Source organism: Anopheles marshallii, chromosome 3 (assembly GCF_943734725.1).
Source record: "Anopheles marshallii chromosome 3, idAnoMarsDA_429_01, whole genome shotgun sequence".
In the NCBI taxonomy this organism is placed as follows: domain Eukaryota; kingdom Metazoa; phylum Arthropoda; class Insecta; order Diptera; family Culicidae; genus Anopheles; species Anopheles marshallii.
In genome coordinates, this window is record NC_071327.1 from 136437 (window position 1) to 280130 (window position 143694).

General features: G+C 40.7%; 13 protein-coding genes across 14 annotated transcripts; 9 read left to right on the top strand and 4 right to left on the bottom strand.

Annotated features, from left to right (window-relative positions):
* The first annotated feature begins 31024 nt into the window (after positions 1 to 31024).
* Positions 31025 to 33367, top strand: LOC128712849 (uncharacterized). The gene is made up of 4 exons (XM_053807718.1): positions 31025 to 31073; positions 31171 to 31937; positions 32062 to 32466; positions 32540 to 33367. The coding sequence occupies exons 1-4, from the start codon at positions 31025 to 31027 to the stop codon at positions 33365 to 33367; spliced, it is 2049 nt and encodes a 682-aa protein (XP_053663693.1).
* An 813-nt stretch (positions 33368 to 34180) lies between these two features.
* On the bottom strand, positions 34181 to 36338 carry LOC128716076 (zinc finger protein 260-like). The gene is made up of 6 exons (XM_053810997.1): positions 36201 to 36338; positions 35372 to 36118; positions 35129 to 35284; positions 34758 to 35058; positions 34561 to 34688; positions 34181 to 34483 (listed from the first exon to the last, which is right to left on the bottom strand). Exons 1-6 carry the CDS (start codon positions 36336 to 36338, stop codon positions 34181 to 34183), a joined length of 1773 nt encoding a protein of 590 aa, XP_053666972.1.
* A 594-nt stretch (positions 36339 to 36932) lies between these two features.
* On the top strand, positions 36933 to 39222 carry LOC128713939 (protein hook). Its single transcript, XM_053808812.1, has 4 exons — positions 36933 to 38381; positions 38442 to 38557; positions 38639 to 38871; positions 38957 to 39222. The coding sequence occupies exons 1-4, from the start codon at positions 36933 to 36935 to the stop codon at positions 39220 to 39222; spliced, it is 2064 nt and encodes a 687-aa protein (XP_053664787.1).
* A 496-nt stretch (positions 39223 to 39718) lies between these two features.
* Positions 39719 to 40372, bottom strand: LOC128714640 (uncharacterized protein C1orf50 homolog). Its single transcript, XM_053809516.1, has 2 exons — positions 40324 to 40372; positions 39719 to 40260 (listed from the first exon to the last, which is right to left on the bottom strand). Exons 1-2 carry the CDS (start codon positions 40370 to 40372, stop codon positions 39719 to 39721), a joined length of 591 nt encoding a protein of 196 aa, XP_053665491.1.
* A 20640-nt stretch (positions 40373 to 61012) lies between these two features.
* LOC128711983 (E3 ubiquitin-protein ligase MIB2) lies at positions 61013 to 75480 on the top strand. The gene is made up of 5 exons (XM_053806876.1): positions 61013 to 61073; positions 69450 to 69789; positions 72107 to 72408; positions 72495 to 73143; positions 73218 to 75480. Exons 1-5 carry the CDS (start codon positions 61016 to 61018, stop codon positions 75478 to 75480), a joined length of 3612 nt encoding a protein of 1203 aa, XP_053662851.1. The 5' UTR covers positions 61013 to 61015.
* Positions 75481 to 79317: 3837 nt separating this feature from the next.
* On the top strand, positions 79318 to 79738 carry LOC128716078 (cytochrome c oxidase subunit 6A, mitochondrial-like). Its single transcript, XM_053810999.1, has 2 exons — positions 79318 to 79414; positions 79497 to 79738. The coding sequence occupies exons 1-2, from the start codon at positions 79318 to 79320 to the stop codon at positions 79736 to 79738; spliced, it is 339 nt and encodes a 112-aa protein (XP_053666974.1).
* A 1499-nt stretch (positions 79739 to 81237) lies between these two features.
* Positions 81238 to 83892, top strand: LOC128711410 (D-3-phosphoglycerate dehydrogenase). The gene is made up of 6 exons (XM_053806280.1): positions 81238 to 81321; positions 81410 to 81460; positions 82362 to 82516; positions 83015 to 83367; positions 83445 to 83663; positions 83756 to 83892. The coding sequence occupies exons 1-6, from the start codon at positions 81238 to 81240 to the stop codon at positions 83890 to 83892; spliced, it is 999 nt and encodes a 332-aa protein (XP_053662255.1).
* Positions 83893 to 89838: 5946 nt separating this feature from the next.
* Positions 89839 to 96329, top strand: LOC128715871 (guanylate cyclase 32E). Its single transcript, XM_053810787.1, is given in 17 exon segments — positions 89839 to 90060; positions 91052 to 91182; positions 91258 to 91369; positions 91468 to 91650; positions 92059 to 92176; positions 92262 to 92408; positions 92493 to 92740; positions 92840 to 92992; positions 93071 to 93408; positions 93502 to 93616; positions 93888 to 93954; positions 94026 to 94459; positions 94461 to 94668; positions 94730 to 94907; positions 94982 to 95122; positions 95193 to 95845; positions 95935 to 96329. Coding segments are annotated over 17 exon segments (3843 nt in total).
* Positions 96330 to 97325: 996 nt separating this feature from the next.
* LOC128714699 (gamma-tubulin complex component 4 homolog) lies at positions 97326 to 99574 on the top strand. The gene is made up of 4 exons (XM_053809573.1): positions 97326 to 97391; positions 97462 to 97913; positions 97974 to 99368; positions 99442 to 99574. The coding sequence occupies exons 1-4, from the start codon at positions 97326 to 97328 to the stop codon at positions 99572 to 99574; spliced, it is 2046 nt and encodes a 681-aa protein (XP_053665548.1).
* A 311-nt stretch (positions 99575 to 99885) lies between these two features.
* Positions 99886 to 101063, bottom strand: LOC128713898 (protein arginine N-methyltransferase 6). The gene is made up of 3 exons (XM_053808770.1): positions 101004 to 101063; positions 100074 to 100942; positions 99886 to 100006 (listed from the first exon to the last, which is right to left on the bottom strand). The coding sequence occupies exons 1-3, from the start codon at positions 101061 to 101063 to the stop codon at positions 99886 to 99888; spliced, it is 1050 nt and encodes a 349-aa protein (XP_053664745.1).
* Positions 101064 to 101934: 871 nt separating this feature from the next.
* LOC128716079 (uncharacterized) lies at positions 101935 to 105792 on the top strand. The gene is made up of 4 exons (XM_053811000.1): positions 101935 to 102099; positions 102530 to 102706; positions 102899 to 104462; positions 104564 to 105792. The coding sequence occupies exons 1-4, from the start codon at positions 101935 to 101937 to the stop codon at positions 105790 to 105792; spliced, it is 3135 nt and encodes a 1044-aa protein (XP_053666975.1).
* A 1363-nt stretch (positions 105793 to 107155) lies between these two features.
* Positions 107156 to 108460, top strand: LOC128711739 (galectin-8-like). The gene has a single exon (XM_053806624.1). It carries the CDS (start codon positions 107156 to 107158, stop codon positions 108458 to 108460), a length of 1305 nt encoding a protein of 434 aa, XP_053662599.1.
* Positions 108461 to 110362: 1902 nt separating this feature from the next.
* LOC128715476 (aquaporin FA-CHIP) lies at positions 110363 to 111721 on the bottom strand. Of its 2 annotated transcripts, XM_053810381.1 has the most exons (5): positions 111640 to 111721; positions 111447 to 111553; positions 110937 to 111371; positions 110736 to 110858; positions 110363 to 110398 (listed from the first exon to the last, which is right to left on the bottom strand). In XM_053810381.1, exons 1-5 carry the CDS (start codon positions 111716 to 111718, stop codon positions 110363 to 110365), a joined length of 780 nt encoding a protein of 259 aa, XP_053666356.1. In that variant the 5' UTR covers positions 111719 to 111721. The 2 variants fall into 2 exon arrangements, with proteins under 2 accessions (XP_053666356.1, XP_053666355.1); XM_053810380.1 differs by lacking the exon at positions 110363 to 110398 and having other exon boundaries at positions 110679 to 110858.
* Positions 111722 to 143694: the final 31973 nt, after the last annotated feature.

The window sequence follows — 143694 nt, forward strand, 5'->3', positions numbered from 1 at the left end:
ATGGCGGTTAGCCGATATGAATCCTTCGTTAGTAAAAGGACGAATCGATTGTGTTTTAATTATAAATTTAGTTCGATATAACGGTCATATTAAGGTCAAAACCTTCGAGGCGCATATCTGAAACGTAATGCTATTCTTCACAAGCTGTCTATTTAATTTCATATCTACATTATGACCAACAATCAAAGCTTCAATATAAGTAATGTGCTTTAAAAATTACTCTCAAAATGAAATGAAATGAATCCCAATGTAGTCAGTCAGTTTCTGCTAATATTTCAATTTACTTTGGTATAAATAGCGTAATGACATTGTAGGTAAATCCATCCAACTGAAATCCTTGCTGTGTTAAAATCGATAAACAAATAAAAAACAATCAAATATATTTAACTCATTACGTACCCTCAATCTATCACTTCCCGTTTGGCAACCACATCAATATTGAAGTCCAGATACCGCAAAATGCTGCATCATTACCTGTATTTTGAAACGCGGGTCAGATTTCCTCTACTGCCAAGCGAACGTGGCAAAGTTTGCTGACTTGTCGCTCGAGTAAAATTGTGCTCACGCTTTACAGACGCCGCTTGCCAATTGAAATAGTCAACATCCCGAAGGGTGGAAAAAAGTGTCTCCATCCACTAACTCCAAATAGAAAATTTCACTTTTTCTTCTTCTTTCTTTCAAAATTCAAAATTCTTTCAAAAAATTTTTCAAAAATTAGAAAAAAAATTTTTCCCGTTTCACGCAAAACGGGATTATGATTCGTCCTACTAAATCCCGGTAAAGAAGAGAGACCATGACGGAAGGTAGAAGAAATTGATGGAAAAGTTTTCCATTTCAAGCTTTTGTGGGTGCCGAAGCTCGGTTCGCTTGAAGGAGAAAAGTCAAGTAAAGCCAAAGAAATACCAAATGGAACGCGTTGAGGCAAAAGTGCGAAACACACTTCGTGTGCTGCTAACCATTTTACCGAATGAAAAGTCTCTTCTAAAAGTGCTAATGTGATTAAATTAAAATTATATCATCGCTATTATTGCTTGTTATGGCTACATTAATGTGACATCACATTAAGCACATTTTTCAACCTGATGATATTCAACATTCAGCATTTCTACATTCACGAGCAGCACTATGTGTATGAGGGTTTGATGCAGTCAACGGGACTTAAAACGCGTTAAGGGTGAGGTCAGATTGAAAAGGCGAAAGGTCGGGTGATGTGCTTGCTAACGTTCCTATCAATTTGCGTAGGCTTCGATCGTACGCTTATAAATCTGAGAGATAATGAGTTTTAAACTGTTCCCAATTCTGAGTATTCTGAGAAGCACATTTATCGAACTCTATGATATATGATGCGTTCATCGGTCAACGATTTTCACTCGAAGTTTATTAAAACATATCACCTGTTTTAAACATTATGTATAATGTATGGGCTATTAGTTAGACGAACAATCGCTTTCGTCCTTTTGATTTTAATCCTGTATTTTTGCTTTCCAAGCGGTAGACTATGGTAATGGTTTTGGTTTTAGGGCCACGTTAGTTTTTCTACACATGGGCAAAGGCACGTTTCGCTGTGGTTGGAATTTTTGATTTTTGTTTTGGTTTTGCTTTAAACACTACGTGACATATGAGCTATTAGTAGGGATACGTTTCATGTTTTTAAATGCGTTGATCATGTGTTATTTTATGTAATGTGTTTTGGATTCCGTACTATTTATGAAAGCAAGAAAATTAGAAAATTATCAGCAATGAACCTTTTACGTAAAGTTTTATTGAAGTTGGTGAACATTTTATCATTTTTATCAGTAAAAACAGAAATGTTATATCCACTGTTAACACTTAATATATACGTAATAACAATTATTACAATAATCATAGTATTAGTTGGTCATATATTTGTCGACGTAGGAGGTTTTCTCATAGTACGTAACTAAAATCCATGGCTTCATTTTTCATGACATGAGAAAGCAAACAGGGATGCCAAGCGTTAAGCAAAAAATAACTGATTTCTGTGCAGTCTCTAAACGGTATTGGACCGGGTGCCGTGTGGACCATTGATTCCACTGTTGAGTCTTTCCACAGCCACAACAAAAACACAAATTCGATTGTGTGACACAACCCGATTCGCTTTACCTTACACCTCTAGGAAACTTTCATCACCGTACCTTAGTACAGCATTGACAATCGTTGCAAATCCCCTAAAACTATTCCCAACTTAAAAACGGTGCCGGTGCTACTCGGCAGGTCGGCAGCATAACATCTTGGAATCGACCTTTCGGGAAACCACAGATCTCGTCTGCAGAAACGTAGAGTCCGAAGAAAACTTCGTCCCATTTGTAAGGGAATCCTTCTGGGATACGGAACTGACACCGTCATCGGTGTTTCCGGTAGCTAAAACTCATACTAAAGTTTTGCCAAACGTAAAGAGACGGAGGTACAACGGCCACGCACGACGATAGCGACGTCAGCGACGACGATGCCTAATGGGTGCCAAAGTTCAGCTCATGAGCATGGTCCGACCGATGCAGAAACCTCAACGCCGGACCCAACCCGGTCCGAGCAGGAACTTTTCAGCATCCAAGTAACAGCAACAGTACCGGAATAGAAGAGGTAGAACCGAAATATAGACGGTCTTTGCAGGGGTAAAGCGAAACTTTTCGATTCTGCTTCTGCATCTTTTCTTGGTTAGCAATAGGAAAGGAAAGGCCAAATGGTGCGGGATGGCACATTTTCCGGACCGGCAATAAACTACGTACTTGCGGCAGTCTTTTTACCGTAGCTCCCCGTTTGCCGGCCAGGTTTGCGATGGAACAAGGAGACGAAAAAGAAAAAAGGGCTGCAAAGAGCCACTGAAATGTTGCCGGTTCTAAATTGAGAACCGAACCTTCAGACATAAACCACCCCTCCCTGAGATCAACCAACTTTCCCGTCGAATACTTGGCAAGGATACGCAAGTTAGTGGCGAAAGGCGGATGCTGCACGTCGTAGTAGAAAATTTTCTGTGTAAATGCAGCACGTGTGCAAGCGTGGTTTGCTTTTCCATTTTGTTTTTCAAAAGTTCGGTTTTTTAGTGTCCTGTTCCTTATTACCCAGCGACCACGACCGAAGCATGGGCGTGCAAACGTCACAGCTACACTGACATTTGTTTGCCTGTCCACCGAAAGTGTATTGTAAATATTGGGTCTGGATGACTGCAAAAATGATGATTGGATTTTTCTCTATCGTCTCTCCTACTTTCCCATGGGAGGAAATGAATGTTTTGCGGATGAAATCTGCCCAACCTTTGTTTTTTGAGCAAGGTGGGTAGCTCTTGCGGAAAACTTTGCTGATATGAAATAACAATAATACTTTTCCACTTTTTCTTATTTTTATCATATTTTCTGGAATTATATTTCAGTGACATGGGAGAAATTGATCAAAAATGCATTATGGTATTTTGTTTTGGTACAAGCAATTTAATTTGCTTAATTATTTTTTACATTTTCCGTTATAGGAACTAAGATTAAATTTTTAAATTTCAACCTCAATTTCAATCGGTAAGTTACTCAAAAAAATATAACGAAGGATAGTGCCTCCTATACCGAAGTTATCAATAATATTCTTCTGACACTATCACCATCTTCTTGTTTTTGTGCGAATGTGTGCATGGTTCTTGCATTAAAGTGCCGCTCTTATTTAATGCGTAACAAACTTCACTCGCCCGCACAAAACTCATCGAACTACCATTCGACACCTGAACCACCTGAAGAACAAAACAAAATCTTTCGGAACAGGCACCATCTGCAGCTTAATCTCTTGCAGCCAACTTTCACCTTACACATACACCGATGGGCCAACGAAGGCAAAGGTGAACGTGTGGCTAATGCCCCGATATTCCGACGATAAGTTACTGTCTGCTGAAAATCTTGACACATAAGCCAGCTAAATGTGCCAAGGCGTGTGCTTTCATGCTTTGTTAACTTTTGATGCTGAGGGAGAAAAAAGTGACATGCCGCCGCCGGGTGTGTCGAGGAAGCTAATGTGAAAAAGTATGTCTTCCTGCATTTCAGGTCCGGGGAAACGCAAAAGCTACAACTTATTTCATCCAGTCAGCGTTTTGCTTGTGACCTTTGTCTGCAGAGCAGAAAATTGTCGCAGTGGTAGAAAGAGCGACATGGAAGAACCTTGAGTTGTACCATACGGTAAACGGTATCTTTTCCGTTGACGGCGATAGCAATGTGTAGCTTCTGCAGGGGCAATTAGAAGGAATCGTCCCCTTATGCCAATTATTTAACGGAACAATTCGTTATTTTTAATTCTTTTTTAACTTTGTTTTTACAACAATGATTTGCATGAAACGTTAAAACACCGTAATTAGAAAAAATCGGTCCCAAAACAAAATGATTTTTTTTCCAATCCATGGTACAAATAAATCTAATATTAGTACCCTTTTTGTTCTACTATTTTTCATTAATTAGCCGTCCCTTCGAAATCGCAAAGAACAGGACATGAGTCTTATGAGTCTCATTACTCTTAGTCATCAGTTGACAACTTATTGTAAACTTGGGTTTCTTTTCGATTTTCTTGACGACAAATCCAGTACAACAGGATAGGATCAAATACAAAGATGATCTAAAGATGATGTCATATCGTTTAAAATTATCTCATCGTCTTTACACAAGTGCAAACATATCAAATCTCTTCCTGGAGCAGCATATTCATTTTACAAATATTTTAGAAACGTTATATTTAAAAAAACCTCCAAAATTCAAAATCTGTCAATGTATTGTGCCATCTTTAATTTCTCCTACTTGGGCGCGGTCCGGTAGTGTATTGGTAGCAGCGTCAATCTTCACACGACAAGAAACTGAGGAAAAAATCCCATCCGGACCGTTCTTCCGTAACTAAGACTGAGTATCCGGCTACGTGGTAAAACGGCCTTGCCGTTCTAACGCAAAAAAAAATCACGTACTTTGTGCTATTTTTTTCCTATCCTGTCCTTAGTCCAACTCGTGATGTTACCACCAATCGAATTAAAACAGCAACCGGAAAAAAGCAACCAAAAACGAAAACAACAACTTCCTACATTTATCCTATCGATCACCCGGCACCCGGTACGAACAGGAAGCTTTGTTCCAACTTTCCGAATCGTAAAATAGCGTCGATCGAAAATTTGCATTCTGCTGCCGTTTACCTCCAACGTGGGGAGAAAAGCGGTAATAAAATGTGGCTCAATCTCCCACATCACCACCCGGCGTCCCACATTGTACCCGGCGTCGATGGTATATCGTGGCACCTTAGAGCAAGCAATGGGACCTGCTGCCGCAAAAATGAATCGAAATGAAGCTACTACTCCATAGGTATGTGTATGTCTGTGTGTGTGTTTGTCGGTGCTCAAACGTCCTCCTTATGGTGGCTCGTGCGGATGGATACGTTCTGTTTGGAAATGTTTCGATAAAAAGGGCCCATCTTCCAATTTTCCTCCCACCCCTTGGATATATGTGTGTCTACATGTGTGCCATATATCCTAGCCTTCGACCTCGCGTTCTCACATATTGAACTCGTACGGTTTATCCGTTTTTTTTTTTGCAAACCATCCGAACTCGACGGGAGGATACCGTCCGTCCGTCAATAAAACTCCACTACCAACCCCACAGGACCGTAGGGAGATCGTAAAAAGGAATGAAATGTTATGACCCGTTCCTTGTTGTGCCTCACGGGGGTAAATGGCCAGGCAATACAAGTCGGAGGAGTGCGAGGTGGTGCATGATGACCGAGCATTATTTCCTCCAGCTTCGGCCACTTACCACATGAGCCACCGTTGACGGAGCAGAGGTCATGGGAGAGCAGGAAAAGGGACATATAAAAATAACTTCAACCCTTGGCAACCCGGTGAAAGCATCATTGCGGCAGGACACTCCGGCAGTCGACTCGTGCTGTTACTGGTCTGGGAAAAGGCCAAAAGCACGACCCTTGCAACCATTGGTTCACTCAACCGCCTAGCTCTAGCCGGTGCGAATCACTCGGTGCGGCCGAATGAAGGATGATATGTATGGACCGGTCACGGATCTCCCACATCTCGGCATCTCCCTGACAATCGACAATCCAACCGTGAAAGCCATCAAGTGTGTGGAGCAGGATTAAAGAGGGAACTGCAAACTGGAAGAAGACGGCCTGAGTGGAAGTGGAAACGTTCTTCATCCAACATCCGGAGGGAGTTTAAGGGTTGGATTCGGATCCTTCTCTGCCGGTGTTTATGTGCTACTGTTCGTTGATTCTTTCGCTGCTGTTTCGTACGGTTGTTTTTCTTTCTCTCTGTTTTGTTTTTATTTGCCAACGAGGACAACGTTGGGATTTATCCGTCCAGCAAAGCCAGCAGAGCAGCGATGGAATGGTTGGGCTGGATTCCCACACACTTTCAGAGGCGGTGCAGTGGATTTTGGGCTGTTGGCCAAAAATCATCCCCTGACCTGTGCCTCGATTTACCTCGGCTTCTTTTTTCGCTATCATGGCCACAGGATGTAGGACAATGAGTTGTGCACATTTTTGAAGCCTGGGCACAACCACACCAGAAGCCAATGTCCGAGGTGCCGAAATGGACGATTGATGAACGTTGGTGCAGATACCGGCAACATGACATGGTTTAGGACTCGGTTGCTCCATCAAAATGAACCGTCGACGGTAACGGGTGGGGTAAACAGTGAGATACAATACATGGAATGAAGATGAATTAACCTATTACTACAACAATGCTTCTATATATGCCAATTGTCTTCTAATCAATAAACGAAAGCCTTTTGGTGCGTTATGCTATTCTGCATCAATTAAAAAGCAATCTTTGCTAATTCGGTGCACCAACGTCAAGAAGCTACTAATGTTAACTCGACTGTAGCTACTTTTTAGATAATGAAATCCAACTTATATGGCAATACTAAAAGTGATGAAAGTCCTACAGACGTTCATTGTACTGTGCGAGCCATGCCATTCCTTTCCAAATGCATCGTTTACCTTCAACTCTATCTTAAGCCTGCTTCAATTGCTGTTAGTGGCTGAGAGCTGACTTCTTTCTCCTAAATCATTTTTATCAATTAAGTACTATCCACAAACGTAGGTGGTAAGCATGAAAAATGTTTATGTTTTTGCTGATGGCTTAGACTAACTTTCATCATATGCATCTACAAAATGTATGCTATTTAACATTTAACATTGGTTGAAAGGAAGCTAGTGCAAAAAAAGGCTGCCAAATGCAATATTGTTTGATGTATAAAAATTGTTATTGATACAATTTTAAAGAGAAGAGTAATATCATTCCAAACATTTTTAAACTGAACCCGAAATCCGCCATACCCAAACCCGAAATGCACCATCGAATTTTTACGGGTGCTCGTCAACCCCATTTAGCCCACAGCGACAAGTTTATAGGAAGCTGAGCACAATATGGACCATTGAGAAGGTTTCGCAGGACGACGAATCGCACCATTAGCATTTGAGGTAACGTTTACCGAACTGAACCGAGCTGGAGCTGTTCGATAGGATAAAAGGAGTGATTTTCTTTCTATTGGCCATCAGCTTAGGATTCGCAGGCCTAAAACGAAAAGCCTAAAAGGATACTTTCCGGCTACTGTATGCTGTAACACAATATAAGTGCAGCCTCGAGCTATCTCTATTGTGGCTCGATTATTGCTTTTCGTGTCGGTAAGAAGCAGTGTTATGGGAAATATTATAAAATATCAAATGGCTGAAGCTGAAATGGTTCATTTGCTAAAATACAAGTGTTCATGCATTGCTGTAATTTAACAATCCATTGTTTTGACAAAAATAAACTTTAATAAAATGGTGCTATTTGCAACAATTATTACATCCCTTACGCATTAGACATTACATGATTTGGACGATGGGAAAATAAAAAAATATAAAAAAATATCATATCATATCCTAAATATCAGATTAAAGTACACGTTTCAAGACAACAAGTCCGATAAATTTCCTACCCATTCGTTTTGTCCTTCAAAAATGCTCATATCACGGTACGAAACTCATTTTTGCCATTGCTTGCTCTTTAACCGTTTTCGGTACTATGCTACCATCATACCATACGCTCCAACGTATTCGGCAAGGTATACCCCGAAGCGCAACGATGCAGATAATGACAATATTGGCAAAGTTGTGCATATTTCCAACTCGAGCCTTTGCCACGTCTCCTAGATGGTGGAGCGCGACATTGCACTGATGCACACCATACGTCAAATGACGACACCGGTGAGAATGCTTGCGATGGACAGTGGGCGAAATTGCAACACTACTACATGAGGATGGAATTGAGCTTTACCACTACCATCGTTGACAATGCTTAAAGACGACAAAGTTAAGTGCATAAATAAACCTACCATCATGCTGCAACGCGGTGCCGCGAACGTAGGAACGCGAGTGTGTGATACGAATCGTGAACACATTGACATTTCTAACCTTGCACCTTCGTTCGACGTTCCTCGGGCGTACATTTTTCTATGGTACATGTACATCCTGCCAATAGTCAATCGAAGTGGCAAAAGTTGGAACGCTTGTGTTAATTTGGCTTGGCTGTTTAAATAAAAACGACTCAGTGATAGCTATCGAAAAAATCATTTTTCATTGTCATCCTGATCATTGTCCGATCGAGGTCACTCAACATTTTTTGTGTTAATTTTTTTTTTAATTGATCGATGTAGTAAGATGAAGTAAGTCGGATAACGGAATCCTTAACCCGCTTAAGTTCCCAAATCGAAAAAAATCTTATTACATCATAAATTTTATCTCGATATTGTGGTTCAATTGAAATAGAATTTATAGAAGAAGAACGGCATAACAATTGTGCAACAACACCAACTGCAACTCTGAATTAACGGATAATGCTTGCAGTAAAAATACGCAACGCTTGTACATTGGACAAAGTTTGCAAACAACCAATTAGGATCACACATATACAAAACAAGCGAACCTAGGCACAAACACGTGGATACTACGACAAAAACAATACAAGAAACAAAATGCCTATCGGCAACCGCAATGGATTGTTCTTCAGGTGTTAAGTGCAAGACTGATTGACAACAGAAAGAGAGGTCTCGTAGCCAAATATTCGCCGTTTCGTCTAGAACCCTCAACTGTGTAGCGGCAAGAACGAACGAAGCAACATACTTACCATACATACACTCCATCTTGGCCACGGAATAGGAGAACACCAATGAGAAGAAAAGTTTTCCGCAAAATGCCTAGACCCACTTCACCGCTGCCTTTGCAAACCTCAGACCAGAAGATAACCCGTGCTGCTATTGCAGGTTACGACACTCTGCACACTGCTCTGAACCATTTTCCTCTTCCTACCGTGTCCCGGGGTACTGTGCCCGTGATGCGGAAGTAAAAGTTTAACTACCACCCCACATGTTGTTCCGCCCGTGGTCATAATCATTGCCAACGTAGTTTGGAGCTGGTTCCTATAAGCAGCTGCTCGGTGCTGCTAGACCATGCCTGCTGGAATCGGAATGGCTCGATGGATGACTCCTGCTAACGAACGGTAGTGGGGGAATAATTTTCCAAAACTTTTGTCCCCTCGTCTTCACCCGCCTTCTACTACTTCCAATATTTGACATGGGGATCTTCGTGTCGAGCGCATGGAAACGTGTCCCGAAGGAAAAGCGCTCACGTTGTGCACATGGAACGTTCATGCTGTCGGTAGAGTTGGGCTTTGGAGCTTACTGGTGGCTCGGTGGATATGCTTACTAGCCCGGAACGGTTGCCTGAAGGAGGTGTAAAACTATTACTGCGAATGCTGCCAGGATGCATGAAGCTCCTGGAAGCATGTACAAAACGAATGCGATGAAATGAACCTTTTATGGGATGGACGTATTGCAATTAGTTTTATTATTTTAGTAAACTATTTAATAGCTATAGTTATGGAACAGTTATTAAATAAAATACAAAACACATTATGTTCAAACATACTGAAAAGGCAATGCACGAAAAATTTAAATCATTGCCATATCAGAAAAGTATTTCAAAATGTATAAATTTTGTAGACTTTTCCCAGCAAAATAAAAGTAAACATGTAAATGTGACAATTGCAATATTTTTCATACTCGTGGTCTATGTAATTTTCTCAGATATTACAGACATGCGAAAAAAATAAGATTTTGGTGAAAGCTCTTATCATTGTACCAATGTGCTATCAATATAACTATTTTCTTCAACATCAATTTGACAATATAACAATTATAAGAACCCCCTCAATGTGGTAAAACTGTACCTACAACTGTATGTACCAATTGCCTATCAATACTGTTCGTCACGAGACGATAGTCAAGTGCACCTTACCAAACCTGATTCGGCAAAACTCACGTTCCTGCATATCTGCATAGCTCGCATAGGATGAATCACGAAAAACCGGCCTACCCACTCAACCCCATTTCACCTGTGCATCCACTGCCGAAGGGAACGATTATGTATACATAAAGCAAAAACCTTAGCCGGCAAAAGGTCTGCCAACATCCGAACCGAACGTATGCCCTGCCGAGGGCACGTCTGCAAACTCTCGGTCTCGGTGAGTGGTCGTATCCTGCAGCATCATCTCAACGCTAGTGTGGGCCGTCGCCTCATACGCGTTCCATTGGCGTCCGTCCGTTTTGCTCTTTCCACTCCAAGCAAAGATCCACCGGCAAAGAAAAGGCACTAACACACATACACCGCCGATCAGTAGGGTTTTTTTTTTCGTACCGATAGCCGTGTGTGTACACGTTCCAGATATTATCACCCTGAGACCCGGTGTCTGTTCGCCGAGCTTTAGACCAATTCTGGCAACCAGGTAAGCACGCGAACCAGTTGCCATAACCTTCACCCTAGAAGGAAGAAGAAAATCCCGTGCGCACGACTAGCAATCGAATCCAGCCACCTCTCCAGACGCACAACTTTCACGGGCCAACTAACAAGATCCCCAAGCGTGGAAGGACGGTTTCTATTTACGGTCACCTTTTCACCTTCTCGGAACAGGCATCTCCTCACGAACGACAGTGTACCAACACCTCCTACAACATCGACAGTGGCTGCTACTAGTGCTGGTACTAGTACCAAAGCAGGAAACAATCGTGCACTACCTACAGACAGGCCCCACGTTCCCAAACGAACAACCCCTGGCCTTTCGTGGGCAGATGGTTAGCGATGGCAACAAAGATCTTTGGCTGAACTTTCGTCCTACCAACGTGCAAACGATGTACCATCTCTTTCTGTTAAAATCCTTTTTTATTTTCGAGTGCACGATATGCTCAGTATAAATCTTGCCTTGTGGGTTGACCGCGTGGGTGAGGTTGCTAACATTGCGAGGGATTGGGAATTTACAGTCAGGCGGTCCGTCGAAGAGAACAATCTTTAATTTTGTTATTTAAATTTTTGGTTCTGAGATAAGTTCTGAGAATAGAAACGAAAACATGCAATCATAAAAAAAGGAAAATCCTCTTTAACAGTCTCAAATTTGAAATAAGTTTAATTGTGTTAATTGTCCCAATTACAGTAAAACTTACACCCAACACTGTACGCCATCGACAAACGACAATTGTAGGGTCGTGTATGAAAAAGGCCTCTGCTCGCTCATAACGCCACAGGGTGTGAGATTCAACAATTTCCTATCTTTCCCACATAAACTTTTCCCCCCTTCAGCTTTGTTCCGAGGCGAAACATCGAGCAGCCTCAAGGTAACCGAAAGCACGGGCCTGACTCGTCCGGAGGCTAAAACGCTTCGTTGCAACGTATAAAAGATATCCATATTTCCAAACCCACGAAGAAGCTGCTGGCAGGACGAAGCAGAAAACTTTCGTCCCTTTTCGAGACAAAACCGGGTTCGGGTGGCTGTCCTAACCAAACTGTGTACCGTGCCGATAGCACAAAACTCCGCAGAAGAGCACCTGACCAAAAAAAGACACACAAACACACATACCAAAATTTTTTGCGTTCGTTTCTTTCCTTACGATCCATTTTTACCTATTTTTTTATAACCACGATTTTCCAACCTTCCGCATCTATTCCATTTTCCGGTGGACACCAGCAAAAAAGAAGGCAAAACAAATCAGACCCTCCATCGCGAACTGTCGCACTCTCTCTCTCTCTCTCTCTCTCTCTCTCTCTCTCTCTCTTTCTTTCTCACTCGTTGTTTGTGCCCAGACACCAAAACGTGCTACGGTTTAGGTGAGGCCTCGAGGACGATAATTCCTCCACCGAGGCATACCGTCGTCGGTTTTCGCCAGCGTGCCAATCCCAGACCGGTGGATTGGGAAGGAAAATTTGATCCCTTCTCGTGCGCTACCGAAAATGGTACCGAAGTGGGAAAAAGGAAAACAAAAAACAGGCCCCAGAGCAGACCCGGGTTGCGGAACTGCGGTAGAATCGTTAATCGTGGAACCCATACCAATACCCACCGACTGGATGCCCTCTGTGACTCTCTTTCTCTCTCGCATCGATTCCCCTCCGTGCTCTCGCCTTTTCTTCGTGGGTCGCGTGGAAATCATCGGCATTCTCCCAATTTACGACAACGTGCCCGCGTGTACGGTCTGGCCTTCTGTTGCGGGAGAATGGGTCAAACCCTCCCCTTGACTCGGCTCGATAACGGCACGAGCAGTATACTAGCAGCCCACAAACAGCCCCAACCCCAACATCAACCCCAACTCCCACGGCAGGATCATCAAGAGCAGCACCAGAAGCAGCAGCAGCAAAAACCGAAAAGCCCTCGCGGCATGAAACGTGTTTCGATATTTTATTATAGAATCATCATCATCATAGCGCGCGAACGATTGCTTCACCGAGCTCGAAACGGCAAAGGGATGGCAAAAATTTGCCACCTACACTTGCCACACCAACCGTTTCGATATCGTCCTTGCTACGGTGCACCTGTGCCGTACTCCGGGGACGCAAAAGGATCCCAAACTGGAGCAGCACAACGATGGCCGGGGAAAAAATGATAAAATGACGGGGGAAAATATAACGCAAAACGCTCGACCTGCACTGCCATTCTGCGGCAAAGGGATGGTAGGGGGTGTACACTACACCTACCCTGCTGCCATCACCGGTCGGGTCCAAACCCGGTGCACACAGCCGCGCGAAGATGCGCACACAAAACCACACATGCCGAACGGCGGTCGTGCAGCGACATGGGGGTGGGTGAATCCGAGACCAGAGAAGGGAAACTCACCGCAGGATCCAGGACGGTATCGAGTTGCCGGCTGTTACGGTCTGGGCATCAGTCCTGACCGGAACGGATAAGGGGGAGGGAAAATGGGAGCCGAGTAGAAAAAAACGTACCCACCGTACTTCGCGGTACTACTCTGAGCGGATAGCAGAATTTCAGTTGCTGCCGCTGCGCACATAGGGCGGTTGGGGATGGTCAAAATTATTTTGCTTTTTTCGGTTTTATTTATAACACTTTTAATAGCACGCGTGTAGCAAGTGTTTTCATTAGCGGCTGCTTTTTACTGTTTGGAGTTCATACTATGGAAAAGGTAACCCCATACATCAACTCCGGTAGAATCCTTTGAAATACCTTATGTTTGCTGAACGTCTAGTTACGCGGAGAACATTATTTAATCTATTTTTAAACCACCAAACTTTCTCTTCTACACACCAGCTAGCTTGTGACGAAAATCTCATCAAATTGAAGACTTATACGAAATGTGATATTGATCCATTTATTCCTTAAGTCCTAAAATAAATCATTTCTTCAGTTACAAGACATGTAGACATAAAATTTCAACCATAGCAATCTCATTCACTTCATGCCAGACTTCACAGCAAATAGTTCACTTATCATGCCGAATAATATCGAAACATGTGACGATCGAATACAATGAAAACCAAAAATATACTAGAATACTGTCTTTAACATTATTAAAACTTTAAATCACTATCTATACCAGGGGTGAAAATTATCTTAATGAAGTAATATTGAATAAAAATGTACATTTGCAAAAGGATAGGCTTTAAGCTCACACATTCACAGTCCAGATGCGATTTGAACCATGGCCTTGCGATGTGTAATACGTACATGAACTCACAAGAACATGGGAAAACGTTTACGCTATTCGTTTCGTAAGCAAAAGTATGGAGATATTTTAGATGACGCAGGAGTATTTTTGTTGAATTTAAAAAAAACACTCTCATAATCGGATCAAACGTGGTTTTAGTAGTAGACAATTTAAATGGTATTCGTCGAATACAATATTGAACTGACTTGGCATTACTTGAAATACTTTGTACTACTAATCTTCTTCTGGGCATAACGAACTACTAGGTCATGACTGACATTAATAGCTCATTAGACCTATTGTACCACGTAAACGGTTAGTCAGTTCTTGCTACGGGAAAATGGTCCGAATGGGATTTTGTCTCAGTATGGTGCGTGTGCGACCGGTGCCGCTATCAATAAACACCAATAGAGATGGTCTTCCCGGGCCGTTCGGTTGTAATACTAATATAGGCATTTATTGAAACTTATTGTTATCTATTTTTCAGAAAATTTATATCCCTCTAGTTTTAGAATTAGAATAATATTTGCCAACGTCAAATACTATACAAATTGCTACAATTCTAGCCCAAACAAGCAATGATTATAATGAAGATATTGTATTAAAATACATTTTTATAGCAATTCCTGTTTCAACCATCACGTAAATGCATGCGTACTGTAATTGAATTTCAAATAATTTAAAAAAAACTCAAAACGAACGCAATTTTGACCACCTTGCGCGAATCGCCCGAAATCGCTGTGATTGATAAAGCTGCTGCCCAACCGCCGGCACGCTCGGTCGTTTGGTGTGAGGATTTCATCGCTTGTTGGCTCCCTTTCTCGGACGAATGCATCGAACCTAACCCAACCTCGAACCACCTCGGATCGCCACACAACCATCTGGCCCCCTTTTTCCACTCTTCCCTTCGGTATCCATTGAACGATCCTATACTGCGGTCCATCCATCCGTCCGTTCGCAGCGAGCGAGAATCCTCGGCCGTGTGATGATTGCTCATTTGTTGTCTCGTTTTAGCGCGCATTCAGTTCCCTGGTTTCGACGCCCTCCGACCATCATTCCTTTCGGTGCTTGTGTTTGTTCGCTGTGCTGTATCTCCCTTTTCACTCCATCCCGCTGGCCAATTCGAGCCATCGAGCCTCGAGCGTACGGTGTTGCTATTCCTCGTCCTCTCTTTATCCCACACTCCTCGTCGCGCTTTCATCATCATCGTCATCCTTGTGTTGCCGTGTGGCGTTCAATCGTTTCCCATCCCGTGGCCCATCCCTGTACGCCACATTCCACCTCACGACGGACGATCTCGAAATGAGCCAAACCTTCCACCACGGCACGGTCGTGTGCTCTCCTACCATGCCTCCTTTTCCTGCTATGGACAGCAATTTTTCTCCCAGGCGCGTGTCAGTCGCAAGGATTTCCCACCACAGCGGTATCAAATCCTGTCCGCTCTGCCCTGTTTCTACTTCACCGACTCCCCCTCGTCAACGCTACAGTGCGACTCGTTTCCGCCTCATGGTGGGCATGCTTTTCACTCCCCGCCCATAATGTTTCCACCCAAGCGACGGCTGCCGATTTCCTGCAAACCTTGGCAGCCGTTGCGTGCGCCTTCCAAACACAGAATTAACGTTCGGGTGCGCTCGGGTGCGCTCACGCACAGTGGGAAAAATATTTTTCAAAGTTTCGAACATCGTTCTCATTCCATCGTTTTAACATCACAAAGTACCACACTGACTAAATTCTTCAACTTTCCTAATTTTCTTCCATCACTTTGCAAAAAATCATCTCGGGGGCAACACTATAAACATTAGTGGTGTATATGACTTGTACCATAGGGTGAATAATGTACCAAAACGAATAAAAAAACATGAAAATTATCCCAAAAAAAAAATTAATAATTTATCGCATTTATCTTCATGTGCCGAAATTCAAATCGATCGTGATAAACGGCATTTATAAGTAAGACAATTAGCTGAGGTTAAAATATGTTTAAATGAAACAAATAAACTTTTTTTTTAACTTTATTTTTTTTAAATTTTGACTTTATAATTTTAAATTATACATGACCATTCCTATCGCTATTTTATTTGCACATCTGTAAATCAATATAGCAACAATACCAAATAGTTATCAGAATACCAAGAAAATAAATAAAAAAGGAATAACAATTTAAGCGAATGATTTGTTTGAAGTTTTTTAATGTGGTAAGTTTTTTATTTTTGGCAAAAAACGTAGCTATCAAAATGGTAAATATTAATTTTTTTTTTGGGAAAGGCTTAACAAATCAGAAAATTAGTAAAAGTACGGTGTAGGTATGGGGTTTTCAGAAAGTATAAACATTTTTAGATTCATAAGGCTTCCTTATTAACATCAAAAATCTACTTTAAATCGTAGGACAACACCATGACCGTTGCATTGCATCACTGTGTTCTCCGTCGTTCGGGTTGTGCTCGTGTCCTGCTGGCTGCGACCATGGAGGCCTGCTGCTGAGCACCCGCCGTTCGACAGGATCAGCGGTAACAATCACTAGCACTTTCGGTTTGGTGGCGTACGGTTGCCCCGAAGGTTGAAATCAGCGTCGGATGACCGGTCGTACTGACATTCCTGAACAACAAACTTCGCTTCGCGTCAAGTGCGCTTACACGAGTGTTTTCTTTTGTTGGCGTGTTGCACTTTTGCAAAGGAGCTGCTTTAAACTATAACGGTAGTGCATTACGTTCCCAAACTAGCAGTTTTGTTTAATTTTGTTGTGTTAGATTTTATTATACATTTGTGTTAAACTAAACTAAGTGAACAGAAACTGTTCGCGTAACGTAAAGTGACAAAACTGGCTGAATGGAAGGAAATAAACGCACTAAAATATACAAAATAAAACTCAAATGGAAGTCTGACCAAAAACTAAATGATAATGATAAGCAACAGTTTGGAAGTGCAAATTGAAAAAAAAAATAAAATAATAAGAATATACTGTAATAGAAACAAGTGTGCGTTGTGCAGTGAATACAAAACGCAAAGTTTGCGATAGAAAAAATAAATACGTAAAATAAACAAAAACAATCAGGAAACACAAAAGTCCGTTGGCCGTTGTTAAGTGAATTGAAAAAAATGTTCAGCTGACTTACATTACAATAGTATACACAACAAAACTTAATTGTGCAAAATAGTGAAATGATACTCCAATACCGGAATACGCTCGTTCCTGTTACATGCTAATTGCAAGGGGAGACAATTTCCCAGAAAATAGAGAGATATCCGTCTTCATCAAAAAGCCAACCCACCATCGTCAACACCTGTCGGTGTTCCCCGGTTCCGCACACAGGAATAACATCGTCCACTGGTCGGCTAACAGGTAGGACAACGAACGGAGGCGTCCATCTTTAAGCGCCTTAATCCTTAGCTCAACGATCCCGCCGGTCCCCCGTGCCGTAGCGTACAGGGCAGTTGTGATGTCCTTATTTACCATCTTCCGGGTGCCGGCGTGCGCATCACAAACTTTCCTAATCCTTTGGCGTTTTTGGACGAAGCCGGTGATTAGCATCATCGCTGTCTGTGCCTTCTGTGAGCACCCTTTACTGCTCTGTAACGCTCCCCTGAGAGATTCCACCCACGACCCGATTGGATGGGACCCCTTTCGCCGTGAGGAGCTGGGTATGACTACATCATCCATTCGCCCACTCGGTTGTCATCCTTTTCAACGGCACGTCGCACTGCCACTTAATCCCCTTTCGAACCATAAAAAGAAAATGAGCGTAAAATCATAACCCTCCCGTCATCACCAATGGTCTTATCTTTCTGCAGACGAAACAGTTTGGCTCGGTGTTTTAAAAAAAGCAAAAAAAAACAAGAACAAGCAACAAATAAACCATTTCCATCGACCGGAACCTCCATTAGGAAGAATCCTCAACCACACCCACCCGGGTGTCATCCTCGACCACATCCGGCCGATGTATCCGTCAAGGGATAAACTTTTTTTTGCGTTTTTCTTGTTTCTTTTGTGTTTTTTTAGTTTATTTAATCTTTATGTCTCCAATGGGAATTGAAAAACACCATCGGTGAGTTTGGAAAGGGAATATTTTATTTTGTTATCCATCCTACGATAGGCTCCGTTGAAAGATCTTTTAGTCCTTTAGCACTGCCGATGGGAGCCGATTTTAATTCAGCGAATAAAATAGATTCACACAAGGCACACATACCCAGAATAGGTCATGGCGAATGGACAATAAATGCGAAAGGAATATAAAACTGCAAGAGGGAAGCTTAAAAAAACAATACCCAGTCCCAACTACCACCTACACGACACGGGTGCGCATGCTGATGCCACCCCCATGGGTTGGTTCTTACTTCGGTTAAACAGTTCAGAACGAGTGGGATGGTACGTTCAACTAACGCGAACACTCTACTCCACAATTCCCGCCGGAGTTACGCCTCACTGTCTAATCCCATCCGCAAAATGGTATGAGGTTTCGGTTGAGGTAGCAACGGACAGGATGTCCGATTTTCTACCAACGCGGCTGCCATCACTAACCCGCACTGGTGAGCACTTAAAGCAATCAGTCATCAGGCCGCAAACCATCACCTGAACCCCTACCACCTAACCTGGGAGATCCGTGAATCCGGGCAGGCGTGTCCTTGCGTAAATCCTTCCAATAATCACTTTCTTCCTTTGCGCCATTCGTACCCGTTCCGCGAACCGTTCCATCATCAGCGAGCCATTTAACGACGTGCGCACGCTTCGGGTCTCTACTGGGGACTGGAATGAGAGAACCGGCAACGCAAGATGTGAAGGTACGGGATGGAGTTGATTCCGGTGCTTTCATCTACACCAATCCACCCCTCCATCGGGTCGGTTTGGCCAATCCCATACGGAATGGAATAAAATTTACAAGTTCATGGCTCGGTTATTTGTCATCCGATCGAACGAGGCTGGAGACACCGACACGGTCGACGGTTGACTCCCCCGGCCCAACCCTTAAGGTCAGTCTGAATGCGTCCTGCGTTCTTCCGGGAAGGACATACACTGATTGCCGTACCTGGTATGAAGAGCGGACGCAGGATGTCGCTCCAACTGAACAAGACCCCCCCCCATCGGAGGGGGCGGACGGATCCTTTCATCCTTCTGGTCGGGTCGCGCGTGACCTAACGTTAAATTCCACCTGCACGTCCCAACGCTCACATTTCAGCCTTCCCCTTATTCCGCACCCATCGTATGACGTTTTTATCGTACACCGGATCATCAGCAACACCTCCTTCCAATGTTGAGGTCCGATGCCTATCGATGCGCGTTGGCAGCTCGTTGCCAGCTCTTTCTCTTTCTCACTCTAGTGCTGCTGTTTGTGGCATGAGTTGAAAATCGAGCTACAGTCGGTGACAAGTATGAGCAAACACCAAACCACATCGCTCTCGGTTTAAATGAGGTGCGAGTACTCAATTAGTTGAGAACTCTTTCAAGCAGCGTTAAACACGGTGTTGCACTTAGATTTTATAAATTTAAACAAATGCGTACAATCCAAAACTAATTTGTTTAACAAATTTCATATAAAAATAGTGCATTCATCTCCAATAATTAAGAAAAATATTCTAAAACGCATTAAGTGTACAATCAAAGCTCACTTTTATAACAAATTTTATATAGTGCAAAATATTTATCGCTAAGTTATGGGACTCAGAAATTTTTTTTATTAATTCATCAATTACTGCATTCTAATCGTTGTTTGGCGGCTCGGTGACATAATTGTAGCGGCATCAGTCTTCACACGAACAGACCGGATCTGATTCCAATCCCCCGTACGCAGGATTGACTTTCCAACGAAGGGGGAAAATGAAGTAATAGAAACCACAACCTCTTGAGGTTGTTGTGCCGTTAAAGAAGAATAATCATTGTTTATTTAGGCTATTTCTCTCTCTCTCTCTCTCTCTTTCTCTCTCTCTCTCTCTCTCTCTCTCTCTCTCTCTCTCTTTGGAATTCAGTTTTACACTTTACGTCATCTTTATAAAGCATGTCTTTATTTTTAAGGACATTTTATCAAAACATATATATAAAAACTTTTTCTTATCCCTTGCTTGTCAATTTATCCTTTATCTGTTTCTCTTTCATAGTTAATTTGTATAACACCAACCCAACATTTCCACCACAAATTTGGAAAATTTCCATGCTTTGTTTTTTTTTGACAATTATACATGTGATTCATTACATATGCCAATCCATTTTAATTCGATACAAAACGAAGTCTCCGTGTATAACATGGTCCATATTTTTCGAGGTAAAAATCAAAAATCATCAAGGGGGTGCCAGATACGCGAAAACGCCGTACTTTGCATAGGACATCCTACAATTTTCATTTCATATTGTTAAATCAACAAACAATTTTTTTCTTCATTCCGCTACTAATGGTAAGCACTGTGCAAATCCACCAAGCACCGTCTGGTTGAATGCCAACCAACCAAATGAACCCGAGAACAACCCGCCACCGAAGGATGGGTAGCAGCGGCAGCCTGTCTGCTTTTGGGTCGGAGAATTCATTTATCTTTCATCTCTCTCCGCTTCTCACCTTCCGCTTTTCCCTCTTGTCCCCGTGTTTTACCCAACATTGCCTCCCACTCAATCCACAACCACACCATGATGGCGCACACTGATTGGGCCTATTTTCCGGTCAATGTAGGCGCATTTTCTAACCTCTCGCGCCCGACACGCACCGGACCTTGTGCCTCTTTTGGAACCGCACTGCACCTCGCACCCGGGGTCATTAGAGCAGTTTGGCGTGCGCCATGATATCGTGCTGGCGTAACAGCCAAACCAAAAAGAGAGTGGCGGTCGGGTGTTCATTTCGTTTCGTTTTGCTTTTCCTTCAGGTACGTTTTGTAGTAGCAGAAAATTTTACGTCTGTTAGCAAACATTGGATTTACGTATTGCAATCTTTTTTTTTTGTTTTTTTCCAATCTTTATTGTGGCCATTTTTACCAGAAGTAAAATAAAATATTAACAAGAACGCTATGACAATCTTACATGGGCGTATTATGTTTCAAATTAGTTTTCTTCGACTTGGGCAAAAAAGACCATTTTTAAGACAACAAAAATTACTGGATCCGAAATACAAGAGTTTTACGGTATTTTAAATTATTTTTTCATTATTATTTATATTGTTATCACATCACATGAACACTATATAAAAAAATGAGTATCTACAATGAAATAACCTGTAACGATATATTAAACTAAGTAGCGGTACTGCACTATCTGATATTTAATTAACTTTGCATATTTTCTACTTTTTGGCTGTTTTCTTTTTATATTTCACAATGAAAATTTTAAATCGGTTTTATTGAAAATTTGAATACAATGTCAACTAATTTTGACATCCACCAAAAATCTATCTTCTACACCTTCCGGGATCACCACAACCCAAATTCGTTTATCAGCCATAGAGAAAACCCACAGAATGGTGAATGATACCGCCGATCACACCTGACGCGAAGCGGAAACAGCGATTCAAACTTTTCCTTTCTTTTCTCTAATAACCAAAGTACAACGAACCAAATAGAGAAACTCTATATAACCCTTTTTTTGTTTTACCTCCCTTAAGAACAGTAGTACCAGCTTCCAAAACAGGCCACAACTCCAAAGAACAATTGACAAACATAGCAAAAAATCGTGTGTCAAAGACGGTAGGCACGAAGGAAATAAAAGAACTATAGAATACGAAAGTTATGGATAAATAGCGATAATCCAAACACACAGTCCGTGGAAAAACGGACTACAAACTTCTGTTAAAGATATTGTTTTTAGACCGGCTAGAGGAGACCCTGGAGAAGCAGAAGAGCGAACGGAAGCTAAGAAAAATAACAGCTTATCCTACCCCTAACTCCAATTCAAGTTGCCTTCGATTTTTACGTCTAGATATCTATTCTCTTTCTTCTATTCTGTTTCTTCTTCTTCGCTTGCTTGTTCTGGCCGATAGGTCCTGGATACTTTCCGTTTCGCTCTAATTTAATTAGAGCCACCGCCCTACTTCTACCATCGAGTAAACAGCGTGCCGTATAAGTGTCTACCGGCGTGGAAGAAAATGTCCGGAATTTGATTTCGAACCTGCACACATACCCGTGCGCACAAACACACACACAAATTCACAAGCAACACCTGGCTACTGTGCTGGCGCAAGCCATGCGAAAAAGGGCAGCATTAAGGGTGGAAACCCCCCGGAAAGGAGGATTTGTTTTCCGACTTTTCCGTGCAATGGAACGGATCATAAAGGGCTCCCGTGCACCAGTGCAAAACCGCTCGGACACGAACCCCCATAAGTTGTGCCAGTATTCCGTTCCAGTTGGGACTTTTCTGTTTTACTTCTTTCCTTCTTTCTTCTTCTCAAGCATCCCTTTTCTAGCACGGAGGGAAAGAGTGGTCGGCATTCAAACGCCACATCTAGACTTTTCTCACATCTTTTCCACTTTTCCTTCTTTTCAACAGTCAGAACACACGCCAGGCTCGTAATTCATTCTTCGGGCGCTAGCGCTAGTGGGTGGCTTTATCTTGGTATGAATCAAGACAACCCGGCCAAGGTTTTAGGTTCCACGTTCCTCACACCACACCTACAACGATGGACGTCGGTTAAAAAAAGGGCAACGAAAAACTTTTCCAGAAACTTGCTGACGACTTGCGGCCATCGTGAGGAAAACTCTTTACCAATTTTCCATTTTTACATTCTCGGTGGGTAGTTCCATCACTTACTTTCTGTTCTCCTGTATACGATACGCCGAAAGCAATAGAATCAAGCAAAACTCATCCCGGATAATTATCCACCAGCAGGGTGTGAGTTGGGAAATTAGCCACCTTTCACTTATACCACCTCTAGCTGGCAATCAACGTGGTACCGAACACCCACGCGATCACTCACACCCGTTAGCATCCTAATCGAACGTGCTGTGGTCTCACCAATGCGGCCCAGGAAATCTTAAGCAACCTCCACACCAAGCCACCAACATTTGATGATGATTGTGATTATGCGGTCTATGCGGTGCTGTTCTTTTTCTGCAGACCCCACTTTACTACCAGGCGCGAAAGCAGTGGACACAACCGAACCGATGGCTTTCAGCTGTCACTATTCTGCCCTGTCAAATATGCACGGACATCCGGTCCATTTTCGGTCGAATGGTTTCCGTTGTGAGGAACGAGAAAACGGTCCGAAAGTGGGGTCAAAAGCAAAGGGGTGATTTTAGTAATCGTTTGTCTTTCTTCTTACCTCTAACACCCTTCCCTAAAAATCACCCCAAGTCGGCAAAACTTTGGTTCAAGGTGGATAAAATGGATGTAGTGTGGGCGCATGTGTTTCGTCTGCAGCTGCTCCGTCCGGTATGCCCGTCATTCAGACGACGCACTCATGCAGTGGTTGGGCTGTGTCTAAAATTTTGCTCGTAGATCAGGCGAAACGTTCCCATGGCAGGATTTCCTTCATTTTGACGAACGGGGGTGGGATTTCCGTGCCGGATTTCGGGTGGTCACCCCGGTCACACAACGCCCGAGTTCGGAAACGGCACGCGAACACACCCTTGTTCGTATATAGTTAGAATCGGTAGCTCTTTTCCTTGGTTTTCTCGTCTCGTGTGCTGTGAGCACATGAAATATGCTACCGTGGTGTGTGACTCGGCAAGGCTAACGATCGTCCACGTCTTCGTAGGTGCTGTCACCGGCAACACTAACCTGCTGACAATCAGTGTCGGTCTCTGCCCTTGTACGTGTGCTACCTTTCTGTACTGTACGTGTGCACCCAACACACAAAATTCGAACGACGACGGCGACGACTACAGTGATACGATGGCAACTATGATCGAAAAGAAGCAAAATGCGCTTACCGCGTTCCCAGTCTCTAATTCCAAATGCAGACGAAATACCAGCGTGCCGAGTCCCGTTCACCGACGAAGCAAGCATGTCGACTCGCAAACATCCTTCTGCTCCTTCTCAAATGACTCGCCCTCCCACACGCCGCTTACCACAAACACTCTCTTCCTAATCCTATTCCCTCTCTATCCCTTCCCCTTCGAGTGGTCGGTTGTCGGTTGAGGATAGTTTTCACTTGGGAACGCCCGATTCGCCTGGTACGACACTCCGGCGATCACTTGATGGCGCCACACGCAGCTCGATTTCCCAGTGTGGCTCCCCGTCCTTCGCGTTGCTTACTGGAGGGCGGCAAATTTGATGTGATGCCCACCATGCCCCAAGAGTACCCAATGGATTGGAGCGAAGGAGCAGCGAACTTTACGGCGAGTGACTTGGTTTCCGGCTCGTTTTGCTCGTTTTCGTCTGTCACCATCTCGGCAAAGCGACTATCGTACGTTCCTCGCCTACCTACTAGGTGGCACAAAAATCGTCTCTTCTGCGTTGCGGTACGTTCAAGACAGTGCTAAACATTTTGTCCGTGACAGATTGTTCAAAAGTTTGTATTTATTTTACACTTCTAGGCTAATTTGGTTTGTAGGATTTGATTTTTGATCCGATCTTGCACATACCGCAACTCAAATTTAGTTCATGGTATAGTTTTACTATATTCGCTAGAACTAGAATTGAGCGAAAGAAAACATATCGTTTAACAGAAAAATATTTTACCATACATATTATACACATGTATTCTTACAAATATTCATCTGTCGGCTTGCACTCGTCAAGCACTGTGTAGCAGAAGCGAACGCAATATCACACCAAAAAGGACCTGCCTTTGCTCTCCGTTACGAAGCAAGCCATGGCACACGCCTGCTACTACCGTTACCTTCCATCTTACCCATCGCACGCTCCTACCCTTCGCACTCCGTCCACTCCGTTGCTTCCGTTGCTATTGCCGTTTCCTGTGGTTGCTCTGCTAGCATATCGTCTGCAGTTCTGTCCCACACCCCCACCCTCTCCCCCACCCAACGAGCATGACGACGTGAACGGACGTGCGATGTTTGCGCTCATGCAACTGAACACCAACCCTATAGTATTTTTTTCTGTTTGGTTGTTGTTGCTGCTTTTGGCTCACTCCCAGCCAGCTACTACGATCCGTTTCGGTTTTGGTTTTTTCTCTTCGCATGGTTTTTCCCTTTGCTGCTGTTGTTGCTGTTGATTCTTTTGCAGGGAGCGCCAACAGTAGCCGGGTGCGACCCCGCTCAAATTTACCTTTTTTTTTGTTGGTAGGTAGGTCGATCAGTGTGGGTGAGTTTTATAGGATAGCGCGCGTGTGCACACACCTCCCCCACCCAAAAACGATTACCAGGAATTTCAGGCTGCCCCTGTTTTTCCAGCTTCATGCCGCCCTTCGGCCGCTGGGGTTGAAGCGCGGTTGAACCACACGCTGTGTGCTGAATTTAACGAGGGTGAATAACGCGCGCGCGATGTTCATCGCACACACACACCCTCTTCTCCTCACTCTCCTCTCCCCCGTTAACAAACCATGAAAATTCCCTCGACGACGAATTTGCCACAACCAACAGGGACCGTCAGAGTTTTGCTTCGTCAAGCAAGTGGGAATAACAAGTGGGCAGGGTGGCTTCGCTTGCCTTACCATCTTCCCCACCGTGACTCTTCACCATTTTTGCGTTTCAACGTTTCCCGACCAAATTATCCGCGCTTCCGCAGGCCAACATTATCCTTCACCACCAACCTCGACCGTTCCAAAGCGATCAACAATCGCTACCATCGTTTTGCACCGTACCAAATACCCACCCCATCCATCTTCTTCCCCTCCATCCCTTCCTTCCTTCCGTCCTTCCTTCAGCGAGTGGTAGGCATCCGTTAGTGTCGCCGCCGTTGGTGGTACGGTTGGCCGATAATCCTCGCCCAACCACCCCGAAAACTCGACTCGTTTCGGTTGGCGGAAGGTGATGATTCAGATAAGTGGCAGTAGCGTGTGCTCGAGCTCGAACGCGTGGCATGCACACAAGCAAACACACCCACACGCGTCGGAGTCGAGTCGAGTGCTTTTCCAGCAACTTTTCATCGAACATAGGAGGGAAATGTGATCGGCGGGAGGAGTATTCGCACTCGTCAACGTTGCTGCTTAATGCCGGCACGCCAGGATACACGCCGAGCGCCGTTGGGGACTTTGCTTGCTGATAAGGACATCAAGTGTGGGTGTGGGTTTTGACGCGGGAAAACGATAAATGGGAGCCGCAAGAGTCACGAGCGGTAACCGAGGGCGCATTTGATGGTGGTTTACGCTTTCGACCTGCCCTTCCCTGCACGTCGCCATCTCTCCGCCCCAGTACATTCAGCGTACATTTGCTTATGTTGTTGTTTTTTTTCGTTCTGTTTCGTCAGTTGACGATACAGCCCAACCCTCGTCGTCCTTTTGAAGGGCAGAAGAAGCGTCTACTGCTAAATGGGGTTGAAGGAGGGGGATTGAGTAGGAGGATAAAAAATAATAATAATACCGAAACGTCAACCGTAAAGTTTCGTCACCCTAACTCCCGTCCCCGTGTTTGCCGGTGTGCAGATCCTGGGCATCGCTTGAGCATTATGTCCCGCACATAAATCCCTTCCGCTGGGTGACGTAGAGCAAGCGGGAGGGGCGAGGAGAGGTAGAGAGAAACAGAGGTTGCCTGCTGGTACAAGCACCTGCTGCTACTACCCACCACAAATGCTATCCAGGCTTTGTCCATTTCCGGTGCGGGAGGGGAACTGGGCGAGGATGAGTTTCGGTGATCGTTTCATGACTTCCGTCTCGAGTCGCGTTAAGCCTGACTTGAGGGTGTTAACTTCTTCCCACTGTGAAAGGGGGTTGTAAGGTTACGGATTTGCCGTACGGATATGATGATGGATCGGTTTCTTAGGCAAGCGGCCGGTGCAAACATCTCACACGACAAGAATACGATGGGGGTAAGAGATCGACACTGCAAGGTGTTGTTCGAAATCGGTCCCTTTACCTTCCGCGGTAGCCGAACGTGTTATTCTTTCTGCATTCTCTCTTTGTCTCTCTCTCTCTCTCTCTCTTGCTCCACATTTTTGTAGCGTATTTTCCGTATGAGGATTAAGCGGTTACTGTGGCGCTCTCGTTTCCTGCGGCACGTAACGAACGAATTATTTATGCAAGATATATACCCACAAGCGTTAACGTTTTGGCCGGTGTCTCGATGCCTAATGCGTTATGTTACCACGTTCCAGGTACCGATAGGAAAAATATATTCGAAGAAAACATTAGGGATTTTTGTGTTCGTTCGATCGTTTGATATTTGAAGATTGTTTGATAAGATGGCTTTCAGAAAATACTCTATCTAGTAGACGTTATTTTTTAAGCAAACTATCCTTTAATGATTGTAGCAAGCGTTTTACGCTTTCGTGTAACCTAAAGAGCTTTTTCCTGCCTGACATCACAATAATTTCCGATAGGATTTTCACGTCAAACTAGCGCTGGGAATCATAACGCATGAATTATGGACAAGCCAGTGGTACTTCCCTTCGCACGACGGAACCAATATCAAATCCCAGTCAGGTCGTACTCTGGTACAAAGAATTGACTATTCTAGCTGCGGGGAAAAGAAGATTGCTAAAAATAGTAGCCCTTATACATTATTATACTACAGCCCTATACTACAGTCTTGAGGTTATAGTCCCACGAAAGAAAAAGCGAGTAAACTAAAGCAGAGAGTTGCGATAAAGGGCTAACTCGTTATGCGCATCACTACTGTATTTAAAAAAAAACTGTAGCGGATTGAAAGTTGATCCCAGTAACTGTTCCAATGTTTATAAATTTTAACCATAATAATAGATGTAGTTGAGTAATTTTATTGCACTAATACGTTCATACCCTAATCGATAGTCGAAGCCGTGATTTACATGTACGTGAATTATTTTCGACTAGATATACGTCTTTCCTTTTAGTAGTTACACGAACTGCTCCCGTTTGTTAACTTAATGTAGCTAAATTAATAAGAGAGATGTCTCCTTCGGCTCACTTAACCCATACTACACACTCCTCCACACTGAATGCCATCCATAGGTCTCATAAAATATCCACCATCACCACCGAAAGCGAAACTTAGTTTTCCAGTAATTGCCCTACTGCTTCGTCCTGTTTCACGTCGCCCACGGTATACGACGCCATTCAAGCGACAACGATTACCGTTTTGTGGTCTCACGGGGGAAAGCAGAGCCGTGAATGTAACGTACACTAAAAACCTCCCCGACAATGAAGGGAACGGGAGACACTGGAAGCACCGATGGGAAAGAGCGGAAAAAACAACATCGTACTTCACCCCGGGATACATCACCCCTGCTTTGTCTACGAAACTAATGGGAGAAATTTCCACCCTCTACCGGTGGAGTAGGAAGTTGGAAAATTAAATTTATCACCCAGGATTGGGGGATCACGATTGACGAGAGGCAGGAGAGGAAAGAGAGGCTCTGTCTGTTCTCGCGTGCCGACCGGGTGACATCGCAACCGGCGGATGATAAATTGTTCCGGGCGCGTTGGCGACCCTGTCCAGAGGGTCAGACAGGTGGGTGGACGAGTTTCGAATAAACTTTAATGTTCCCCGTTCGAAAGTTAGGATGATGACACCGGCAAAGGGCAGCCGGTTTTGATGCAGGTCAGCTTGTTTGCGACCGTCTACCAACCCGACTACTCTCGGCACCGAGCGACGAAGACGGTCGGTTAATTAGATGGGATAATTTATAGGACCTTCGCCACTGTAGAGACACGTGCCTGAGAGCCATTGCCATCCTCACGGGGATTGTGGATGGACTCATATTTCGCCACATGTCCGTACATTTGAAGAGTTTACCGGTCGGTCGTTCAGCTCGAAGGCGAAGGATTTGAGGAAACTACATTCCGCTAATCCCTACTTGGTGGGAATACTGTACCCATTGTCAAAGGTAGAAGCATTTCTCGGAATGCGCAAAGTATCAACGAAATTGATCCTTTAACTGTTTAATTACAACGTGGATTAGAGCTTTGATTTGAATTAAACCTATCCGCCTTCGAAAATTACCAGTGGAATTATGAATGGGAAATTTTCAGCTTCCCAAATTCCGATCTTTCATCAATACTTCAAATGTCGAATGTGTGGTGTAAATGATTTACAAAAAGGTAAACAAATGAAGAAAAAAAATTTTATTTTTGTCTTTTCTTTCAGACTCAAACGCTTATCAAACGTTTGATGCTAGATGTTCAATATATTGAATCGAATGTAAAAACATGTGAGTAAACATTGGACAATAAATATAAAGAAGAAGCTTGTGGATCAATTCCCAATAGTATTGAAACTTGTGCATAGTTTATATTTGTTACATTTGTGCACCAACTAACTCGCCTAAACACGTTGTAACCATTTTAAGTGAAATGCAACTAAGCGTTGAGAAACCTCCAAAAACTATCCGCTCCAAGCATGTCTCAACGGACTTTGGTTCGATGCGTAAAATTAAACATATATTTAAATACGTACTGCTAAAAAAGAGCTACTTGCGTTTATCCACGCGTTCGAGATTACCCCGAAGCTTGTAACGTGTAACGACAGAGCCAAAGTGTTGGCAAGAAAAACATCACCCAAGCTTGCACACAAGCTCCAAAGCTTCCATAAAGACATTATGTGGCAATGGCCCTTCACTTCTCTAAATTTCCTTTCCCGCATGGAAAGTCTGATGCCACTCCACTTGTAGCCTTTCTGTCGTGTTTGCGTAGCCGCTATACTTCAGGTTTTTCTTTTAAAGCCACGACGGTGTCATGAACCTCACCGGTATGATGTACAACAAAAAGTACCACTCACCCGCTCGGTATGTATTCGCCAAAGAAACGTAGACCTATCTACCCATGGGAATGAGTCACACAGTGATGCATCAATGGTACTGTGGATAGGTTGTGTGAATGTGTATCTTCCCGCAATGGGAACACATTTGAAAGGATACGGCCTGGCGCTTCATTGCGGCGAAGAGCTTATGAGACCTTTCCGGCTACAAAACATCCCACACCCAGTGTGACCCACCGGATAAACCGTTTTTTTTTTTATTTCAATGTGGGCTCACCAGAATTCCTCGGGAAACTGCACAATGTGTGTTGTGGAATGTGGTACTATGTGGGCGGTACGATGCGGAAGATTTTGATTCGCATGTTGGTTGAGGTGCGAAGCGAAACGCAAAGGCAGTCGATATTGTACCTGGTACGCTCGTGCTGATGCTAAATCCATGTATTTTCACATCGAGCCTGGTTGGTACCAGTAGCGAAGTGCCCGTTGTGGCAACATCGGAAGTTGACTTCACTCGAAAATTCTTCCATGAATTTGCATGCATGCGTTTCGCACAGCATCCGCAAACCGTACCGTGGCGCAACATGGCACATTCCCAGCGTGTACGCCTGAATTTGACCATACGGTCTACGAAGGCTACGAACTATCCGCTATGCAGTTCTATATTTTGTGGAATTTGATGAATTCGTAGCGGTTTTGGAACTTGCAGAAGATCTATGGACAACACGTACTAGGCGTTGATGAACGGAACATTTCATGCCACATACGAACAGTTTTGCATTCGTAAAAGGAAACGAACGTGGATAGCTAATTAACCGATTAACATACATTTTAACACCAGCGCGTAGTAATAAGTAAACTATTTTGTAAGGATTTTCAAACAAAAGCCGGTTGAACAATGCAATCATAGTTGACATTATTATCATTGTTGGCAGTTTGTCTATTTCATGATCTTGCTCGATGAAAACTCGTAACCCTCAATTAACGATGGAGACGCTTGGTCGTTGGTAGAATGAAAACATTGTTAAATCTGTTACAGTCGTTATATCAATATTTTAGATAAAAATGAAACAAAAATCCTATAACTATTTAATATAAGAAAAACTAAAACTTATATTAATTATTTTTATAAGTACTGTTTTTAGTAACCTCACCCAAACCTCGTTTCTCTTTTTTATCAACCATTTAACCAATCGCAGGGTTCTTTTGTCATCTTACTCATCACTGGAACAGGACGGCAAACAAACTGGATCGGTATGCCAGTCGACACATAAGACGGCCAGAATTATTTGTCTTTTTATTTCAACGCCATCGTGAGCAACCATAAAATGACTGCAAAGAAGGATAAGGACTACAAGAATCATAAACACGGCAGTGGTAAGTTAGTTCATCTGCACCGTGCAAAGATTGTTTGGAAAAAAGAACATCAGTAATTAATGACTCTACTCTTGTCCTTTATAACGGCCACTGGCAGAGTTAAGCGCAACAGCAATATCATCCAAGCTAGACAGTCACCTATCAAGTCAAACGGGCACTACCGCACCAGGTCTGATAACGGCGCAAGATCCTTTGAAACGCACCAACAAGCCCCTCATGGAGAAGCGACGTCGGGCACGTATTAACCAGAGTTTGGCCATCCTGAAGGCCCTGATTCTCGAGTCAACCGTTAAAAACAAGGGTGATGGACAAACTAAGCACTCGAAACTAGAAAAGGCGGATATCTTGGAGTTGACCGTGCGTCACTTCCAGCGCCATCGCAATCTGGACAGTCCGGGCATTGATAAGTATCGAGCGGGTTATACTGATTGCGCCCGCGAGGTCGCCCGATATCTGGCGACACCGGAACCTCCACCTCTACCAAGCGTACCGACACTTACCGATGCTGGTTCCAAGGCGCGTTTGTTGCGCCATCTCGATAATTGCATCGCGGAGATCGATACAGAAATATGTCCAAAGGTGACTACACCTAATGGGATACCCGTTACTTCCCCCGGCGGATGTAGTGGTGGTGGACAGGAAGGCAAGATGCTAGTAGATGGGACTGGCACTGGTACCACCATCTACGATGGGATAAAGAAAACCAAAGACTTAATGGTAGATTATGGAGCAACCGCAGTCATTTCACAGGATTCAAATCCACTTGATTTCAGCAAAACTAATCGAGAAATTGGACGTTCACCCTACTCATACCGTGGATCTCCAACCGACCTAGCTATTTTGGCACCAAAATCAACCTCATTGGTAAGTTTCATAAAAAATAGATTTTTTATATAGATAGATATAGATAGATAGAGAATATTGATTAAAAAAAAAACAATTGCTTGTGACAACTTCGTCACTATCTTCTAACCTTTCTAACGCACAGTTGCACCAGGACGAAAACAACAATCGAGGCACAAGTGGTGGCACCCTTGGCATACACAATACCAAATCCACCAACCACCATCATCCACAGACGGCGGTCTCAGTGACAAATCTGGAGGATATAATCCACGGCAGTGAAATTGCAACCACCTCAGCGGCCAGCAGTCATTCAGTCACACTCAATAAAATGATGCTCGGTCACCATCAGCACCAGCAGCACGCGAAGCTCTCGATCGACATGGTTAATCTTAAAAATTGTCGATTAGATCCGGGAGCTATTAAACATGAACCGGGCTCATCTGCAGCACTGTTGGCAAATGGTTATTCCACCACATCTTCTGCTGTTTCTTCGCCGACTCCTTCATCGGCCGGAGGAAACCTCGAATCTGATAAGGATGTCTCTAATGTAAGCTCATCTTTTGATGTTGATTAGTGAGGTCTATCTATTTTAGTGTGAAATTCCCATTCCCTATTCCCAGCACTCCGAGCACGGTGTCGGTGTACCACAAGCGACAGGTTATCCTTCGCAGAGTCAGGTGGCATTGCTACTTCCGGATCACTATATTCACCTAGCGACAGCTCTCGGACTTGGTAGCACACCACCAATGTTGGACCACCCGGGAGCAGCAGCTGCTGCAGCTGCCGCAGCCGCCGCTGCTGCCTCCCTATCCAGCACCGATTTCGAAACACTGATCGAACAGAACCGTCGGCAGGCGGCTGTGCTTGCACACGACAAAATGACCGCCGAGATGCTCGGCAGTTTGCACGCACTTCCGGAAAATGTTGACGAAAATTATTGGGAGTTGTACAAGAAATCGCTCGGCATACCGGACTCGATCAGCAAACTAAGCCTCACCGATGTTCGAGCATTAATGGCGAAAGCAATGCCTCCGAAGGTTGATTGTGGACCAACGGTTGGCACAACAGCACCCGTTACGAAAATGGAAATCGATGATCAAGTGCCCCATCCTGTGCATCATTCTGATTCGGTAAAAACCGAACCACCGACTACAGTATCACCGGGACTAATAGAGCCGGAAGTTGATGGACGTGCCAGTGCTAATGGAAGTCGAAGTCCGCATGTAAAGAAAGAAATATCAGAAGGTGATATCGCTATGGTTGCGGTCAGACCGGCGGCATCCCATACCCCTTATTTAGAGGAACGCGATCGTCGTAGTTTGAGTCCTCGGTCGGTAGAAGATCGAAGATCACCGACCAGCAGCAACGCCAGTGGGAGTAGCGATCGGTGTAACAGTAACAGTGGCGCAGTGGACAGCTTGCACGCTCCGACTTGGCGCCCTTGGTAAGGATAAAGGGGGGTGTACATATTTATTATGAATGTGCAATAATACTCTTAATTTGATATGATCCGATCTCATGACGAGGTTCCATTCCGCAGTAGATTTGCATAGCTTGGTGGTAGTGGTTGATTTGTCATGTCATCGAACAGACTTTGCTGGAATTTTCAATAGGGGTACGAATGTAAGCATATCTAGGCTTGTTCGATTACATTAAGAATTGTGTTTATTGTTCAAAATTTTCCGGCTTACCGGTAGCACAGACAAATATCGAATGAAACCAAAGCTATAGGGAAACGTAAACTATCTTAGCGACACGAGGTGGCTTTATATGTGAAAATATGCTCGTAGACTTTTCTTTTTCGTAGCTAAGTGAAACAAAACAAACCACAAATCGGTACATATGCATAGCTCTCTGATGCGCGTTAGTCGCTTACTATCATTGTTTAGGGTATTATTGAATATGGAATCTGCATGTTCTACGTGAATTAGTTTTTTTGGCTGTAATTACCAACCAACGGGTGATGTAAACACTATAAGATAAACTACGCATGCACAAAGATAGCACGTGTGCAGTAAAATTCGTGGTAGTTCCTAGGGGAAAACGATCATGAAGGCAACCCAACATGACCGAATAAATGGTGAAAATTAAAATAAGTTTTGCTGGGGTTTGAATTTATTAAATTTTTCCCCTTTAGATATCAAAAACCAACTAGGAACGTTTGTAATGTTTTGAGAATAAATTATGCTTAGAACTAATATCACACTATAAGCTTTGATTGATTAATGCAGGAAGTGTTCTCGCAACCATCGGCAACAACTCTATTTTTGACTCTGGAACTCATGCACTGAACTGCAACTATTCCAATTTACTGGAAACATCATATCTACCACCGAATCCGTCTCCAACATATCAGACGATGTCGCACTAGCTGAATATGCCACCGGTATTAAATTTAGATCACGTTCATTTGCATTTTGTGTATGTGATTCAATGACAACATCAGGTTCCGTGTGTTTTGGTGATTTTATGCAAATCGTTCGTGGGTACGAAGCCTGTAATTTTGTGATATCAAAATTTTGCCCACAACTGTTACGTTTTTGGTGTGTTTTAAGATCATTTTTCTGAAATTTAAATGAAAAACGTATCTTTTCTTAAATCATGTCCCTTTGTACTGAGAAAGCGCGCGAAATAAAGGTACCTGTGAATATGCTCGACCACAAGGACATTTGTACGGTTTTTCCCCAGTATGCGTACGGATATGAATACGTAACTTATCCAACCGCGAAAATCCACGCCCACAAGTAGTACAGATGAAAGGTTTTTCACCTAAATTGATTATAAAAAAAAACTTGTGCAATTCCACATCATCAGATGTCAATTTAAAACTTAACTTACCCGTATGCTTACGCATATGCATAACAAGATCCGATCGTCGGGGAAATCCTTTTCCACAAACCGAACACTCACAAACGCTTTGCCCGTTATGGCGTCGCAAATGTACTCCCAAATTGCTGGAAGAGCCACAGTTATGGCCACATATGTTGCAAAGATACACCCTTCGCTGTGCAATTCCACTACAAGTTGTGGGTACGATATTTTGCATTCCATTACTATCTTTTCGCGTATGCATTTTACGATGATTAGTATAATTCGATTTAGTTTTTAGCTTTTTACCACACAGCTCACATTCGTACATCTGTTGCAAGTAAAAAGGATTGAATTATATCTTTTAAACAAGATCCACTTTAGATTTTTTAACTTTTTACCTCTGATATATTAGTTTTTGTCCGATATGATGTATCCTCTATATTATGATCATGGGAGTACATAGAATCCATTTGCGATTGTTTCTGGGGCAAATTGTTCGATTCAGTGTCAGTAGTAAGTTGATCAGATTGCATCCTTTTTTCCTGAGAAGTCTCCTAGAGTGTAACAATGTGTAATAATAATGAGCATATTAAGCATGACAAAAAATTACAGACATGCAATTTTACATGGCTGTGACATACCGCAATTTTATCGCTCACTATATTCCGCTTATGCAATCGACTATGGGAGGACAGATATTTCAACGCTGTAAACCGTTTGCCGCATTCCTTGCAAACGTAATAACGTTCATTTGCATGTATTCGAAGGTGGTCGATGAAGATGGCTTTGTTGTGGATGCGCTTGTCACACTGAGGACATTGCCACATTTTTTGTGGATGAAAGTTTAAATGGTACTTCAGCAGCTGGTATGAGGAATACGCTTTAGGGCAGTAGAAACACTGCCGTATTTTGGGCAATCCGCCATCATCAGCATGATCGCTTTTCATGTGGAAGGACAACATTTGTTTACCCCCGGCAAAATATTCGCCGCATTTCTTGCAACTAGTGCATCCAACTTTTTCGTGGATAGGAGATTTAAAAAAAATATATTTTACAGATTCAGTTGAGCTTTGGCAATCATTCCGATTATTTTGGTCATCCACTTTGATGGGTTCTTCATCATCCTCATGTTCCGTATCCGTACGATTTGAAATTATGTCCTCTTGTTCGTAACTATTACAACCATTGTCTTTTCCTGGCGTTTCACATTTTATAAATTCCACGTGCAATTGTTCATCTTTCGAAAGACACGTTTCTTCGAACACGAGAAGCTTGTGTTCTGATTTCTGGAACGATGAGAGACATTTCTCTCGGAACTCTTTTATGTGCTTCATAATACCAATGCACGGATTACAAGCAACCTTAGAAAAAGGATCATTTTCAGATACCTAAAAAGCAAGACAAACGAGTGTATGCAAGTGAATATTACCAAAACAAAAAATACAGTAAAAATGTAAACAGCATTCTCACCTCTAAATTCGTGATCATTTTCACAATAGCTGGAATATCAATGGCTTCGTGATCGAAAATACTTTGTAATCCATCACTATTTGAAAGACAAAACCGACAAACCGTTCCTGTAGCATTACAATTCAAGTTTTGCTCCATTTTAAGTAATCCGCTAGCGCCAAATCGGAACCAAACTATGCGAAAGCACGGGAATGTTATGTTTACCTTATGTTTTGCCGTTGGTTTGTTGAAGTTGCATCGCAGTTGTCAAACATTACCCAAATGCATACAATGTTTATGACCCACAGATCGATTACTTCACAATTTGTCATAAATTAAAAAATATGTTTTGTGAATAATAATTTCTAATTTTACAAAAATCGGGCTTGCCCGTTCATGTTGAATAAATTTATTTATTTTCATTTATCATAGCCCTATCATAAATAAAACAGATCACATTAATTTTGTTATTTAGCGTGTCTCCGCTCTTTCCGGTGCTCGGTTTGGTAAAGATTCCCGCTAACTGCATCTGTCAGAGCGGAAAGAAAATTTCCCACTTTCCCTGTCAAACTTTTGTCGTGTTGTAAACAAAACGCTCTAATTACTCTGCGTACGTACGTGGGAGGAAAGTGCTGTGTTTTATTTGCAATTTCTCTACATTATCCCGTCCTGAAACGCACCTTTCGACGAGGTGTGGCCTGCCCGCAACAATTAACTTGATAGCTGGCTACATCCGGGTGATCGTTAGCAGGGATGGAAAACGATAAAATGGAAATCTACGAATCATTGGTACGCTGGTTAAGCGTATTGAATCTGTCTGCACCACACCAAACGGTGCAGGAACTTTCGGATGGTGCAGCACTCGCCCAAGCGCTTAATCAAATCGCATCGGAAGTGTTTACCGATAGTTGGCTCTCTAAGATAAAGTCAGATGTCGGTGCGAACTGGCGGTTAAAGGTGAGCAATCTGCGAAAAATTATCGAAGGTATCTACGTGTACTACCAGGACGAGTTGAGCTTGAACCTATCGGAAGAGCTACGTCCGGATGCGCTTAAAATTGCAGAGAAATGTGACCCGCACGAGCTCGGCAGATTACTGCAGCTCATACTGGGATGTGCGGTGAATTGCCTCGAGAAACAAAAGTACATCACGCAAATCATGGAACTGGAGGAATCGTTACAGCGAAACATCATGGCGGCATTGCAGGACATTGAGTACATTTGGCAAGGAGCCTCTCCTTCTCGTAACTCCATCAATACGACAGCGAGTCTGGATGTTAAAACGCTACAGGAAGATCGAGACACACTGGCACAGAAGTGTCACGAGACAAACAAAAAGATGCTGGGGCTAATCGAAGAGAAGGCAGCATTGCAACAGGAAATCAGCAAACTGCAAGCTATTGTGGGGCGGTACGAAAATCCAAATCTGATCGGCGACGACGGAACGTCTCTCGGGCCGATTCAGTTAGGTTCATCTCGGTACAACGATCTCCGCAAGTTGGTAGACAGTTTGAAGGATGAGCTACTGCAGGCCGAAACGGCGCGAGACGACCTGAAGATGAAATCGATGATTCAGGAGAAGGAGATCACAGAGCTGCAGGCGCGAATCGATGAACTGCACGCGGCAACAACCGAAATTGCACAGCTTAAGGATGAGATCGATATCCTGAAGGAGGCAAACGAAAAGCTGAAAATTTGTGAAACACAACTGCAAACGTATAAGAAAAAATTGGAAGACTACAACGATTTGCGAAAACAAATCAAGCTACAGGAGGAACGTAGTGCCGACTACCTAAAACAGAACCTCGAGTATGAAGAAGAAGCCAAAAAGTACGCCGGTTTGAAGGGACAGGTCGAGCTGTACAAGAAAAAAATACAGGATCTGCACGGAATGCTTGACGAGGAGATGGGCAAGACAGTGCGAGCCGAGTTCGAGTATAACCAGCTGCAGGGTCAGCTGGCGGCAGTGCAACGGGAAAAGGAGAACTTTCTGAGAGAGCGCGACACGTTGCGAGAGGCGTTAGATGAGCTAAAATGTGGCCAAGCCATCGGCGCGGATGGCGTTGGTTCCGGTGGTCACGGGACGGGTGGAAACACTATGTCGAAGGAGTTACATTCGAACGATCTGTACGAGCGTATCGAGCGATTAGAGCGTGAAAACAAAGCTCTACGGGAGGGACAGGGTGGTCAAACGGCACTTTCGGTAAGTGAAGGTGTGTCCTTGACTGCCAGTTCGATGTTTCATGCTTGATTTTTTTTCCAGCAATTGCTAGACGATGCAAATCAACGCAACGAAAAGCTTCGTGACCAGCTAAAGTCAGCTAACCAGAAAATTCTTCTACTCAGTCAGCATCACACCGATGACGGAAGTAGCAAGAGGTAAGATACACTTAATTGACAGTAATGGACAGTTTTTAAAGCAGTGATCTCTGACCACACTGATATACTCCTTCTAAACAGCGAACTGGAGATGCAGATGAAACAAACGCTGGAACTAGGAGAGCAAAACACGTCGCAACAACAAATGGATGAGGCGCAGTTGCAGCTTAGCAATTTACAAACAAAAATTGCAAATCTAGAAGCAGCCCTGGTTGTAAAGGATCAGGAACTGCAGGCGGCCGATGTGCGCTACAAGAAATGTGTGGAAAAAGCGAAGGAAGTCATTAAAACGCTCGATGCTCATGCAATCAGTGGTGAGTAAGGATGGGCAGTAGTGAGCAGCGATGATGCACAAGCAGGTCCAACTGCTCTTCCTATCTCAATGTTTTACCATTTCAGAAGCACTATTGATGGATAAGGTCGATTCGCCCGTTGGAACTGGAGTGGATAGTACGCTAACGGCAGGGAATGGGAATACTTCCCGTCCGCCGATGGGTCAGCAGGAAGAGCAATTAATTGCAACCGCGTTCTATCGGCTTGGAATGGTTTGCCATCGGGAAGCGGTTGATGCACGTTTGCTAAGTGGCCCAGGGCAAAGCTTTCTGGCACGACAACGTCAACCGGCGGCACGAAAACCGCTGAATGCAAATTATGGCAAAAAATGATCACACATCATCGTCTTCATCATCATCAATTCAGAGCCGTCGAGATAGTTCACTTGGCCTGTGCGCCTGCCGAAAGGTGCCTTATCTTTAGCAAAATAACGTGATCTTGAACATGATAGACGCGTGTATTTCTCTCGCTACCGATTGCTTTCAAGCAAGAACATTCTGGTCAGAGTTTGCACTTTTCTATCTTTATTTTGCCATCCTGCTGTGTAGGAAGCTCTGTTATTTCTGTGACCACTAACACAAGGACTTTATTTTCGGCGACAGTAGTGGAGACATTCAAATGTTTTATTTTTATGTGTGAACCTTTTATGTGTACTATTTATATTACACAATTGATTTGTGTTTCTGTTGCTTTAACCCCCCTTAAGGACCGATTGTGTGTGTCGCGTATTCCAAATATAACACAAATATATACACGTTTCACAAACAATTTCGAGGCTTAGTTAAACAATATATGAGATAAAAATTACCGTGCCTCTCGGTGTGGGTTCTATGATTCATCTTGCTTATCATCTGCCGGTACACCATCAATCGATAGGAAACCGTTCCGATTGGATTTTAATCCCGTGTCTAGCACTCGATGTGCCCATCGTATGTTCTCCTGTACCTGCTCGATTTTATCCGCCGATGTCCACGTTTGATCATACTCCAGTTTATAACTACCCTGATACAAATGTTCGCATCCGTTTGGTCCCCAGTCGTTCGGTGACAGCATGCTGAAGTAAGTTTGACCAGATGGCCGTTTATACAGGTGGTAGATGTGACCGGGAATCTTACGAAAATTACAAGCGGCATGGTGCAATTCCTGAGCTGCTTGTGTTTCTTCCAGGATTTTCTTCGCTTGCTGCTGCAGAAAGCGAATCTGTTCCGCAATCATAACCAACTTTGCGCACGCATTATTCGTTACCGCTACGTCGGCCGATTTTATCTCCTTGGCAAGAGTTACAATATCGTTCGCTTCCCGTACACCCGTACGGTACATGCTTACAATCTCTGTTCCATTAGGAGCCGGATTGCGCTCGACCAATTGTACTGCAGGATCAAAGGTAAATGGATGATCTGAAAATATGTTGCAAATATTTCACAAATACGGACCTTTTGATATCGCGTCCTGGTACTCCTTCGCTGCTGTTTCGAGGTCCATCCCTTGCTCGCTATTGTGAAATCGTCTTGCTCATTGAAGACATGTAATCTTCTAAACACGGTGTACGTTCTCGTACTCGACAAGCTGTGACGTACTTATCAATTGCTGGCTCAGATCGGAGAGCAGCAAAAAAGGAAACTTCCAATGTGCGTACTTTATTTGGAAACAATCTCTTCCAGTTATCTCATCCTTGCTTTGTTTACGATTTGTTGTGGTATTCATGAAAACGTTGAACACATGGAATAGAAACGTCAATATTATTTGTGCTACATTAGTATGTTGCACGTCATGCCTTTGAATTTATTTGGTTGTTTGGGTTTGTCTGGCGTGATTGCTTACGTCTGGACGAATTAATTTCTTATTATACTAAAAATATTGTTAATTCCATGTGGTGGCTAACTACTGGAAAATTCTCTCACTAAATCACTCATTCTTAAGATAATGTATGCGTTTTTTTTTATATTTAATGCTCTGGAACTTTTGGCGTACAATTTTCTCGACACATTGCCGTGTTTAATAATGTTTAAGTTTGTTGTAAACACACAGTTTCTCAAATTTCATTAAAAATATTTAGGAAAATTCAGCGCCAAGTGCCCCTAGTTTAGCATTCGGCCGTTCCACCCGATCTATTAAAAAGTTGGTTTTTATTTCTATGAAGTCGGTTTGTCAAATTGCTCGACATGATACAGCCTTTCTTCAATCATTGTACGACCATGAGTGCTTATGTGTATGTGTTGCATGTGTTGAAATAGACACAATAAATCAGCCAAACGCAAGAACGGCAACGAAGTGGTGCAAAACGTTTGTGAATCACGAAAGTTATCGCGCACTGGCCGATGGTGAATCCAGCATTGAAAGCAGCAGGAAAAGAAGACGAAAACAAGTAGCGCACACTCTCAAATGGTCCGTACGCCTTGCTGTATCGGTGGAATGTTGCATCAATCGCGCTAGTGCTGCAATTCGCGCAAGCCAGCAATAGAGGTGATCCAATCGAGCTCCGCCGTGTGTGGCGTTGTGCGTTGCTGTGTGTGCTAATTGCTAGAGCTTTAATTGAAGTCCCGACGCACCACACCTCAAGTCGCTGCTGATGCTGGTGCCGCTAGAAGGCTATAGCTGCACTTTTAATTAGAAAGGTTGTTAAAATGTGCGTTCCAAATGGGTGATGCGGGAAAAGGGTGTTGTGATGTGTTGTTGCTGTTCCGCCGATTTGGGTGGTCGTAACAATAGCAACAGTAGGAGCTGCAGGAGTAACAAACACAGGATCTCGTAGAGGCCAAAAAAAAAAGGGAAAAGTGCGTGTATTACGACTAGTGTGAATATCGTTCTCATCTGTATCATTATGATCATCTTATGCGGATGTGAAATGCGTACAGTTTGATCATGATGTGCGTGTGCCGTTTGTCTGGTGTAGTTGCGTAGAACGTGGTGTTGTGAAAAAGCTCATATCTGATTAGCCTAAAAACTCCGCATAGGGGTAGTTCTATACAATATAACACAATTATATAGAACAATGGCAGCTAAAGCAATTGTGTAAAATCTCTACTGGTATCAATCACAGCAGATCGGTGGGTGGATTGTTTTTGTTTCCAAATTTCGTAAATGTCAAGTAGAAGAACTGGATTATTTGTACATAGCTGTACAAATACTACAGATTGTTTACCTTCCTCTATCGAAAGGTTACAGTTTACATCAAAATCTTACCAAAATACACGCTTACGAGAAGTGAAGGTTGAAATTGCTATTTCCATTTCACGTCTTTTCTCAAAACAGTGTTCAAAAGCTCTTGTGTGAGTAACGAGTGTACGATCTGCTGTATGTATTTGTGAAGTGTGATTCGCGCTTTGGCCGTGGTTTCCTGTTTTATTCGCGCTGGTGCTTTCCTTGGTTCTTGGTTTGTCAGAACAAGGTGTTCGTCATCTGCGTGATTTGATGCCTCACCCAGTTGCACTGCTATTTCGGTGCGTTTGTTTTGTGAATTTATTTTCACATTCGCTTATATATATATATATGTGTGTGTGTGTATGTTTATATATAAATATTCTCTATAGTTCAATTGTGCGTGAATGAAGGAGCGGTAAAAGCGTGTGCAAAAATATTACAACGATCGATCGAGCAGTGTAGTGTGTTCGTGTTGGTGATCGATTGTAAAGCAAAAAGCCAAAAAAGGAAAAAATTGCATCTCCCAAGTCAGTAGCAAAAGTATCAAGGGTATTGTTTAGCATGGTTTACTCTTCACATATCCTTCTATCTGTTGCCCTGTGTGGCACAGCGAGAAGGAAGAAATTGTAAACGTACGGAAAAAAAAAACCGCTGACCGTATCTTTCCTCATTCTGCATATTGCACCGAAGTCACGTTCCAAATACATCCTGATACTGTGTGTGCCGTAAGTAGTGGTTAAAGTAAACATTTCGAACCAGAAAACAATCCAAGCAGCGAAGGATGAATGTTAAACCCCTGGGGGTGGTCGAAAGGGAATCTGGCAAGATTTGTCTAGTTGGTAAAAAAAAACTCTGTGTGTTTGTGTGCGTAACGAAGGCCAATCCGGTAGATAAGTTTCTATTTTTGGTTCACTTGAGACAAACCTTACCCTCTACTCCTTGGGGTGGAAGCTATGTTCTATTGTTGCATGGCACATGCTAATGCTGCTGGTTGCTTTGCGTTTCAATCGCAAATCTTTGCATTAGTTGTATTTTTATCAGGCAGATATAGATTTTAAACACTGAAAGCGATATTATTTTTTCCGGTTTAACGGAGTTTGCACCCGTTTGACCATTTATGTACTTTGACTAGGATATTTAGATGACTGGTTTGGTTTGGTTAATGTCGGGTGACTAATGTTTGGGGGTTTAGAGATAAGCAGGGTAAAATGAGACAAAAAACCCCATCGTGCTAAAAGGGGTGGTACAACAAATGATACCGCAAGAAGAAAAAAATTCCCTATACATTGAGTATATCGTCCTCGGTGGGGTCTAGGTCTCCATGGTATTTCTATAGCTACCTGTTGTGTTTGGTGTTTGGGTTGTTAAAAACCCCCTATTTTGTTGTAGCAATGAACAGTGGCTCTACAGTAGCGGACTAATTTTATCGCCTCTGAATTTGTATTTTATGTCAATGAAATTGAAAACTTCAGTAATAAATAGGCGTACAGAACGCGCTTTTTAATGTGTTTCCGACGTTAATATATGGTAGAAAAAAGAAAAAAAACTATTTTTTTGCTTAACTCAACAATTTTATTGAGAGTGACAAATATTTTGTTTAACAATTTTATCATTGGGGATTATCGTTTGGAAAAAAACGTGTATCATAAGCTTGTTACACTATTACAATTTTTGAACAAATTCAATGCCCTACCGTGAATCTAGGCCAGCAAGGCAATGTATTGTTTTGATATTTATCGAGTAGCAGATCGAAAATTTAGCAAGAAATCTAAGATCTGATCTAAGCTTAACTTCACTGATTTACTTGGTTTGGTCCGTTTGTAAGGACAGCTATCAGAAGAATAAGATAGGTCGATTGACAATATTTGGACAAAGACTGAATGTACTATTACTATCAGTTGTTCACGCTCAGTGACTGACTAATCATTTTTAAGTTGTTTATTCAATTTCATTCTTGTTTTGGAACGGGGTTGTGTTCAGTTCAACATTATTAGTTTACATGAAGCGAATTATAAAATTGCGTCCTTCACAGCTAGGCACTAGCGTTGCTAGTAGGCACGATTTTTTATCTACAATTTGTTGATTGTATTTGTGTTTCTTGAACTTGCTTTGTCAATCCCAAGAACATGTGCATACATTATCTATGCATGACGATCTAAACCGATCCATTGAATTTGCTGCTGTTCCAGTATCTTATGTCTCTTCAATTCAAAAATAAAAGAGTGTAAATCGAATTACTGTGTACTTAAATGTACGCTAGATTTTATTGGCTGATGAGTGCAGATAAAAAAGCACTTTTGTTAATTAAATTTACGAATGTCCGGGACCGCAAAAAGAAAAGATCCTGTTTGTGGTGGAAATCGTGGAAGGTGGTTTAGTTAGATTGGATGCGAGTCGTGTTGCAAATTGTAAATGCTGCATACCTGTATCAATTATTGGCCAATCTACAATGCAAGCTGCTATTTCTGTCAAACATAAACATATCCGCAAAGGTTTGTAGTAATTCTTGTTGCTAACGTTGAGCGTTGTGCTGTTTTTTTTTTGTATTTCTTTTTGATGCAGAGCCTAAATCTTGGTCACTTTTGTAACATGCAAGCGTTCCTTCTTGCCACCCTACCGAAAAATGGGTGGCACGTGACACTCACAACAAATGAGCGTGTTTGTGTGAAATTCGAAATAGTTTTTGAAACTACGTTCATACGAAATTTAGTACTTTAACACGGTATGGTGGAACAGATTTTTTATAAGATACCCCACTACAAACAGAAATAAACCAATGTGTGTGACATCTAAACAAATCATAAGGATCATCAAATCCAACAAAACAGTGAAATGTAAATTGCATGAAAGTGATCTTAAATATTGACGGCTTGAGAGCAGATATTTTATTAGAGAGATTGTCTTTATGGAACTAAACTGTAGGATAACTTATAAAATTGGCATAACTTTTTTCATTTCTATACGGAAGCTTTGAAGAATCTTTAACGAGATAAACGTGATTCTATAAGTCTTAATCATTCCTATTTGGAGTGGGTAGCTAATTGATAACAGCATCTGTAGTAACACTCCGTACTGTAAGCAAAAATCTAACGAATGTAGCTATTTTTCAAAAGAAACTATCTCATTCTATTATATATGTAGGTGGTGAAAATGTGAACAATAACTGAAAGCAGTTGCAATGTATTTCGTTTAGAATATTCATCTTTTACATATTAGAACAGCATCATTAATTGGTGACCAATAAATCTGACGATCACGATCCAAGACGTGTCAAAATACTACTGATGTGATTGTGATGCTTGGTAATAACTCCAGAAAACAATAACGTTTTCACCAAACCCCTTGCTTTGGTGCGTATCTTGGATTGTTTCTTCAGCCTTTCGCCAAAACGGACAGTAGCAGCTTGATGTAGTGGATTTCGGTACCATGTTCGTCGATAATATAAGCCATCACATTCCTTATTGTTTTCAATTCTATCACAAAAGACCCCGAGTTTTCTAACGTCATCATAATGTGTCCAGTTTGTTCTATCTCATTGCAAAGGAGAGAGCGTTATAACAATCACAAACCGCAGCAGTTGCGGTGTTTTTGCACCCGGATGACTCACCAGCTCCATCGGGGATGGTCTCGTAGCATCCGATAGCGACAACAATGTTCCAGTTCTGTACTTTGTCATTGTGTGTCCCGCATTATTTATCAGCACAAAGACACACACATATTTTGTTCGCGCCTGGGTCGATCCGGGCAGAAAATGTCTCTCCTCGCAAGTGGCACTCAGCTCAATTTGAACGCAAAATGCAGTTTCATGACGTTTACGATGATAGCCAGCAGTCAACACGTTCTTTCTCTAATCTGTTGTTCCAAAAGAGTCGTGCTTATGGTAAGCGATGACACTGTCTGTATGTTTCGCCCACTGACCAACAGCGAGCGTGATCGAGATCATGAACGGTTCCTACTTCCGTGGGTGATTTCCGGTCGGGATGAAAGGGAACGTCCACAAAAGGCAATCTATCTGTTTCATTCTGTTTCACGTCGGGCTGTTGTCGTTTCCGACGTTCGCTAGCCCTCCCGTGACGGAGATAGTTTCAGATTTTGTCTTAATGATTTCCGTATAAGGGGCTCTCAGAATTTGCTTTTCAAAATACTTTTCTAGTCGGTAGGCGTTTTCCTTATTTGGTCACGATTCGTTTTTCAGATTTTACGGAAGAAAAAACAAATAAAGTGATAGTTTGAAGAAATTGATCATTTGACTGATCATTTGGCCGTTGGTTGATAAGGTGTTGTGTAACTATGACAATATTGTAATTGGTACTACAATTCGTGAAGCAAACTGTCAAAATATCTGCTTTTTAATGAGCAGCTTTAAGCTACCAGCACTTTCATTCCGAAACTTTTTGAGGTATGTTCATTTCTTACCGTCAGTTCTATATTACATTATTACCAACAGCGGAAAAACGAATGATTTTGTAAGACTGGCGAACGAGAAATGCGCGCGCAACGGCCTGTTCTTGAGGAATCCAACGGAAATGAAAAAGGAAAAAAAAACATTCGTCAACGGAAATACCGCTAGCTCTCAAAGTGTTGAAACACGGAATGGTGGAATGTTGTGTCCTTTTTATCTTTTCTTTTTTCATTGCGTTTTTCGTCACGAGCTTTTTTTTTTGTTGTGTTCCTAAGGTAGGGATGCCTGTTATTTTTATTTCCCTTTCCGGTTGGTAATGAATATAATGTTTATTTTTTGTTAGATCTTAGTCATAAGGATTCAACTGGTAGATGCACTCATAGCTGATGAAACGATACAAGCCTGAAGCCTTTTGCCATCCTTTACAGTCAGATGGTCGTGGCAGCCACGAAGCACGAAGTCAAAACATTCAAGAAGACCATTCACTATTTTTTCGCTTTGAAAAATGTCCTCTAGATGCGGCTCGCTTGTGTGAGCAGAGTGTAAACATTTCGCTCAATGAATTCCTCTAAGCTCGAAGTGATGAGATGTAGAAAAAAGATACGTAAAGATGAATCTTTTTCGCATGTAGTTTTTACATCATTCGAAACGCCCGTTTTAGTTAATCCTTACCATCATGACGGTTATGAGGTTTTTCGTGTGCCCATTCGCATAGAAATATGGTACAGGTGTAATTTATGTTTAACTTTTACATCATTTGCCCATTCTTCCACATACATAAGGATATATGGATATGCTTCTACTGCTAGGACGAAAATGGGTAATATTCAATTCAGGCCTTAGGACATATTTAATGGTTCGTGCGCATTTAAGTTTTTTACCTATGCTCACATGTTACTCAAAACTTAGTTATTGGACATTAAAGTTGGTAGAGATTTTTGATTTAAAGTTATGAATTTTTAAACAACTTATAAAACACATATTCCTAAATAACCTTAATAAATCCTTCCGACCAATTTTAAGCGTTGGATTGGCAGAATATTGATTAGTGATTGTGCACCAACAACAGCCTGCCAGAATAAATGATTTTATATTTGCACTAAATGGCAACTAACTGAACTGTGGATAGTACAATCTTAGATATTCCATGTTTCGTTTGATATGAAACTTCCGTTCAGTTGAAATTGTGATACAAAAATAAGTTCAGCAGTGGTAGTTCAAGTGGTTCTTGGTTTTGCAAAAATCATTCTGAGTTTGTATCGCGCTATTCCAAATAGTCGTTCGATAACAGCTTGGTCAAATGTATTTGAATTTTATTTTACCGACTGACTTTTTTTTATTGTTTTCTACATCGGTGTACATTTTCGCTTATAGTAATCTATTGCAAGAATGCTAACAGAATTTGGTTTCAAAGCTATGTATTATTCAAAGTTATCCGTGGACATTATTCTTTTCTGGTACTTAAATGCCAATGAACCTTTCCTTGGGGGCGGCCGGTGCTGTATTGGTAGCGGCTTCACATGACAGGACCGGTCCAAGATCCCATATCCCTTAGCAAGGACTATCCAGCTACGTGGTAAACTTAAGTTTAGTAAGCCAGAAATTACATACATGACGAAGACGGTCGTTACGCCACGAAGAGACAGAGAGTTCCTTGGTACAGAGTGGAATACTTGTTTATTGTTTATTTTTGCTATTACTACTAGCGGTACCACTCTGTCATTTGCGAAACCTTGAAATCCACTCCAAACGAGAGAAGGCACTCGACTCGGCATCAATCCTGTCGTACTGGGTAGATTGCATTTAACGAAATGTTATTTCGCGGCTGCATCTACCGGACTATCTATGCGAGGCCATCGCTACAGTTTAAAAATAATAAAAGAAAGCAACGCAGCACCGGGTAGCACACCGTTATCATCGTCTCTGGAGATCTACTGGCTTGTCACGTATGTATTCGATGTTCATTCTTATGTCTTTGCTAATGGTGTGGCGGAAACCGATTCGAATTGCTTTGTACTGCACCGTTTTATCGGCCATCGCGTTTCGACTGCGACGCCCGAGGAAGCCGAGATATGGCCAAGGATGGTCGTTAAGTGGTGGACATTACCGATTTTACCACTGTCTTTGGAGGACGAAGTGCGAATGTTATCGTTGCTACAGTATCGACGATTCGTCGCTGGATGCGTTTGTTGCAATGCATTTGATCGGATGGAGTGCAGTAACGGTCATTTGATGAACGTTGCAGTTGTATCGTCGTACGTAGAATGTATCCATCTATGGCCGGAATCATACTCCAAGCCAGTTTTTTTGTATGCGTTTTGACGTTTCCAAGCTTATCTGCTTACAGCCTCCCATACAAATGGTAAGCCGAGCTAAGCATAGGAAAAAAGGATTAGATTGTTTTCCTAATGAAAGCTTCTCAACCTTTCTCAAACTGTAGTTCCGCAATAGCGATCCCTTATTTCATTCTTTATGTCAAAATGGTATGACCTTTACGAATCTGTACATAATGATACAGCCCGGTACCTGCATTATTCGACAGATACAGGCTGTAAGCTTAAGCTTTCCAAATTATGGTATGATATGCCCCTAATGCAAGATCTCCTGTTGTTGCTAGCAGAATAGCATTGGCAGCAATTGCGTCTACCATGTTGCCTGCGATGGCTAACTGTGTTATTAACAATTCGAAGAAAGTGGTCTTGCTGAAGAAAAAAGGAGCGAGTTAGGTAGCTATTTTTGTAGTTGTTTAATTTAGATTAGTTAAGGCGATTTACTTGGAACTAGTATGCAAAACGGTTCTTCAGGAATATAACGTCTAATACAGATTAATATGATTTTATCTTGCTGAACTACGAGATGCACATTTCCTTTATAGTTCATGTAAAAGGTGATAGTGGTCCTAGAAAACAAAAATAAAAAGTTTCCTAGCACAAGAAGATCCAAATTAATAACTTCTGATGCTGTAAAAGCTATTCTGGCTTTTTAATCATACGATAGTTCATTCGTTTTTAATAATGGTGCCTGTATTAATCATTTACCTGAATACAACCTTTCATCATATTTAGAAAAACTGAACTTCATTGCAAAGAGGAATAAAAGTGTCTTTTCATCTTTATGTAGTTAAACGGTTCGCAGTGAGAGAGAGAAAGAAAAAAGAGAATGGGAAAGGGAGAGAATGCAGGTCTTCCATATGCTACTTATATCAAGCAGCAACATGTTTGTTTGGTTATGGGGCAAACCAGCGGGCTCCTGTTGGCAAAAAGTAACAAGTAACAATTGTTCCCACTTCGTCATCGGTGCAATGTTTCAGCTTCCGGCAAGCGCGTTTGAGTGGCCTCGGAGTATACGAGCTTGATGACTTACAAGCGATTGATAATGGGCAGCATCGAAGAAGATTGAGCCCTGCTTTACATTTATGTCTTTGGCGCATAAGATGCTGATGAGGTCAAGGAGCAGCGACAAAGTAACATTCAGCACTGAACGGAATGCGCGGAGGGCAAGTAAAACAGGCCTCTCATTCAAGGGTCGTTACTGTTGAGCGTTGCTCAGCGAGACTATGTCCCATCAGCTTCACACGATTGACGATGAATCATGTATCTGCTTGATGCGGTAGTGCAGCTGTAGTGATAGTGAAGTGATATGCTGCCTTCTTGACTCTTGTTCCTCCTTCCTTATCGTACATTCTATTCTCGGGCGGGAGCTCGAGAAGTGCTTCCTAGTGTGCCTCGTCTAAGGAAGTAACTGTTCTAAGTCGTTTTAACGTTTTCTGCTCCCGGACACGCGGTAGCCATTCTGTTGCACGGTTCATTCCATGTTGACACTCCACGGCGGTTTTAAACCATGAATATTGAAATCAATGGCCTTTGGAATTGGGACACTTTCGAAAGCTTAAATTGCTTGTCAGATTAGTGTACATGTGTATACGCTTTTACTTTAAAAATGCTTTAAATAATTTATTGAATAGGGTAATAATTTCATTGTAATTTAGAAAAATTGATGTTTACAATTAAATAAATTCTTTTTCACGAAGTTGGTCAATATTCAGACCATTAGTTTTACATGTGGGTTGCAATAAAATGGACATCACTTACAAAGTACACTATACTTCACGTTTCGAACACAAAAAAGCTGCATCGATTTATGCGAACCATGTCCTCCGAACCATTGCTATCATATAAATATGCGCTACACGAGGACGAATGGTTTGAGGGTTGTGCTTAAATGTTTGACTTATTTAGTCCTTTCGATGTCACCTGGATGCAGAAGCGGAACCAAGTGTAGACGTGTAGCACAGCGCTAGCTGTACATTACGTCAAATGGGTTCTGTATTTCTTAGTGTCAAGCTCAGGCCTTTTTTTCGTTGCCTTATCCTACCTTTCGTTCGAAAACGGCATCCCGATCCTGATAGGATTCCGGATAGGTTTTGCTCACGCTCGTGCGCTCAATTTAACGCTTACGAACTTGACGGGTCGGGATCATTCATACATATTTTATTAGTAGGAGTTCGGTCATGTTCCTCCATCAAAAGCGCGCTACCAAATCGACACCACGTTTGGGTAATGTCCTCACACGAATTGGCTTTTACTGTCGGTGTGCGTTAGGACTGCGAGCCTTAAATTTCGGCCGGATGCTACCACACCGGAATCCTATAAATCGTAACGTTCCAACCAGGGGGCAAAAGTCAGGCGATTCCGGTAGGAGATACTTCAGTGGATCACTTTCGTTGTGTACATACACTCAATACTGATCCTTATTTTAAATAATTTTCTGTTGTTAAACTTTTGTGATTACTTGGTATACGTGTATGATATACTAGGAATTATGTCTGTTAGTCTTCTATCTCGGTTGTATTGATTTCGTTGGACACTACAAAATGATTGATATCTATTAATGATGTGTTTCTTCTTGACGTAACTACTTACTAGGTAACTTGCTATTTCTGGCTTACTAGACTTAATTTACCACATAATCGGATAGTGAGTCGTTGTCAGACAGGGGGATTGTTTACAGTACCATTTGTATGAAGAATGAATTAAATATTCTTCCAAAAGGCTGACGTAGCCTTCGCATTGCTCATGACCGTGATGTATGGCGGTCGGCCAAGGTCACCAAGAAAAGGAAAGTGTCTTCAATGTGCATATCTTTATCATGGATGCGATGGTCTCGATTGCCCGAATATATTCATATATAGAGCGCCTTGTCTGTATTTGTTTGCAATATAGAAGGACACAATGGACTGTATCATATATTTAATTTTGCGTACATTTCTAAAGTGCCTTAAGTGGCCAACTATGTTGTAGGTTAGCTCTGGTATGGTTATGGTTCTGAAGTGATAGACAACACTTTAATTTTCTGATCCGTATTTTTAATGTTTTAAATATTCTAGAGATAAATTCGTTCCTCTCAAGCCATTGCCGGGGTAAGATGTGGGACTCATCGTCATCACAATCTTTTCTTTTCATCGGATATATTACAACATTATAGTTTATAATACTACAGAATAGTGACAGAATTAACCCACTGATCCACTAATAAATAAAACGTTACAGTGTCTCGCAAAAGAAGATATATATTTATGAGATTCAATTGAAAAACAAAGCTCAATGTAGGAAAATAGAAACTCTTTTCCGAAGGCTATTATTCTACGTATCCCACCACTATGTGCTGTGTTAAGGATATGCTCTCTAAAGTTTTGCGTGATCAGTTTATTTTTTCAGTTTAACGTTTCCCTACCTTTCGGCACACAGTTGGTCGTGGATACAGCAGTAGCTTGCAACATACTGCAAATTTCATCGCTTCGATGCATAATGTGTGTGGATGAAGCGCCCTCGATTACAGCTGCACTGTGGTGTAAGAGAAGGGAACATTGTTTGCAGGTGATGGTTTGCTATTGCATATTGATGTAATTAACATTCGTCGTTCTTATGGGCTAGGTGTTTTCAACTTCGAAGGGAAAAAATAACACATCGAAATATCACCTCGATCCACACTAGGTACCTTCGGTAGTGCCGATTGTTGTTGGTTGGAAAAAGGAACGCAACAACACCAATTGCACACATGACAGATCCGCACGCGTCTGCGCACATGGTCTGTTCAAGCGCTTACGTTGTTTTTGTACGATTTATAACGCAAAAGATGACGGACTAGGGTGACGTTGTCGGTTCTCTGTTGTTGCAAATCCCAACGAGTGCGGATGACTAACGATGTCGAATCCACCCACAATTATTTTTCTTAATGCTACGAGTTCAGTGCTCCGTTCTAGATATCTTGTCCAAACGCTTTATCCAGATTAGTTATCGTCAGTTAAATAATTCGTGAAGCTAACCAATCCATATGACTTTATGAATTAAAAAAATATTAAAAACAACAAAAAAAAAAGAACATTAAGTAATGGGTTGCACAGACTTTGCATCTTATCTTTATCGATTGTTTACTATCAGCTAGAAAGGTAAGTCAGTCCCGTCGCCCACTTACATACAAACACGTGCTAGAATGACGGGCGCGTGCGCAAAAGTATCGTCCTGTAGAGACGTGGTCTACATAGGTCATGTTGGACGTATTAAAGTTGTATTTTCTTCTCTATCTTCCTTTCACCAGCATGACAGTTGTGTATTTGATTCCGGCGCTGTTTTCCTGCCTTTGTGTTGTGCGCATGAGGAATACAACAGTAAAAAAAATAATCTCTAGCGGTTTGCCGTCCCTTGCAAGTAATATTCGCGTTACTTCGTGCTTTTCGTTGAGATATGTCATTGTCATTTAGAACGATCGGTAGCTCGAAGCTCGGGCACGTGGCTAAGACTCACGACACATGGCTGGTGTTCGCTTCATATAGTGTGTCGTAAAGTGTTGTTGATTAATATTATTTTCCTCGATTCACAACTTGCATTTAATTTGTTGTATTCGTCTTGCAATCGTTTATTCGCTTAGTGGATTTATACTATCTCTGGAAACCAATATGATTCTGTGTGTGAAGATTGTTGCAGGGTCTTTTCGATTTTTAATTTCTGTTTTAATCTTTAACCTTTATACATGGGTTACTTATTACCACTGTAACTAAGTTGTTTTTTTTTTTCCTTTCGTGGCTTGAATCGGAACTTCATGTGCGGCGATAGTAAGTTTGTCACGGTGTCTGCACAATTGTTACGGGCTTTTATGTGTATTTTCTTTCGCTTCCTTCATATATCACCCAACCGTTCACTTCCACTGCAAAGCATGCGATCTTTAATCAAAGGTTTCTGCTACAAAGAAACGAGTCATAAATTAAATACAAACATTAGGTACCATATTATTCATAACGGTGCTTTTCGTTCAAACTTACCGCTAGAGTGGTGTTTCAGGTACACTTTTTATGTATTTTTTTAGAGACATCATAGGTAAACTGTTGTCGGTGTTTAAAAACACTCTGTATAAATGATAACAAATAGCTAAGATGTCGATTAGCAAACTTTGCGGCAAATTTTATTAAGTTCCACCCTAGATGTTTATGAGGATGATCAATAAACAAATGAATATCTTGAACGTATAAGTTACACAGACCTAGAAGTTTCATTTTAACTTTAGCTTATAGTGTTATCAATTTCGTGTTTCGTGTTTCGATATGCCTTATTGATGTTGTTACTTAAACATTACACAATCTTAACACACAATTACAAACAATTGCCATAGGATTTGTAAATCATAGAAAAACGTGTATATCTTGTATTTATTTTTGAAATCTAAATTCATTCAGTTTATTTGTCATTATCTCCCATATATGCGTCCTTCTGATCCGTAAAATGATACACACGAAGATGAACTGTTTTGTGCCATTTATTGCATTTAATGGATGCAAATGTCGATCATCATCTCACGAGTCGCGAGAAATTATCTTGGTAAGGAGGCTTTAGGGGTTAGATTTTTTATTTATTTTAAACCACTATTGGCCGGAGACATACTCTAAGCCAGCCAGAACCCGTGTGCAAAAAATGTAAACAAAAATTTTTGACGAAAACAACTGAAAAAAGGATTATTTTAATAATCAGACTTGTATATTGCTTCAAATGAATTGAATTTAAAGTTAAAATTCCGTAAAAATTAAATTTTTACCGTTAAATTTGTTATCGATTTTGCTCAAATTTTAATTCCATAAAAATGATTCCTGTTGTCATTCTTTATGTCAAAATGGTATGTCCTTTACGAATATGTACTTAATCATGTAGCCCGGTACCAGTATTATTTAACTGATACTGACTAAAAGCTTAAGCTTTCCAACTTATAGTATGATCTGCCCCATTCATGGCGTGATGCCGTGCGATACATGCATACAATATCATATGTGGTCTACAAAGAGAAAAACTCGAAATAGTAAAAAAATAACTTGGCTAAACGTACTAGCCACTGTCCCCAGGTTCACAGCGATTCGCTTTGATGACGAATGTCCATGTCTGTGCAGCATGGCGGAACGAAGCGAAAACACCACGCTTCTCTCAAAGGTAGTGTGTCCGAAACCGCACCGCTTATACACAAAAACTGGAGCATTATTTTATCTTTATTTTCTTACGCGTGGTGATTTATTTACTTTTCACCCCAACTATGTGGAAGTTGGAAGGATGCTGTTACAACAGGCAGAGGAGCTTCGAATGATCTGTACTTCGCGGTCGGATTGTCTTACGCACCACGAACCCCACACCTCCATACCGCCGATCCCCATGGAAAAAGAAAGAATCATTTGTGGGTGAAAAAGCGGAACGTGTTCCATCGTAGCTGGCCATCTCACCTCTGATGCGATCGTAACCATTTTCAGACACTGTGTTTGGCAATGTTTGCACGGATGATATGCCATTTTGCTTTCACTTCACGTCACTAAGTGAGAGTTGGAAAGGGTTTTTCTGTCTTTATTTTTTTCTTTAAAAAACAAAACTTTACTAGCTCTTTTGCAAAGCTACAACTGTACCTTTTGACATTTTTTCTGTTAATATGACAGGAAAAGTTGCCCATCCTTTATAATATCCCTAGAGGAAAGTGAAAAGAGGAAAACTGCAAGCGGTAGTCGGTGTTTATATTTCACTGTTAAAAAAAAAACAATGTGGTAAATATATAACCGTAATGATAGAATTATGATATGCGAACAAGGAATTAGTCTTGCCATAATGTGTTCACGACTCGGTTCGTATTTTCCATCCTATTAGAACACAATTTTACCTTTTATATAAGCTATGTTTAATTACACATTTTTTCGAAAATAAAGTATAACCATCGAAGGGAGCTTATCCGGAGTTCCCGTACATGATTCAATTTATTGTTTGCAGATTACAAAAGAATTCAACACCACAGTACTTACAGCATGAATCACCGTACCGATGAGTTTATGAGACCTTATGGACTTTTTATTGATAAATAGCGTCTCGCGCCTAGTAAGGTTGCGTAGTTCAATGGCGCTCATTTATTTGCCTACGTTCATGTATTTATGAGCGTACCGCTGTGGAAACATAATAAATATCATACCATTTGGCCAGATGTTCGAATAGGAGGAAATTTCAACTCTTCTTATCGTGCCGATAACTGGCATTCTAAACATTACACACGATTGACGTTTAACGGGAGCTTGAAACGCTTGATAATAATGAAGCATTAAAAATATAAATCAATAAATATATTTGAAGTTAACAATGTTTGTAGTTGTAAATGTAATGTTGTTACTACATGTAGATGTAAAAACAGTGTAGTTTGCATCGCTTCAAGACATTTTTTTTTATTCAAGAAAACGGCGTTAGATTAAATGATTTTTTACTAGATTTTGTTTAGTACAATAAAGAATCGGCAGGAAAAATCCAGTCTGCCACACTAATAGGAAAACCCGTTAAACCATTGCTCATATTTCTTGTGTGTTGTAGCTTGCAAAGTTCGGGTAGAATGAAGTCTTAAAATTTTATGGACATTTGTATAGTTTTATGCCATTCCGCAAGGTCTCATACCATTTGGATTAATATTTCGAACTTCTACAATGTACTGGATTAATTAGGAAAGGTTGAACCAGATTTATATTAGCATATTTGCATGGTGGCTCGGTGGTGTATTGGTAGCGGCACCGGTCTTCATACCCTTCTATCGACATTTTGTCAAACGTACGCAAACAAAACAGGCAGAAGAAAGCATACTAATCTTCAGTACATTCATCCATCGTAAACGTGTTTATAGTGAATTCAATCAGCTTGATTCTAGACGGATAGATATATTAGATCTGATTAGACAGAAATACTGCTCCAAAATACACAGAAGCGTATGGAATTAAATCCCTTTTCGTCTATCCCGGTTTTCCGTTACGGGACGGGTAGGACTAGCCAAGTATTAGAACAACGTGCTACAACGTTACGTGCTGCAAAAGGCTAACCACTGAGACCGGGTTCGCCCAGGTGTGAACAGTTGTATCGTCGCGATACGCATAGTGGAAAGCAAAATGACTAACGGGTGTGTTTAGAGGGATAAGGAAATTCGAGGTGAGAGGCAGGGAGGTTTGGTTTCATCACGTTGTTTGGTCGTTTTTTTATTACTTATTCGTTGCGCTCTTCTCTCCTATTGTTCCACGCTTTCCACATGACTTCTCTTCACGAGACCGCGGCTCCGTTCGAGTGTCTTTCACACAAGTGCGATCGAATAACCGCAATGACACTGCAATACAGTCGCCTGTTTGCGTTTTCGTTGTTGTTGTTGGTCACGGTACTATGGTGTGCGACCGTTCTGTCGCGTATGGTTGTCGCACCCCGTGACAGAGCGTGGCTGATGGTGTAGCGAGAAGTTTAAAAAAACAACACACCTCGTCGGCGGTCGCACGCTTTTGGAAGCTAGTTAAAAAAAAGAAAAAAATCATAAACAAATATACATTTCGAATGTGCAAAATGTATGATTCGTCCTTTCGATTTGTAAAACTCATTTTATTGTTCATTCACATCCGGTCGGCGTTTGGAAGCGATGCAATGTTCAGCACGAGCAGCTTCATCAATCTCCGCTTACATTTTCCAGTTGATAAATAGATCGTGAGAGTGTGTGGAAGGAATTCCTTTCCAACGAGTGCTCCAACGATCAACCAACCTTTTTTGACGGACCTCTGAATGGTTGACTAAGAATGAGCTGATTGGTATGCTGCTACTCTTGCGCATCCTCGCGAAATATGGAAATAAGAGGACTAGTCTCGGTTACGATGCAAATAATCCAGATCGCATGTATACAAACGATTCATTCATTTGGTTTCTCAAGGAAGAAGATGATTTTCTCAATTTTGAGCAACATTTTCATCGTGCGTTTTTTTGTTGTTTTTAATTACGGCATTCCGGGAACAGATTAAAAAGTAATGATCAAGCAGTTCCTCCCTAATATTTAATATAAATTTCACACTTTTCCTATCAGACAAGGTCTTTAACCCTGTGCAGCGCTAATATGAAAACCTTACACTGTTTCGATAAAGTCATCGTTGAAGCGTACTAACGCCATATTGTCACACACCGATCGAACGTTAAATTAAGATGCATGCCTTCGCCACTGTACCGGAAATGCGCCACAATGAAACTTATAGTGTGATGTACATGGGAAAGGTGCATAAAATGTACCGTTTGCAAGTACACCGGCTATAACCGGTGCACAATGTGGTAAGGTTAGAATTCGTAGGCTGTTATGATTTAACTCGATTTTGAAAATTATTTCTCAAAGCTTGAAACGTATGCAAGTTTTCGATAGATTTCCCAAATGAAAGTCGCACGCAGGACAATGCAATGCACGAACCGCTTATCAAACACATTACCTACCATAGGGCAGTCCCGGATCTATGTTCCGTATTTTTCATCGGGATGGTTATGGACTTCAATCAGTACGGGGTCGACATTAAATGGGATAAGCAAACAAAATGGCGTCGGTAATGATGTGATCCGATAATCGAACGTCCGCATAAAACTTAGGGGTCAACGAAACTGGTGGACTAAAGACAGGAGCCGAAAGTGCGTTTACGGAAATGCTATCTAACAAACGACTCATAGCCGAGGGTTCACGGTTTGTCATAGACATCAATTCTGTGATGCTTTTTCTTCTTCTATAATTCAAGGGGAAGTCATTAGGAATTGTATTCTCTCTGTCGCTCCTGTTCATTCCCTCGAGTTTCCCAGGCGGAACCGAGTTTAAATGAAATCGGATGCGGTGTATGGTTTGCCACATGGGAACTTATGGACTCTCGTTCGCGCACAACATTACAATTCTACCACCGATTGGCCGGGATAAACGTCCATTAAACACGACATTATTCGTACTGTAAGCATACGCTATTTGTGATTATTAAAACGTCTGTCTTTTCTTTCGCCCAGGCGATAGTTGAAAGTCTGCGGTCAACAAGTTAACGTCTGTTATTTGGCTCTTGCTATGCTCTAACGCGCACGTAAAATCAATGGCCATAAGGATGTTAAGGTCTTCTAATTTATTAAATAAAGCACAAAATAGCAATATGATTTTGTTGCAGTTCCATATGATTAATGGTATGTTTTCTATGTGTTCCGACAAATAACAACTCTGGACGGGGAAAAAATTATAATCAAAATATATTACAATCATGTAGCAAATCAGACTTCTATACTTTTTTAAACTTACGGCGTAACGATTAGACAACAATCAACAACTTGCAAGAACGCAATCATTAGATTGTCGTCATCCATAAACCAATGTGTCACGTTTACGCATTTCGTTATCTGCATTAAAACTTCTCAATTGTTTGGAATTTGACGGCAACGGTCTCTTTTCCTCCTCATTTTGAGTCAGCTTTTTCCAGTAATGTCGAAATTGAACTGTATAATCTTGTAGAATGGATTATCGAAATTCCTAGTTACATTATATCTGTTATGCTAAAAAACATGGTGTGGTACCACTATCAGCCATTGTGCAGCTGCTGTCATCAAAAAATAGCACTCACATTAGTCATCGCACATGCGAGAACGTTGGGTTTGCAACAACAGCACCTAAAACGAGTAAAGCTGCTCATACGGTAGTGTAGTATGAGTTGCTATTGGCTTATGCTCACTTTGGAAGGAAAGGAAAGGACAGTACAAGTATTCAATCTACATAAGGTTATATATGTCAATGAGTATGAAGAATCATAAACCAACTACAGGGTGGGTGTGTTGCGACGCGAAACTTCTAGAAGCTGCTAGAAATATGTTTGAATCCATATAAGAAGTTGGCGGAGAAATGGCTCAACATTGCTTATTCTTATAATTTGAAAATGGACATAAATAAATGTTCATTTCTTCAATCATTTAGAGCGTGTAAATTCATGTAAATATACGGGACTATTTAAAACGATGCCATAATGTAATCCGTAGCACAGGGTTCAATCATTCTGAATACAAATGTCATGTACATCGTGAACCTTTTATCCTCTACGTGATTACTCGACTAGAAATATTCTAATCTAAATGATGTTGATGTGCAACAATTAATTATTTTTTTTTTATATACTTATGTTCATTCAATATTTAAACTCTGGTCCAAATAGGAGGCTGTTTAATTTCATTTGAATATACGTTAATTTTTTTTAAATGTTATTTTTTAATTAATTCATTCATTTCCATATAAAGTCGAAATTGTCCTTAAGAGTAATCACATCCCTTCGACCCACCCTGTGTACACGTCTAAACATTCCATTCCTTTCTGTCGCCTTGTATGCAAGACACCCAAGATGCGGCGGAATCCCATTGTGGACGGGGAACCGAACGACAGCGCACAGCTGAATATTTGCACATAAGCGCGACTTCCCGTATGGTGTTGCCAAACGGGGTATGAACAGCAATATAAAAAATACTATGCGAATAAAAATTTATGTGTTCGCTCGCCACTGCCCAACGATATGGCGTTCGCTAGTGTTCACCATCGACATCGCCACACCGGCTGTTCGAACGAAGTGCTCACGTACACTGCCACACACTAAAGGAGTCGCGCCACAAGCCACCCCAAAATGCAGTGAACATGAACGTGTCTTCTTCTTCTAAAGGATTTTCTAGCTCAGTTCGGGCCACTTTCTCGCGACGGATGGTGCGACACCAAGTGATGCCAGCATAGTTGCCGATGGCTGGTCGCTGATTCGACATCTTGTTGACCCATTAAATGCGAGTTAATTTGATTCGCTCCGACGGTTTGTTTGTTTCCGATCGTTGTTGTGGGGACCCCACCGGCCAAGATGGGTAGACTTGTGCCGAATTTACTGACTTTAATTACTCATAATTTTTCAATTACACTTCATTTTCTGCTAGGGTGAGTTTTAACGTTTCCTCTTTTCGTTTCTCTTGTTGTATTTCCAGGGTCTGAAACTAACGCCTGTGCAATCACCATTGCTGTTCGGCTTCCCCGCTACAACAGATGCATCCAACATAGTGCAGAAAACGGACAGTGCGTGCAGTGTACCATCTCGTTCTATCTGGCATGTTAACCGAATAACGTAGACCAACAAGCGTTTTATACTACGTTAACTGTGTTTGCAAGTGACAGGCCCCTGGGGGGTGTGCGCTAAAGTTCTGGAAGCGAACGCTGGAGTGGTATCTCCGCCCCAGTGCGACAATACGGCGCTACCAGCCATGCTAGCACCGGGTATTCGAGTCGCCCGCGGTCCCGACTGGATCTGGCATGAACAAGGTATGGTGACAGAATGTTTCGCGCGAAACAAATTTTAGAATAGAACACAGCGCTCCATCATCAGATGGAAAGGTTCGCATTCAATTCAAAGTATTTTGATTTCAAGTAGCTACTTGAAATAACACTAGTGTATTTAAATACACTTGGACTTGGATGCAAGTACCTTGCATGCTGCATGCTGAATCCCCATGCGTGCTCCAGTTTTCTCTGCCGAAGTTTATTCCTTCCAGGAAAATCGTGATACTTATTTTTCGTTCTTTGTTTCTTGAGCAAAATATCTTTTTTTTAAATTTTAATCGTGACCAACTGCTATTCAATGCTAAATAAGATCTGTGTACCAATAAATATATATTAGTCGTATATTTACGACAAACGTTTGTTATTCACATTGGCACAATTGAAAGGTCCCTAAGAGTTGTCATTTAATGCACTCAAAAAACTTTATAAACTATCAACATTTAAACTAATAAACAAACAATACGCATTTCAACGCCGGTCAGCGCCATCTGTTGCTGGTGGCTAACATGTTCGTAATGCACACATTTTTATGCATCTTATGTGTGTGTATGTGAATGTATTGCGCTTGTTCGTCTAAATGTTATATATGCTTTTCAATGATCGCATCCCGTGTCAGCTGCGTGTATGGAGTTGCTCGTCGTTTTGGCTAAAATTAGTTTTGCTTCTGCATACGATCATTCAAGTGCCAAAACCGATCCCATCGGGCCGGTGCGTTAGGTGATGCTTCGTACACGCAAGAATCTACGAGTTTTCCGTGAGGGGTCACTGCTATTTTCATCGATATCTTTGCCTGCGTGACGGGATAACGGGAGGGCACGAAACAGCGAGCTTTCTACCGTATTAACTCAGACAGACAGACGGAACGTGACAGAATCGAGCAGACTGTTTTACCGCTGCTCATTCCTATTGTATACGGCGTCTGGTATGCGACTCGGGCGGGTGCGTTGGTTTGCATTTTACTCTTCAAACGATAAAGTGGCATTGATGGGAATTTGATAAAAACCCCAACACCAATTGAGGTACTATAGAGATTTAAAACGTTTAGCTCTGAGGCGAAGCTGCATACTAAAACTATTTATGGTTAGTTAAGAGCCATTGGTAATCATTGAACGACAACATATCATCAATGTAACTATTCAAACGAGGAACTACTGATCTACTTAATTGGCTTATTATTATTGGAAAGCCATGATAAACTGTAATTAGGAGTTAACAAAAACATTATAACCCAACAATTGCAACTGAAAAGCGATATAGCAGATCTCCCTAGATCTTTATCAAGAAGCAGACATAGTTCGGCCTGCACTGCCGCCTGTGAAAGAAAAAAAAATTACAAGAAGGAAAAAACCGCGTCGAAAGTCCATCAACTTTCCCAAAACCTATTCTCTTGCATTCTCATGATCATGATTGTGCGTGTGTAGAATGTGGTATAAGATTTTGGAAAATCTTCCGGCAAAATCCCGGAACTTGAATCGTTGAACTAATGAAACAAACGAAAGAATCATCGTGAAAGACCCGATACACAAACAAACATCGCGTTTACGAATGTATTTCCCTTATTTTCGGGGCGGTCCATACGGTTCGGCCCTGCAATCAGGACATTGACCTTCGAGCCCTTGAAAAAAATACAAAAATACAAGAGAAGAAACGTCACCAAGGGTAGCAGAAATAGTGTACATAAGAAATAATAACGAAAGAGGTAACTTGGTGGGCGCCAGCACTGACAACAGGCGGAAGCACCGTTGATGGTTTTTTCCTGTGGGTTTTTAAGACTTCTTCACGAACAGTTTGCATATGCCCGGGTACGTATATGTGTGCATGTTTTGGTATTCTCCCGGCAGGGTGTTCCCGGATGACATTGCTACCCTGCCGAACATCCTGATACCCAACCGCATGGAAGTCCCCACAAGCAGAACGAACCCACAAATTAAGATGGCGCAGAAAGATAAAATTTTGTTCGTGGTTGGGATTTTTACGTCGATATCTATTTCCCGTACGAGAAAACGTGTGGAAATTTTTCCTTCTGGTATCGCCCAGGCCCATATGGCCCGCCCGCCGTTGATTCTTTCAACGGGATTTTAGACTTTTAATTTTCACCTATTTTGTGTTCTTTGAAGCCTTCTTGCCCACTCACCTACCACACAACTTTTATATTGGGGTGATTTCAATAATTTTGGTAATGCGGCTTCGGTCCAGCTGTAACTATTGAACCAGTTAAATTATTTTAGTTTATAACCAAGTATCATCCTCTTTCAATCTTTCTTTCTTGCTTCTAAATGATTTAGCGATTTTGACCAACAAAAGACCAGCAATAAGCAAGCAGCGAATGTGTATATTTTATTCTCTTTGTCACAGAAAATGTAAGCTAGTTTATAACATGTTTTCAATGTAGTTCAAATAGTTTTCTTTTTGGGGCGTGGAAAACGTGGAGGTATGGTTTGAAACGGACTTAACTGGCGAGTATGTTTAGATTAAAACTGTTTGATAACTTTTTCCCCTTGTTCCTTCTAGTCACCGAAGGGTCGCCGTTGCGCCATATGTTAGCTTATTTAATTCGATACAATACGTCTGTCGTAAAAAAAGTGTTTGGAATTTGTCATATTATGTTCTCATACATTGTTCAACAAGCACCCAAAGGCTCGGTTTCTGCCCCCAATATGACGATTCATATTGTTTTTTGCGCTTGAACAAATTTATCTCGGCATATTGGTCTAGCAGCAAAGAACATCGGTACAACCTGTATTGCTGCTATTCAATATGCTTAACATAGTTGCTTCCCTATGCACGGATGTTTGTTTGCGACAAATGTCAATCAAATTGCACCCGAAGTGCATCCGTTGTCGATCGTTGTTTGTGTGCTAATTGGAAAAGTTTAGAGAAAAACTGTTATGCTCCAATTATTGCACTATTCGTGTTTGAGATCGAATGCAAATGTGTTGGATATTCCCAACTATATTACACGTATATTTAGCGTGTTCAGCGATGGGTTGTTTTCACATAAGAACATGTGTAAAAGTAATTTGAATACGGAAGTTTATCCTTATCACAGCCGCATCAGTAGGTTGCTTGTTGAGCAAAATGCTCTATATGAGGGTTTCATGAAAGGTTTGGTATTTTCACTGCGACCTTACAGACACTGTTATAGTTATTACTTAGGTTTGGCAAATCACAAATAAGTGACACTGCCTGAAATGTAATCTGTTCAAAACGTTAATACATTTATCACCTTGGAAACCGATTCAAATAAGCTTTAAATATTCTACCCGCTAAACCCCTTTAACAGCGTTCTTGTATAAATCTATTGTAACACATTAATTGCTATCAGCATAATTTTATAAGAGCCCAATAATTACGCAACCACCCTACTCTTTACTGATCATTTTACATGCAACGCTTGAATCGTGTAAAAGGTAGTAACTTTCATTACGTAGCATGTGAAGCTTGGCAAATTATATAAAATTGCGTTCCGCTGAGTAGGTACCAGTAGATCACAACAAGTGTATACCATCGATTGAAAACAACACCTAGTATATACTCATACATTTGGACTATTTGTATGTTTGTTTTTATCAATGAAAAATTACAATCAAATCTTCAATCTTTTTGCACAATTGCGTTTTGACGTACTTTGAACAGGTTGAAGATGAGCACAAATTTATTTCCTAATACTGCAACAGACAGAAGGTTGCACCTTTGTCTGTTTTCCGTGGTTCCCACAATACTGTATTGGGTAGAACATATATAACACGGCATTGGCGAAAACAAAATTAAAAAAAAAACTGCAACCTAATATGCCCTTTTTTACCTCTTCTCTCACCTGTCGAAAGGTTCGCTTCGAAATAACCCTGAGCGTTTTGATCAAGGCAAGTTTAAAATAAAAATCAAAAATCAATACTGCAGATGCTTCGGGTTTGTTCTTAAGCGAATGGATATAAAGCTCAGCATAATGTTTGATATTGGCTTGCGCTTATGGGTTTATCTCTCTTGCTGTTTCGAAACATAGCACTAATGTTACCGAGGTTTTTGTTGGAGGTTTTTGTAGTTTTGTTTTGGTGCAAGACGAGCGCACATGAATATTCGACTGTGGTCTAATGATATTCTAGTGGATACATATGAAATAATCTACCAGACATACCAACAAACACACAGAAAACGTGCCATAAACTCGTCGATGGTAATCGCAAAAATATTTAAATAAATTTTAATCGATTCACAAAACCGCTGAATTTTCAGCAATTTTTTATGTGCTTCAGCTTGTTTTTCTCAATGGTTTTTTTTCTAAAATAACTGCAATTTTGTAAAGATACCAAATATTATACTAAAAATATTCTTAACATTATTTTATACACATATTAAAATGTGTATCATATAGATACATATATATGAAATACAAATACTAACTTGATTGTCCTGTTTAATTAGAATATTGATTATTTTAGTTAATTAATTTTGCTTTGTTATAAATTAATTTATATTATCTTAACAAATTACACCAACAGATCGCAAGCCTATTTACACTGCGTCGTATCAAACACGGATACATTTGTGCTCTAAGAAATAAGAGTCATGCTAAATTAAGGAAACGGAACACGGTGTCATGTACCTTTTTCACGCACGCACCCCGTCTGTTTGCATAGATTCATTAAACATCATATTGTAAACATTCACGCATATGCAGCACCGACACACATGACGCCGGTTCATCTCACTTCAATACAGTTGCTTCCTTTCCGGAAAACCAAACACACATAAATATCCACTCCCTTCGATGCAGTGGAAAACCCATTTTTGAGATCCTGATTTAAGTCCTTTAACAGGAAGTTTTGACTTATATTGGTACAGAGGGTGTACCATGCCTGTTTTTGGTGTCGCTCTATCCCTTGACACGCTAAAAATAGTGTTGGTAAAGATTTATTTTTAAAAAGAAGCTGCATTTGCTAAAGGACGCGCGTGCCATCGGGAAAATGTCGCTCACCTTTTGCTCACCGCCGCAACGTCTCCGTGGTCGTAAGTGAGTATCTGATGTTTGATATTCTTCATATGTTCATAGATGTCTGATCACATGGGGGACAAATCTATTCTCCCCCTTTATGAGAATGTCACATGACGTCGTCGGTAACCAAGGCGTGCAACCCAACCGAAAGGGAAACACGATAGGTTGTAGAAGTTATTGATAATTGTCTGTTCTTTCTCGATGGTAGTGTGACGTACAATGTGGATCATTTCCGTTCTTCGGAGCTTCTCGCGTGCTGCGTTGATGATCATTATAGGAGCAACGTATTTCCCCCTTAGTTTTGCCGCATAGCATCATCTCATATACATGGACGTCGCTTGTTTGTGAATGCGTTTAACATCTTTGCTTTGCTAATAGACGGCGAAGGTTTTCTATCAAAATCGTGCTGGAAAACGGAATTGAACTGCGATAAAAACCCCTCGTCATGCTGTGTGGCAAACTTCACTGTGTGGATCTTCTTTCTTTTCAATGTTTGGGTTTTTTTTGTAGTCAAATGAATTGCAGCTGCACTATTTATTTTTTCCCAGAATTAGAACGGTAAATCCAAATGTTATGACTTTTTCCCATTTGTGATTTATCTTCGTAATATTAGCAACAGGATGTTGCAGATAAATAAATAAAAAAGTGATGCTGCGAATCATAGTACTTCACGACCGAGTTCAATTTTTACAGCTCCACTCATGTACCGGATATCATTTAATTCTTTTCTAGCAAAAAGACCGTTTGATACACACATGAGACCTAAATCCGTTTTTGGCAGATCTATCTGTTTTAAGTAATAGAAAAATATCTACATCGACACACCTCAACAAAAGCAAAGGATATGCATATCCTTAAGCTATAATAAGTGCTAGAAGAGTAGACCGCACATTGCGGTATAACTATCGGGAATAAAATTAACACATGACTGGATGACGATGATTAGCACACGAGAATGCGGATAGTAACGCGATGTGCTTGCTCATGTTGCTTTGACAATGTGACGTTGTTCACACAATAATTAGTCTCAGTCTCATTCAAACCCCTACAAAACAGATGACGGACATTACTTCACTGTTTATTGCGGGATCCGTTTACTGTTTCACTATAGAATGAAGCGATTTTTCATAGTGGAACAAAATTTATCCCCAAACAAAAAAAAAACGATAACACTATGCGCTAAAGATAATCACGTAATATAATGCTATAACCAAAAATAGCGGTGATGCGATATAGTGTATTGTTAGAGGCGCCGGTATTCACACGACAGGACCGGTCCGAAATCCCTACCGGACCGATCTCGAATCCTCGGCAAAGATTTATTTTTCCGGCTACGGGGCAAAATAATTTTATTAATCCAGAAACAACAGTCATAACCTTTGCAGATCATTACGCAAAGAAAAAGCAGAAGAGAAATATAATGGCTCAGACAAAATTTGAATGAAAACGTAGACTAAAACAAAAATGTCATGATTATTTGTTTTGTGAAGATGATAATGTTATGTACTACTCCTATAGACTACAGAGTTTTACACACTGTTCTAAGATGCATTCCATTAACCTTATGAAAAGTGCGTTATGACTTGCCTGCATTATGAGTGCGTAATAACAACCTAATTCCTTCAAACCGAAAAGGGATGACGATTAGGGTGAGAGAAATTTTGATGCGATGCGCTTTTGCCATTTTATTTTTCTACGTGTCAGCAAATGCAAGTAAAACAAGGTAAATCTCAAGAAACCCCACATTTATCCCTTCGCGTTAATCGTAACCAGTAATGGAGTGCTGGTAGAGCCTAAAAATTGCCTTCCTTTTTTTGCTTTCATTTCGAATTGAATTGAGCTTATTTTTCTTATATCTGATTTCCTTGGACCTCGCTTTTGTTGGTTGACTTCTGTTTTGTTAAGCTATTCCAAGGGACAAGAAATAGGCGAATTCCTAATCTAGGCGTTAGACAACGTTCCTCATTGGTCTAAAATTTCGATTATCCTGCCCGAGACCCGAGCCAAGGATCCAAACGGATCGATTAGCGCAGTCGAGGTTTCCTTCTTTCCTTGCTTGCTTGTTTGTTTCCTTGCTTCACTAGCGTTCACTCGTCGTGGTGTTTTAGAAGGAAAAGCATTTTTGTGAAGATTCGTCTTAATGTGTTCGTCACCACGTTTCTCATTTCCATTGGCAAGACGCTCAAAGAAAGCGGTCTGTTGCCCTTCCCAATCATTATTTGCCTTTTTATAGAGCACAGTCCGCGATTTGGAACATGGATGTCGCAAGGGATGACTCTCGCGGATGCCGGCTCCACTGATGTCTGCTTTCCGCAAACCTGCACAAGCTTGATTGATGACGATTCATCGCCTACGTAGTGGTGCTCCTTTGGATGGGGCTTTGTTGTGTAGTTCACGTCTTTCCTTTCTTACTTCACGCACTCCACCGACGTTCCAGCGAGTCGAGTTCGAACGACGAAGCTGAATTCTCATCTCACTGTGTTGACTGGAACCTACAAAACCATCATGATCATGTATACCCATGCCACGATGAGTTCTCTCTTTCTCTCTATTTTCACTCTTGTCCGCGACGTAAACCTTACAAAATGATTAGTCACATGTTAGCGGCACAAGGTCTGATGACGCTCGGGGTATATTGGCGTCATCGTCTTGGAAGGAAGTTGTAAACACACACACACAACGTATGAGAGGGGACAAAAAACCTCGAGAGACATCGGGAACCAGGCGAGAGAATGACCTCGCGCGTTTGTAAGTTTCAACGCAAGCCAGGAGGATGTAACAGAGACTGAAAATGTTAATCGATCGTTAGACACTAGCGCGTTCGGATCTCATATTGCGACTCCGGTCTCCTACCGGTGAGATCGTGTTGTTTTCACACTGATAGACGTATAAAACTGCCGTGCTACTAAATATTTGCATGTGTGTACCACTGGACCGTGTGCGTGTAGCGCGTTGCATAAAAGTGGGTGAAAGTTTTACCTTGGGTTCCGGCCAGTCCAGGTGTCCGGTAAAAGCGTAGTGTTAGCGATTGTTTTACGTCAAACGTACGCTCGTGACATGTAGTTAGGTGGCAAATAAATTGCGCGGGCAGTGTATGAGTTTCTCAAGCATCAAAAACTTTGTCACGGATTTCGCAACGCCGGAAGTTAAAAAAACCCCAAAATCTCCAATAAAAAACGGAAAGAGAAATCGAGGACAGTATGAGGACGTGTGTAATCTGAAAGAGAAACTCTTCCTCGTTGCTTACAGTGCGTGAACAGTAATCACCATTGTGATGTAATTTTAACGACTCCTTTTCTTCTTCGAACGTAAACAGACTTATTTAATGCTTATTTGTATTTGTTCGTTCTTGTGTATTATGCTAGATGACGGTGAAGGACACGTCGGGACACTGTGTGAAATAGGACGATTTGGATCGACCCACTCGCCGGACAAGACCGTTGTTGTGAACTGGGATTCGGGCCACCGGACAAACTATCGTGTCGGTTACCATAAACAGTACGATCTGATCGTGATCGACAACGCACAAATAGGCGTGAAACATCCGAACGTCCTTTGTGACGGTTGCAGCAAGGCGGGCATCACTGGCATACGGTTCCGGTGTGCTGAATGTCCGTACTACGATTTGTGCGCCACCTGCTACGGCAATGACCTGCATGACCTAGAACATCCCTTCATCCGCTTTCAGACTGCCAACTCGCTCGGGTAAGTAGCATAAATGGTAATATCAACATTTAATCAACATCAACAATTTATTTTGGGAGAAGGAATTTCTCGATTCAAAGTTATATGTTATTGAATAACTGATTTGTGTGACCAAAAAAACCCAGGATAAGTTATGAATGCACGTCCCAAATGGCAAGTAGAAAAATCTCTCCTCTTTCGAGACGTTTAATTATCGATCCGTTGGACAGAGTGCCCTGATTCGAGGCTGTTCATTCCCAATTCTCCCACCAGGATCATTCATGATTGCAGGACCTCGTTTGAGGTCATCGGTCAATTGCCCTGCCGGTTATTCGCCGGTGCGAAGTTTCTCAGTCTCTATAATGGGAAACACCGTTATTAGTATTCTCCCTTATAGCCTCCGTTTTAATTACTGCGTCCAATACTGATGACTCCTTAGATTACACCAGCCAGCCGAACGGGTCGGTTGAGCTTAAGTGTGTATCAACTTGGCGCGGTAACCGAAAGGTAATCCCAACTGGGAAATCGACCAACTATCGACCCTCTAGTAAACCCCGGTACGTTGTTGGCGACGATTATAGAAAGAACTCTTTCTGCATCAGCACCACCATGTAGAGCATGGTAAGAAACCTACCAGTCGGTATGAATAGTATGTTTTGGTTCACGCGCATATTGCCGTTTACTAGAAAATGTATGGAGTCAACGAACACCTGAACTATGAGGATTGTGCGAAGGGTTTTCCCGACAATTTAAGGCCAAGTAAACTTTTTTCCTCCCCAATCCATCCACCGACTCTCGTGTGTAATGCATGACGTCTCTTTCAGTAGGTGTTGTGTCTTGCTAACAACGATCGATCGTGGTGAATACGGTGCGGATTTTTTTCAGTTTCAATCTTTGACTTGAAATGAAGATGATTTCGTTCGACTTACGACTGTTCGCTGTGTTGAGGCGACTCTTCTTTGTGTTATTAAGCAAAAAAAAAAACTACAAAGGTTCATCTTGTGCCAAGTTTGAATCAGTGCAGAAAAATGTCGGAACAACTGAAGAGGATCACATCGACGTTCTTGATCTGCGGCGTCGTGTTCCTCCAACTTCCCATTTTTTTAGGTGATTGTTCGTAAAGGAAGCATAACACCGTTCAGTTGACTGGTTTTCATATTCAACACGCACACAAAGAGACAACCACAATCTTATAGACTCCCCAATACTGGTGTATGCTTTCCAGCTGAAATGTTTTTATTTCGCCGGTTTTTTCTTTTATTTTTATTAGTGGTGACTCTTGGCTCTCAAGACACGCCTTTGGGAAAATCCCAAACACACAACAAGCTTCGCCTGTTACGCTGCCCCAGGAGGGCCCCACTCTCCTCTTATCGCACGTGTGGGGAGTTTCTTGCTTGATCATGCGGGCTCTTCCATGAGTAGTTAATGAACAGAAACGATTGCATGTGCTATCGTTGTTGATGTTGCGGTTATCGGGAATGTTTTTGTTTGTTATATTTTACAAACATATATCTTAAGAAACAAACCATCTTTAAACGTATTGATTTTTTTATACTAAATAAATTGCTATTAAAAACTCCAACATGCTTCATGAGATCTGGTGGCATGTAATGTGCAGTGCGAAAACTTAACGATTACGTCATGTTTAGGCTGAAAGAACAGTTTAGGCTGTAGTATCAATAAGGAAGAAATAGAAACTTGAGACTTATTTCTGAAATTTTGGCGCAACTATTCCTGACTTATAAGGCTTAAATAATCATTCTAAAGGAAAGATGATCAGGATGAGATTTTGCACCGATCTTCTCGTGTGAATTCGGCATCGCACACTGGGGCGTCCTAAATGCTAAACTAATCGCTATTTATTTAAGAATTTCGTATGCGAGTTTCCTTTATTCGTCTCTAGGAAAGAGGGTATATACAACGGTACGTAATTTTCTGCGAAACTGTTTCTGTTCGGGGATGAATGTAGTGGTTGCAGTTTCCTATTAAAGGAGAATTCTTGGTGCTCTATTTGTACTACATACATTAATTGTGTAGCTGGGGAAAATGAAAAACCAACAACAACAGATATTCATCTCGGAAGCGGCATTAGGTATATAGGACAAACCCAAACGAATACGATTAGAGGTAGTGGTTCATTTTTCTCACCTGTAGTTTTTATTTACGAAAGGATCGCGCACACATACGCAGCCATGTGTATACATATGTTGTTCCTTTCCAATTTCTGTTACCCATTATCGTTCCATTACCCAGATGTGCACGAAGACTAAAGATCTTCTCTACATCGTATCCCTTATATAGTGACAGTACATTCACGCTTTGCTCATCATTCTCACAGCATCCTTCTGCCACCACGGAAAGGTTCGACCAAGATACAGTTAAAAGGAATCTTTGCCGGTGCGAGAGTTACACGTGGTCCCGACTGGGAATGGAATAATCAGGACGGTGGTCCGGGCAAATCTGGTCGTGTCTTGGAAATTCGCGGCTGGGACAACGAATCCTGTCGCAGCGTGGCGAGTGTAGCTTGGGCTTCCGGCTCTACCAACGTGTATCGGCTCGGACACAAGGGAAACGTAGATCTGCGTTACGTGCAGCCGTCTGTCGGTGGATTTTACTACAAAGATCACATGCCAGTATTAGGTAAGCTATCGTTCTATCCGCACTCCTCTTTCCAAATGTGCCTCTACGCTTTAACTAAGCAAACGTGCTCATTATCGCTTTATTAGGACAACCAGAAGAACAGCAACCGGTTTCACCACCGGTGCGTTCCAATTTTTCCGTCGGCGACCGTGTCCAGGTGGCTATCTCAGAGGAGCGTCTAAAGACGTTGCAACAGGGCCATGGAGGATGGAACCCGCGCATGGCCGAATACCTGTCGAAGGTTGGCATCGTGCACAGGATCACCGACAAGGGTGACATCCGGGTGCAGTACGAGGGCTGCACTAACCGGTGGACCTTTCATCCGGCAGCGCTCGTGAAGATTTTTAGTTTCAACGTCGGTGATATAGTTACCTTCATTGCGGATGCTACTAAAATGCAACAACTCCAGAAAGGTCATGGCGAGTGGATCGAAACGATGCACAATGTGTTGGGCAAATTGGGAAAAGTGCTCAAAATCTACAGCGATGGTGATTTGCGCGTGCAGCAAATGGACGAAGACATGGCGTGGACAGTGAACCCAATGTGTGTAAAGTTATCGACTGCGGCGCATGCTGCCGCGACTGAACGCTCCAACAGCATGCGAGATTTAAGCAATCAGCGTATCAACGTACACCATATGGCGCCCTTGGCCGGGCTGGGTGGTCCTACGGCTCCCGATCGGCTGGTACGCGAAGCTGCCCTGGGTAACCTCGAATTCGTCCAGACCTTCCTAAAGTAAGTAATCGAGTAAATATTAAAATGTCGTTTCACACTGTACAATAATGTTGATGTTGTGTATGTTATTGCAGCATTAATCCGGAAGCAGTGGATTGCGTAAGTGGTGGAAAAACCTGCCTTCAAGTGGCTGCTCACCAGGGTCACGTAGAGCTGGTGAAGTATTTACTGATGGCGGGTGCCAATGTAAACGTTACAGACAAGGAAGGCGACTCAACGTTACACTATGCGGCATTCGGCAACCAGCCGGAAATTATGCGTGTCCTGTTACAGCATAATGCCAGCATCGATGAGCTCAATTCGGCCCACTGTTCGGCATTGCACATCTCCGCACATAAAAAACCGCCGCACTGTGTCAAGGTGTTGTTAGAGTTCGGTGCGAACGTTAATGTGCAGGACGCGTATGGCGATACGGCACTGCACGATGCGATCGGCAAAGAAAACGTAGAGGTAGTGGAGATGCTTTGTGGTTGCCCCACGCTTGATCTTACTATCCGTAACCATCGTGGATTCAATGTGTTGCATCACGCGTCCCTCAAAGGCAATGTGCATGCAACACGTCACATCATTCGATTGGCACGTCAACTGATGAATGTGCGTAAGGATGATGGTTTTTCTGCGCTACACCTAGCAGCCCTAAACGGGCATACGCGTATTATTGAGGTGTTGGTGCAAGAAGGTCAAGCGGACATAAACATCCGTAACAACCGCAGCCAAACACCGTTTCTGCTGGCGGTCTCGCAGGGACATACGGCCTCCATCGAAAAGCTGGTTGATCTCGGATGCGACGTTCGAGCGCGCGACGAAGATGGCGACAACGCAATGCATCTGTGCATCATCAAGAAAGCGAATCTGGTACAGGACGTCTCGCCAACGGATGCGCCGAAAATCCACGACATTTACCAATCGCTGGCTGGCATTGTGATCGAGCATCGACTCATGTATGCGCTGTTATGCTTTCTCGCCAGTGAAGGTTGCCCGCTCGACGTCAACCACAAAGGTGCTCGCGTACTTGATTGGATCGGGAGCCCACAAATCAAGGAAATCATCGTCGAATACGAACGAACGCGGTTGGCGAGGGAAGCTGCTGCTGCTGCAGCACCGAATGGTCCCATCATCTCGGCCAGTCTCCCAGCCAACCCCTCCGGTGGAACATCCTCTCGTAACTTGCCCAACCCAGAAGAGGACACACCACCACATCACCAATTGGCGTCTAACCTAGAAGCGATGAACATTGCGGGACTCGCAGTCGAGTCAACATGTAGCGGGAGGGTGGAAAAGCTTGCGGACGCTGCCGGCAGTGCATCGCTTGCGCTTGAGAACGGACTGGCGGGTGTTAGTGGATTACAGCATCCTGCCCCGTCCGTTCCGAGCAATCCTCCAACACCAGCACGTCGCAATAGGGGACATGGAACTCGGGATGCCGCTGGTACGCTTGTCACACCGCCCGCCGTTCTCGGTGCTGCTGGCAGTCATTGTGATGAGGCAGAACCTAACCTACTTCACCCTTCTGCCGCAGCAATCTCCTCCTCATCATCATCATCTGTCCCCGTGAATATCAGTCCTAGTACCGCCGGTAACGGCACCACCATGCCTGTAGATAGTCCCGCTCGGTACAAGTCACCAAACAGAGCCTTATCGCCTGCAATGGGCGACCCCCTACCAGCACCACCCACGCCCCCTCCACATGGTTCATCCTCGCCGTCATTGAGCTCCGGAATTAGTGTCGCTCCTTTGTCGAAGCATATCAGCCGGCGGCAATTCATGATGGACAAGAACACGGCACCTCCTACACCACCACCATCAACAGCCACTTCCAATCTGCCCACCGCTACTTCCTGCACAGCTAGTCCGACGCCACCAGCAACAGTTGCACCACCGGTGCCACCACCGCCTCCAGCATCGGTACCGCACCTGCAACATCACCATCAACAAGTGCTGGCTCCAACTGAAGCACCACGCGAATGTATTGTGTGCAACGAAACACTACAACTGATCGTGTTCGATCCCTGCCATCACCAGATTGCTTGTGAGGAGTGCGGTTTGCGCATGAAGAAGTGTCTAACCTGTGGGATGCACATCGATCGTCGCACAACCGCTGCCGGGTGGCCACTGCATGGTCCGAAGGAGGGCCGGCATCCGTCCGCAGACCGGCTGCGATACCTCGAGAGTAAAATCATGGAGATCGAGGAAACCCATTGTTGCAGCATCTGCATGGAACGACGGCGAAATATAGCGTTCTTGTGTGGGCACGGTTCCTGTTCCAAATGTGGCGAAACGCTCAAGATCTGTCACATGTGCCGGAAGCCGATTACGAAAAAGATCAATCTTTATTAAAACGAAGGATGTACCAACCAACTAGAGTAAACGTATAATCTAGAGTCGAAAGTTTGCCGTGTAATAGTGAAGAGAAACAGCACGAACCACAATAGAAAACGATATTGTTTGTACTGGAAACATCGAGACAGATGGCCACACGGGGCTTGAAGAACGTGGTTAAATTGACATACGTTACGAAGGAAGGATTTGTTTGTAAGTGTTCACTATTTATTTCACAAAGCTGCCTAAGCTCTCCCTAGTAGGCTTGGGTAGGAATAATTTGTTTCATCCAGTCCCGTAACACGTGCATATGAGTAACTCAACCAACGCCAAGAGCCGAGGGCGACGAGGTAAACGAGTATCCGACATCGGACGCCCCATCATTTTTTTTCCTAAAACCTAGTCCTATTCGTATTTTGTGTTTAGGGAGATGTTGCGGGAGTTTAGGGTTTAGTTACGTTTCGCAGCTAAACGACTTTGCGCGCCGTGTGTATATGTATTTTACGATATAGTATATGTTACATAGATAAAGGTATATAGATATAAATATGATGTATGGCAAATGTGTTAACCGATAAAACAATGTTTCCGATAGCGAATGGAAAATCACTGACTTTTTATCCATGTGAATTTGTGTAATCGATACAATCGTATCCTCGAGTTTTTTTTAGTTCATGACTTTTAACTGAATCTTTTCATTTCCTTACGCATTAAAATGAAATGTCAGGAAGGAAAAAATAAAACAAAATATCCATCGTACTTTTGCCAAACTTGAAAAGAATTTCCCAACAAAATTTACGTCCGTCGTTGTTCGTCTTTTCACAAAACAAAAGCAAATCTCTTCTAGTTGTAATGCGTAATCTTTTTGCTTGCTGTAAGTACTACATTGCATTAAAGTACGCTAAAGAAGCTTCAACTGTTCGTTTATTGATAGTTATACAAAAAAACACAAACACACAGTAAGATTCAGATATAATGAGCAGGAAACATATAAAGAAACAGAGTATCAATAAATGTTGGTTGCCGCACGCTAATTTGGAACTGTACATACCTACCGTTCGCAAGTGTTAGGTGATTTCATTGACTTATGTATTCGGCGTTTCACGTACATGTCGTGTCCGGCGCACTCTTTTACCGTTGATTGTATCGACTTCAGGGCTAGCATCCATTTTAATACACCATTTCAAACGATATCAATGTTGCATCTATCTAACGAATACTGCCCAATTAATTTGTGATCATATAGGATCACATGCGTTCAATAACAGAGTTTGACAGAGTGGAGGTTTGCTTTTTGATTTCTTGTTGGTATGATCTTTCGTTTTTTTTTCTTCTTGTTTTTTTACCATTTGCGCCCGGAGTGGCAAACAATATCATCAATTTGTGAATGTGCACAGCTTAAGAAGCATGTTACGCACTGCCCTCAGCTAAATTCTGCAGAACTAGACCAAAATATGTATGATTTCCTCTGCCTTTGTGACCAGTGCGGTCACCAGTGCGAAAACAGCGATATTACATTGATTGTAACCGATAATGAGGGAAATGAAGCTCACAAAGGGTAGGTGAGCAGCAAACCAGACTAGTAAATAAATTTAGGTCAATGGAATATACATACAAATACATCAAAATGATCGATTCGAATGATATGTACATTTAGTTTGAAGACTTTAGAAGATGCAAAGAGTAATAATGATGAAGTATCTAATTCCCTGCTGCCACTACTCCATGCGAATGTGCCGACCGATGTAATGTAACATTTATCTGTGTTGCAATTACAACATTTTAACTAAAAATAAACACAAATCACAAACAGAATCAAGCTAGAAGCAAACGTATGTAATGTTCCATGTTTTCTTTAAAATGGTATGTTATGGTAAAAAAACAAATATTTGTATCTGATCTTTTTGTAACCGATGTTTTTTTTCGTTGTTGACATATTTTTATGTATCATAAACATGGCGTTATGTCCAAATCTAATGATATCGATAAGAAATAGGAGCACAAAAGAAACACAAATCTGGTCAGTGTGTAAAAGATCCAGATAATGACTGCTAGTTTTTGTATGTACTGTTTATATCTATTTTTTGGGAATGTAATAAGTGTATTGTTGCTTAACCTGCATCCGAGGGCTAAACAAAATGATATTGTGGTCGAAACTAGGCAATATGGACAGAACGCAAGCTACCCCTCTCCAGAAGAAATAGTTAGATTTGATAATGTTTAACAAGTAACCTAAAACACTACACGTTTTGTCCGCGCTGTTGTGTGCAAATAAAAATTAACCACCATCAATTGTTGTTGGTTGGTGTTTTTGTAAAACTGAACGATTATTACCATCAAGGAAAGATGTAGTGTTGATTTGAAGTTATACAATGATTCAGGGATCCTGAATTGTCGAATTCAATCCAGATCATAGCATAGCAGTGATAACATAGATAACAAACGACTCTCAGATTGCTGATTAACAGCACATAATCCGAAATAAGATCACAGATCGAACTGAATGTAGCAAACACAAGTTGTTCCTTTCTTGTGTTTAGAAAAATGCATTGATATGCGTGGCTAATAAGAAATGCTAGACACCGACAAGAGTAGGTCACCTCGGTCAAGTAGTACCGAATCCAGAGAATATTCTTGTTTTAACTCTTCTGCAACAGTACCAACTATAAAGAAGTGGTTGAAGTTTATGTTAAATAAGAAAATAACACACAAAACTGTTTGGCTTTTTCATAAATAACAAAGGTAAATGCAACATATTTGCGCCATGCACAGTGACGTTTTGGAAATTGTGAACATTTGGAACACATACACTGAAATACATTTAAAAAAAAAATTACAAACCATGCAAATTAAAAAAGCGGAATTGTTAAATAAACAGGCGCATGTTCGTTGATGTTACGTTGATTACCATTGTTTTTTGATAAACATTACATACAACCGTTGGAATCAACAACCAGTAAACAAAAAGACATAAACCAAATACTAAAACTAACGACGGAAGAGGGAAAATGTTGCATGAAGATGGCTAATGTCGCAGAATGTCTAAAACGAAACTGAAATATTAAAATAAAGGCTGTTACTACAATGCCGAAAAAAACGAAGAGAATAGTTGAGATAAAATTGAATTGAAACAAGACGAAAAGATACTATTGCACTGAAAACCCCTACACGCTAACACGGATTGTTTAGTCATAGACAAATTAACGACGAAGCCACAATAAAGGTTAATATAATTTGTGTACTACCCCGCAAATTGTTACTAGAGCCACACATTGTATGTAAATGGATAAATGAAGTCTTTGTATAAAATAAAGGGAACATGATTGAAAAAAAAACTCTTCAACGCAATCAAACGTTATTGGAGCGACTGCAAAATTTATGTAAATTGAGCACTGGATGATTACGGTTGTATTGGAGCTGGGTCACCAAAGACTAATGATCTGCTGTCCATATAACATTCTCATTTCAGTTTTAATATTTTTTATAAACAGAGAAGAGCTTATCTCAAACATCATACCTAGCGTTCAGAGTTTTCTTTGGAAAACCTGCCAATTTAACCCAAGTTGAAATAGAAATTTATCGCTAAGCTTTTACTGCAAGGTTCCGAGATGTTTTATTCTTTTACTCGAGTCAAGCCTTAATCCTTTCTTTATTCATGTATTCGGTGAGTTGGAATTCTATAGATGCTTCAGTAATATTTAATTATCCACTGGATGGTGCAATTTCAACCAGTTTCCATAGCTACAAGATATGACTAAGAATCTAAGTGACCTGTTTATTGTCATCATCTAACCCATTTGTCTCAAACTCAAAATCAACGCACAACAAAAGTTTTACAGATACAGAGTGACAAAAATGTCGTCAAACCTAGATCAATTCACACGCACATCCATTGCGAAGGCATTCCTGAAACGAAAATATTCTACCGAAGCAAACTATTCCGGTCATACAGGTTAGCAGGTTACCAGATACCATAGATTCATGAAATTTCCTGACAAAAGCAACAATTCCTACGTAATGTTTTCTATCTTTAGCATTCGCAAGCTACAAAACATGGAAGAAACTTACTTTTCTGGTGGCTTTACCGGCCGTGGGCCTGTGCGTTCTAAATGCATATTTGGCGTACCAAAAGGAACATACACTCCGCATCCGCCCAAATTTCATCCAGTACGAATATCTTCGCATAAACACTAAACGTTATCCTTGGGGCGATGGTGTAAAGACACTTTTTCACAATCCCGAAGTGAACGCACTACCGACTGGATACGAAACATAGTAGAACATAGATGGTGGTAATTGAGTCAAAAATATGAAAAAAATAAATTCTCATCTCAAGGCTTTGGCTGAAGAGTGTATCTTTGTAGTTTTGTTTTTTTTTTTATTGCGCTCAGCAACTGATTTTATAATTTCATTGAATAATATAATTGAAGTCGTTAAAAAATAATATTGTCGAACTTCAATTCTTTAACACATTAAAAGAACATCAGGGACATAGAAGTGGCCAGTCTGCCTATGCACTTGTTTCATTTGGTTCTTGCTATCTCCGATTCAGGAATGTAGTAAACAGATCCTCGATTAAAAAGGGTTGACGCATTCCGAACGATAACTAAAGCTGATGGATAGACGAATCGCTTTCTTACAACTTATTCTTCAATTTAACCGGGGAACCGTGCTTTTACCATCATCCAAAAGATAAGCGCCAGTGAGAGTGTTGCGTGACTCACGAGACCTTCTTCCTTGGTTATCTGTTCGAACACATACTATAAGTGATGACGGATGTCGATCCCGTCCGATCGAGATGTCGGGCATCAGCGTATAAGCAACGGGTAAACAAATAAACGTATGCAGCCGATAAGCAGTAAATGATAAGAGCACTCACTTGTGCAGTGGTAGTCTGTAGTTGTCGAATGGAGGAAACGAAGGCTGAAATATGACACGTGGAGGAGAATGTGCCGATCCTGACCTGGCCCTAGCAACTAGAGAATGAAAAGGCGAACATTGTTTGGGCAGCGAGTTGTTACCAATGTATGAGTGTTGAAAATTGAAAGTAAATTGTTACAAAGGTAAATTGGTCAAAAATATGAACGAACCTTCATAATGTTGGCAAATAATTTAATTTATTTTGTCCGTCTAGAAACGTCTTTCATATCCACTGTGATGCCTTGAAGATTTTGCCGTTACATGAAGATCATCTACGATCACTTTCGACGACATGGCAACCAGTCCCGGTAAGGGCAAATTTAGTTGAACCGTGCGTATACGACCAACATGAAGAAAAACGAGTATTACTTTGCAAGGTCGCATCGGTAGAATCGGAGCGATCGTTTGCTGATCTTTGCTTTCAGAAGACGTCACACTGCTCGATCGGATCCAGCGTTGCATCATGAAATTGCATACAGCAACAAGTTCATTTAGCTCTGCGTCAGATCGTTGGACCAGTCTTCCAGTATTGGTGCGTACGGTGAAGCCTAGCATAAAAGGTTTAGGTCTGGCGTTGTAAATGTACCATTACGTACGACTAGACTTGTGTCGACCGTATCTCGTTCCATTAGTTCTTTCTCGCTTTCGCTCTTTCCCGCAACTATAATCAAGTGCTGGGAAGTGCTGGTTCTCCCCAGGGTCGGATGCCTTGGGAATGCGAGTTGAACAACGACCCGTTTTGTACGACGGAAGTATTCGTGCTGAACAGTGCGTCCAGAGCAGTTGTGAAGTTTGTTTGCTTGATTGTGATAATCCACCGTCTTGTGAAAATAATTCTCTATAACATCCCCCAAAATGCCAGTGGATATCAAATGTGTCCTGGTGTGCGATGCTGTTGATAATGCATGTGTAAAACTGTTGGAAGATCACGGGATTAAGGTAAGTAATATGGTGTCCGATTTGATCCGAATCAAAACGACGCATTGTGTGTCAATGTTTCTTACTTTTGCGGTTGTCGCTATTTCAGGTTGACTACAAATTAAGGCTGCCGCAAGATGAGCTAATTAAGGAAGTTAAGGTGGGTGCATTATTATTTTCATGAATAAGTGAAGGAAGCCGATTCATGTGATGATTTGGTACTATGCGCTCCGAAAGGTCCCAACTATATGTGAGTTAATTGAAGAATTGGATGCAACTAGCAACTGGCCTAGTTTACACAACTAACGCTTAGGTTACCGTTTTGAGACGATTGTAACGAAGTGTGGAAAAGGAAAATAAGAGCTATACCAGGGGAGACACACACTCCGCTTTTTAGGGAAATTTAAAGAAAAAATCTTGACAATTATTATAACAACGATCTAGGTCTTTTTAAATCTTCAGACCAACTAAGTGGATACGCTTCGGTATTATAATTTTATTTTTTACAAAAGTGCAGCATACAAGATATAATATTTCCCGAATTTCATTCCGGCCATTTACCAGTGTATTAAAAAATATTCTCAGTTTTGTGATAATTAATAAATATCTTTTTGCTAGCAATCATATCCTTCAAAAATTGAAATAAGTTTGATTTTTCCATGTGTGACGTATATAATGACCCCACCCGTTTTCCCAGCCCAATTCATCTCATTTGCAATTAATCTTGCGATCGAAATGAATGAAGCGTGCGTCAACATTTAATCGAACCATTTCCTGCCGTGCCACTGGCAAATGTCCTGTGGTGGTAAATGGTGTGGATAGTAAACAAACCGCAGGAACACAACCACAGAACCGTGTACGCGTCTGTTGCGATATTTTCCTGGCGAGACAGTTGCTAGGACTATACAAAGCTCCTTTTTTGACGGATGAATCTTTCTCGTGTAACTATGGGCTTGGGAAACCCAAGGAGAAAAGAGCCGAATGCCATCAAGAATTAGATTTCCCATCAAATTAATCGACTTTTTCTTTGTTTTCCTTTGATTCGTATATTGCAACGGCAGAATTATGATGCCCTCATAGTGCGTTCGGACACGAAAATTACGGCGGAGATTCTGGAGGCCGGTGCAGGCAGGGTAAAAGCGGTTGGACGTGCCGGAGCGGGTGTAGATAACATCAACATTGAAGCTGCCACGGGGAACAATGTGCTGGTACTGAAGTAAGTATTACGTTCTTTTCGTTGAGAATTAAGAATAAATTGCGATACTCATTTTTAGAGCAGTCTCAAATAGCTTTTAGTTTATGTCCATTGATTTTTTTTTAAAGTAGAGGAGAGTAATTAACTATAGGTCATTATTAACACTCGTTGATTAGAATCGTTGCTTAATAAGAGCAGTAAATTTAAAGTTCTAAATAAAGGCAGTCCCCAAGATGCACTATTATAACAGACCGCTATAATCCACGAGCTAACCGCGTATCTCGATTTTCCGCGTAAGTCGAATTGTTTCTAATTTAAAGCGCTTAATCTTCTTCTTTCTTTTTTGTTCGTAATATCTTCGTTCGTAATATCTGAAAGTTTTAGAAAGAATACATTATCAAATATTAAAACAAATGTGTTATATTGATTTAGAAGGTTCTCTCTCTCTCTCTCACACACACTCTACCTCTTTCTTTCTCTCACTCTCTTTTTTCCTATCTCTGCTGCTCTGGGTATTAGTACTCCTGGAGGAAATTCGATTTCGGCGTGCGAACTAACGTGCTTTCTGATCGGAGCACTTGCACGTCCCATCTGCCCGGCGGCAACTAGCATGAAGGAAGACCGCTGGGATCGGAAACTCTACTCCGGTACGGAGCTGTACGGTAAAACACTAGCTATTCTAGGTCTCGGTCGTATTGGACGCGAGGTAGGTGTACGCATGAACGCATTCGGTATGCGCGTAATCGGCTTTGACCCCATCACAACTGCCGAAGAAGCAAAGGCTGCCGGTATAGAGAAGATGGAGCTGGAGCAGATCTGGCCGCAGGCTGACTACATCACCGTTCACACACCGCTCATTCCTGCCACACGAAGTATGCGAATTGATCATTTTGGTTGATTCAGGAAATAGTTCTAAAAAGCCTTAATCTGTTCGCTTTTCTCCTTGTAGACCTGATATCAGAGACCACCCTCGCCAAATGTCGAAAGGGCGTCCGTGTGATCAACGTTGCTCGCGGTGGCATCATTGACGAGGCCGCACTGTTGACGGCACTTGAAAGTGGCCAGTGTGGTGGAGCTGCAGTTGACGTTTATACGGAAGAACCCCCCAAATCGGACATCACCCGGAAGCTCATCAATCACCCTAAGGTGGTTGCAACGCCTCACTTGGGTAAGTGATTACAGTGATCTCTTGTTCGTAGACTCGGTCTAGCCCACCTCCACACGCATTTCTAATTACGTGTGCCTTTATTTATTGGATAGGCGCTAGTACGTCGGAAGCGCAGGTGCGCGTCGCTGTCGAGGTGGCCGAACAATTTATTGCCCTCACTGGCAAATCGGCCGTCTACACGCAGTATGCTGGTGTCGTGAATCGCGAGGTATTAAAAAATGTCTTTTAAATTGAATTCGATTCTGGCGCCAGAATTGGCCATTTTTGATTGCGCCAGCCCGTCAAAATCAATCATTCGCTCCCGATCGGCGTGACGTCATTTTCGACACCATGATGTTCTACAGGCAATTACTGGTGAAATCGACCACACGAGCATGAAACTCAACACCATCTAGTGACGAATTTGACGAATATGATATATTTGAGCAGAGAGTCACAAATACCATGCGCAGCATAAGAATCCACACATATTGCACGTACAATACACAAGTATGCAAAAAGAAAATTCATCGTATGTAGAAGATTCTAACAAGCAAAATGATCTTATTGTATTGATTAAAGAAAGAAAACAAAAAACTAAAAACAAAACAAAACCAAAAATGCTTATTAATGATTGGCTGTTCTAGCGTAGCCTCAATTTGTAGATGCCTGTGTCTATACCCTTAAAATGAAAAAAAAAATGAAAAAAACAAGTCCTGCCTATTACCAATATGCTATATTAAATGACCAATTGTTAAATTAAGGCGAGCCCATGACGAAAAGTAGTTTAACATTTTTCACTCACTCAATCATACCATCTAATCCGCCTATTAAAGATACAAAGTTGATGGTCACAGTTTATAGCATGTTGAATTGAACTTTCGACGAACGAAAAAAAAATTCGACAAGCCAGCAAAAATTGGAATAGTTGAGATAAGCTCACTTCAAACGATCTAAAAACATCTTATCCTATTTCCCGTTTGAACAAAGCTTGTTTTTTCCAGAATGCATGCAACTTTCTTTCAATTGAGTTATCATCAGTATCGCTGTTTTGTTTACTTTCTTTTCTGACTATGAAGTTGCTTCTTTGGTGCAATGCCAATTGGGTTTTGCAATGCCACCTAGGTCTAGTACGTTGCTAAGGCTTAACCAGCTTTCTCCCAGTGCATATATATTTTCTTCCTTGGTAAATTCCTTTCCTTATTGCGCTAAATAGATCAGTTTGTATGTTTTTTTTCATAATTTACTGAGTTGTTTTCTTTTTGATGACTAAATCAGATCACGGCAGAGTAGGATTCTTTTGAAACGTTTTCTTGAGCGAGCAAATTGATACCATGCCACTACCTGATTGTACTCATTAGAGGTAACACTAGGTGATGGTATGGCATTAACGACGGGCAACGGGTTTTCAAACCAACCTAACCAAACCACCCATTTTTTGCCATTTTGTGGTCTCTTTTGTATATCCATCATCAAAGAAACAGACTTAAATCCAAGGAATTGGAGATGATTTATTTATTTTGTATTTTCAATCAATGGTCTATATTTGTCATGCAAATATTCTTTAGAAATTATTGCAAGCTATGATCTTAATTAATTGAATTGGTGCGACCCGGTGGCATAGTGTTAGCGGCTCCGATCTTCACAGGAACGCACCGGACCAAAATCCCATCCGGACCAATACCCCGTAGCATGGACTGACTATCCGGCTACGTGGTAAAATAAGTCTAGTAAGCCAGAAATGGCAGGCCATGACCTAGTAGGTCGTGACGTCAAGCAGACAGATTAATGATTTTTTTTTCATTTTATTCGTTTAATCAATTTTTTATACGCTACTTCAACAGCACGTTTAATTTAAAATTATTAAAAAAAAACCCGTTAAAAAAGTTATGAAATGGGAAATGTTCCAAAGCTGACCTAACAGTATTGAGGAGTAAATTTTGTTGCCATCCCGTCATTTACTTCTTGTCAATGAATGCCTTTATTGCTATGTAAGCTTACACCAGCAGTAGTGGGATAAGGATTCTCCACCAATTTAGCAAATCGAATCAACCGCTACACGTGCTTGCAACAAAGGGGAAACGCTCAACATTCTCTTCGTTGGCAAATACATCCTGCCGATCCTGTCTCAGTTCAACACAGAGAGTATTTTGGAACCGTGCGAAAAGGACACGAAGAGCCTCATCGAAAGCAGGCACAGCTCTCACGAGTTAATTTGAAAAGTTCTCGGGAAAATGAGAGCCCCTCCGGTAGTATATAAAGCAACAAGTGAAGACGCTGGCACATGACAGTCCGTTCGTGGCCAGAATCGACCCTGGAGCTTCGCATCCGGAAGCTGACTGTTGTGTGTGCTTTTCCGTATTTCCGTTGCAAGCAGCAAACGTATTAGTAAGTGAAAGTGAAACATGATCGTTCAGATTAAGTTCAATGTGCTTTGCTGTTGAGTGTATGAGAGTAGACGAAGGTTTTTAATTTCCATAAACTACTAATTGGAGTAAAAGCACATAAAAGAACGGGGCTGAGCGAAGAATGCAAAAGTAATCATAAGAGCCCTCCTCATACGCCTTTTCTGTACTGTACTTACACATCTATCCATTTCCACAACGACCGTGTTGGTGGAGGAAATAAAAGGAAACGTTATAAAATAATCTAAAACGCATCCCAACTACCAACTAGCAAAGATTGCCACAGTGTGCGGTCTCCTAAGGATTAGCTCACCAATTGATGTCAATTAGATCGAACCCCGAAAGGGGGAAGTGCTATTGCGATATAAACATTAATCCGTTTCCTATTTTTCCCTACCGTACGCATTCTCGTGTAAATATCAAACGTGTGTTCTGTGTGTTGTGATGGTGTATAGATTTTATAAAGTAATGTAAAAGGTAAATGGGGACACACCACGATTATGCTTGCTCTGTGATACCGCCGGAAGTACAGTAGCGAGGTATGTTGAGATGAAGAGTTAGGTGGTTTTGTGGTGGTTTTATAACTTATCGCGAAATTATTTTTCATTTTCTCGTTGATCCCTTTTTTGCCTTTTTCATGGTTCTGGTTGGTGAACTTCGTAAGGACAATAGAATTGTTCACGATTGGATTAATATCATCTGTTGTGAGGGAAAGCCACCATTTTTAAAGTGTAGAAAAAATTGAAATTATTATTTTCCATCACATCATTAAAGCTAGTGTTAGTTAATTATCAACTCGACCGCAAACAAACCAAGTATTTGTTTATGCTGCATGGTGAACAAACGTGAAAGTTGCCAAATGGAGTAAACTACTTCCGTACTTTATAGATCCATAGTTTCGGTCTATTGTTAAATTACGTCTTGAATGTTATTGTGACCATTGAATACGCATAGCAAAATAACATGCTGGGTGAAAAAATATATGTAGGTCATTTATCGTATCATTGCTATCAATGCCAGTATGAAGAAAAGAATAAAAGAATATTTTGTGTTGTTTTGGCAAGGTCATTTTATAACGTTTCGTAGGAAAGGAAGGTAGTAAAATAGGGATATTAAATGTAACACATTGGAATGATCTCGTAAAAAAGCAGAGATCGGAGGAAACCGAAGGAAATATGGTTATAATGGCTTTATTGATTCTTTACGCTTTTGTACATAATAATATCGCTTGTTTTTACAAAAGCACACTTCTTTTTTAAAAAAAAATAATGTTAAGACAAAACAGCTATCGGCTCCCCATCCTTAAGGCGATAAACTAAACTTCCCGCATTTGAAAGGGGCGCCACACCGCTGTGGGACAAACCCAGTGTTGCCCAACCCATCCAGATAGCTTAATCCATTCGATGAAGCAATAAATCCTGCAACCAACTCGTCTGCTCGCGTGGAGTGAATCGCGAAACTGAGTATGATCCACATGCACGTGCCAGACTCAATTGCATTCAATTCGATATTTTAGTATCGTCAACAGACCGATAAATTATTAAAGCCACATATAACACAAAGATAAAAAGATTGCGAAAACAAGAAAGAGACGGGGCATCTTCCCCATAAGACAAGCGGGGTAATATTTGGCAAATGTCATCACACTGGCACATGTAGCTTTTTACCGATCCACTGCTAGGTTCATGTGAGTTCATGTTTATTTGCTGGCTGAATGCGGGGTTTTGAGAATGTCCTACCCGAAAGTCACGTGGAACAAGGAAAGCAATTTAATTACCACCGAAAATGAAGATATATGAATCGGTACCTAGTCGGAAGGAAAAACAAGCATGCATTGTGATAATGTGATACTAAGTTGGCAGGGACGGCTTTATGTCCCTAGACGGTAGTAACGGTGATGACTTTGAACGGTTGATAGGAATTGAATATGTGTGTAATAAATAAATATTTACATTGGAGCCCTTCCGGAAGACATACTAAATTGTAAAACTAATTGGATACTGAAGACGAAAAACCCCCACATTTAGGAAACGGTCATGTTGGATTCGCTTGAATTTGTATACTGGTGTGTTTTAGTGGCATGTTGACCAATATTTTTTACATAATGCTCATACAATTCAATCTTTTTTACTATTTCAAGATACTGATGGTACAGAAAAATACATTTCCAGTCTCTAAATTTGTAGAGCAAGGTTCACAATCGACGTTATCTTGATATTATTTAAAAAATTATGGAATAGAATAACAAAGTCATGAGCAGTAATATTGTAAGACAATCAACCTGAAATATTACATTTTTCTTCGCTAATGACATCCCCAATATTACCCCAAAAAAAGAAACATATTTCAAATTGAAAATGTGACCGGTTGGCACCTGATTTCGCCTGCAATATCCTATGTTGTGTTACTAACACACCATTATTCAGTAAATTACTTAATATGGCGCAGTATCAAAATATTAAAGTGACGCTACGGAAGACAGCATATTCAGGAAGATAGAAAATCCTCTACGCTTTCTACTGCAGTTGATAGTGCAAACATGCTTTTCTTCCACAAACTTGTTCACTGCGGCATGGTCCATGGATATGTGGAGCAATTCTCGTGTAGCCGGGCTTCAATGCGAGAAAGACATAACCATTACAAATAATCATAATTTTTACACCACTAGCTTTACTTTACGACCCACATCAGATGGAGGTTTGTAGGGTGCTAGTGTTAATTCGTTGCGTTGTTTATTCGCATTATTTCGCTTTGTTAGTGGTATTGAGATGATCTGGACATAATTTTCCGACCAAAAAATGAATTTCAACTACTGCTGGCTGAACGATAAAAAGGCTTTAACGTTTTATAATACATTTAACTTAATTGAAGATACAATAAGTTATATATAGTCAAATTTTCCAAAGTTTTGCACATGTTTTCGGATTATTAACAAAAATTATTGCTTTTTATGATAAACAAGCAATGCAATTTATACCATTTTATTGAGAAATTTAAAAAAAAATCATAAATCTACTAAATATATAGTTGTAGTATATGTATAGTTTAGTAAGTCATATACCCAAAAAAGATGACTTATATTATTTTTTATCCTGTAACAAGTAGAATATTTACTCTACTAAACCATTATGTATCTTTGACACAAGATGGAAGATAATTATAAGGTCCTATAAGGGGGGACATGGCATGAATCAGTCACGACTCGAACCTAGATCTAATTTTCGGCACATGATTTTCTTCAGGCTTAAGCATTCATGAAGAGTAGGAAAGCAAATACAGAAAATTCCATATGTTCATGTTTCATACATAATTAGGTGCTGCTACCAATAATAAACAATTCCATAAGAAAATATTCACACATCACCGATTATAACAACAATATACAAATACAAATTTGCACAAAATTAACATTAACATGAAATCTATCATTACGCTTTCTTTGCAACAAAAGGTCAAATGCTGTAGAACTTCGCACGACCGTACGACCGTACGTTCGTCGGTAAACAGTTGATACTGACATAGTTACAATTGGTTAGATTAATTAACTTTCCGACATAGTTCATTTGCCCTTCAACCTACTTTTCAGCGTCAAATATGATTTAAAAAAATTAAATTAATAATGACAACATAAATTCCCCAAACGCGCACAAATTAATTGCACGAAAGAAAAATTTCTCCAAGCGGCACTAATCGAACTGATTGACACTCTCTTCCTAGAATTGTTTCCTAGAACTCTTACTCAAGGGCGGTTTAAAAAGAGTGCATTATCTACAAAACACGTCCTAGGTACGATGGCAGATCGTGTTCAACTGTTTTTGCTAGTGCTAATGCTTTCAGCATCGCTCGAATTGCATGCGTTGGCGTCCGCCATCGCTCGGATGTCCTGTGACTGCCCTCGCAATGTAGAAAGTTTCCTGCGGACCAACGTATCCTTACCTATGGTGACGATGGTGCGCAACCGAACTGGAGACGAGCTGTACGTGGGTTTCCTGGCTGGCTACGTGCATTCTAAGGTAAGCTTGCGGGTTTGCAGGTACATGGTCAAGGCTACGTTTCCTGATTACCCCTAATCTCAAACGGAGGTTTCAATGATGGAGGAGTGAAGATAGTTTAATGATGGTGGTTTGCTATTGGCAAGAGGTACGCCCTATCCCCAGAGGCATTTCAACGCCAGGGGTTGGTTTGTTGCAAATGTGAACGAGTCATGCATGCAAGTCCTGTTGAAGGTTGCAGTATAAGTGTGATTTATAGTGACTAATCTTTCTCAGCAAAATGTTTCACAAGAAAGGTACCGTTCGCAAGGTGTGTAAACTATTAAAATAAATTAAAAATACATGTTTAATTCTGATAAATACCATTGATAAAAAATTTATCAATTTTTTTTTTCGTTAGAACGGCCTGGCCGTATCGACTTATTTTACCACGTAGCCGGATAGTCAGTCCTTACTACGGGGGATTAGCCCGGATGGGATTTTGGTCCGGTCCGTTCGTGTGAAGACCGGCTCTGCTACCATCATGCCACCGGGCCGCCCCTGTAAAAATTTATCAATTCATGTTATTACATTTATATTACACTCTCAAAACGAGGGGTAGTGTAAATTGTTTAACAAAATACAGTCTTTTATTATACGCTATAGACCGTAATGCACGTATCTTCAGCATGAAATGAATCACGTAATGAAAAATTATATTCTACTAAAAATGTATATCCAATATTCAGCTAGCAAGCAACTCGCAAGGGTATTGCATGAAATCTCAAACCAATGTTGGTGAATATCGTAGAATTATTTGTGTATTAATTAAAATTCACTATATAATGACCACCAATTCATTCGCAAAGAAAGCAATAAATAGTTAGACTCGCTCCCTAAGCCCGCGACATTTCCGTCACATTTGAGCCCTTCAATCCGATTAGGCACCTGATTGAGAGGTGTGCAATTGCCAATAATTTAAAATATGGACGCACCATGCATCGTTATTCATACTTCCTCCTATCCTCAATAGGTCGTTCTGGGTGCGCTACTGCTAGCGATAGAAACGATCAACAACGACTCCGCGCTACTTCCCAACAAAAAGCTACGACTACGGGCGGTTGACATAGGAGCCCAAAAGTCCCCCAAAGCATTCCCCATTCAGTAAGTATATATGTGTAACGCGTTACAATAAATCCCCTCGGTGCGGTCCCTTCAATGTATTACACGATTTGATAGGAAAATGACCGAAATGCGTGACAATGGCATCGTTGTGTTTATTGGACCGGATGAAACCTGTACTTCGGAAGCGCTTGTAGCTTCTGCTTGGAACCTACCGATGATATCCTATGTGAGTAATGTATCTAAGCGATTTTCGCACCAGCCACATTTACAAGTGTATTCTAATTGACCAGTTTTGTTCAAATATGCATATGCACACGAATGCAGAAATGTGCAGACATTGCAGTGTCGGATAAGACAGTGTACAGTAGCTTTGCCCGCACGCTGCCACCAGCAACAAAGGTGTCGAAAAGTGTTGCAGCCCTTCTATTGGCCAACAATTGGCACTGCTTCAGTATCGTGGCTAGTAAACATCCTGCCTGGAGCATGGAGATAGCACATGCAATAGAGGTAAAGGGATATGTCAAGAAAGAAAGTTGTGTCATAAGAATTGTGCAATTGGTATCATTCTGGGAAATAAATCCATTTACCCTTAGCAAAAATAATCTGTAGCATCTTTCTTCTGCGAACCAGTCAGCTTCTAGATATATTCTTACTCCCTATATGTCAAAGCATTTGGGGCATGAAATTAATATAACTTGGGAGTAAGTGTATGACTATGGTGCGAACACACTGTGTCTTTCTATATCTAAAATCACAAATATCCAAATTGAAAGCATACATCAAGAATCAGATTCAATATAAGATTGCTTTTAATTGTTGTTACGTTTGTTCATACGCCTTCATACAAATGAGGAAACATAATACAAATTGCTACAACAATAAGACACTAACATAGTTTCGTTCTGGGATTTTCAGCTGCAAGCAGAATTAAACAATCTCACTGTAAATCACTTCCGCTTCTATTCAGACTATATTCCGTCAAAAATTGATGAACTACAAGAGATAGTGGATAACACTTACCGAAACACTAGAGGTATAGGCGGATTGGTCTTCGTTGATGATTAATTTCTCTTGAACCTCAAAGTTATTTTTCTGTTGTTTTAATCACGCCTCAACAGTGTACGTCTTTGTGGGCGATCACATAGAAATGGTGGACTTTGTACGATGTCTACAGAAACGAAAGCTACTCAGTACAGGCGATTACATAGTAATATCGATCGACGACGAGATCTACGATTCCAACATGAATCGCAACATATACGAAGGTTCAAATAGTCATAACAAAAAAAAACACACTCGTTTGTTTACAATGTAATTTTGATATCTTTTTTGTTTTTTGTTTGACACAGAATATTCCGATTTCTATCAAAAGTATTTTGGAAACTTGAAGGATAAGCAGCAGCAAAAAAACAAACGATACAACTATAAGGACCAGGAGCGTTTACAGGAGGCATTCCAGTCGGTGCTACGAATATCGCCACTATTTCCAATGAACCCAAAGTATCGCAAACTATGCCACCAGTTTAAACTATACTCACGCAATCATCCGTTCCATGTACCATTACCTAGAAATCGACATATATTCGATAGAATACAGGTGTGAACCGTACGGTTGATCTATAAAGATACTCGTTGGAATAATCAATAGTTTTTGCAAGGGTTTTGCTAAACACTCCATCTTTCCCTTCGCTGGCAGGTCCCTATCTATGGTGCGTATTTGTACGATGCACTCATCATCTACGCCCGTGCTGCATCCGAAGTGATTCGTGACGGTGGAGATATCTCCGATGGAAAATTAATTATGCGCCATATATTCAACCGATCGTACCATTCGATACAAGGATTTGACGTAAGTTTTGTACGATATCATCATAAGCTTGACGCAGCAGCTCGTTAAAAATATATCGGTTCCCTTATTTTCGCTTAGGTGTATATTGACGCAAACGGGGATGCAGAGGGCAATTTTTCGGTTATCGCGTTACAGAAGGATGACAAGGTGAACAACTCGTTGCAGATGTCGATGCAACCGGTGGCAATATTTGTGTACGGAGCGCGAAACGTCACAAGCGGCATAACCCTACCCGAGTTTCGCTATCTCAACGCGAACCGGCCAATTATGTGGCTAAAGGGGCGGCCACCATTGGCAGAACCGGTGTGTGGTTTCTACAATGAAAAGTGTCGACCGAAAGCAAAAGATTGGCGATATATTAGCGGTGCGCTGGTTGTAATTCTGTTCATGACTATATTTACTATTATCCTGTTCAAGTGAGTGTATTCGTATACTGGCGAACAATACTTTCTCGTATAGCTAAGTAATGTTGGTAGCTTAATACGGTAACCTGGGCTCTTTCCTTACAGACATTATCGTTACGAACAGACGTTGGCGTGTTTGCTGTGGAAGGTGGATATGAAGGATGTTATACTGATAACTTCACCCGACGCACTGTACAGCAATGAACTGCGGAAGAATTTTGTGAGTAGAATTATGATCTTTTAAATCCTTTAGCAAGACTTTTATAGAACAGTGCAATCAACCAAATCCACCATCGATGAGATGGAGCAGAACCCGTTTATGGGAAGTGCTTTTTTTAAAGCAGATATACACTCTTCAACCAACGAATACCCCATGCATAAATTAATCCATTCTGGAATCCATAATTCCATTAATCCAGTATGGAATCAATATAACAATTTAATCGAAATTTTACTATAATTTGCAAAGTAATACTCTATTGCTTTCTTAGGTATGCCAGCAAAGCATAATGGTCAACAATGCAGGAGACACCAACAAACGAGCATACACGACGATTGGTAAGAACAAGAAAAAACTATCTTTCATTATCAAGGTATTTTATAATTTTAGCCATGAAATCTCTATTTAGGGCTTTACCGTGGTAATATCGTTGCAATCAAGTATTTGCAAAAGCGAACGATCGATATCACGCGCAACATTCGCAAGGAACTAAAACAAATGCGAGAAATACGGCACGAAAATCTTATCACGTTTGTCGGCGCTTCGATTGATCACGGCACTATCACCATCCTTACATCGTATTGCGCCCGAGGAAGCCTTGTTGATGTGCTCTCAAACGAAGATCTGAAACTAGATCACATGTTCGTATCGTCGTTGGTTAGTGACATTGTCAAGGGATTAATCTACCTGCACGATAGTGATGTCGGATCGCACGGTAACTTACGGTCGAGCAAAATTTTGATCGATTCACGCTGGGTAGCACAGATAGCGGACTTTGGGTTGCACGAATTCAAGTCCTGTCTGGAGGAACCAAGCAAGTACGACATAGTGCACTATGATGTCATGTATGACAGGTGTTCTAATTCCTCTGTATACTTTCAGATTCGAAAAAGAATTACGTAGGAGTCTGTGGAAAGCCCCGGAAATTCTGCGCGATCCAAACTCTCCTCCGCGAGGCACACAAAAGGGCGACGTGTATTCGTTTGGAATTGTCCTTTACGAAATAATAGGCCGCAAAGGCCCGTGGGGTGATGTGAATATGAGTTGGCAAGGTATGTGTGAATCAGTTTAGTTTCCCAAATTTCTTACATTTATTCACATTTACTAATTCAGACATTGTGGCGCGTGTTATGTCTCCGGAAGAGTATGGCATATTTCGTCCATCACTACGAGCTTTTGATGCTCCAGAATACGTCATGCAACTGTTGCACTCTTGCTGGGAGGAAGATCCAGAAGATCGACCGGATATACGGTTGGTGCGGGTGAAATTGAAACCAATGCAAGCCGGACTGTAAGTGAACGTCGCTATACTGAGTATGTTTGAGAAACTTCCAATAGTATACCCGTTCGTGCATTTACTTTTAGCAAACCAAATATTTTCGATAATATGATTGCGATCATGGAAAAGTATGCATATAACCTTGAAGGAATAGTACAGGAGCGCACTAATCAACTTTCGGAGGAGAAGAAAAAGACAGAATCACTTCTACTAAGAATGCTTCCGAAGTGCGTAGGAAAGAATTTACCATTCTATCGTATCGCAGAAGACTAATTCATACCATTCACCCCTCTCCAGAAGCGTTGCGGAATCGCTGAAACGAGGTGAACGTGTAGAGGCCGAATGTTTCGATTGTGTCACCATTTTCTTCAGCGATCTTGTAGGCTTCACGGAGTTATGTGCGCAAAGTACACCCTTTGAAGTGGTAGAAATGCTGAATGATCTCTATACTTGCTGCGACTTTATTATCTCTAGCTACGATGTATACAAGGTGGAAACGATCGGTGATGCTTACATGGTCGTTTCTGGACTCCCTTTACGGAATGGTGATCGTCACGCAGGGGAGATCGCTTCGATGGCCCTGCATCTACTGAATTCCATTTCGAACCTCGAGATACGACACCGACCAGGTGAGTTTATCCAAATGCGCATCGGCATCCATTCAGGTCAATGTGTGGCCGGTGTGGTTGGACTGAAAATGCCCCGGTATTGCCTGTTTGGTGATACGGTCAACACAGCTTCACGCATGGAAAGCAATGGTGATGCATTGAAAATTCACATTTCGTCGGTAACATACGAGCTGTTGAAAAAACTTGGTGGTTACAAATGCAAAGAGCGAGGCATCATTAAAGTTAAAGGAAAGGGCGAAATGCGAACGTACTGGTTGCTCGGAGAGGACGATCAGAAAAGAATGGATCGTTTCGGTTCGAATGAAGCGATTACGAATTTGAGTAAGTATGAAACTAAATGATTCAATCTCTTATTTTTGCATAGCTTCTTCATAACTTTTGGAAACGACTATTTCATTCTTATTTTGTAGCCATACCAGATCTTCTCTGCACCCCAGATCAATCGCAAACAAACCTCAGTCGACCTTCGCTACGGCGAATTTTATCTGATACGGTTCCTGTGTTACATACGTCACACCTGCACAGCACCAGCGATCAACAATTACCATCGGTCAGCTATCTTACTCACAATGCATCGAATCTAGGCTGTTACATCTGTCACAAACGAAAGTTGCACGTAGGGAACACACCTTTGGCGGACAGTACACAACGCCTTTCGATCATCCACGGAAGTTACGGTGTCGATGAGGCGGTCTGCACGTGCCGTCAACGAAATTGTTTGTTGGAGTACTATAATGATAATTTGATGACTGTGAGGACAATTCGAGAACCGCGATCAGCGCCGCAAATCACGTTTATGCAGTGATACCATGCCAGAATGATCTAAACTAATGAGATGAGCATATTTACTATCCGAGGATGCCATGGTTTCATAGCTATAAGTAGTGAGATTTTGTGGAACAGTGACCATCGTTTTATAGATATTTACATGTTGACACGGTGTTGTGCCTCAATACGACACCCAATTGATGTTTTAGATGTATTTTGCTAAAGTTAGAAGTAACTATATATATCGAGATATTATCGGTGAAAGTAGTTGTTTCCAGTTGTGTTCAGTGTTCCTGATGTATCCAAGTTAAAAAATAAACTAACAAAACGGTACAACAAGCTAAACGTAAAGGGGGTACATACATTACAGACATAACAAAAAATGTTACCTTTTTTAGAAATTTTAGAACTTATGTTGTCCATTTGCCGTGTACTTTCTTGACTCCGAGTTTGCAAACCTGAAAACATTGAGGACAAGATCAGTAATTGGATGACCAAAACGCTCTTCTTTAATACATATCAACAGTTGCACAAGTCGAGCATTTTCCATTTCTTTCATTCAACCTTAAAACTTACTTAATCTCCACATAACCATGATACTTTCACACTTAACACACTCTACAACAAAATGCAAATTCAATTTCACGCTTTGTTATTGTTTTTCGACATTTAACCTCATAAGAAAAGATACTACACTTTTGATCTCTGCTTTTAGGCCAACAAGCGATAGCTGTTGGATATTTGCGGGGATTTTTTTCACTATTCACACTTTTCACATTCACTTTATGCATTTTCATCTTATTACACTGTAACAAAACTACATTTGTAACATTTTGAACACTAAATTATATCATTTCTTAAAAATGCATACACATTGCACTAAATGTTTGACATTACAAAGGAAAGCCATCTGAAAAAATCCGTTATGTCACGCACACATGACATGCCGGTGACAGCCAGAAAACGAAGACTTTGTTTATTGTTTCGTTTTCGATCTGAAGCGCGACGATTTGGCCTTTAGCTACACCTGAAAATGATTCACGACATTCTGTTCACGCTGTTCTCTTCAAACACCGAATTGCCGATCGAAAATTTTACTGTAAGTAAGAAAATTATTCAATCTGTATTTATTTTACGTATTTGTACAACAATTCTTTCACGCACGGTAGATTCCGGAGGTGGCATCCACTTTTCTGCACCCGGGTGAAATTCATATCCTCGAAGAGCTTATTCGCATTGCAAATCAGTACAAGGAGATAAAAAAGTTTGCCCAACAGTATGGCACACTTACGGCCGGATTACTCAAACCGAAACAACAAAAACCGACAGAAGAACCACTACCCCAAGGACTTTACTTGCAAGCGTTCGTTGATGGATTGGAGCTGGTCGTGAAACCATACCGTGATCTTGTGGTAGAGTTGGAAGCCAAGTATCTGAAGCGTCCAAACCTATCGCTGATGTTTATCTTTCATCAAGTGAGTCAGTATCGATCGTTATTCGGTTTTCTGCTTCAGTTGATCAGTGGCGTAGTGACACAAAGAATCCATGGTTGTGCGTTACTGCCCTACCTTCAACAGCATTGCCTGCATGGCAACGATGCAAACTATCAGGCAGTTAAGACGTGAGTTAGTAATTTTCAAATTGATTCACTTTATTTAACCTCAGTATTATTGCATTTCAGCATACAAAAATCGGTGTACGTCATTTTTTTGAAGCAGTTATACGGTTGGCTGATGCACGGCAAATTCGTCGATCATTATGGCGAATTTTTCATTCAACAGGTAGAAAGTATCCCAACAACTTCCATGCTTACTGGTGGAGTGAATTCGCAGCAACCAATGCACACGTCCGTTAATACGTCGGACAGTGCGAGCATTAATTCCGAATTGTGGCGGTATGAAATACGACGTGAAATGCTTCCATATTACTTTCCCGCAAGCTGGGCCGAAAAGGTACTGTTTGTAGGGCAAACCGTGCTAATGTGTCATTTCGATCCAAGGCAGCAAGTGGTCGATCGTACAGTGTCGAACAGTGAATCAAAGGGAAGAAAGGGAACCGCATTGGCAGGTGCCGTCGGGAAAGATAACCTGTGGGGCGAACACGAACAAGAGCTGTTTCGAAAGTTTCATCAACTACAAAACGAGGAGAATCTTAACGTGACCAAGTTTGAGCATTTGGTGGACGAAATTAAGGAACAAGTTACGAAGCATATGTCCATGATAGTCATCGAGAAAGCGGACCTGGAACGTCAGCTACGATTAATGAAGGATTTCTTCCTGCTCGGTCGGGGAGAATTGTTTTCCGAATTTCTCACGCAAACGCAATCACTAAAACTACTCATTGGGAAGGAAATTAACGATGGTACTACTCGCGATTTAAACCGAGCGCTAAAGCTGGCCGCAAACAGCATCAACGTCGGCGAAGACATTGAACAATTTTCGTTCGAGCTTCCCGGTAAGGATGAGGTCGAGGATAGCTTCTGTTATGAGACAAAAAGTGCCGTCGGACACATTATACTCAAGTACAAAGTCAAATGGCCACTCCATCTACTCTTTTCACCGCGCACCTTGAATCGATACAATGAAATGTTTCGGTTTTTGCTACGTATAAAGAAAATACAGCACGATTTGCTGCAGATTTGGTCATATCAACGGGAAAGACGCATCAAGCACAACTCGGAAGTGGTACAGCTGCGTAATAAGCTCATGTTTTTGATCAACAATTTGCAGTACTATCTTCAGGTGGACGTGCTAGAAAGTCAGTTTGCCATTTTGATGGCAGCGATCGCAAATTCTGCTAAACAGGCGGACTTTGAACGTATTCAACGGGCGCACACTATTTTTCAAGCAAACGTACTCAGCTTGTGCTTTTTGCTGACCAGTTCAACCAATGGCGAACCTTCTTCCCTCGGCACGACAACCACCATAGCGGGAATAATACAAGTGCAGGAAAACCCGGTGCTAACGATTCTTGACAGTATTCTGTCGATTGTCGATCGATTCTGCACGTTCTGTATGCTCTGCAAAGATCCGATGACGAAGGTAGAACGGCAGGAGTTTGTGACATACGAACAGGGGTAAATTGCTGATCCTTTACAGCTGAATTGCTACAGCCACTTGACGTTTTTCATCTTTCACACTCTCTTGTAGATTCATGAACCATGTGGATTCGTTGTTGAGGCTTCTTATTGGACTCAAGGCGGGACCAAGCAGCGCACCGCTGTCGCAGCTATTGCTTCGATTGGATTTCAATCACTGGTTCAGCACCAATACTCAAACATAATCATATCATCCGATGACGAAGGTAGAACGGCAGGAGTTTGTGACATACGAACAGGGGTAAATTGCTGATCCTTTACAGCTGAATTGCTACAGCCACTTGACGTTTTTCATCTTTCACACTCTCTTGTAGATTCATGAACCATGTGGATTCGTTGTTGAGGCTTCTTATTGGACTCAAGGCGGGACCAAGCAGCGCACCGCTGTCGCAGCTATTGCTTCGATTGGATTTCAATCACTGGTTCAGCACCAATACTCAAACATAATCATATACACAATAATCAGGCCATATTTATTGCCACTGAATCATAATTGTTAATCCACTTGCATCTTCTCCAAATGGGTCTTCATTAAAATACACTTTGTCATATGACATTCACATGGCAGATGGTGTTCTTCTTTCTCCGGATCCAGCAACGTGAGCTGCAGGTCATACCTACGCGAAAAGAAAATATTGTGATGAACAATAATCTGCCCTAATACAGTGATTTACCGCCAGTTACCTTCGATTTGTTTCCTTGTTCCGTTCCATCGATAGACTGAAAGCTACCGGATCACGCTCTTCCAATTCTTCACACGAATCTTCCGGAAGAGGTATAACAACCTGCTTCCAGTGTGTTGCAGGTGCAGAAGGATTTGTGGAAAGCTGCCGCTGTTCCATTTCATCTCCCGGAAAGGTACAATCAAACCAGATACAAAATCCCTGCAGTTTTCCGGAACGTTGAGCCACAAGCACATCCTTCACCTCGATGCTATTTAGCTCATCGGGCGTCACTTCCATCAGATCGAACCATGCCATAATGTGTCCCTCGTGAAGTAAGTCGTCTTGTGCAACGGATAGCACTTCCGGATTGCCTGAATTTTGCTCACGCAGTGCACGCCCAAAACAACGCATGCTGACACCGGACAGATTTTCCCATCGATCGAAACGCGACGGAACACTGCAGGGTGCAACGAAAAGAGTTGCCGTATCAGGAAACATAAGACCGTTTGGTTTGAGGAACTCGTCTCGTGCGTGCACCACCGAATCAAGCATACCTTCGTGCAAAAGAAAAAAACCCATCCACTCGGATACGATGATATCGACACGTTCACCATCGGGAAGCTGGAAATCTTCTATCTTGCATTCGCTCACTTCTATCACATCTTGAAATTTGTTCTCTTCCACAACAGCCCGAGCTAGCCGGGCCAGGTTGGATGCTTCAACCGCGTAAACCTTGCTCGCACCGGCCTGTGCACAGAATATAGATAAAATGCCTGTACCGGCTCCTACATCGAGAACGATTTTACCCGCAAACAAGGAACGATTTTCGAAAATCGCCCTTTGGTAAGCATCCTGTCTCGGTTTGTCGGTAAGCATGATTTCGTGCACCTGCGAGCAGTGAACAACGATGAATAGAGTTTTTATTTGCAAGCAGTTCAATAATGCTTACCTTAAGATCCTCATAACTGTCGAAATATGCAGCTGAGTTGATTTGATCAACAGGTTCCATGGTAGGGAACAATAGAAGGCAACAAATACCGCAATGCGAACAAGAACTGGAAAGCACGTTTTCTTGCGTTTGTTTATGTCAGGCATGGTGAACTTTTGCAACGTGGTTTCCAGTGTATTAATTTAAAAGTGTTAACAGTAGAGCAAGAGGCAAAGACGTCTTAATGAATTCACTAGGAGACTAATCTATTTGCCCTCTTATATAAAACAAAAATAGAATCCTCAAAAATGTATGTTTGCACGGGAAAGTTATCTGCTGTAAATAATAGTTTGCCATCCCTGAACCTATGGCCCGAAATGACAATTTCGCCTTATTCCATTTTCGAGCATCAGGGAGAATACGTACAAAGTATAAGCAGTAGCAATAATTTTAAACCCTGTTAAAATTTAGCTAAAATGCCTCGGAGAATGCAACCGCCAAAGATGGGAAAAATAAAATAATAAACAATAGTAATAATAATAAAATAAGTGTTGGTTTTTCCCAATCATCAGGTTACCAAGCTAGTGCATTTTCTATTTTGTTCAATCCTAGCATTCCATTCCATTGGGGCAAAGTAATCATTTTGCACAACAGTTAAACGTATTAGAGGTTTTTATCACGTTTTTTTTAACTAAAAAATAAGCCAATTTATGTGCGCTCAAGAAACATCCATTCGCTAACGTCTTATCGTGCAGCTGCCGGGCGAAACTGCTCGACGAGCCGATTTGGACGGCAACTGCACGAACATCTTTTTTAAGCAGTGTGGGGTGCGTAGTTTTACCATAATCCATCTTTCTTGCTTTGCACGTATCTATGGTGCGACGCGTCGGGTTTCGTGCGTAATATTCTGTGTATCGTTGAAAAGAATTAGTACAATTTGTTCGTGATCGTGATGGAAATCGTGCGAGAACATAAACGAGCCGAAAGGTTAAAAAGTAGTCTTACGTGTCGCTTTTGCTTGTCGCAGGGCGTTCGGCTTAGTTCCATTTACGCAGCACCGGAACAGAATAAAACAACACCGCTAGCGCTGCAAATAATGGCCTGCGTGGGAATCGAGGTATGTAGAGAGGACGGCGTATTATAACATCAATTTAAAATACAGATAGAAATCGAACAAACCACAATATCACGCGAAATCGCTGACAAGAGATGTGAAATGATGTTGCTAGCATCACCAAAAAAATGTAGCAAGCTAAAATAAAGATGGCGTCTGCTTACAAACCAGCAGTGGTTTGTTTCCATGAAAAGCTATGTCCAAGCATTTGGTCAGTTATGTTCGCTGACAAGAGATGTGAAATGATGTTGCTAGCATCACCAAAAAAATGTAGCAAGCTAAAATAAAGATGGCGTCTGCTTACAAACCAGCAGTGGTTTGTTTCCATGAAAAGCTATGTCCAAGCATTTGGTCAGTTATGTTTGGAGTTATGCTATGTTTATCGAACGAATGTTGTTCTACAATTTATTTCTCGTTCCTTCCTTTCCTCTAGGTTTACAGTGATGATGGCATGCCAGGTCTGATTTGTGAACATTGTCGTATGCTTATGAATTATTGCTACCAATTCAAGCAGATGTGCAACAACGCGGATACGCAGCTGAAAACATTTCTTTCCACGGGACTTTGGCCAAAGCAACTATCGCTGCCGAAAGAGTTGGCGACATTATTGGTAAGTTTCTAATAGGCGCGGAAAGGGATTAACGATAGGTCGCGGAAATGAGAATCAAAACAAACGTATCGTACTCTTCCATAAATTAACAGCTGTCGTAAATTTGACGTTATAGTGTATAGCATGTTATAAAAGCTATAAATTTACGTTAATATAATTTGAATTTTAAATGTTGCGTTTCCCATGTTGCAGGTGAATTTGAAACAGCAATCGCCACATCGATCGACGAAATCACAGGGATCCTGTGCAGTATTAGAAAGTGTGGAAAATTCAAAAGAAAAAACAGTCAATATTGTTAAGCTAAGTCCTGCGGACCTTAAAAATATAAAGCTGGGTCAGAAAATTAATTTAGAAAATCTGGGATTGTCAACTATCTCTGGAAAGACCGGGACTGTACTCTCTGTGGACAACGAGGATAATGAACCGGTCCACGTTCCACTTCTCACATCCACCCCAATAATAAAGCGAAAAGGATCAGAATTGATACGCCTTAGTGAAGCATCCAAAACGGATGAGCAAGAAAAAAAGCAGAGGACAATGCCGCAAACGGTCCAGACAAGCAAAGTTTACAATGGACCAGTCATACTTAACAATTTGGTCAATTCCGTGGTACCGAAGGTCGAGGAAGAATTTGTCTCTACCGGCGAAGGAACAGTAGAAATGATAATGACCTACGAATCGGAACAAGATCAGATCACAAACAAATCGGATGTGTTTCCCTGCACCGAATGCCAGAAAACGTACCCACTGAAACAGCTGCTCGACATACATCTTTTGTCACATAAACGCGAGCGCAATTTTCCCTGTGACCAATGTGAAAAGCGCTTCTTTTCCAAGTACGACCTGGCCAAGCACACAGCGACGCACACCGGCGAACGACCATATATTTGTGTCATTTGTAGAGCATCTTTCTCGCGATCCACTTTGCTGACGCGGCATCAAACGAAACATAAGGACGAACCGAAACATGTGTGCAAATTCTGTGACCGTACGTTTCTTGCGTTGGACGAATTAAACAAGCACATTGAGAACCATGAAAAGATTCGTCCCTTCAAGTGTGCACTCTGCCCTAAGCGATTCGCGTACAAGCAAGGTCTGGAAAGGCACGAAGTTGTGCACAAGGAGAAATTACCTTACCAATGTGAATACTGCGACCAAAGCTATGTGACTGCGGGCAAGCTGTCTCGTCATTTGGCAACACACGCCGGTGATCGGCCGTATCCATGTCGGTTGTGTAATAAATCGTTCCTGCTTAGCCATCATCTTTCACGTCATTTGCGCAGGCACAACGCATCCGGTCAGAGCGAGTACAAATGCGTCGATTGTAAGGCATTGTTAAACAGTATGGGCGAGTTAATTTATCATTCAGCACAGCATGCAATGCAGAACCTTATCTGTCCGTTATGTCGCGAACCGTTTGAAGATGTGGATAAGGTCACCGAGCACATAAAATCACACGCGGAACAGCTACATTATGCGTGCGACTATTGTGATCTGATGTACACAAACGAACAGCAACTGAACGAGCATTGTTTACAGAATCATGCAGACGAACTGGCGTACGAACTACCAGAAAATCAATATCAGTTAGTACAGCCGGATGAAGGTGTTGATATCCAAACAATACCGTTAGTTGAAAAAAATATGAAGTTAGAATCGCTAAATGTTGCTGATGTACCTGAAGCAAACAATACGGCGATGGAGTACGAACGTATGGCAGAAGATGAAGTATACCACGATATGTTTTTCGAAGAAGGTAAGAATTAAAATTATTTTACGATGTAGTATTTTTGTTAATTGATGCAAAATTCTAATTAAGCACTGCAATGATTAAACTGCATTCAATTTATTCCCTAGATGAATCAACATTAGTTCCCGATACGCTAGACGATTCGGAAACTTTTGAAATCACGGAAATTGAATTAAGAGCCGAAAGCCCGAAAGAGATACGCATCAATGTCCCGCCCAAAACATCGCCAACAAAAGTGGCAATTAAAAAAGAAATAACACAATCAGCGGCTCGTACAGCGATAAAGAAAACAACCACAGCTGCAACAGTAACCAAATTACATCCCAATGTTACTATAACTTCAACACAACGGAACAAATCTAAAACAGTGGTTCAATCGGAAGAGAAGCCATCCCGTCAGCAACGTATGGAAGAATTCTATAAACGTAACCAACAGGCAGTGGAAAAGAAAATGGCCCAGAAAAATGTGGCGGATGTTTTGAAAAACTTACCAAAAGGTGTTACAGTAACGAAACCCACCTCAATTACGACATCGAGTGATTGTAATGATCGGATTAGGATGGAACAACTGGGAAAAGAAACATCAGAAAATAAAACGCATATTGCTGCTGCAGCTCCTGCTGCTCCTCCATCAACAACAAGTCCACAAAAGCGAGGTCCTGGAAGACCGCCAAAGGTGAAACCAATTACCGAAACAAAAGATGTCACAGCAAATGCGGACATGTCAAAGAACCACAATCCAAAACCGAGTGCACCAAAAGAATCCGTAATTCCGATTAAGACAGCAAAATCGCTTGATGAAAAAAAAGATTTGAAGCGAAGCGCTAGTGCCATAGAGATACACAAAGAGCGCCCCAAAATAAAGATGCAAGGACAAGAAAATTCGTCCAAGCCTACTATAGCTGCAACCACAAAATCGGCGTCCAACCCGGGCGAACCGCAGTCGTGGATGATAAAAAGAACGTACGCACCTAAAGAACCACAAGCCGTGAGTAAAAAGCGAACGGCAGAAAAGTGTATGGAAGACTCAGAAGATGTGGCACCGAGCAAACGGCCAGCGCTCAGCCGAAAAACGTTTAACCCTGCTATGATTCGTGTAATGAGTGATAATGAAAAGGCCAGACATCATCCGGTAGGGGGAACGAAAGTTAGAACAACGATAAGTTCAACGACCGGAACCAATACCGCGAATCTGAAGCGAGTTTCAAAATCGGATGTCCCAAAAGGGATACCGGTTGAGGTGAATATCGGTGGTAAGACGATAAAAGTACACAAAATTAGCAAGGAGGAAGTAATTGGACGGGCATCTCAATTGAAGGAAAAACTTTCGACTTAAGGAAAGTATCAATATGTCTATTTCATGAAACAAACATCGAGTTTTGTTTTGCGATTTTCAACTGTTAGCAGGATATGACGGGCATCTCAATTGAAGGAAAAACTTTCGACTTTAGGAAAGTACCAATATGTCTATTTCATGAAACAAACATCGAGTTTTGTTTTGCGATTTTCAACTATTAGCAGGATATGATAGTATTTAAGTCACCTAATAACGGCAACGGTAGTAGTCTAACGGTAGTTTAATAATCCCCCCAAGAAAACATAAGATACAAGTACAGCGGTAGTTTGGCAAGGGATAGGTCATCGACAAATGTATCCTGTTTTAATTTGTTTGCATAGTAACTGCGCTTTACAATTTCAATTTAAAGTCGTTCAATTTAGAACAATTGCGATGCACTGCGTTGTTGTCATGCTTGCAATCATATTTCCAAAAATAAGCAATTTAATTTTCTCCAGTGACGCTGGCAAAATATTCCATTTCGAGTAAGCACAATTAAACCAAACAGGTGTATTATCTTAGATTGATGGGGCAAATCTATGAACAAATAATATCCTTCTTATGTACGCTCTAAAGGTCGGAAGACATGTGTATGTATTGTGGTATAATTGGTGTGAAGCTTTGTTTTATTTGGATCTAAAAAGACAAAATCATTTAACGTTTAATTTTTACGTTTTTAAAAAATAGTCCTTAAGGTCCGGTAAGTTGGAGCTATCCTGCAAAGGCAAAAGCTTATAAATATCAATATTTAGAGCCTTTTATATGCTATGCATTTATCCCGTTTGGAACGTGTTTTGCTAATAGTTCTGAAAAGTGTAAGTGATTACTCAATCTTTCAATTCGTATAAGTTGCAAAAAATATCAAAGCATCCATATGCTTCGTATATTGTTGTAAATCTATTACACGGAGTATTTTCGCTGATGTTCTATCGTTTTCGTTTGTAGTTTCCGGTAGCTATTCGTAGCGAGATAAAATCCCATATGCCGTCTCGCCATTTAGTACAACTCATCGAGATTTCCATGCAAATTCCATGTTAGGTATTCTCATGAGAAGAACACCACATTACTGGCGTATTTATTTAAAATCCACATGCATTTTCTCAGAATTTTGAATTTGCTTGTTTGGTTTCCCACCGACTCACCCTGTAGAAATGTCATTTGCTCAAACGTAAACAAACACACACTTCTTTTTTGTCATTTTCATTCTCAGCTTTTAAAAAAGGTATTATTGTATTGATACGAATTACTTACCATACACACACAGCGCGCAACACGACTTCGAGTATTTTGTACTTTTTACTGCGCCGTAATAGCATTTGTGTCCCGTCTTACACCACCATGGGCACACCAATCTAGAGCCCGAATGGCCGTGTTCGCTTACTTGGTTCTTAGTATTAGCGACGACTTGCTAGCTTACAGCAGTGCCCTGCTTGGTTGTCGCGGCGGTTCGTGGACGGAATGCAGATCCCAGCTGACCTCGGTTCGTAACCAGCGCCAGTTTGAAGCTCTTTTGAAACGTTACTATCCTACCACCGCCACCAGTGTTTACTCGTACTCGTCCAATCTGAACGTATACGGTTGTTGTGATCGTAGCGATACACGGTTCACCGCGTCAACCGGAACGACCGAGATGTCCACGGAGTCTATAGATAGTTGCGATTTTGCCTACCATGAAGTTTCATCACCCGGTTCGACCAGCCTGGACAAGAGTACGTCGACCGAAGTGGTGCACACGGTCGAAAACATTACTGAGGTGTCGCCAGGATTGTGTTTCGTCATTACCGGTACCATCCAGCTTACCTGCGAGCGGTTCTCCGTAAACTTGCTGCTTAAAAACGGTGATGTTGCTCTACACTTCAACCCGCGGCTGCCCCAGAATTACATCGTGCGTAATTGCCGCGTGAAGGGATGCTGGGGACGGGAAGAGGTTGCATCCCCACTGTCGTTCAATTTACACCGTGGCCAACGTTTTGCCGTACAGGTGCTGGTGACGGACAAAGAGTTTCTGATATGCGTTAATGGAAGACACTTCAATGCGTTTCGGCATCGCTTGCCTTACCGTAAGATTTGTACCCTTGAGGTAAAGGGTGATGTTCGTGAGGTAGCCGTAGAGCAGTGTTATATGGAGTGCTATCCCCAGCTGGAGCTGGAGCTTGTCCGCCAACTGTCGCTGGACGCAATTGTGTCGTCGAAGTTACGTGTGCCCTGTTCGCAGCCAGATGCGGATGGAAAACCGATGCCTTACACCGGTGTTCTACGGGCACCATTCATCGATGGATATAAACTGCATCTGTATGGACGCGTCAAACTGTTGCCCCACTCGTTCTACGTTAACTTGCAGAGCAGTGCGTATGTTTGGCCCCATCCCAACATTCTGTTTCATTTGAATCCTCGCTTTGGTAGCGTCGGCGGCCGGCACGTGATATGCCGGAACTCGTGGATAAATGGAAAGTGGGATCGGGAAGAGCGGTCGGAGAACATGACAGATTTTGCGCCCGGCAAAGCGTTCCATCTGCAAATCGCCTGTACGGACGTTAGCTATCAAGTTTCGCTGAACGACAAAATGATCGCGGAGTTTGTATACCGTGACAATCCGCGCCTGGTTGAGGCGGTTTACATTCAGGGAGATATCAAGGTGTTCGATGTTGTTGTAGAGACTGCGTATTAAAGTAAAGGGGAAGGTACCTAATGAAACAGTGGGGATATTTTATTTTTTCAATTAATTGAAATTACATTGTTGCCTATGTATTTACTATTGCTGTTTGTTCAATAAATTGCTTTAATTCAATAATAAAGTTCTATGCTCAAGTTATATTCCCTTAGAGACCCGCTTTGTCCGTGTGTGCGTTATCATTTCAGTCCTTCATGCTGTTGATCATGGTCGAATTTTTGTTATCAGGGTCAGAGCGAGTATCTTCCCGAATTCTTTGATTACGCTACTAGCAGGTTTCCGTTTTTTCATGCAAAAAAAACACCTCCCCGTCCCTATCACATTTGAACATATTTCTCTTCGCATGTGACTGTGTATTCTCATACCTACAATATTTGTGCTTCCTCATACCTAACACATTTGAACTGAAAGTGTTACGTCTTTTCATATGCGAGAGTGTATTCTCGTTAGAAACGTGATGAGATTAAAAATTATATGAACTATATGATGCTTTCGATGATGATAAAGGAGCCGCTACAACGACGAACTCTACGATCTGTACTACCAATCTACATAAAGGATATTTTTGACAATACTTTACTCTTGCACAACCTGGGATATTCGCATCGTCAAACAAAAGAGGTGCTTCTAAACGATTGTTTGTAAACAATGGCACTTAGTGTGGAATGCATTTAATTGCAATGGAATTTGCATCGCAGGGGAATGTATGTATTATGTATGTATGTATGTAATGTATTGAAGAATATAGGTAATTATACATGTAATGAATAATCAAGTTGGCTTTGCTACCCGTGTGTCCGGTAGCGGGTATGCTCTATTTCATTCATAAGTTTTCAGCTCATTATGTATCGTTTTGATCTCAGTCGTGATCACTTCCCCATTAGTGGCACAGATAAGCAGACCAATTACCAGTGCGTTATTATGCTAGTTCAATACTGGCGTATATCAATCTTTTCCACTTGAAGATTGTGCTAGATCGAACGGTCTATAATCTTTTCAATCTATTATCTCAGATCAAACGATCACAAAATGTCGAATTATATATCAAAATAGAGTGACTCCTGGTAAAAAAGGGACATCATATAAATAGTTATTATTGCTGTGCAAAAGACAGATGTTTATTGATATTTGTCACCGTTATATTCATCATTCTCGCACAAGTAATTCATCGATTTAACGGTGGCCTACGATATCCTATATTGGACCTAATTATGGATTACCATGCAGCAGTATGGATTCCCTAGGAACCAAGCTTTTGTGGGCCATAATAGATGGAGTGCAGTGCAGAGTGAGAGATTCGAAGATGTTGTCGGAAGCTTTTAGAAATCACTAAAATTTCGATGTTTGCCTTTTCTGAAGCACCTTCAATCAATAACAAGACAATATTAATAAATTAAAGACTAATCATTTTACATTATTAGTCTACTTTCGGACCGAACTAAATCATCATTATGCCACCAAAGTTACCTATGATTTATTAATTTAAAACGTTTATTGATAGTCACATTGTGTGATAAGCCTGTTTTATACCTCGCGATATATCAAGCTACCAACGGTAATTGGAAGCGACGCTAAACTTAAGTTAATGCAGGGAACAAGGTTTCGATTGAGCGGAACGAATACCAAATTTCGTGGACATAGGCGATTGCAAACGCATCAACAGATGAGGTCAGTTAGTAGAAACATACAACAACAAACGATCCCGTGCGATCGATGGATTCTTTTTAGGTGAGTTTGCAGAATACCACGTGTGCAAACGCATGCAACCCTATGGGCAAAATTTTATGCAAACCCAAAATTTTGGTCAATCAAGGGTACACCCTGGCTTCACGTAAAAACTGGTAGAAACGGTGTGTTTGCATACAATTTTGCCCACTGAGAAACAGCAACGATACAAGTTTAAGCCATGTCGTGCTTTCCATCCAATCGACGCATCTGAAAGTGAAAGAGACGATTAGAATAACCGTTCTGTTCAGTTGCTGTAATAAACGGTAGGATGAAATGAATAAGGTAAAGCGGATGAACAAGCTGCAATTAAATGGTAAAAACAAACTGATAAATAATGCTTTTAATTTAACGACAAACGCAATAACAATTAACATGTATAACAACACAACGAATGGATAAAACAAATACGACACAACGCATATTAAAATGATGATGAACTGATGATCGTGGATGACATGGATCGAAGTTTTTCTATTCTTGTCCAACGCTAGGTGGTAATGACGGATTCTTCCAGTGCGGCATGTTTCATTAGGTTGAGCATTACCTCCTTATCGTCGGCAGTAGTACGATAGCGTTCGGAAACATCGCTAACGGTAGGTGCCTTAAATAGCTGGCAGTAAAGTAAAGCCGCTGTAACACCTCCCACGATCGGTCCAGCCCAGTAAATCTACAAAGAAAGCAGCGAACGACACAATATATGTTTTGACAATGCTTCTGTGAGCAAGGACAAAAGAAAAGCTGTTACCCAATGATGGCTCCAGCTGTCCGTCACAAAAGCAGTGCCGAAGGAACGGGCGGGATTCATGCTCGATCCGGTGTATTCTACAACGCCCAGATGACCCAAAGTCACGGTTAAACCAATGGCCAGTGGGGCAACGAAGCGCGAGTCCGGTTTGTTGTCATCGCAAACACCAAACACACACAGCACCAGCACGAATCCAAGGAAGAATTCGAAGCCCACGCCTTGCATCTCTGTGACTCCATCCTTCAGACCGGTGTTGCCCAAGCCGTTGTGATAGGTTTTTGGTATCAGCACATCGAGGGCGGTTGTGGCCACAACTGCACCGGCACATTGAGCGGCAACATAAAGCAGGGCACGGATGAGGCTTACCTTGCCAGCTGCCAACATTCCGGCAGTCACAGCGGGATTAATATGACCACCACTGATGTGACCGATCGACTGAAACGGGATTGGAAGAGAATATGCTTTGCAAAAGCAGACCTCACATTTCGTTCGTAGTACAGTTTTACTCACCATCACGACCATAAACACACTGAGCCCAAACGCAAGTGAGATTAATGTTTTATCCCCATTTGCATGTGTACACGCGGCACAAGCGAAAAAATTCAATATAAAGATGCCTTTAAACACAACAACCAATTAGTACTGTTTATGTACGGCGAAGAAAAAGGTTGATTATCTTATTTGTGCGCTATAATATACTTACCAACAAACTCAGCAAGTAACGCATGCCATAATCCGCTTGATTTGTTTGATAACTCTTCCGTTCCAAGAGTATAACCCATTTTGGGGATTGGTTTAGTGTCGTCTAAAAAGAAAAATATGACAAACATTGTACGTTGTGGTTTGCTTAGGTACGGATTGTAGGGATGTTGAGTGGTCCTACAGGCAGCATGTAGGACTTCGACCGCAAACGGCAGGTGATCAAAGCTCTTTAGGATCTCCCAACATCTATTTTCCAGCTAAAGGAAAAGATTTGCTTGTTTAAAAATAACCTTCTCCCCCCATCCATACGTGAGTGCCTCCAGAACATGGAAGAGAATTCCAAAGTCTCGCAAGCAACAAGGCATCATTCGCGTGACATCATTAAACAACGCAATCGAGAAAAAGGTGAGAAGAAACCAAACGATTTCCATTCGGTTTGACTGCTCGGTTGTTTTACATAAGGCAGCATTGCAGCATGTTCCCACTCAGTACAGGGAGTCAAATGAGAGCCAACGAGTACGCAGTTCTTACGAAAGACGCATTGACCATCGTGTAGTGCTTTCAGGTGTTGCACAGTCCAAGAAAATCAAACTATCAAATCAAACGTGTATCAAACTACCCGTTAAACCCGCCGTGCCAAGTGTACACGAACGCTCGCAAACAGTCGTTACGCTAATCAGATGAAACATTGCCCAAATTGAACATCATAAAGGAACATATTCTTCTCCTTTAGCCGTACAACCACGAGAAAGTCTTTGCATTTCATTTCTGGAGCATTCTTTCTTCTTGTTTACTCGTAATGAGATAGTAAATCCTGCGATTGGAGGTACGAGCTGGATGGAATTTGGCGCCGGTTCTAAAAGGCGAAGATCGTCGTCGTTACCATCTACAAACACGAAAAGATTGTTGGGACTAAATATTTTATAGTTGTGTTCTAAAACCATGCGCAATCGAATAAGACTTGCGACAACAAAAACTTTATGCTATTTTATGGACCACATCCTCCGTATAACGCTTGCTTACAAGGTTGTATGCTGTATTGCTTGCAAATTGCTGTTGCAAATAAAAGATTTCATCAGACAGCTATTGCAGCTTTAAATACGTACGTTTTCAAAGAAAGCAGCTTTCTGCTTTCGAAACATATGTTATATATATAACAAAAAATCTGTTTTGAAATATAAATATATTAAAGAAGATACATTTGAACCAAATTCAAATATATCAAATAAAGTAATGGTAAAACCAACGATGGTCCATTGAATGGAGGACTCGAAGGAAAACCTTGTAGAAGTACATTTAATATGCTTCAATTTATAAGTAAGTGAGCAAGTAGAATTGGCGGTACTAGCGGCAAACAACAGAGAACCGAATGTTCCAATAAGGGATGTTCTGGCAACAAGGGACCTGCCGTACATGAAAATCATTTTCAGATTACAGATAATACGGCTTAAAGTTGTAAATTTCTACCATTCCTTTTCCTTAGACATCCATGCAGTACGGCATAATACATGAAGAATAAATAAATAAGCAATTAGGCAATACGTAAAGCATTACAAATATTTGTTTTGTTACAAACGGTTTACAGATGACGTAAATATAAAAAAATACGTATACATAATAATGTCCAAAAAACAGGGGATTGCAACTGTATCGAAGTTGAACCTGTACACTTGCCACAACTCGGCTCACGTATGTAATGTATACTTTTCAATCATTAGCATTTTCACTGTCATTTGGTGTTGTTCAATGCCTTACAAGAGGGACAAGGTGTTTGGATGCACTGTTGTCGACGTAGGTGAATCTACGATACTTAGCAAATGGTCACCCAGCATGTCCTTGTAGTAACACAGGGAGGGTTTTGCCAACGGTCTTCAATGTCAGCCACTGTACTACTGCACTGGGTCAATGTGATGCATTTGGAGTGATAATTTACGATGCACTACCTATATCCGAAGTTGGAAAGTACAGCAAACAGATGCTATTGCGACGCACTCAGGTTGCGTGTCATTTTTACTATCACACCATATGTGATGCGTACCATTTGCGCTCCAAATATGCGCCGACGATAGTCGTTTTTCTGTTTTCTTAGCCAATGATAGTCTGTATATAGAATTATCTGGTTCTTGAAGCACGTCTTGAAACGTTGGAAAACAGGTGTCCAAGATTAATAATACAATATTTTTAAAGAAATTTACGACTAAAATGTTATCTTTTAACCTATCACTGATAGTTAACTTTAACTTTATAAGTGTTTAAGACGTTTAAAGTGAGGTCAAGCAACACTCAACCAGCGCAATAAAGACACAATTTAAACTATGATTGATTGACAAGCAACCACTACTAACTACCAGCAGAGATCGACGTTTTTTTCTTTATTTTTATCAAACAATGATTAATGTTTCAATAAAACGTGTCAATTGTCGCCCGTCTGTACCCGGAACAGCTTCAAACTTGTTGGTCAACAGGAAACAAGTAACGAAAGCTGATGGATTAAATTCGCAGCACTGCAATGTCACCAACGATGCAACTGAGGTGTAGATGCTTAATTGTCCAGTATGCTCAATGCGTTTATAAAGGTACACCCATGTATGTGTTTGTGAGTAGTTAGACGATCGACAGTCCGGAAACATTTGTGAGATAATGCAAACGTTTGCGGGCAATGCCAAACCTCACCACTTGCAGTGAGTGAATTGATAAATGGTAGGCTAATTATGGTAGACTGCTACTTTGCCGTTTAAACTCGCCAGCGCCAATGTTAATGTCATTCGGGTGTAAATTGTAAAACGTCTGGATGTGGCAAAAAAAAGCATTGCATGATGGCCACAAAAGGTTAACCTTTTCGCTGGGAGAGATTTCACAGTCGTGCCCATTCATATAACTGTCGATATAACGATACGCTGTCTTCAATTTGAGGATGCTTGGTCAGAATACAATGAGAAGCACAAAATTCCATTCGCATGATTGCTATCTTACACGCAAGTTCTGTGTCTACCCATGCGAAGTTGTCTATATTACTGGAATCGCCTTTGTATGTGCTTTTTTACGATTCGATCTGTTGAATCAATGAATCATGTCAATTACTTTTTAAATGTTGCCTCAATTCCCATATATTTCCTCCCCAGTCGGTACAATCCACGTTGCATCTATATTGTTGTTTATTGCATGCACTACCGTAAGGCATTTAATTAAAATCTGGAAACACCAAAACACAAACACCGCTTCCTCAATAAAATCCGCGTAGGGGTGTATGTTTGCGCACGATAAACAATCGATAAACCACAAACGCAAGGCCGACGAGGGGTAGGAATGCGTGGCGTCCCTTTTAGTGTAACCACACCTTACACCAGAATTAACAGTCGAATTTGTACAAATATTTCGATGGCTCCGTTTTAAATTGGTACTCAGCTTGGGTTTTAACGCTGCACTCTCTTAATCACTGGTTAAGGGGAATTAACGAAAGGATTCAACGCGCGTTAAGTGACGAACGCGCTTGGTTTTGCGATGCATAGTTTTACGGTTGACCTTCACAAGCCTCATCGCGTAGTGGCTCTAGGTCTCTAGGTCTAGTGGGCATGAACGAAACGGAACATTTTTGATTCTCGGGTTCCAAAGTACAGGTTATGTGGAGTCGAATTTCTTGAGGTTTCTGGGATTATCTACACCGTAAAGTTTGATATACGTTGTTTCGCAATAACACTTGGATAAATTGTAAGTCAGTTCCGTCGAGAAAGCTACAAACAACTTGTTTATACATGATTGATATGACCTTGATGATTCGGTAACCACCAAAAATGTGTATATTATGTATGCAAATGTACCGTGAGATCGTATTCCATTCTACATGGATCAGAATAGACAACTATCAATCTTAGCAGAAGTGTTCGAATGACGCAAGCAGCACCATTCTTTCGTTCACATGCTTTCCATGTCGGAGTTTATCTTTCTTCGTTTTGCCGAACTATCCTGCAACAATCCAATATGTGGGAGGTAGTTGTTTTTTCGAAATTATTTCCCCGTCTTCGTTTTCTCGTCATTTTGAATCGCAATGGTCGTAAGGGTATCGGAACACAAATAACTATTTATTATCGTTCAGAAGAAGAGTTCGTGCCTAATCGTAACGTGTAATAGAATAGTTTGAACTACGTGCAAGCTCAAGCACATGTTATACATCGGACTTTGTCTAACTTTGCTTCATGAAAGTCACCCAGTGCTTGTAATCATTAAAAAATCCTTTGTTGTATTGCGTGATTTTAGATTTTTTAAAATTATGATGAAATATTAAAAAAAAAAACAACAAATAACACATGTTTATTTAAATTTGTATTTTTTCTATTTCTATGTATTAGTAAAGGCAGCAAATCAAAAATACAGTTTTATTGCTTTATATTACTGAGGGTAATTCACTTCATTCCTTCGACAAAACATTTCAAATAATTGACAATAGCTAAGCAACACACATTTGCAATTATTTACCTCTGGTAAACTTGTAAATGGTAATCACATTTACGACCGAAGGGAATTATATTTGGGCTTATCCCCATTGTGTAATTAAAACGTTCCTCAGAATAGCTAACCTAGTCAACTTGCTGACCAGATGACTAATATGTGCATCAACCGGACGAAGGAATCATTTTACAATCAAAAGCCAATCAAATTGCCCAGAAGATCACGATTATCTTTGTTGTTTCTTATAATCGTGACGTGATTCAGTAGCCTGTCTAACAAATAACAGTCCATGTGAGGAATGACCATTTAAGAATGGCGTTGATTCAAAAGTAAACATTCAATTCAAGTAATCATGCATTCAAACAGTACCATTCAATGGAAGTTACTAGGGACAATTAAATAATCATTGATTTCAAATATCGCATATGAAAAACCATAGCAAAATATTTATATCTGCAAAAATACGCCAGTTGCGACGTTCACTTTCATCGGTAGAACGTTAATCCAATGATGTCCCTATCTAGTTGTGAAAGAATTAAATATTGATAACTTACTTTATCATAAACACAAAATAACCGCCATGCACTGACCCTCATGAATTTTCCAATGAGTAATCATTAGTCTGCTATTAACCCATGAACGCGCAAATTAATCTTGTATGCATAAAAACATCGCACCTGTGTGATGAATCATGCATCTGACCCCAATTTTCTATAAATTCCTCGCTTCTATTAACCAATTTTTCCATCTATTCGTCCCTTTCGCCTTGCGGGAGACGTTTGGCAGAGGGAGGGATTAAGTCAAATTATCTTCGCATCATGTTGTTACGCATATTTCCAGCGCGGACGGATTTTAAACTTCCCGAGCGCAATGAACCTTCCTTACTGGAGATATAGAACGAATTTCTTAACAATCGGTACTGAAGATAATCAGCCATTGCACAGATGGCATTCATTCATTTGCCGTTGGCTAGAAACGGAAGCAGACCATTGCTCCCAGGTAGAACACGATATAAATAGGAAAATATGCTTCTTTTGCGCTTACTATTGCCTTTTTTAATTCTAGAAAAGTCAGATGTTCGTATTGAAGTGATATGTTTTCTCAAAAATGTTGAACAGCTGTCAACCCTTCCATACAGAACTTGCCATAATAATTTAAGCACCCGCACACAACAAGGTCGTCATCCCTCGATCGTTTCGAGTTCGTATGAAGTGTCGTACATTTTTACGATTGTTTTCAATTTTTCCTTCCACTGTTTTCCTGTATCTTGTGCGAGGAGAAGTTGCTAATTTGTACCGTAAATAAACAAGGCTGTTAAATCATGCGCCTGGACGTGCTCTCATGACTCCTATCCCTGCTCTTCTGCATGACGACGACAGTTGGTATAGTATCTTCGGTAGCTAAGTAATTGCATAATTGCAAATGATTACGTTTGGTTGGGGACACATGCTATGAATACGCTCGGTACAAGGTTAATGAAACATTAACGTCGATTCATAAGCCAAACTTATCAAAAATGGTTAATAATTCCCCTGAAGATCTGTCTGGTTGATGATGTTTGATGATATAGTATCTGTGGTTGTGATTGGAATTAGGCTAATATTATTGCGATACTAAACTAAAACTTCAGATGAGCACAAAACCGCTGGCGGGAAAGTTGTTTTAGGGCACTAATGCGCGTCACAATTTTGTTTCGCATTTCCTGGTGGGATAATTTTTAAAGTTATAATAACTAATTCAAGAGGAACGGCCTGGTCGTATGGCTAAGGAAACATCTGTCAATTTCAAAAATCGTGCTAAAATGTGTAAATAATTTTTCAAAAATTAAAATTATTCTCCAAAAAATATGATATTATTTATGATATTCAAGAAAAATATTTCAAAATTGTAAATAAATGAAGAGAGCACAAAAGCAATAATTTCAAATAGTACACTTTAAGTAGCGTTAACATAGAAAGATTTATTCCACCTTTTGGTAGTTCATTACAAAATTTAATATTGAAACTATCAGATTTGCTTTTAAAATTTACTATCTGCATCAAGGCGATGAATTTAAAAGCTTAATCAGATTCTACAATAAACTGTTTCAAATATATCAGCAGCGTTTAAGCCATGGTTTCCATAATCAAGAACAGGATGCCAAGAGTTTAGCTGCGGCACAAATGAAGCAATGATTTAATAAATCGGTCAGCTTCATTACACGTTCACTTGCCAGTGAATCCTGTGCGGGCGTCGCAAATCACTTCCAACGACACTCGAGAAGTGAAAGAGTGTACAAACGATCCGTGCCATACAAAAAAAAGATGAAAACCCCAACCACTAATAAACCAGTGCGCGTGCGCGTACGTGGACGAAGTTGTTGTACAATGATGATCGCACGGGTCATCAGCTTCAAGTGGTATTCTTTCCGTTTGCTTACTTTCTATATTATTTTCATATTCTGTTTTTACGCGTCATGGTAAAGATTTGACGGCCGGTTTCGGTTACGTTGTTCTCTTAAAATGATGTTGTTATTTTATTGATTATTTTCATCGACGAATTTCTATATGTGATACAAATAAATCACTTTGCCTTACAATATTTTAACTACATATTGTTCGAAAATATATAAAAGTAAACTATAAATCAACATACTACAACCAATGCACACATATTAGCATGGTTTGTGTAGAAAGATTCGTCTCGAAAAAAGAGAAAACAAACGATGGCGCCCGACTGCCATATCAGAAAGAAGGTTCTATAGGACGTATTAGGAATTAGCGCCTAATTTGACATAACCCTTTAGTGCAGTAATGACAAACAGCTCTAAAGTGCCATGAGAGCCATAAGCCATAGAGTGTGTGAGTGTAATTTGATCGTACTATGAAACAGAATATGCACCAACATAATAATTACCGCTTGATTAATGTGATGATCTCCTTTCACAACTATTTTCTATTAAACGATATTAATAGAAAAAAAAAAACATGTCACGTCACATATTTATTGATCACACCTTTGTAAAGCATTTTAAACAATTTTGTGCTCTTACCTTCAGCCAACGACCATCGAACCAAACACCGAATGAGCCAACGACCCTAATTTTGGGTCGAATCTAATGATCACTTTTGCTTTACTAGCAGCTTAGTGTTTCGATTCGCGACGTTTCTAACTATTATTTCACACACGAATGAAATGTTCACGTTACAAGGGTTACCAGTAAGTGCAAGGTACACGAGAGCGTTGAGATGCGTTTGTTAATTGTTGCCCTGTGGTTGATAAAACTTGTGTACGAGTATTGATAACTCGTTTCAATACTAGGAATGAGTGAATGTAAAACCTGTGATGATGGTACTATCGGTTGCAACGTTCGACTGGAAATGGCAATGGCTTCCAAAGTGTGTTCCAATTCCACGACAAAGTGTCTTCTGATAAGCATGGAAACACTGCTAGATAACAATGACTACAGCACACGGCTGAAAGATGTGCGTACCTTTATGTCTATTTAATAGAATGCGAGACTGCTACGCCTGCTGACCGGAGGAACGCAACGATGCTATCCACACGAAAAATCAACTACGAATGACCGGCCGATTGCTGCAAGTATACCCGTAAACCCATGATCGTACGCAGTAACGATCGTGCGAGTTTGTACTCTTGTGTAAAGCTAAAAGTATGAGAGAACAAACCATCTCTCTTGGTAACGGTTGTTGTCTCGGTAATGCGAAGAATTCTGTTGTGTTACATTGAGCACTAGGCTAGAAAAAGGGACTATAAAGATTTTAATTGTTTAAAAATAGTAGCATAATTGCCACACATCATAAAATTTAGAGAGCGCTGGTTGTGTTGCTAGCAAAGTGTTGGAAAATCCAATCAATTATTGTAGATGGTTAAAAATAAATATGCTGTGGTTATCACCCACGTGAAAATAATTGAACTCAAGCAAAATTTCGACGACCCATTGACGCATTTTATAACGTTAGCAATAATAAGCAAATATTAGTGATAATTGCCAAGCACTTCACTCAGTTCTCTTTAAATTAACAAGCATGTACTTCAACACGGAAACCTGTGCGAATTAAATTTCCTCACTTAATGGTATAGTAAACTCTTGTTGACTAAGAGATAATTTTACCAATACTTTGCTTACGTACTCAATTTCTATTGAAAGTGTAAATCATAATGGAAACAGGTTTTTTGCGATAGTCGATTCCAAGATTCTAATGAAGGGTTACATTATGCGCCTAAATGTATACTACATCGGTACATTCATGACGTGACGCGCACTGTTCAATTTGAGCGCGATTATGTGTTCTAGTATTTACAGCTTAACCACCGTTCAATCTATGATCGTTCAACAGTCATAGAGCAATCAAGAGCATTCACTTCAAATTCACTACCTTTATTGTAATCCTCATTTCCAGCCACGGCACGTGCTTAATTGCTGGCGCTTGTTAGTTTATCTTATCAACATTTGTCGCACCGATTGCTCTGTGAATCTGTGTCATCATAAAACTCGTGGCAATAGGACAGCACGCGTATCACTTTCCGTCGAAGTTAGATGATGAGACGCACCCATTAGGTTCTGGCTCTTGCGCGAAGTATTTTTGTATTTTTAGAATTTTGATTTGTATGATTCAGATTGTTCTATTTTTTTATACGTACTTTCCTACTCCGTCTACAGTGGTTGTCGAAACTGCGCATCTATGTTGTTGATGTATGTTGATTCAGTTAGAGGTGGATTCTACATGGATATGGACCTAAAAGGAGGTACTACTTTGCAATCAAATAGTCACAACAATTACCCTAGCTCTACCTAAAAATAAAATTTTATTTATGTTAGTACAGTATGGTACACAAGATCATCTTTACATTATTAAATGTTGTAAAATCTAACTATATATAGCATGACTTATTAACAGGATATGTCCTTTTATGTCATGAATCAGTAATGATAAATTTATATTTAATTGAGACACAGCGATTGGAGCTGTTGGTGTTACAAATTTTATTATCTCTTGCCAGTTACATACACTTGTAGTGAACGGATAAATTATGCAATAAAATTTTTAATTTATTTGTAGCGAATCGTACCGGGAATATTTCAATGGAATGTGCCTATTATTGTGTGTGTTCTTTACATTCCTTACGAATAAATATCATTTTCAGCTATAGAAAAGTATTATGAAACGCTGTTACTGTAAAATCTTTAGTTTATTTTTTAAAATTAATTTTCTTTTTAAATTTTTACATGTTGTTCGACAACCATTCGATTCAACGCAAAACCGCGCCTTCCGACGGTTTTTAATTATATTACAGCAAAAACTGGTCAAAGAATATGTCGGATTCTGGGCACGGATGACCACAAGCACAAATATATCTATCAGTGTTAGTAGCTGGAACAGATCCACCTGGAATAAAATAAACATTTATTCAAGCCCATAATTAATATTCCGATCTACGTAAGCATGCAAATATGTTACTCGCCGCGTGCGGCAAGTAAAACAAGAAAGCTGTTCCCTATTGTGGTTTTGCAGTGTGGGTCTCAGCGTTATTTGATAACGCCCGGGTCCGCGGTTAAACACTTCCAATAATTGCCAGAATGCGCATAATTGTTGTCTCCGTAAGATAAAACCGGTGTCGCTTACTCTTTTGTCGTTCCGACACTCCTTCGACGTCATACGGATCACATGTTTTTCACATTAGATGTGACGTCTTTCGGCGATCGGAAGCACGACTTTGTTAATTTCTAATTTCGCTCACCATCCGTTAGTTAGTTTGTTTTTGTCGTAGTGATGATTGTGGGCAGCAACATTACAATTTCTATTCTAATCCTTATACCGATTTATAATTTTATACCGATTCATGGCGATCGGATATCTTCCTGCATTGGGGTATAGTTGGTTCGGAATTGAATGTTTTTTCATTGTTGTGCAATAGAAGAACTGCAACACTCGTGTTCGGGTTCTTCAATACAGAAATTATTTAACTAAATATCATGAGGATACTGCTACCAGTGAATTATTAGATGATTATTCATTTATTGTGCAATAATGAAGTCTTCAAAAAATAAAAAATATAATGATTCCAACACTTTTCCATTCCATCGTTTATGCACAGTTAATGAACCTTAATGTCATAATAAGAGCAATTAAAACCTCATAAGGAACACGTGTATTGCACTATCGATACATTATTTGCATCGTGGTAGCAAACTCACAGTTGACGATAAGGGGCGTGTGACAAGACTAGGAGATAAATGCTATTTTATTTGTTAGGGGTCTTTGTATTTAGAGGTAAGGTAAACAATTCACTCTAACCAAGGAATGCTGGCAGCCAGAAGCGAGATAAGGGAATAGCAACGCAACATTTGCTTTTTGTGTTGTTTTGTTTGACTGTACTGTATGACCACGGTAGGAAAACAATTTACATAATTTTAATGTGCATAATATGTAAGTATAAAGTCATCCTAACTCATCGAAGGAATTGATCAGAATTCAAAATTCACTTACAGTGTAAAAAGTATTCCAAATAACAAGAGATGAAATTTACTATTCTCATTCCTCAAGGAGTTGACGTGTTTTCCCATTAAATATGTTTCCCTCGCATTAAAAGTTGTACGAGAAGGCAGATGAGAGCGTATAAGACTCATGCGAATTCAAAATATATAAAAAAGAAATTGCCATTTGCTTCAAGCGAAGGACCTATAGTAGAGTATGGTGGTCTATGGAGTACCATTAGAATTTACTTTATTGGCAAACAACTATTACGCTCGAAATCATCATCTGCTTGTAATCGTTCGCCGTGTCGCAGCATCCAAAAAAAAGAGAAAAGAGTTTCGGCGACTAACAAAAAATGGAACATACTCAAGGGAATACCGCGGGACTATAAATTGTCAACAGCAATTAAACTACTAACAACGCTAGCGCCCAAACGTGTAGAATAGCGATGGACATTGTAAAGTATACGACAGCCATCATTTATTTGGGTGCATACTTGTGCGGATGCCGACAAAAGCTATAGATGCTATGGGGCGTTTATCATCGTTCACTCAAAGCGTCTGGTCGGCGGGAATGTATTGTAACCCGTTTGGCATGTTTGCACTGATGTAGTCAGTTGTAAACATTTGCAAGGAAAATGCGTAGTGTCATGGTGACGAAATTAAATGATATGTTTATAAAACAAGGTTAGTGGAAAGGAATTCCAACAATGATGTGCACCAAACGGAGCATGTATTTCTATGCAAAATAATTTTCAGCTAATGAATAAAAATATTGTCTACGGATAGAAGATGGTTCATCAGACCTGATGTCACGTGTATCGAACAGTTGTCTGTGCAAGCAGATACAACCCACGTATTAAATCGTTGGTGTATCTACTCTTGTGATTTATTATAGGTGTTGTATTTGCTTAGGCTTGTATTTACAATTGTACAAATCCCGATCAACCAAAGTCGTAAGCTTTATATTTATCTGAAAAATATACCTATGCATAATGAAGCAAGTATACTTATAGCGGCACGAAAATGAGAACGGTTGCCAAAAAGAAACGAATTTAATTGTTCCTACTGATTATACCGTTTTTTTCATGCTCATTTTTCTGGCTATGTATTGTCGCGACGCGCCACCCATAAAACCATCAGCAATAATTGGGATTTTGGTCCGGTCCGTTCGTGTGAAGACCGACGCCGCTACCATCATGCCACCGGGCCGCTCCAGGTGTTTATTGCTTGAAACAGATAATAACAGAACTATAGTATAATAGAATTTGAGATAAAAATCACCGTTTGTGCTCAGCGGTTTTGTGCAAATGATATTATTGTTTAATCACCCTTTATGGTAAAAAAATATCAGTTATACAGGTATTTGACGAAAAAGTTTATTGAATGAGACGTCGTACACGAGATGTGGAATTACTAAATATTAATGAAATTTTATTAATATTTAGTAATTCCACATCTCGTGTACGACGTCTCATTCAATAAACTTTTTCGTCAAATACCTGTATAACTGATATTTTTCAATCATACAAAACACACAAGTTTTACCCTAGATCGCTTTGTAACGTATTCGATGATACATAGATTGATTTGGAAACGAGAAATGAGCAAATGTTTAATATTTATTAGATCACTCAATTTATGTAGAGTTAGCCTGCCCGTTTTCATCGAAAAAGTCTTAGCTTACAAAATATTTCTTATGTCACACTAACCTTCTACAAAGACTAGTAAAGTTTGCAGTTGCCCTATTGTGAAATGTTAAATTATTGCATATTATTTTGTCGCAGCAACCATTTCCTTCTGATATAGCTAATTTTAAAACTAAATACTCTTCGTACTTGCTAACGATCCCTACGAATACTAATAAAATAAACGATGGTCAAAACATCAATATCGGAATTCAGCATATAGCAAGCGGACAAAACGTGCTTGACATCTACGCATACGTTGTACGTCAGCGGAGTAAGGTGCATATTTTTTTCGTTATTAATTAGCCAAAGATGCGATGAAACAAAGGTACTGGTTACACATTTGCCCGGTAGTTCGATGGCATCACAAGTTCATGATCGAGGTTACACCATTGCATTGAGCTTGTAAGGTGTAAGTGGGGACGGGAGACTATCTATTCGGTGCCATGTAGCAGTGTCAGGTTGTGGCGATGTGACTGAATTATTAATTACAGCGTTTGACATCCTGCCGTGGACGTGTCCATGCATTTGAGTGCATGAGACGAGAAGATGTAACCAACCGTCCTTGAGAAGAGAGAAAGAAATATTTCTTAATTCTTTACGCTTACGTGATAGTATCACTGCAGGGGGTGTTGATGAGATGATTCCATGTGAGGTCGAATTCATAATGCATATTCTGTAAAGAGACAAATTTTTTTATTTACTTCACCCTTCACCACATGTGTGTTTGAAAAATTGTCGACAATAAATATTCTGATAATGAGACAGAGTCAAGCACCGGTCTTCACACGATAGGACCGGTCCAAAATCCCATCCGGACCAATCCTCCGTAAGCAGGACGTAAGAAGATGGAGCTCTATTACGTTTAGTTGTGTTTGTTACATTGATCTGATTACAAAAACAAATGAGGAAGCATTTGTACGATTGTTGTGAATAACTATTATAAACGTCATGTTTCAAGTAAAACATCGTTTCCTTGTTCCTTGATTCCTTGTTATTCGGTTTGTACATGTAAATTGTTTTATTCACTAGATTGAATCTGCAATATTTGGGACTTACAGTTCATAAATTACTCATCCTGACGATTGTTTCCAAGCAGTCTTTTGATCACACTCAGGAAAATTAAAATCATCGCTACGTGTGCTACCTGCCACATAAATATTCCTCTATCACTAGCGCAAACTGATGAGACTTTATTCCAATTTGCTGGATGGACTCCATCTAACTACCACCATATGTTGAACAACGTACCATTGGCCAAATGAATTTGGGAGCGCCCAGAACCAATTCGTGTCGAACCCATTACGGGTGACAAAGAAAATGTCACTTTCTTTCGAAAGTCTTTCATTACTAGAGACCACCTTTTCTTCCAAGGCGCCCTTAAAGCATTCTATCTTATTGCAGCTGGTACGACGGCATAGATTAATTGTTTTAGATAGATTATTAGGTAGATTATAGCTTGCTTGCTTGATGTAGGAAACTTTGTGTTATTCTGATGATGGTACGATGAATTCAGCATTCAAAATCCTTTTTTTGGTGTTTTCGTTAATATGCCAAAATGCGTTTGGCAGAACCCTTAATGGCCTGCGCCTGACTGGACGAATATTTAACAGAGGAGTAGGTCGTTTTTAATCTATAAATTGCTTGGAATTAGCATCGAACTTTTATTAAGCTTTTATTAAGCTTTTATTGCTAACGTACCATATGTATGCTGAATATGATAAACAATACCGCAACTTTCTTAATAATACAAACACACACACACATACCCTTTAACTCGCACTTCCTTATCGCGAGGAAGTAGCGGTGTTGAAATGCGTGCCATGTTTCTTTTTAATCGGTACCGAGTAAAGAGAAGGGTGGGAACAATATTCCTCAAAACTCCCACCGATGGTATAACTAATTGATTGATTGGACAGTCTGTGATCGATGAGAAATTACCGAAAACCGGTTACCGGTTTTGTAGAACAAGTTTTGTTCTTTGATTGGGGTTTTTTCAGACTATGCTCTGCACTTCTAAGAGTGTAAAATGGATAGATAATTTTCTTTTGTTTGAAGTATGTTGGTATAAATGCATGATTGATTTGAATATTTCTTTTCTCATTAATGTTCGTTGCTTATGTCGTCGTCGTGATACTTTTAATGTTTTGAAAATTATAAACATTACAAAAAACGACCAAAATTAGACCACGCAATAATCGCATGACCACCTGAATACTGGACTACACCTACTATAAAAATTACAAAAAGATGTTTTGATAAATGAGATATGAGATCGGAGATCACAAAGAAGTGCTGAAAAAAAAAGATAAATGACACTGGGGTATCTATTATGAAAGCTTAGATTAGTAATTAACGGACAAACGAATAGTCTACCGTAACGTATCGGTTTGAAACACTTCTCCAACATCATATGACAGACTTAGTTGCATTTCATAAAGGCTTGTTTGTTAAATGTATTTAACTATTTGTTACTTAGTTAACGTTTATCGCTTCATTTGAATTATGAAGTTCAATGCATACAAACAAAGCAAATAATTACGTTACCAATGACAGGTATTCCAAATAATGCGAGTAGAATGAGAACGTTATCAAGTAATCGTCTAATTCGTTGCAGGCGTTTTTTTAAAACCTCTTCCACTTAACTCGTCGAGAGCGTTGTAACGTCGACGAAAAGCTTATGCGTATTGTGAGTATACGTACGAGAGAGAACCATGGTCGTTGCTGCTGCTGTGCTGCAGGCGCAAAATCTCGATGCTGACTGCGTCTCCGTGGGCGCTCTCTCGCGCAAATAATCTCGCGACGGCAGAACCGCGCCAGGCGCGCGTGTATATTTACTTTCGTACGTTATTTTTCAGTTGTCATTTAAACGTTGTCCGTTGCAGGTTGCAGATCGCGTGTTTTGAAGCGTGTTCCATTGTAATATATCGTCAGTGTTAAAATTTCCGACTTAGTAAAGATACCTGTTTGCTGGTTTTACGCAATAATTACTAAGGTTTGTGACAATAGCCTGTTTTGCAGTATCATAACACTACACAAACAGTCTCATCGCTGTTCACTGCCAAACACACGCTAGTGTTCTCTACCGTTATAACTGAAGAGTGTCGTTTTATATGATTCTCCGTGCTCAAAACAATCACTTGTTGGTTTTAGTTATGTATGATTTGACTCAGAGTCGAATTATGGCACGTAGCCACCGATACGGATCTGTTACTTTTGTTTTGAAAGCATGATCGTGTGTGATTTTTTATGATACGTAGAGTATATGCACATTCCACTGATAAGAACCAGACCGATATTGCAGCAAACGAAACCATTCACACAGAACCTTCGCCTTGTAAATGTAGAGCATCCTCCTCTTGAAAATTGTGAGCCGTTGTGACATAAGATAGTGCGTTATATTGCTTGTTCTGTGGCCTGAAAGATTTACGTGGTGCGATATAACTCATCTTATCAGCGGTAGTACAGGAGCCACTGTAAGCTGCGTGAAGTGGTACCTTCGAAACTAGATTGCTATCGACGGTGCTCGGGGAAGAAATTTTTTTTTATCGCTCACTGTGTTTCCGATTGACCATTAGGATTGATCAGTCTGTATTTCTGTAATTGCGGACGTCCGCTTTTCTCATCGCAGCTGGCACGAGCAGTATCAACATTTGTAAGTGTTCTTGCGTTGCAAGTGATTCAGTGTCTGGCTTGTTCATAGTTACGTGAAAAGTAATTGATTTTTATTATGCTTTATCGTTAGGCACAGAAAATAAGTCTATATCAGTAATTTGGTGATATACGTATATATGCGTTACATAATTGTAATTATGGTGTTTTATTTTAAATGCCCGAGACGGCTGTATAGCTCGTAGTAATTATAGTAAACAGAACATATAATTTTTTCCCTCGATTATTGACAAACAAATTTAGTGTTGAAGATGCATCTGAAAATGAAGAACTAAGTCATTTATTTTTGCCCAAAATATGCCATTAAATTATTCAATAACACATGTGTTTAAATCAAAGCCTAGCTGTTTAAAAAAACGAATAGCAGTGTCCGGTTATTCTTATAATTAGCATATCCTGTCACGGATAGTTTTTTGGTGTTCCGATTACATTGCATAGTTGTGCAAAAAATGAAGGAAGGAAATCAGCCGGACCAGTCCGCCACCAAGACCAAAACAAACCTGAGAACGTACTACTTCCGGCCGTAATGCATTTCGAGGAAAATGGTTTTCTTCGTGTACAGTGGCTCCAAAGTGTTGGGTAGAACAAATGGGAATGTCTTCCGGTTTTGTGGCGGGTATCGTTTTTCCTTGACGACCATAGTTATTTACGGTGGTGGATCAATCCCAGCGTTGAATATCCTTGCGCTGAATTTTACTTCTTGGGTCTCGTGTTCGCCAGCGGTTGGTCTGAGTTATGATGAGGGAAGATGTTGAATATACGATGAACTGCACCGTTCTTGGGCAGGTTTTTCGCTTCCGTTGCATTCGCTGTATTTCGGCTTGGCCGGAAATAGCGTACTGTGTTAGGAGGAAAAAGGAGCTGTAGAAGTTTGTGGGTATTCGTATGGAACTGCGGTGTACGATAAATTCTCAACATTCCTTGAAGTCGACACTACTACAGGAAGAGCGCACTTCCTTTCTGACGAGCTGGTGAAAATGGAAATAGGGCCAATGAACATGAAAATAAAACCCACGAACGATCGTATGTTCTTCTCTTGTGCATCCTTGACGACGACGTTGATCTATGGGTGAATTAACAGTTATTTACTGTGTTATACTGTACTGTTATACTGTGTGTAACAACCACCTTATTCTGACTTTGGGCATTTTTGAACTAAAAGGGGATCGTCTACTACGCTAAAATACGGTACTTTTTTATTTTTTAAGTTTAAGTGTTTTCTTAGTAACACGAGTGATTCAAGTGTTTTATTATTAGAAATAAACAGCAATTCAGACAACAGGAAGTACATCCATACACACAGAGCTCAAAAGAAAATATGGGTTTGATCGTTTGCCAAATCTATGGCGAATAAATGCCGCACGGTTCGAAATTTACCCTTCCGAATCTGTACGTACGCTGGCAAAAACCTGGTTCATTACTGAGCATCATCAATTTGTTCAGGCTCAACTCGCGATCATGATCATGATCTTGAGACGAACACAGCAATCCTACCGTGCCGTGTCATGCTTTCATTTAAGTTTCAGCTCACGCAAACCAGACTCCATCCAAATAAAGTAGTAACGTTAAAAGTAGGTGAGACCGGACCGGATCATTCGATGACTGTGTTTATGTTTTCACTTGGGAGAGAACTCTTCGCACCTAAATTTGAACACAAAACAACAGCTGTTTTGAAACGATAAAGACGACCCATTGCACCTGAGCAAGCCCGAAATACCCTGTGATGTTTAATTTCGGAAAACTCTATCGACCTTCTCCTTGATCGTCATAATGGAAAAAATAAAAAAAAACGACTAATTGAGTTGATATCAACAAGTGAAGCATTTTAAAATATTGTTCACCAAGTAAGACGTGTATCAGCGCTTTTGGTTACTTACTTTGTAAAGAAACCATCTCTTTCATCAGTAATTTCATGGTGCACGCTTCTAGATGCAATTCCAAGACGTCTATTTTTTTGCAAATGAGCTAAAAGAGTTTCCTATTTTTCGCGATTGTTGAAAATATGTGAAAGACGCAAAAACTACGACAATAATCACGCGTTGATTGTTTGAGATTGCACAGCTATATGAGATGTTTAGCTTTGAACTGGTACCACAGTGAAGTGAATTCTCAATCTATCTATTTTTCGTTTCCTTCTACTCCGCTAGATAGAGCACCCTATTGAGTTGGTTGATTGAGCTGCCGAATATCCGCCTGCTCGGAACGCCCGACCCCTTTAATTAGGTGACTGTGAAGTGAAGTGACTGAGTCCTCCCTTCGTGGGCAGCTCAGTGGAAGTGGCCAAATTACAGCCGTTCACGGTTGATTAGCACTGAAAATCATCTTAAAAGGGCAACGAGAGAAAGCAGTTAGGCACGAACAATAAGCAGCCGAGCATCCGACGCAACAAAAATGACTGAAAGTGCAGGTGAGTGAATAACTGTACTTACGCGAGGAGGTGGTGAATACCAAACTTGTCCCGTCTTGTCTGTTGTTAGGCACATGAAACTGTATTACTGTATTGCTTTATAATTGTGTAAACAAACATATCTCAACACGATAACAAACACGATTCTCCCTTTTTACGTTAGGACGACCAAGCTTTATCGACATATATTACCTCGTAGCCGGATAATTAGTCCATTTTACGGAGGAACGGTCCGAATGAGATTTTTGATCGGTCCTGTCGTGTGGGACCGGCGTCGATTCTGAATACACCACGGGGCCGCGTCACGCTTTTCCAATGAATATTGTTTAATTATTTGATTAATATTTAATACATAAAATTGGAAATCGTAGTTTCAGCAGCACGATGTAACTGTTGAATCATAATTACAATTACTTCCGTGCGTATGCTAAAGCAACATTTACTGCGATGCTGTAGGAACGGCTTACGTCTTACACACAGAACCATCACAATCCTAACGTAACGATCCATACTTACCAACTGAGTAATACACAAACCGCTACTTACTTCAAACGGAGGATGAAGTAAACTATTGGTCCAAAAATAATGTACCTTTACACCATTTGTTTCGGTATAGCAGCAATATCCCACCTAGTAACATATGTCATATCCAAAAAGAATCTCCTAAATCCCGCACCAGTGTCATTGCTTCCGTAGGGCACACGGAGGGTCCTCCGATTTCGATTGACACAGTTTCCTATGTGATGAGGAGATTGTGTTTTTTATACAAACAAGAGCTGCGAATCGCATAGCCGTTGGGCTATTCTTTCCTTACCGTTCTCGTTCACCACTCTCTTGCCGCGTCTATTTGTTGGTTTTGTAGATACAATAAATGGCGTAAACAGTTTCCGACGCTGTTATTGCGTACCGGAAGGTCGGGAGGAAACTATGGCCGAATGGTTGTGAGGTCGCAAATGTGAATATGTGACATTTGGAGAACTGTGGTACTTAAAACAATCGAAAAACACGTGGTGGTGGGTTTCGGATGAAGTTCGGTTTCTAGCAATTTGAATTGAAACGAGATGAAAACAAGCAACGGCAAATCTATTACACTTCATTGCGGTTTAAAAAAGCTTGATAAAATTGATCGATCTATGAGCGATGGCGTATGGGAACGTAAACAAGTTTGAATTCTCAAAAGCTTTGTTCGATCGCGATTTCAAGATCACTAATGCCTCTGCAGTTGGCGGTCAATTGGGTACATAAGCTTTGGGCGTGACACACACACACACGTATGCACCGCCATCTCTACTTCTTGATCAACGCTAGGTAAATGCCTTTTGTACAATGTATGTTCATATATAGTGTCAGGCTTAGCAGTCACAGAAAAGACATGTATGTGAGGCGACCTTTCTGGTATTAAATTTTCGTTCTAAGTTGAATCCGGTGCCCAGCCCAACGTGCTCTTTAAGCCCCACACAGATTACACCAAAACTACCCAAAAAAGTATAAGTTTACAAATAAAAAACTTACCTTTCTCTTTCTCCTCGTAGCAGTACCAAAATGACCGCACGTTTCGATAGGAATCGATTAAAACGTTCAATGTCAAGTGTCATTAATTGTTCTTCTCTCTCTCTCTCTCTCTCTTTCTCGCTCTCGCGCTCTCTCTCTCTCTGTCTCTGTATTTTTCTTTTTCTTTCTGACATTATCCGCACCGATTTCTATAGTACAACTCCTCAGGGCATAAAAATGGCTCCGAATCCAAAGAAAGGGAGTAGTAAAAAGTCAATACCCGTTGACATTATGCAGGAAGATTAACGAAATACTGACCCACTTCCACTAGAAACCGTTGGGTGGGGCGTTATACTGCAGCAGGATGTAGTTGATTTGAATTTCCGATTCCGTGGGAAAGTTCTTGACTTTATCACCGACATTGTAGAGATTTAACCGTGCATCGCGTGGTTCAACATTGCCAGAGGGCCAACGATGTTGGAGGTCAGTCCGTGTTCGTGTCGTACGGGTAAACCATTTGTAGTATGCTAATCAGACCGGAATAAAACTAAGAAAACATAATAAAATGATGACTGCGAATAGTTTCTTCTGCCTAAGCATTGCTTGCTTTGAGAGCAATCCAATGCTAATCGACCGAGGGAAGGTTGAGGTGAAGGTAACGCAGGAACATTTACTTACTGTCCTACTCCCGTAGAAGTGGTAATGGTTCCGTATATTAAATAAAAAAGGATAAGAATAGAGAGTAAAGCAACATAATGCAAATGAAGATGCTTCCGGATATGTGTTGTTTGAAGGTTAAGCCGGCAAAAAAAACATTCCCTCTGTCACAATCAGAGCGATCGCGGAACTAACAATCTTCCTCGTACGTTTAAACGTTTTTGAGGTTAACTTCTATCCACGGATCGATACGTACAGCTGGTCATCTTGAGTGGGGTTCAAAACATTCAAATCGATATTATTTAAATTACAACATTATACAACATCAAAATAAATCCGACAAAAAGAGTGACTTAAACGATATTCCACTCTTTGGTTGCTCTTCCTTTTACAGCATCATTGCACTACTTTGACAGTGCGTTAATTTTGTTCCAACCAATTCTTTGCTTTCCAACACCAACGGGCCGCAAAAGTGAAAGTAGCACAAGGTTTTCGTCTAACAAAGATGGGGGATCTAACCTCCGAAAATAATAAAAATATATATATATATATATATATATATATATATATATATATATATATATATATATATATATATATATATATATATATATATATATATATAATGTGAAACAGGATGGTAATTGGCATGTGGTCGATTTGCAGTGTGGATGGTTTGGACGTGTCAGAAGAGACTAAAAAAAATTTTTTTATAATTCAGAATCAGCTAGTAACCGAATGTAAGTTTTTGCAAACTTGTTCGGGTTTCAGAAAAAATACACGATGCAAAGTATAGTGAACCTTCTCTTGCAGAGATTCGATAGACCATCGGTAAAACAAATTTTTTTATATGTTCAAAATTTGATACTGCGATTGCCGTCATATAAAGAAAATTACGGCTAATTTTTATTCGCATTGGTTTTTCCGACGATGCCGTTGAATTTATCTATTTTTGTAGATGCTGAAAGGTTTAAGCAAAGCTTCGTCAACGGGAGATGATTCATTTTTCAATAGGGACACGGCCTCAGATCGTGTTACTGTTTACTTGTCTGTTTACTGTGACTGTTGATCACAACACAGATAATCAATATAATTAAGATTTTGTTTAATCCTTCTGCAATTAAATTAAAAATGCAAAAAAAAATAAATGCAAAATAATTGAAACTTTTTTATTTTTGTTTTTTTTTCCAATATGTCGTCTTTTGCCGTATTATCAACATCGCTTGTGTTGCATATATAACAGACCGTTCACGGCATTTCCTCTTAGCAATTTGCCTTTTCCCGGGCATGATTGGTTAAAGTGAAACTGTTTGTTAATTGGAGAATTATTATGCAAGAATATGAATGCGGCATTACACACGAAACACTTAATTCTAATCCGGTTTTGTACCAAGCCTATCAGAAAGTTGGCCACTTGGATAAAGCAATTTGTACGTTATTGAAAAATAACTTATAATAATAATAATGAATAAGAATAAACCATAATAACGTGGGGTGAATAAATTATTACTCCATTAAGAATTTATGCTGTTAACATTAAATACAATCTTTGCAAAGGAATGCAATGCGTTTATTACCAATTCATTTACCATATCCATAATAAAATTGATAGCAAGTTGAAGAATATATCATCTTTTTACGAACTGCCAAATATTTAAAACTGAATTTAATAAGACCGGATGTACTTTATATATTGACGCGGCCCAGTGCTGCATTATTGATAGCGGCGCCGGTCTTCGCTCGATAGGACCGGTTCCAAATCCTATCTGGATCAATCCTTCATACGCAGGACTGACTATCCAACTACGGGTACATAAAATTAAAGAAAACCAGAAATGGCAGGGGTGGACCTCTAGAGCTTGTTGTGCCGATAAAGAACTAGTTATTTACATACTCGAACGTATGTACCATATGCAAGCTTAATTACTTTAATCACAACTCTTAAGCATTTGATTGCTTTCTTCTTAAAAGTAGCTAGACATTATATTTCTCGTTTCAGACTTCCGTTCCAATCATGAACTAGAAAGATGGGAAGTATTATTTAAAATGTGTTAAAACTGTCCTCTGTACGGTTTGTTAAATAAACGAAGAAAACAACGTTTGCTGATCGCAAAAAGGTCTTTTTACCATGCTGTACGATCGGAAAGGGAAACATCTTTAAAACGCTGAAATTCGCCTCACACATAGGCTTACTGCCATGACCTTGACCTACACAGTACGCGTACAACGTCACAGATCGACCGAACGAAGACCGTTCAAAATGTAGGAAAACAAAAACAACTATGCCACCGTTCCTCCTTCGTTTTATTTTCATCCGTCATCCAAGACACCGCTAATCGACTCAGGAGTTTTTTTTTCTACTTGCTGTGTTTTGATGAAGGTGTATGTGTGGTTTTTATATTTTTCTAGTGATTTTGGGGTTTGCAAAATGGAATTGAACGCAGTGAATAGCTTGTTCGATAGAGAGATAGAAAAAGAAAAATATAACCGGACGTACAAAAAATTAACTACTTGTGAGGTAGAAGACAAACTGGTTGTGGATGAAATGGTTTGCACAGCGTATTCAAATAAGGATCACTTTAAAAGGAAGCGAATGATGAAGGTGATTGCTCACGAAGTCCATTTGTTTTTTCCAAATGGTATGAATCAGGTCATTTCTCAATTATTCTTTTTAGGATGAAGAGAAAAACTGGCCAAGTTTTCATTATTGCAAAAAAAAGTTGATAGGCTTAATGATGTTTGAACAATGCGTACATAACTGCATGAAATTTTCATAAGTTTTTGTTTGCTTAGTTGGAAAAGATTTTTGTTCAATCTCATGTACAAACTTCTGTCGTCATAATTTGAGTAGGTGACTGGTAAGTTAAAAATATTATCGAAACATATTAAATAATAAAAAGAATCCGTTGCTTCCACTACAGAAATCATCCAATATAACTTAATCTACTGATAGTTTATCTACTGAATCTACTGAATAGCAAAAAAATTATAAGAAATATGAAAGAAGATGATGAGTATATTTTAGTCATATTACACTAGTTAATAATATAGTAAGTTTCTAATCTTACTATCAGTATGGTAAAGCTTCAGATAATTCGTTTCAGAATACATGTGCCATTTATTTGTGCTTTAACTCATATCATAACATAAGAAAATGTCACTCATATTTGGTATTCAATGCAAAATCAATATTGCGAATTCCGCAGCATGAACTTGACACACTGCCGTCGCTACCTTTCTTAGTTCATTAACAACAAGCTGCTAGTTCCGTCCCACCAAGCGATCTACCGATCTCTAGCTGCAATGACCATCAGTTTCAACCTCCGAGACGCAGGGATCTCAAGCAACAATTGTTATGAACGCAAGCAGCGGAACCGATTGCCGTTAATCCACGCCGACAGAGGAAAATAAGTTAATAATCCATTGAGCGGGCACACCAAAAATGAGCTTAAGCGCCATTTTGAAGTATAAGGGCCAAAAATGGAAAGCATACTTTCTTCAAGTACACTTTGTGTGAATAAGCGGTGGTGTTCTTAGCTATCTAGTTTATTTCGCGACGGTTTGTAGCGTTAATATGTGACTGTTGTTTTTGTTTTGGCGATACTGATCGAATTGGTTGCAGCATTTTTGGTGCCATTTTGGATTGCTGCTTTTGGGAAAATAATTGAACCGTCCAAACCTCATATGTATGCCGCATTGGTTGCGGCACGAATCGGAAAAGGCACGCTTCTAGTAGATTACATCATGGCACTTGGTGGCATGGCATCATTGCATAGCATTTTTTGTTCAATTTCGCTTCCATCGTGTGAATTATGAATCGCTGAACTGGTGCTCATGTTTAATATGATTACTTCGTACCTAATGAGATGTCTATGAACCCAATTATGACGAAGAGGAGAGAGAGAGAGATTTTTCCTTGTAATTTTTGGGGTGTACATGGCATAGTCCTTGTAGTGTTGTCCTTGTTACAGTTGCAAATGAATGCGCACAATTATTCTGTATGGCATTTGCATCTCCCGTTAAAGTACTTCTGCGTTGCATTGCAGGCCTATTGACTTGGAAATCATGTCGGAAACAACCAAAGCCTTCATTGATCTATCGACAGTTTCGAATCCAAAAACTCTGCATTCCGTTTAGAGCACTATGATTCATGAAATGATGAAATGTACAATATTACTCAATGAATGATGAAATGTACAAGATTACTCCGCAGCACAAACATATCTAGAACCGCTCATGAAACGGTTCATGCGTGTTGGGTGTATCAGCGGAACGCGATGATGCGACTAATTAGCAAAAACTATCAGACACCGCTATTGATGGTAAGAGCACCATTTATCAGTCATCACCAGCATTGCGACTGTAAGACCGCTATGCTACGAGACATTCACCACAGAGTCCACATTACCTTCAGGATAGGATTCTCGGAAAATAAATGGCTACCTGCTATATGCCTGCCAATGGCTACCTGCATGCGCGAAGCACTTCTCGCTCCACTGCCAGCCGAGATGAGATGCGCCGAGATGATGATGTGTTACGCTGGTAAATCGGTTTACTGTTTTGCTGCAAATTACCGAGCGCAAAACAATAAAATTACATTTAAACATGGATTGCGCTCACGCTGTTACTTAACAACCGTTAATTACCTTACCGGTATGAGCTCCATTAGATGTCGTGCGCAGTTCAAAAAGTACACACCTGCCCATTTATGATGGGTGATACCACTCAATTTCACCAAAACTTCTGACTCCACCACCTTCCACACAGAGCACACCGATACTAGAGATCACCGGACCAGTGAAGGAAATTATGGCATCGAATTAGTGACAGTCGCAACATTAAAGGTTTGTTGCATGGAACGTAGTGGTTCAGGATCAATGATACTGGGTCTGGTTTCTCTAATCAAGGTACCATCATTCAGCTACCTTACTGGGAGATCTAGATTGTTTTAGAATGATCAAGTGATCGGTAGGTACCTAGAAGCAAACGCATCGTACAAACTTGTTAGGTTGATGCCATCTAGAGCTACCATCCTTGACGAAACTATGGTCTAAAACAACAATTGGGCGGGCAACTGATGATAAACTCCTATTTTGGAAATTTGGCGACCCTCAACAGCAATCGATTATACCAAACTTCTACGATAACTCGTCCTCAACCTGTCACTGTTCGATCGCAACACTAATCCAGTTGACCAACAGAGAGAATCTTTTTTCTTCTTTTTAGATCAGGTAGCTGAAGTTGAATGGGCTCATACGATCAATGAATGATTGTCTCTCAAGACGACGACTAGTGGATCTATTCAAGGGGATTCTTCAAATCATACTAGGAAAAGACTGGATAATTTACTTCCCTGCTACTTTCCTTCATTGATGTTCCTTGTCCTCCTTGGTGTTTTGACAATATATCTCTCTGTTACCTCACATACATACATACCTCACACGCGTAACCTTGTGCCGCTACTGGTTACAACCAGCGTGAAAATAGAGTCGGCGTTTGCCCCAAAAATTGTCGGATGAAACACGTTTCTTGTCAAAAGACATTCTGAAGCTAGGTAACCTATCTCTCCATTGTAACACATTATAGAAAGAAGGGAGTGATACACTCTTTTGCACGCAAGATCCGGCCATCAAATACAATTCTCAAACGATAAAATCAGCATCCAAAAGGGGTCCTTTCAAGTTTGCGTAGTGCAAAACTGGGGTGTTGCCAGCGTGGCATTGGACGGTGTATTGGGAAAAAGCTTAATTAGTTTGCGTTGCACTTTGACAATGATGATGTGGCGCGGCCTGGCTTCAAACTGCTTCGATTGGCAATCGCGATTGAAACTTGAGTGTGCCCTCAACCTTGGTGTTGGTGATGATGAGCATGACGCCGATGGTGAAGTTTGCCATGAAAGTGAAGGTGCCAAGAGGGTAGACTTCCAGGTCCGCCATGCCTTACACTGGAAGTATTTGGGTAACGTTGTAATTTTGGAGTTCGACGTCTGAAAGTTGTTGCGCATTTAATGAATATTTCAATGCACACAGAGGATGTATCGCACAACTCATAAAATAATTACTTTAATTACTGAGCATCAACAGAGAACAAATATGGACATATGGTTAAGTGACGAAAGAATTTTTAATATAGTATTTAGATTTGCAGTATTTTAATATCCGTCAAGCGGTTATCATTGTTTGCTGATGTGTAGTTGAAAATTATTTTGTAGACAACTAATGTTCTTAGAATATTCGTCATTGTAAGCTAAGAATTTAGATAACAATAACAATCTCCTTAAAAATTATTCATGCAGATCCGACAAGCGTAAACGGACAATGTCCTTCAGTAAAACATTTAGAAAGATGTAACTTCACATTCACAAATGAAGTCCAGTCAGGAAGAGGTTGGCCACACTTATTTGTAATTCCTAAACACGGCCTCACTTTTTCGTCAATAACGCATGTTTTACCATTAGAGACGGTTAGCATAGCGAACATAAAGCGTGAATGTCACGTGTAACGAAACATTCACTGTTGCGACTAGTGCTCTACTAGCAAATATGCCTTCTGTGAACGAGGGTGATGCGCTTTTTTCCTTATTCGTTTATTTATTTCAATCAAGGTCTCTCGATAATTGGAGACTTGTAACACGGTGAGTCAGTCATTACTTTCCGTTCTTGTTAATCATGAGCCTATGAAAAACACATTGAAAAAACAGTGCATTGGAGTGCAAGCATTTGTTTAATTCGCATTTAATCACTTATTCCATTCCTTAGTAATTTTGTATTTAACTTTTAATTGTATGTATTGGCGATAATTTTGGTAAGTTTAAATTTGGTGGTTTAATTTCAATTTAAAGTAGCATTATCTAAAGGACCATTATGATATTTTTCTATAATGAAACAGATATACAGCAACTATTGTATTTTTTATTGTGCGAATTGTAAGCGCTTGCGATACGATTTGCAAGGCAAAGTATACTACAGATCACCGAACGTTATTAGGCATAAGTTCGTCGGGTTTGTCGTGCCAAGTTCCGTTAATGCATTCTTTCGTATTCCCATCACACCTGTGCACACTCTATCAACGCCCGAACTCTGTCAACCTTCGGTAAAAGCATCGTCGACATTGAGGATGAAGCAGTAAAATTATCTTCACCGAACGATGACACGATCAAGCGAAGACTTCCACGACTAACCTTTGGTGTGAAACATAGGTATGGCCATAACCATGGTCGTGCTATGAAGACATGGTTGAGATACGATCCCTTCCTTGACATTGAATGTCTAGCTTACAGGTAACATGACGGTCCCAATGACAAAGCAATGCACTTATAGCCCAGATTGATAAGTTTAAGGAATAAGTATTGTTTTAAATGTTATTTAATTGGTGTATGCGTTCTGCTGGGTTTTACAGGAGTATGAACATATAATATAAATAATATTTTAGTGTAACACAAAATTTTCGTTAACATATGTATTATACATCTAAATGCTTTCTGTTTTCTTGGGATGTTTGAATTTGAATTGAAAAAAAAAAATTCTGAATGAGTATTTTACAAAAAAGTCCACACACCACACATTTTTTAAACTGCTTGAAAACAAATTGTTGGTTAACATCTATTGTGTTCTAGTCACCAGAACAATAAAGGTACACACAACAAGTCAATAGAGGTTTCATTGAGAACCCAAAATGTATACCCAAATTAGTAGTTCAACGATTGAACGATTGCAAAGTGACATAGTACCGTTAAATATCGTTTGTTATTAAATAATTACGTATGTTAATATCGTATATTATTATTAAATAATAATAGTGGGATCTCAAGCAGCTATGTACATTTATTGTTGTTCATTATTCATTATAAAATAGAAAAAGTCAATAGCATCAATTTGTTGGTAATATTTTATTTCTGTAGTAGCATTTTTTGGGAATTAGAAAATAAAATATTAATTTAAACTAAATAGAGTTTATATATCATACGGATTTTTCGGATTTTTTTTTGAAAACAACACGTGAACACCTATGTAAAAAAGATTAAAATGTTGAATTTATTTTGACTTCACAACATACGGCCTAGCCGTGTTGCTAAAATTGTGAGTGCGTTATCTAATTCAATATTTTTTAAATATAATTTTTTATTGCCATAAGTTTTATTCAATATAGTTTTCACTTTGGCATACCGCCGTTGTCGTTGCCCTTTCCCATGCGACGGGAGGCTAACCTAGATCTTACTTTTTTGCTTGCTATTACCGGCTCTGACTACTTTACTACTATGCGTTAATTTGAACAGCTGGTTGAAAACAGTTGTTTTTCTCGCATACCGCCATACGAACGATACAGTATTTCCCTTCTGCCAAATGCCGGTATCTTTTTATGCTACTCTGCTTCATCTTCTGTCGTCTCTACCGCTTTGGATTGTATTGGTAGAGGAAGATGTGTTAGAGAATTGATTTGCGGCATCTAAGATACTGTTTTAGCAGCGTACCTAGCTTCCTCGAGTGTATCCATTGTGCGGGAATGGAATTGATCTACGTTAGTCTCGCTGTACACATGCAGTTCGAAACGATATACCAGCCGATGTTAAGAGTGATGATGGTTTATGTTGGCAGTAGGTCTCGGTATAGTTTATGAGCTGGCATTATTGTTTATTATGCATTTCGACCAGTCAGCACGAAAGCAATAGCGATGCATCACGTTCGTAGTAAAAACATGAACAATACAACGATGAGACCGAGCTAATAGTATTTAATGCCAATAGCGCTGATCATGATGCGCGTGAACATTCCTCGTTTGGTTTTGCACATAGTAGTGGTAGCATAAAGCTTCCGCGTGCTGCGAGATCGAGCCACAAAGACAACACCCGTCAATCAACAGGGTTGAAAAAGAAAATGGAAAGAAAAATGAAGTGGTGAATAACTATCCCCACTCGACAAATGGGTTTCACCAAAGATTCACCTCACAACAGCCCGGGAATTTCATTGTGCAAGCTCAGTAGTAGCATAATAGTAATCACCATAGCGATTAGCATCGTGATGTGGGATTTGGAGGGAAAAATTTCTCTTTTAATTATAACAAACACATTTATTATGCATTTTTCTGCAACAAAGTGCCCCGGATGCATAGTTTTTTGCACTTCGAAGCAAGCACAGAGGCTTTCTACTTTTACCAAGCGTAGGTCATCTTAAGGAAGAAGATAATTTAGCCTCTAATAAAGAATACATCATTATTATTATTCTTTTTTTATTTCGAAAGGAACGGCCAGCTTTGCTTAATACATTAATACATTAATGTATTAATACATGAGCTGTAATACAGATTGAAATGATTAAAGATGTAGTATTTTGTTTTGATTAGAACAAAGTTGTTTTTTTACTAAACTTTTTTTTTCATTCATAAAGAACGGCCAGCATCATGTAAATAGTAGGGGTATTATATCTAACGCGACCATGGTACTGCTCCACGCTTTCCAGTTCTGATGCACAACAAAAATTTAGAAATGCATTCTTCAAGGTACGGTTTGCACATCCCGACATATCTTTTTTCCTTGTAGACTACTGAATTGCATGAAAATTTTTTCTCGATTTGCATTCAAAAACAAGGCTGTTATACGTCTGACAGGGTCATTGAACACTTGACGGAAGCTTTCACGAAGCAAAAAAAAAAATAAAAAATCGGGCCTGTGTACATTAACCGAGCATTAGAAGTTTCGTAAAAAAAACGAATCTAAGGTTACATCAATTCAATGTTTTCGAGCCCAATGTACAACGAGGCAATTGCGTTGCAACTTGCACCGTTCTGCAGACTTCTATCGGTTTATGACGTTTGTTGACTGCACAACAAAACGACTCGCGTTCGAAGATGTTTGCTAAGCCAATTAGCTCGTTGACGGATGTCTCCAATTATCGGCCACTCCGGAAGTCCTGCTACTAAGAGTCAATAGAACAGATTTGCTTTTTGTGGTACGACGATTATTGCATCGTTTTGACTTATATCGTTACGTAGTTTTATCAGCCAATCCCAATAAACGGTTCGATTGGCATGTTGTGCACATTTGCTCACGTACAACACGTTCCATGGTCATTCTAATGGACGATGGTCTTATCTAAAACTAAAATGGTAACATTACACTGTCATGTGAGCTTCTTGTGTTCTAATATCTTTCCATTTGTCGGTCATAACTGCTTAACGTACCTTGCCGACGTAGAGCAATTCCTCGGCGACTTCATAAACAAACATGCATTTACATTCGAGACACGTTTTATCGTGTGGCGTTTGGAAAAGTAACAGAAGATAACACAGCACAACATGCTGCAATACTTTTCTGCTTGATTTTTGGAAAAACAAATTTTACACAAACTATACTACTTCGACCACTTTGGATCTTATGTTTTGATAGTTTTTTTAGGGACGTTTGACCGTACCTACGTGTCCGATGTCACTTACGCTGATGCGATAATTTCATCAATGGCTGTCTAAATTGAATTCATCGCTACTTCAACTGATAAGCAGTCAGTGTAGAGGAAGTGTGAATTGTTCGTAGATAAGAAGGAAACACATAAAACATATGTGCAATATCGCAATGTGCAATGCCACGCTATATCGATTTTGGCCCAAAAACGCAAAATTTGTTTGTGTGTTTGAATTTGTAGGATATATGTTGAAATCTGTGATTTGTATTTAGTATTTTTTTATATGTTAATATTAATTGGTTTTTATGATCCAAACATGAAAAACACATGTTGTCTTCAGTACACCACAGCATATTTGGTAACATCGGTGGCTTAGGTCCCTTGATGTATTGAAATGAAACCAATTTTTAATGAAACCGACACATATGGAGAAGGGCGTTCGCGTAGCATTCGCACAAGTACGTGAAAGCGCGAATAAGACCGAACCGTGATCGGAACGGAACGTAACGGAGAAGGGAGCCAAATGGTGATTTGCACCATTGATTCACGCCGTGCTTTCAGCATGCATGCACCATCGTACTCGGACCGTAAACGATTGTTTTACTCTCCGACATCGGATAGGTTTCCCTCGAACCGTTTGTCTCAGTAGATAACTTTCCTTCTTTCAAGCCGGTTCCAACGCGAAGCCCTTTGGCACAACACGAGAATAGCCCGCAAACGTAACCGGGGTGGTTGATTGCAAATTTTTTCAAATTTTGCATGTTTGTTTGTTGCCGTTTGGTGACTTTTAGTTTCGTTAAAAGTTCTGCGCTACAGTGATTATC

Excerpts from the sequence above, each read along its gene's own strand:
- LOC128716076 (XM_053810997.1), bottom strand. The coding sequence starts at position 36,338 with ATGGAGCAAAACTTGAATTGTAATGCTACAGGAACGGTTTGTCGGTTT. Across the intron at positions 35,285-35,371 it reads TAGTGAGCGATAAAATTGCG|GAGACTTCTCAGGAAAAAAG; the intron begins GTATGTCACAGC and ends GTTACACTCTAG. Across the intron at positions 34,484-34,560 it reads GTGGTCGAGCATATTCACAG|AAAAATGATCTTAAAACACA; the intron begins GTACCTTTATTT and ends TTTAAATTTCAG.
- LOC128714699 (XM_053809573.1), top strand. The coding sequence starts at position 97,326 with ATGATTCACGACATTCTGTTCACGCTGTTCTCTTCAAACACCGAATTG. Across the intron at positions 97,392-97,461 it reads TGCCGATCGAAAATTTTACT|ATTCCGGAGGTGGCATCCAC; the intron begins GTAAGTAAGAAA and ends CACGCACGGTAG. Across the intron at positions 99,369-99,441 it reads TTTGTGACATACGAACAGGG|ATTCATGAACCATGTGGATT; the intron begins GTAAATTGCTGA and ends ACTCTCTTGTAG.
- LOC128713939 (XM_053808812.1), top strand. The coding sequence starts at position 36,933 with ATGGAAAACGATAAAATGGAAATCTACGAATCATTGGTACGCTGGTTA. Across the intron at positions 38,558-38,638 it reads GATGACGGAAGTAGCAAGAG|CGAACTGGAGATGCAGATGA; the intron begins GTAAGATACACT and ends CCTTCTAAACAG. Across the intron at positions 38,872-38,956 it reads CGATGCTCATGCAATCAGTG|AAGCACTATTGATGGATAAG; the intron begins GTGAGTAAGGAT and ends TTACCATTTCAG.
- LOC128714640 (XM_053809516.1), bottom strand. The coding sequence starts at position 40,372 with ATGGACCTCGAAACAGCAGCGAAGGAGTACCAGGACGCGATATCAAAA. Across the intron at positions 40,261-40,323 it reads CCAGGACGCGATATCAAAAG|TACAATTGGTCGAGCGCAAT; the intron begins GTCCGTATTTGT and ends TTGATCCTGCAG.
- LOC128715476 (XM_053810380.1), bottom strand. The coding sequence starts at position 111,718 with ATGGGTTATACTCTTGGAACGGAAGAGTTATCAAACAAATCAAGCGGA. Across the intron at positions 111,554-111,639 it reads GTTACTTGCTGAGTTTGTTG|GCATCTTTATATTGAATTTT; the intron begins GTAAGTATATTA and ends TTGTGTTTAAAG. Across the intron at positions 111,372-111,446 it reads GTGTGTTTATGGTCGTGATG|TCGATCGGTCACATCAGTGG; the intron begins GTGAGTAAAACT and ends ATCCCGTTTCAG.
- LOC128713898 (XM_053808770.1), bottom strand. The coding sequence starts at position 101,063 with ATGGAACCTGTTGATCAAATCAACTCAGCTGCATATTTCGACAGTTAT. Across the intron at positions 100,943-101,003 it reads ACAGTTATGAGGATCTTAAG|GTGCACGAAATCATGCTTAC; the intron begins GTAAGCATTATT and ends CACTGCTCGCAG. Across the intron at positions 100,007-100,073 it reads AACAAGGAAACAAATCGAAG|GTATGACCTGCAGCTCACGT; the intron begins GTAACTGGCGGT and ends CTTTTCGCGTAG.
- LOC128716078 (XM_053810999.1), top strand. The coding sequence starts at position 79,318 with ATGTCGTCAAACCTAGATCAATTCACACGCACATCCATTGCGAAGGCA. Across the intron at positions 79,415-79,496 it reads AAACTATTCCGGTCATACAG|CATTCGCAAGCTACAAAACA; the intron begins GTTAGCAGGTTA and ends TTCTATCTTTAG.
- LOC128712849 (XM_053807718.1), top strand. The coding sequence starts at position 31,025 with ATGACTGCAAAGAAGGATAAGGACTACAAGAATCATAAACACGGCAGT. Across the intron at positions 31,938-32,061 it reads CACCAAAATCAACCTCATTG|TTGCACCAGGACGAAAACAA; the intron begins GTAAGTTTCATA and ends TCTAACGCACAG. Across the intron at positions 32,467-32,539 it reads CTGATAAGGATGTCTCTAAT|CACTCCGAGCACGGTGTCGG; the intron begins GTAAGCTCATCT and ends CCCTATTCCCAG.
- LOC128711983 (XM_053806876.1), top strand. The coding sequence starts at position 61,016 with ATGCTAGCACCGGGTATTCGAGTCGCCCGCGGTCCCGACTGGATCTGG. Across the intron at positions 61,074-69,449 it reads CTGGATCTGGCATGAACAAG|ATGACGGTGAAGGACACGTC; the intron begins GTATGGTGACAG and ends GTATTATGCTAG. Across the intron at positions 72,409-72,494 it reads AGATCACATGCCAGTATTAG|GACAACCAGAAGAACAGCAA; the intron begins GTAAGCTATCGT and ends TCGCTTTATTAG.
- LOC128716079 (XM_053811000.1), top strand. The coding sequence starts at position 101,935 with ATGGAAATCGTGCGAGAACATAAACGAGCCGAAAGGTTAAAAAGTAGT. Across the intron at positions 102,100-102,529 it reads TGGCCTGCGTGGGAATCGAG|GTTTACAGTGATGATGGCAT; the intron begins GTATGTAGAGAG and ends CCTTTCCTCTAG. Across the intron at positions 104,463-104,563 it reads CGATATGTTTTTCGAAGAAG|ATGAATCAACATTAGTTCCC; the intron begins GTAAGAATTAAA and ends TTTATTCCCTAG.
- LOC128711410 (XM_053806280.1), top strand. The coding sequence starts at position 81,238 with ATGCCAGTGGATATCAAATGTGTCCTGGTGTGCGATGCTGTTGATAAT. Across the intron at positions 81,322-81,409 it reads TGGAAGATCACGGGATTAAG|GTTGACTACAAATTAAGGCT; the intron begins GTAAGTAATATG and ends TCGCTATTTCAG. Across the intron at positions 83,368-83,444 it reads GCTCATTCCTGCCACACGAA|ACCTGATATCAGAGACCACC; the intron begins GTATGCGAATTG and ends TTCTCCTTGTAG.
- LOC128711739 (XM_053806624.1), top strand. The coding sequence starts at position 107,156 with ATGGCCGTGTTCGCTTACTTGGTTCTTAGTATTAGCGACGACTTGCTA.